The sequence below is a fragment of the Oncorhynchus masou genome, chromosome 29 (assembly GCF_036934945.1).
Source record: "Oncorhynchus masou masou isolate Uvic2021 chromosome 29, UVic_Omas_1.1, whole genome shotgun sequence".
In the NCBI taxonomy this organism is placed as follows: Eukaryota; Metazoa; Chordata; class Actinopteri; order Salmoniformes; family Salmonidae; genus Oncorhynchus; species Oncorhynchus masou.
In genome coordinates this window covers 53,918,395-54,062,573 of record NC_088240.1, presented here as the reverse complement: position 1 = coordinate 54,062,573, position 144,179 = coordinate 53,918,395, and the positions used below count along the sequence as shown (strand labels likewise).

General features: G+C 43.4%; 3 protein-coding genes and 1 non-coding gene across 5 annotated transcripts; 1 reads left to right on the top strand and 3 right to left on the bottom strand.

Moving 5' to 3' along the window:
• Positions 1-68,620: 68,620 nt before the first annotated feature.
• Positions 68,621-74,170, bottom strand: LOC135520012 (terminal nucleotidyltransferase 5A-like). The gene is made up of 2 exons (XM_064945318.1): positions 73,174-74,170; positions 68,621-72,552 (listed from the first exon to the last, which is right to left on the bottom strand). Exons 1-2 carry the CDS (start codon positions 73,600-73,602, stop codon positions 71,773-71,775), a joined length of 1,209 nt encoding a protein of 402 aa, XP_064801390.1. The 5' UTR covers positions 73,603-74,170; the 3' UTR covers positions 68,621-71,772.
• A 2,665-nt stretch (positions 74,171-76,835) lies between these two features.
• LOC135521433 (U7 small nuclear RNA) lies at positions 76,836-76,888 on the bottom strand. Its single transcript, XR_010452569.1, has one exon. It is a non-coding gene; the product is annotated as a U7 small nuclear RNA (small nuclear RNA).
• A 12,320-nt stretch (positions 76,889-89,208) lies between these two features.
• On the bottom strand, positions 89,209-126,486 carry LOC135520011 (inhibitor of Bruton tyrosine kinase-like). 2 transcript variants are annotated; one of them, XM_064945317.1, is made up of 26 exons: positions 126,327-126,486; positions 124,207-125,147; positions 122,525-122,621; positions 121,580-121,704; positions 118,787-118,897; positions 117,996-118,166; positions 117,594-117,711; positions 117,280-117,460; positions 114,957-115,080; positions 114,461-114,638; positions 113,987-114,140; positions 113,127-113,762; positions 111,328-111,414; positions 111,048-111,130; positions 109,681-109,718; positions 109,351-109,447; positions 108,923-109,024; positions 108,638-108,755; positions 102,041-102,101; positions 101,698-101,819; positions 101,384-101,496; positions 101,020-101,293; positions 100,691-100,945; positions 100,241-100,435; positions 90,589-90,721; positions 89,209-90,298 (listed from the first exon to the last, which is right to left on the bottom strand). In XM_064945317.1, the coding sequence occupies exons 2-26, from the start codon at positions 124,534-124,536 to the stop codon at positions 90,173-90,175; spliced, it is 4,029 nt and encodes a 1,342-aa protein (XP_064801389.1). In that variant the 5' UTR covers positions 124,537-125,147; positions 126,327-126,486; the 3' UTR covers positions 89,209-90,172. The 2 variants fall into 2 exon arrangements, with proteins under 2 accessions (XP_064801389.1, XP_064801388.1); XM_064945316.1 differs by having other exon boundaries at positions 101,020-101,496.
• Positions 126,487-130,586: 4,100 nt separating this feature from the next.
• On the top strand, positions 130,587-132,347 carry tpbgb (trophoblast glycoprotein b). Its single transcript, XM_064945315.1, has one exon. It carries the CDS (start codon positions 131,100-131,102, stop codon positions 132,234-132,236), a length of 1,137 nt encoding a protein of 378 aa, XP_064801387.1. The 5' UTR covers positions 130,587-131,099; the 3' UTR covers positions 132,237-132,347.
• The last annotated feature ends 11,832 nt before the right edge of the window (positions 132,348-144,179 follow it).

Genomic DNA, 144,179 nt, shown 5'->3' with positions numbered 1-144,179 from the left:
AAATAAATGAGCAATTTCCCCCCCAAAAGAATTTGCCTTGTCATTATGGGGTATTGTGTGTAGATTGATGAGAAAAATAACAATTGAATACATTTTGAATAAGGCTGTAACGTAACAAAATGGGATAAAAGCAAAGGGGTCTGAATACTTTCGAAGGCACAGATTATGGGTATGTCTAAGTCAGTCACCACACCCACAATAACATCTGCTAAACATGTGACCTATAACATTTGAGGGGAAGAACGAAAGCCAGAAGTGTTGCAGGTCTCGAGGGACAGATTTCAATACCCCTGCACTATGAGATACAGCACAAGAAATGCATCCATACATTAATAGAGAGAATGTTACTGAGAAATGTCAGCTATCCTGTAGACTCAGTCAGATGTTCTGTGCAATTTGAATCCTTTTGATTAACCAGACAATCATTCTGTAATCTAGGAATTCTAAACCTTTAACTTGCAAGTAGGCCTACTGGTGTTCCTCTGCCCTTCACACGTCATATCCCACATCTGGAGGGTATGCAACCTCAGCTTGATCTCTCCTCGTGTTTTGTTTGGGGACACTGGAATAGTAGAACGACTGGGGTTTGTTTACATTCTGTTTCATTTGGTACAAACACTTTAAAGAACAGTTTGCGCCTTGTTACTACAGTAGGCTAGCTGCCATCACAGTACCATCAACTAGACGGGGACTTTAGCTGTTTCACTGCACTCAGCAGCTGACCTGGCCCCTGTGACAACAGTGTAAGAATCAAACGTAATATGAAAGGGGAAAATCCCAGCTAAAAATGTAGACGAAAAAGGTGGCAGCACGCCCGATTCTTCTGAAGGCAGACTGCAATGCTGGAGCCTCGCGTGGGCAGTGTTCCACACCACCTCTGCACGCTGGAAGCACTCATCAACTGCAGGGGCTTCGGTCTGGCTCAGAGTTCACGGAGCCAGGGCTGGCTGATATCCCAGGATGCACTGGAAGGGAGTCAGCCTGGTGGAGGAGTAACGAAGTGAATTCTGGGTGTATTCCAGCCAGGGAAGGAACCGGACCCACTCCCCCTGCCTGTCCTGGCAGTGACTCCTTAGGAACCTTCCAATCTCCTGGTTGGTCCTCTCCACATGCCCGTTAGGCCGCATGTGAGGCTGACCGTGGCCCCCAGCTTCTCAAAGGTTTTCCAGACCTGCGATGTGAATTGGGGACCATGGTCGTTAAACAATGTCCTCCAGAAGGCCATAGTGCCAGAAAACCTGCTGGAATTGTGCCTCAGCAACCTGGAGAGCGGTAGAGGAGAACAGTAGAGGAGATCCGTTACAAAGTCTATGGACAGATGTGACCAAGGCCTTTGTGGCACAGGAAGGGGAAGTAGTTAACCTGCTGGATCGTGCTGGGGAGATTTGGAATGAGTATGAGGTTAAGTTCAGGGAGGAGTTGAGGGCCTGGTTGATATACTTCACTTTGGTGACCGGAGTACACTAGAGCTGTAGAGACAACACTTGAGGGACAGTCAACCAGTGAAATGGGAACCAGAAAGGGTCTGGCGGATAACGATGATAATGGAATACTTACGCCTTCCCTGAGAGACAGAAGGTCATAGGGCCGCCCCTCTGCTCTAATGGTCCAAGGGTTAGGATTTCTCCGAACGCCACTGAAGCTGGTGCCCCTCCTGGCCGCAATAGGCGCAGAGCCCCAGCTGTCTCCAGCAGCGCCGCTCTGCCACGGAGAGGTGTTTGGCTACTACCTCCATTGTTTCAGGCTCTGCCTCAGGACAGCCAAAGGAGGTGGTGAGTGGCGAGTTGGACACAGATACTCCCGAAGAAGGTTATCCAGACGGATGGCCATTGCGATGAGTGTCCAAGGATATGTTGTCATCCCGAAATGCCAACTCTGTCTGGACCTCTTTGCACCGTCCACTCCGGAATAAAGTGAAGAGCTCTGGAGAGCTCTGGAGGCTGCCATAGTCCGAAAGGTGAGGGCATACTCCTCAACTGTCTGGGCGCCCTGCTGGAGTTGGAAAAGTTGCTCACCTCCCTATCTGCCCTCTGGAGGATGGTCGAAGACCACCCTGAACCACTCATAGGCATCCAGCTCCTCTTCTCCTCTCTCACAGATGGCCGTAGCCCACTCCAACGCCCGTCCGGTCAGTAGGGAAATCACCATGGCAACCTTGGACCTCTCAGTGGTGGGGGCTCCTGTCTGATAGGCAAGATATAGGGAGCACTGGAGTAGGAAGCCACAGCCGCATTTTGATAGAGTGCCAGCATACTTCTCTAGAAGGGACAGTCAGGCATCACTGACCTGGGATGATGGCTTGGATGGCTGGATCACTGTGACGACCTGTGGTAGGAGGCCGTCCGTCAGAGGTATGGAGAACCTCGCTGGTGGTGTCGAGGAGGTGGAGAATGCGGAGGACCTCCTTCATGGTCGTACCCAGTAGAGCCAGCTGGTCGTGGTGTTGGTGGAGTAGATGACCCTGTTCCTCGACTGTCTGGAAGATGGTGTAATCATCTGCTGCTTCCATCATTTCGGAGGCAGTATTCTGTTACGAAGACGCAGGGAGTCAGGAAGCAGGTGCAGATGGTGAGGTCAACAATAACGAACATGGCGCGTTACAAAACATGAAAACAGAACCAATACTGCCTGATGACTGAGAGCTATACGAAGGGAGAGTAATCAGGGTGGTGATGAAGTCCAGGTGTGCTTAACGATGGGAAGCAGATGTGCGCAATGATGTTGAGCGCCAGAGGGGGGAAGCAGAAGTAGGTGTGATAAGCATAGAGCAGCAGATGTACGTATTTTTGAGAGTCTCCCCTTTCCAGAGTGGTCATAATAGTTTCTCGTCATGTGGTCCAAACAGGAAACAACACAACAAATAAAATACATCAGCCGATGTCACAAAATGCTGTACAGAAACCCAGCCTAAAACCCCAAACAGCAAGCAAAGCAGGTGTAGAAGCAAGGAAAAACTCCCTAGAAAGACAGGAACCTAGGAAGAAACCTGGCTCCGAGGGTTGGCCAGTCCTCTTCTGGCTGTGCCAGGTGGAGATTATAACGGCCAATATGTTCAAACGTTTACATAGATGACAAGCAGGGTCAGATAATAATAATCACAGTGGTTGTAGAGAGTGCAACAGGTCAGCACCTCAGGAGTAAATGTGAGTTGGCTTTTCATAGACGATCATTCAGAGTTAGAGACAGCAGGTGCGGTAGAGAGAGAGAGAGAGCTGAAAACAGCAGGTCCGGGACAAGGTAGCACGTTCGGTGAACAGGTCAGGGTTCCATAGCCGCAGGCAGAACAGTTGAAACTGGAGCAGCAGCATGACCAGGTGGACCTGGAAACCAAGGAGTCATCAGACCAGGTCTTCCTGAGGCATGGTCCTAGGGCTTAGGTCCTCCGAGAGAAGAGAGAAAGAGAATTAGAGGGAGCCTACTTAAATTCACACAGAACACCGGACAGACTGACCCTAGCCCCCCGACACAAACTATTGCAGCATAAATACTGGAGCCTGAGACAGGAGGGGTTGGGAGACACTGTGGACCCGTCCAACAATATACACGGACAGGGCCAACCAGGCAGGATATAACCCCACCCCCCTTGCCAAAGCAAAGCCCACACACCACTAGAGAGATATCTTCAACCACCAACTTACTACCCTGAGACAAGGCCCACAAAGATCTCCCCCGCAGCACGAACCCGAGGGGGGCGCCAACCCGGACAGGAAGATCACGTCAGTGACTCAACCCACTCAAGTGACGCACCCCTCCTAGGAACGGCATAAAAAGGCACCAGTAAGCCAGTGATTCAGCCCCTGTAATAGGGTTAGAGGTAGAGAATCCCAGTGGAGAGAGGGGAACCAGCCAGGCAGAGACAGCAAGGGTGGTTTGTCGCTCCAGTGCCTTTCCGTTCACCTTCATACCCCTGGGCCAGACTACACTCAATCATAGGACCTACTGAAGAAATTAGTCTCCAATAAAGTGTCGTCGAAATTTCCTCTATTTACCAAATCATGAGAGCAAACCACACACAAGTCAGAGTTAGTTATCAAAGTCCATCTTTAATTATATGAGCTCTATCACAACCCTGTGACACTCAGATCAATTCAGTGTCTATCAATGAATTCTCTTAGAGTCCCTTACACATTTCAACTGAGAACTTTTATAGCAAAGACACACAGGATAAGACAGCATCGGTATAATTCATTGTTCAGCTTTGTCTCCTTTCTCAAACTCAGAACCATAAACCAATCCTCCATATCAACAGGCATATATCAAATCCATCCTATCTTGACAAGATCACAGAGACACACTGACTGGCACACAGACATTGTGGAGCCAAGAGATACATGCTTGACCTCTCGCCTCTCTCCGGCCCAAACAACTTAGTCTTGGCATAGAACAGATACTGCAACCCCGCCACAGTATTATATAAAAATAACATTCTGATGAGAAGTAACTTACAAACATATGATGAATATAAAACATCTTACCTATGTTACCACCTAATTCTGATTATTCCCCAACAAAAGACTTAAAGGTTGAGACCGACTCTGCATCTCTCACATGGATTGGCAGACCATTACATAAAATTTGAGCTCTATAGGAGAAAGCCGTGCCTCCAGCTGTTTGCTTAGAAATTCTAGGGACAATTAGGAGGCCTCGTCTACGTGTAGGTATGTAAGGCAGGACCAAATCGGAAAGATAGGTAGGAGCAAGCCCATGTAATTTGTAGGCTAGCAGTGCAACCTTGAAATCAGCCCTAGCCTTCAACAGGAAGCCAGTGCAGAGAGGCTAGCACGGGAGTAATGTGATCACATTTTTTTGGTTCTAGTCAAGATTCTCTATTTAACACTGTGTTTCCCAGCCTCTGCTCTGGACCTGGGGACTGTGAAAAGATTTCTGGTTGCATGTCTTGTGTGATACCGATGAGTGTCTGAACTGTCTGCCAACTGCTTGAACAGACCGTTTGATACCTTTAACACATCAACACCTCGAACAAAGACCTATAGTGATGCAGTCAATCTCTCCTCAACTTTGAGCCAGGAGAGATTGATATGCATGTCATTGACATTCACCCTCTGTGTACAATACCTGCTGCTCTGTTTTGGACCAACTGCAATTGGCCTATGCCCTTTTTTGCAGAAACTGACCACACAACTGGACAGTTGTCCAGGTGCAACAAAACTAGGACCTGTCTGGTTGACTGAGATATCTTGGCAGCATCTAATGGGGATTCATAATAAATATAATACAATCATGGACAGACCTCTTCCCATTTTAGTAACCATTGAGTCTATATGTTTTGACCATGATTATTTGCTATCTAGGGTGACACCCAGCAGTTTAGTCTCTTCAACTCGCTCAATAGCCACATTATTCAATAACAGGTCCAGATCAAATCCAATTTTATTTGTCACATGCGCCGAATACAACGGGTGTAGACCTTAAGGTGAAATACTACTTACAAGCCCTAACCAATTTTTTAAATACCTAAAAAAAGAATAAGAAATAAAAGTTACAAAAAATTAAAGAGCAGCAGTAAAATAACAATATCGAGGCTATATACAGGGGGTACCGTTACAGAGTCAATGTGCGGGGGCACTGGTTAGTCAAGGTAATTGAGGTAATATGTACATGTAGGTAGGGTTATTAAAGTAACTATGCATAGATAATAACAGAGTAGTAGCAGCAGTGTAAAAGGGGGGGCAATGCAAATAGTCTGGGTAGCCATTTGATTAGATGTTCAGGAGTCTTATGGCTTGAGGGTAGAAGCTGTTTAGAAGCCTCTTGGACCGGTACCGCTTGCAATGCGGGAGCAGAGAGAATAGTCTATAACTAGGGTGACTGGAATCTTTGATCATTTTTAGGGCCTTCCTCTGACACTGCCTGGTGTCGAGGTCCTGAATGGCAGGTCGGAGGCCGAGCAGTTGCCATACCAGGCAGTGACGCAACCAGTTCTCGATGGTGCAGCTGTAGAACCTTTTGAGGATCTGAGGACCCATGCCAAGTCTTTTCATTCTCCTGATGGGGAATAGGTTTTGTCATGCCCTCTTCATGACTGTCTTGGTGTGCTTGGACCATGTTAGTTTGTTGGTGATGTGGACACCAAGGAGCTTGAAACTCTCAACCTGCTCCACTACATCCCTGTTGATGAGAATGGGTGCGGTCCTCCTTTTCCTGTAGTCCACAATCATCTCCTCCCTATAGGCTGTCTCGTCATTGTCGTGATCAGGCCTACCACTGTTGTGCCATTGGCAAACTTAATGAGGGTGTTGAAGTCGTGCCTGGCCGTGCAGGTATAGGGTTGAGCGAGTGAATTATCCCAAAAAATTATACTTACATTTTTATTTTTTTATTTAGCACCAGCCTATTGCTAATTACCCCTTCTAAAACTGACTTAAGCTCTATGTTAAGGGTGTCAGTCATCAGCGTACATGGACACAGGCTTTATTCAAGGTCAGTGGAAGGTCAATAGTAAAAAACAATAATGGTCCCAGCCGGCTGCCCCACCACACTCAACCAAATTTACATTAGAGGCTTCATTAACGAAAACCCTCTGTGTTCTATTGGATAGGTAGCTGTACATCCATGATAAGGCGAAGGATGTTCATCTATAACAGGTACGTCTTTTCAGCAATTTGATATGATACATGATATCAAAGGCTGCACTGAAGCCTAACAAAACAGCTACCACCATCTTCTTATTACCAATTTCTTCCAGCCAGTCATCCATCATTTGTGTCAGTGCCTGAGCATGTTGAGTGCCGTTCCCTATAAGCATTCTGAAAGTCTGTTCATTTGTTTTCTGCAAAGTAACATTGTATTTGGTCGAACGCGACTTTTCCCAAAAGTTTGCTTGGCACCGTTAACAGGCTGATTGGTCTGCTGTGATCTATTAATGGGTGCGTTGACATTTTTAGGCAGTGGAACGCCTCCAAGTCTGAGGGCATACTCCGTCTTCTAGACTTAGATGTGGCAAATAGGAGTTGCAATGTATTCCACTATCCTACCTCAGCAATTTACCCACACTTCTTGGAATGGCCAGAGTCTTCGAGATGCGGTTCTAGAAACGTCCATTGTCCTGTAAGCATTACATGGCAACGCAGGGATTTTAATAGCGCACAGGGCTGTGGGCCAGAAGGTTGTGGTTTCGCAGACCACCGTAGACAAGAGTAGGGGTGGATAGATTAACTTTATAGTAAAAGCATTGCATGAAAATATAGCCTTTAATAAAATTCTACCTCATTTGACATGTTTGCAGAATCTTTTTTAATACCACACAATTTAACAAAATTACAGGCTAAGAATGGACAGAGAGATATGATAAGACAAACTCATAGGCCTATTTCTCCAATGACAAATGAGTGTCTCTTGTTTGCAAACAAAACTTTCCCTGTTTGCAAATAATTACATCAGAGACATCATTAGGAATCTGAGTACGGTACTTTCAAAAGTTAGGCCTACCTTTCCACCCCTGACAGAGTAGGCCTGCTAGCGCAGAAAACTTTAAGATTTAATTGCTGGCTACTCTTCTTCCGTGGCTTAACTCAATGAGAGAAATATCTTCTATTTTACAGAAAGTGAATAGCCACCCGAGTGGCGTAGTATTGCAGTGTATTGCAGTGCAAGAGGTGTCACTACAGACCCTGGTTCATTCTCAGACTGTGTCACAACCGGCCGTGATTGGAAGTCCCATAGGTCGGCGCACCATTGGCCCAGAGTTGTTAGCGGAGGGTTTGGTCGGAGGGAAAGGCCATCATTGTAATAAGAATTTCTTCTTAACTGACTTGCCTAGTTAAATACAGAATTAGATTACTTCCCAAGCAAAGTACATTTTTTGTCTCCTTGGCTCTAGAAGGTTGTTGCTCAGGCTCTGAATGTCTAACAAAACAATGATATCCCCCCATATGCATGAGTCACATCTTTTCCCGGATATTTTACAGCTTGTTTCTAGCATAAAGCCTATTATATAAAGCGGATCTGTTTTACTTTCTACAAAATCTTAAACTAACAAGGGGTAGGCCTGTGCTTTTTGCCATTTTTTTTAATAGAAGGGAGACCTATGGCATACCCTCTCATACCCCCTAATTACGAGTCTCGGTTTAACTTAACAGCCCTTTACTGACACAGTGGATGGCTAGAGTGCATGGTGGGTGGAGGAATTGACTGACGAATCTGTGGATATAGCAGCCTATAGCCTAATTCTGTCTGTCAAACAGGTCGGCCTACCTCTAATTTCTTAAATAGGAAGAAATAGGCTCCAACACAAAGCTCTCTTGTTGTTAGTAAGGCCTAATTAAAATGAAGACGGTTTAAATGAATTATAACTACTCGAATTTGCCTCCTTTCAGAACCTTAAGCTGTCCATTTCTGATTGATTTTGCTGTGGCTGCTGATAAATGTAGGCCTAATCAACAACAAGAACTTCAGAAGAAGCCTTTGACTCTCCTCCTGAACAGCCATCATAGGCCTACACCGCAAAGCCCTTGGTTAGGCAGCACACAAAAAATGTTTGTTGATCAGTAAGAGCAGAGCAGGCTGGGGCTCAGAGTTGGAATATCCATTGCAGTGTGTAATGCAGCCTAGTTGTATTTACACCATCCCAGCAGCTATCTTAGAAAAATATAAAACTTTGCTCTGTGCTTCTCCAAGCATGCACTTCTTAGTCTATAGGTTATGGACCATTTGATTGAGACCACACTAAATAGCCTATAGTCGCACTTGATATTGCGCGCCCAGCGAGAATCAGAGGTGAGGGTCGGCATCGGGCACACATTGATATATAGCCAAGTAAGCAACTCATTCTAAAACACAGAGAAATATAGACATGTCATCAATTACAAATTACTTGACCCTCACCTGGACTATAGATTTAAAAAAAAATGTTTTAAATACTAAAGCTTCCTCTTGACTGAAATTGAAAAAGCATGATCCTCCCCCATTATCCTCAAGGTAACCATTCTACAAATGTCGATCCGTCCATTAGTTACGTGATTTCTCATGTTTGCCACTCTGCTGCGTTGCCAGACTTATTTGCCATTCCTTTTGCCTCATCCCTCTCAGTCATAACGTTTTTCAATTAATCATCTATCCATGAGGATTTGGCAGTTTAAACAGTGTTTCTTTATGGGCGCATGCCTGTCAGTAGCCGGAAGAAGCTATTTCATAAATGCTTCAAGTGCTGCATCAGGATGTTCCTCATTACACACATCAGACGAACAAATCATTTTCACATCTTCAACGTAGGAATCATTACAAAAGACCTTGTATGATCGCTTATATGATCGCTGTTTTAGGTCCAGTTTTTGGAACTTTGTTTTTCCTAGATGTGGCTATTACATTATGATCACTACATCTGATGAATGTGGATGCTGTATTCTGCAGCATTAGTAAATATGTGGTCAAGACAAGCGGATGATTTAGTTACTGTTCGGTTTGTAAATATCCCGGTATGCTTTTTCACTGCACTCAGCAGCTGACCTGCACTGAACAAGGTGACAACAGTGGAATGTGGTGATTGAATTGTGTTTCTCTTCTTTTTCAAAATGTAGGGTATCATTCCAAAAGAGAGTGTAGTCCGTCTTGGCAGCATTGAGTAACTCTCCCAAGAATGTCCAAGATTTGGTTGTGTATTCCATGCTCTAGGCCAAAGGTAGGATGTGCAGTAGTATTTCTCAACCTCTGGTCCCTAAAAGGATTCTAACTGGTCCATGACATGGTTAGCTGACACTGACAGTCAGTTCTCAAGTGCTAGTTTTAATGTAAACAGTCCTCCAATGAAAAAGGACCATAGCTAGCAGTCTCTGATACAAACATGGTTGAGAAACACTACGTAAGGTTAAGCAGTGGGCAATTTTCAACGTACCTCAATGTAGCAGCTATCATCAAAACCAGTGATCTGATGTCACACAGATGCATGCTGGGACTGGTGACAACATGGCCGCCTGTCATCTGGTTCTGATGTCTCTTTGGGAAGTCTTGGCCAGTGGTAACAAACAAAATATCTGGGCAGCGAAAACCAGGACTTTGAACTCTCTTTACCAATAGCCCAATTGTCCCTGGATCCAGTTGTGCTCTTTGTTGCTTCAAACATTGTTTTTGCCAAATGGATTGTCTTACAACTAGCCTAGCAAACCTCAAATAGAGTCAACCATTCGGCATGTCTGTGAAATGGCATTCGGATCTGCTTACAGATATTTTGGACAGAATCTGAAAATGATTAGCAAGTCTGTAAAAACAACATGCTACCATTCATTTCAACTCGTATGTTCGCTCGTTGAGCTAAGGTTATTGTGCAGGTTTGTCTCATTTCAACAGCCATAATAGCTTTTACACTTACATATACAAAAAAACTGACAATAACTCCACAGGACCATTGTGCAACATGGCAAGTGGATAAATAAGGGAAGATATAGATATTTACACCAATTCTCATTCATTTGTTAAACCCTTGCAATTTGTGAGAGATGTTCAGCTGCAGGGCTTGGTTGAACCGCACTACTGGAACTCCTGCCGACTGGATGATACAATGATGTTCGAGTCAGAGGGGCAGCACATTTCAAACAGACTCTCTGCCAAGGTAATAAAAGTCAGTGAGCACGAGCAGGCATCTCTCACGACACAATGATCTTTCCTGATCATACCCATTACCTCCTGCCTGGCTACCTTCTGACATGGCTACATTTGACTTTATCAGATTATAATCCAAGGATTATGCTATATGCCACACAAAACTCACCTGGAGGAGCCAAAGCCTGGCCGTCTATTCCATCCGGATATGCACCATATTGTAAAGTTAGGTTGTTATAATGCAAAACTAGGTTATTTTTTCATAAAGCTGTGGCTCTTGTACTGTAATGCTAGGTTAACAGTCCCCATAGACATTGAGGCTATTTCTGAGTAAATAATAATTGTGTGACTTCTACCTAATGTACAACTTTAATAATATTGCTTATATTCTTCTAAATAATCCATTGAAGCCCACTCACCCCTCATAAACTGAATGTCTACTAATCTCTAAGGTAACCTGCGCCCCTACTTCCCTAAAGATAAGAGCCAAACCGTTGGTATCCCTGACGGTCCCTTACACAATGTGTGGTGGGGTGAGTGCGTTACTAAGCAGCTGAGGGCTGAAACTGAGGATGACGTCAACCCCCAGGCCTTGGGTGAGATCTGTTTCCAGCTCTGCGGAGTGTCTCTGCTATCTGTGACGTTGGCAGTGACACAGCCCATGAGTTTACGGGAGCGTCAGCGTGTGTATGGGAAGTGATGCCCAGATTGCAAAGGGACTACGCATTGCCACGAGCCATTAGGACACACACATAAAGTACACAAAACACACACACACACACACACACACACCAAGGGTACTACGCACTGCTCCAAGTCATTAGGTTGTTAGCGACACAGCCAACACTCATAAATCTCACCTAGGTATGATGCACACACACGCGGACACATACGCACACATGCATGCTCGCACGCACACACTGGCAGTCTGCACTTTAACCTCATGGTCATTGTATCATTTTGGGTCTGAGGTGTTGGAGTGCAGAGGCAAGGCAGCATGGGATGTGTCATTGTTCAAATATTTTTGGACCTCACTGCTTATATGTGAATTTGTATGCTGATATGTACGGTGCCTTCAGAAAGTATTCATACCCCTTGAGTAAATCCACATTTTGTTGTCTTACAGCCTGAATTCAAAATGTATTAAATAGATTTCTCACCCATCCACATACAATTCCCCATAATGTGAACACATTTTTAGAAAATGTTGCAAATGTATTGAAAATGAATGAACTAAGTTACAGAAGTATTCACAATCCTGAGTCAATACATGTTAGAATCATCTTTGGCAGTGATTCAAGTTGTGAGTCTTTCTGGATAAGTCTCCAAGAGCTTATGCACACCTAGAATGTGAAATATTTGCCCATTATTCTTTTCAAAATTCTTCAAGCTCAATTGTTTGTTGATCATTGCTAGATAACCATTTTCATATCTTGTCATAAGTCAAAACAGTAATATTCACTGTCTTCCTGGTAAGTAACTCCAGTTTAGATTTGGTCATGCATTTTAGGTTATTGTCCTGGTGAAAGATTAATTTATCTCCCAGTGTTTTATCCTGAAATACCCCCCAGTCTTTAACGATTACAAACATACACATAACATGGTGCAACCACCACTATGCTTGAAAACATGGTGAGTGTTATTTAGTCATTTACATTTTAGTCATTTAGCCTACACTCTTATCCAGAGCAACGTACAGGAGCAATTGGGGTAAAGTGCCTTGCTCAAGGGCACATCAGATTGTTTTCACCTAGTCAGCGTGGGGATTCGGACCAGCGACCTTTCAGTAACTGGCCCAATGCGCTTACCAACTAGGCTACTTTGTATACAGGACAAAAAGTTTATTTTTTACTAGTCAACTAGTGCCTAGTTGCAAACACAATGCATGTTTTGGAGTATTTGTATTCTGTTCAGGCTTCCTTCTTTTCACTCTGTCATTTAGGTTAGTATTGTAGATTAACTACAAAGTTGCTCATTTATCCTCAGTTTTCTCCTATCACAGTCATTCAACTCTGGAACTGTTTTAAAGTCACGATTGGCCTCATAGTAAAATCCCTGAGTGGTTTCCTTCCTCTCCGGCAACTGAGTTAGGAAGGACGTCTGTATCTTTGTGGGGTATTGATACACCATCCAAAGTGTAATGAATAACTTTCCCACGCTCAGATATTCAATGTCTGCTTGTTTTTTGCCCGTCTACCAATAGATTCCCTTCTTTGTGAGGCATTGGAAAACCTCCCTGGTCCTGGTGGTTGAATCTGTGTTTGAAATTCACTGCTCAACTGAGGGACCTTACAGATAATTCCACTTTGACATTATGGGGTATTGTGTGTAGGCCAGTGATAAAACATATTCATTTAATACATTTTAAATTCAGGCTGTAACACAACACATTTTGGAAAAAGTCAAGAGATGTGAATACTTTCTGAAGGCTCTGTATATATGCATGTACTGCATATAATTGACAGTGAATTCTGTAGATAGGCCTCACTTATGTTAACTTTATGTAGCTCTGTCCTTGAGCTGTTCTTGTCTATAAATGTTTTGTATTATGGTACGTTTTATGTTTTGTGTGGACCCCAGGAAGAAAAGCTGCTGCATGAGCAACACCTAATAAAGAGATCCTAATAAACAAACACACACACACACACACACACACATCAGACTCTGATAATAACACTTAGGCATGGTAGTGAAACGCTGTCTATCTATAGACCAAGAGTCATAACATATTGAAGCTTTTCCTTTTACAGTCATTGAGGAAAGACCGTTTGGAGGGAATCTTTATCTCTCTGTGTGGTATTAGAAATAATATTGCTGACCAGGTTATTGATTCATTGCATGTCAGAGGAATTAATTAGTATTCCTCAGGGTAAAAAAAACATTGTGCTTGGGTTCATCTATCAAACAAAAATGGAGGTCATCTCTCTGAAGTTGTCTTCCAAACAACTGGTTGTTGAAAGATCCCATTTGCCTCACAACGTTGTTTCCACGTCATTTCAATGAAATGATGTTGAACCAATGTGGAAAAATTTTTGAATTGACGTCGGTGCCTAGTGGGATAACTATTTTTTAATCTATTACTCAATCTATCACTTTGATGCAGGGTCAGTTACCGCTTTCAATCTTGACCCTGCAGTAATCACCACCCCAACCACTGACCTCAGAACCAGCAGTCTCATATGGAGCAATTTCAGTGCCAACAGAAATTTCAGTATAGTTTTACAATTTTTACTTTGTGTTAGGATATTTAATTTCAAATTGAAATTGTTTGAATTGTTAATGCACAAATTGAATGATTAAATTCCTAAATTGAACTTCAATATTTATATATTTAGTTTTAATATGGTATATATTGCATTCATTTTCTGTCTATCAAGTTTACAAACAATGATTTCAAGTTTGCATTCAGACTCAGATTTTCAAATTCAGTTTCTAAATTCAGATTCAAAACTGCTCTCAAAACATCCTGGTACTTTGCCAGCCAGGAAAAGTAGGAGAACAATGATAAATCTAACTCCCTTACAGCCAAATTGCAAAGTAAAACAGGCCTGACCTACCACGTGACCTCATTAAAGGCTGTTGCCTCAGCGGTCTTTATTTGCAGAAGAAGCAAGAGACAGCAGTGATAACTGAGCAGTCATATTAACTAAGTCTAAGAAATCAGTCATCTTTGATATGACACCTGATCAAGCACAATATGGCCAGTGATGGGCAGAGAAGTTAAAAGCGCATGAGCCACTGTTGTGTTATGGGGATTATTCTGAGCAGTCAAACAGGGAAATGGTTCCGGGACTAAACTGAGGCTGGGACTCGAGTTAGGAGAGAAGAAAAAGATGACAGAAGCAGATGATGAAGTGGATTCTGAATCTAATGGTGGTCGAGTCAAGGAGAAGTCGAATCTTGTCCAAAAGAATGGAAAACGGAGCAAAGTAGTATACAGTGATGAGAATGTCACTTCGTATCTTGTTGGATTATGGTTTGTTAATGAGGAGCAGCTGATCGAATTACCAATCTTGAGGAATCCATTTGAGATCTCGGCTGTAAGGATCTGGAGAGGCGGGCTTGTTTAGATTTTTCTGTGCTTCTGCGGATCAGAAGAAACGTGTGTTGAGTCTCACCCGATTTGCTAAGTTTGAAGTGTCGTGTGTGTCTCTTAGGAACAGGCCACCCCTCAAGGGGGTTATATCTAGCGACTCATGGTAAATCGATGTTGAAGAGCTAAAAAATGTTTGTGTGGAGGGTATGTGAAGAGTCGCTGTTCTTTTGTTTTTTGATATGGAGTCTCCCTACTCAAGTGCAGTCAGAGCATTTATCCCAAGACCAATGTAGTGTGATCATTGTCAAGCATTTGGTCATGTTTCAAGTGTTTGCAGAAGGGAGAAGCCGAGATGTCCAAGTTGTTGAAAAGATGATATCATGTGTTATAAACGTAATGAAAATGTGACATGTTGCAATTCTGGTGTGAACCATGAAGCCACGTCTTTCGAATGCCCCTCAAGGACGAAAGAGAATGAGGTGGCCAGTCAGGGGCTGTCCAGAGCATTTCATATGCTGCAGCTGTTAAAAGGTTTGAGGATTTTAATGGTGCACCTGAAGAGTTCATGGTGGTGAATAGGCCTTTACAGACATTTTAAAGGTTAAGAGGATGGAGTTTGTGGCCTTTATAGCTGTGGTGATTAACGGCCCTCCAAGCTGGAGACAAGGTCCAGGAAGATAGAAATCATTGTTTTCACTATATATTTTACCTCTTGGGGATGTTATTCGAAAACATAATGTTAACTTTCACTGCTATGCGGATGACACACAGCTGTACATTTCAATGAAACATGGTGAAGCCCCAAAATTGCCCTTGCTAGAAGCATGTGTTTCAGACATAAGGAAGTGGATGGCTGCAAACTTTCTACTTTTAAATTCGGACAAAACAGAGATGCTTGTTCTAGGTCCCAAGAAACAAAGAGATCTTCGGTTGAATCTGACAATTAATCTTAATGGGGCCTCCCGGGTGGTGCAGTGGTTAAGGGCGCTGTACAGCACCAGCTGCGCCATCAGAGACTCTGGGTTCGCACCCCGCCCCGTCCTGGTCATTTATGAACATTTGAATGTCTTGGCCATGTTCTATTATAATCTCCACCTGGAACAGCCAGAAGAGGACTGGCCACCCCACATAGCCTGGTTCCTCTCTAGATTTCTTCCTAGGTTTTGGCCTTTCTAGGGAGTTTTTCCTAGCCACCGTGCTTCTACACCTGCATTGCTTGCTGTTTGGGGTTTTGGGCTGGGTTTCTGTACAGCACTTTGAGATATCAGCTGATGTACGAAGGGCTATATAAATAAATTTGTTTTGATTTGATTGTGGACGCGGTGGAGCGGTTCCTGGGGCTGAAAGATTTCTCGGCGAAGGCGTTACATGGAATGTTGTCACAAGCCGTACGACCCTCTCAGGTCCTAGAGCCTGAGAAGGGAGATATGGAGATTTGAAAGAAGAAGTTATGTTTTGTCAATGTGCTATTTTTATTTGGGTGGATTAAGTTAGTTTCCCTATTACGTATGGATTTTCTTTTTATCGAGTTTTGGTTTCAACCCGTCCAGTTGGTGGCAGCAATATACCTTTTGGGGTTGTAGTCTGCCATAAAACCTACAGACAAAGAAGAAGCACAATGAGGCGCAATGCCAACGGTAAGTTTGAAAATGTTTTTTTCTTAGCAAATGAAAAAATTTGCACTTAAATATCACATTTACATAAGTATTCAGACCCATTGCTATGAGACTCAAAATTGATCTCAGGTGCATCCTGTTTCCATTGATCATCCTTTGAGGTATTTCTACAACTTGATTGGAGTCCACCTGTGGAAAATTAAATTGATTGCACATGATTTGGAAAGGCACACATCTGTCAATATAAGGTCCCACAGTTGACAATGCATGTCAGAGCAAAAACCAAGCCATGAGGTCGAAGGAATTGTCCGTAGAGCTCCGTGACAGAATTGTGTCGAGGCACAGATCTGGGGAAGGGTAGCAAAAAAATGTCTGCAGCATTGAAGGTCGCCAAGAACACTGTGACTTCCATCATTCTTAAATGGAAGAAGTTTGGAACCAAGACTCTTCCTAGAGCTGACCGCTCGGCCAAACTGACCAATCGGGGGAGAAGGGCCTTGGTCAGGGAGGTGACCAAGAACCCGATGGTACCTCTGACAGATCTCCAGAGTTCCTCTGTAGAGATGTGAGAACCTTCCAGAAGGACAACCATCTCTGCAGCACTCCACCAATCAGGTTTTTATGGTAGAGTGGCCAGACGGAAGCCACTCGTCAGTAAAAGGCACATGACAGCCTGCTTGGAGTTTGCCAAAAGGCACCTAAGATTCTCTGGTCTGATGAACTCCTTGACCTGATAGTAACTTCCGGCGCCGACAGAGATAGCCGCCTCGCTTCGCATTCCTAGGAAACTATGCAGTACTTTGTTTTTACAAGCATTTAACTACACTCACATTAACATCTGCTAACCATGTGTATGTGGCAAATCAAATTGGATTTGATTTGAATGCCAAGCTTCACGTCTGGAGGAAACCTGGCACCATCTCTACGGTGAAGCGTGGTGGTGGCAGCATGCTTTGGGGATGTTTTCAGTGGCAGGGACTAGGAGAATAGTCAGGATTGAAGGAAAGATCAATGGAGAAAAGTACAGAGATCCTGGATGAGCCCTCCAGAGCGGTCAGGACCTCATTCTCCAACAGGACAATGACCCTAAGCACACAGGCAAGCACAAAGTGCAGGAGAGGCTTCGGGACAAGTCTCTGAATGTCCTTGAGTGGCCCAGCCAGAGCCCGGACTTGAACCCGAACCTCTGGAAGTCCAGCGGGGTGTAGTCGACCCATCGACGGGTGTAAGCAGCATCAGCCTCTGCTCCTGACTGCCGGCAGACCTCCACCTACTTGACCTGCCTGTTGTAGGTTAATCCTATGATGCAAAATGTATGCTTTATAGCTGGATCTGTCTAAACAAGCCATGCATGGTATGGGGTAAACTGTTGCTAGCATAGCTAGCTACCGTCATAAGAAGTCTGTTTCAAGATGTTTTGGTTGCTGAATAAATACATTTGAACGTCAACCAATGTGTTAGTTTCTCTTTTTAAGTTATCCCAAGAGTTTACATTGCAGTTTTACAAGCAGCTCAGTTAGCAATGCAATCGCAGTATTATTATTATTTTTTAACCTATTCTAGCTAGATAATGTTATCGACGCTGGTAGAGAAGCAGGTACAGGGAGTGAACGTTTAATTATCAACGGACATGGAACAAGACAGGACAGCGTCTGGACAAGAACACATAGCAACATTAATGCAGAACCAGGGAACAAACGGGGGAGCAGATAGTTATAGATGGGGCAATCAACAAATGGAAGGTGAGTCCAGGTGAGTCTAATGAGTGCTGCTGTGAGTAATGATGGTGAAAGGTGTGCGTAATGAAGGGCAGCCTGGCACCCTCGAGAGCGGGAGCAGGGGTGACAGTAACATCAAAGATGACTCCTTTCTTAGAAGAGTTAGTTTAATATGACTGTTAAGTTATCACTACGGTCTCTTGCTTCTTCTGCCAGCAAAGACAGTCAAGGCAACAGCCGTTAATGATGTCAGGTGGTAGCCTGTTTTACTTTGCAATTGGCTTGAAGGAAGTTAGATGTATCATTGTTCTTCTACTTCTCCTGGCTGGCAAAGTACCAGGATGTTTTGAGAGCCATTTTGAATCTGAATTTAGAAACTGAATTTGAATACTGAATTTGAAAATCTGAACCGGAATGTTAACTTGAAACTATAGTTTGTAAAGTTGATAGACAAAAGATGAATGCAATATCTGTGTGCACTGAAATCGCTACATAGTCCCACACCATTCACCTTGTGTCAATTGACTCTTCATTTATAAGAAAGTTAGAGGTGTTGAATTATTTGCTAAATTGATTGTAGTATTTTACCACATCTGCTTAGCTAAGTTATTTCTCTGTGTGAGAAAATAGTGGATAAACTTAGAGCAGTGGAAGGATCCAGCCTCCACGCATTTCCTCTGGGCAGAAGTGCCCTGTATGGATTCTGTAAAACAAACTTTCATTTGACCAGAAACTACCATGGCAAACCATAACCGCCCTTTAAAAGAATCGTCAGCACTAGAGTACGGGAAACTTTTCTCCATGTAGTTATTTCATTTTCATTCAATCAACATTTCCATGATAGTGAAAAAAAGAAAGCATGCTGATGTGCTCTTCCAATAAAGATATGCACCAACGAAGAGGAATCTTGCCCTCATGCTAGCGACTACGTAATCGTTGAAGATTTCAAAGGCTGCCAACAACAAAGTGTGAACTAAAAACATTATCTCTCGCTCGCAATATAAATAATGTTTGTGTTTGGCATGCTGTCACTTATTCCCCCCAACATTCTGCACTCAGCAAGGATGCCTGTGCCTCTCCACATCTCTGTGCTGGAGTTCTAACACTTTCACTCTCCTTAGGGACCTATGTGTGCCCCCCCCCAACCCCTCTTTTACGCTGCTGCTGCTACTCTCTGTTTATCTTATATGCATAGTCACTTTAACTATACATTCATGTACATACTACCTCAATTGGCCCAACCAACCAGTGCTCCCGCACATTGGCTAACTGGGCTATCTGCATTGTGTCCCACCACCCGCCAACCCCTCTTTTTACACTACTGCTACCCTCTGTTCATCATATATGCATAGTCACTTTAACCATATCTACATGTACATACTACCTCAATAAGCCTGACTAACAGGTGTCTGTATATAGCCTTGCTACTCTTATTTTCAAATGTCTTTTTACTGTTTTTTTTATTTCTTTACTTACACCCACACACACACACACACACACTTTTTTTCTTGATTCACACAGGGGCAAAGGGAAGTGAGGGATCCTGCGAAATCTTCCTATAGACTGGCTCACTGGCTGGGTTCCTGGGGGAGCCCTTGTTTCCATGGTGACACACCTCAGTATGAAGCCCTTCCAGAGAGAGAGAGTACTTAGTAGAATGCTGGATCGCAGACATTGCTGACCTGCTAATGGACATCTTGCTTAGACGGTTATAACTGTCTCTTTGCTGCGGTGGTTCAGACGTGTCAAAGAGCATAGAATCATGTCTTTACTATGCTTCAGAGAGGGAGCGGGAAGATCTCAAGGAAATAAGAATACTTCAATAGGATTGTGTTTTGTCCCTTACAAAAAAAGATTGCAGTTTTGAAACTGCAGTAAAAGTGCAGTAACTGCAGTCATCTGTGGTATTTTGGATGCAGTAATTGCAGAATAACTGCAGTTACACTGCAAAATTACTGCAGTAAAACAATTGTGTTATTTTGGATGCAGTATGTGTAGCATACTGCAGTCATACTGCACTCTAACTGCAGTGTACTACAGTTATACTGCACTCTAACTGCCATCTTTTTTCACAAGGGCTCAGATATATCAAAGACAGTCTGTATGGCCGGAAATGGAAATTACATGACAGACAGGCCTTATTATCGCTAAATATTAGTCCAATACCACGGAATTTCCCTCCCGTAAAAACCTTTGAAGCTACTTCTCTGTTCCTCTCCTTGGAAGAGGGCATACAGTGTATATCACGTGTGTTTTTACATTGAATATGATATTTTCTGGCCTTGGTATATCACTAGCAATACAGACTTTCTCCAGAAAATTCACATCTTTGGCTATCTGCTCTGGCTCTGAAACCTTTCTGTGGGGAATGAAAAGCGCAGCATAAGAAGTCCTTCATTTTATTTTATGAAACTTTATTTTATGTTACTTAGCTAAAGGCTATTTTATTTTTAGTTACATGACCATAGTGAAGAATTCCCTACAAAATTATCATACAGTGAATTTGGAAAGTATTCAGACCACTTGACTTTTTCCATATTTTGTTACATTACTGCCCAAGTATAAAATTTATGAAAAAAATAAAATTATCCTCATCAATCTACACACAATATCCCATAATGACAAAGCAAAAAAAGTTCATTTAAAAAGAATTTGCTCATATATTCTTTTTTTAAACTGACATAACATTTACATAAGTATTCAGACCCTTTACTCAGTACTTTGTTGAAGCACCTTTGGCAGCACCTTTGGCAGCAATTACAGCCTCGAGTCTTGGGTATGATGCTACAAGCTTGGCACAACTGTATTTGGGTAGTTTCTCACATTTTTCTCTGCAGATCCTCTCAAGCTCTGTCACATTGGATGGGGAGCGTCACTGCACAGCTATTTTAATGTCTTTCCAGAGATGTCTGATCGGGTTCAAGTCCAGGCTCTGGTTGGACCACTCAAGAACATTCAGAGACTTGTCTCGAAGCCACTCCTGTGTTGTCTTGGCTGTGTGCTCAGGGTCATTGTCCTGTTGAAATGTGAACCTTCGCCCCAGCCTGAGGTCTTGAGTGCTCTGGCGCAAGTTTTCATCAAGGACCTCTCTGTACCTTGCTCCGTTCATCTTTCCTTCAATCTGGACTATTCTCCCAGTCCCTGCTGCTGGAAAACAACCCCACTGCATGATGCTGCCACCACCATGCTTCATGTAAGGACGGTATTGGCCAGGTTATGAGCGGTGCCTGGTTTCCTCCAGACGTGACACTTGGCATTCAGGCCAAAGAGTTCAATCTTGGTTTCATCAGACCAGAGAATCTTGTTTTTCAAGGTCTGAGAGTCCTTTAGGTGTCTTTTGGCAAACTCTAAGCGGGATGTCATGTGCGCTTCACTGACGAGTGGCTTACATCTGGCCACTCTACCATAAATGCCTGATTGGTGGAGTGCTGCAGAGATGGTTGCCCTTCTGGAAGGTTCTAACATCTCCACAGAGGAACTCTGTAGCTCTGTCAGAGGTACCATTGGGTTCTTGGTCACCTCCCTGAGCAAGCCCCTTACATTTACATTTAAGTCATTTAGCAGACGCTCTTATCCAGAGCGACTTACAAATTGGTGAATTCACCTTCTGACATCCAGTGGAACAGCCACTTTACAATAGTGCATCTGATCATTTATCACTCCAGTGTTAACATGCAAAATTGTAATTATTCGCCTACCTCCTCATGCCTTTTGCACACAATATATATAGACTCTTTTTTTCTACTGTGTTATTGACTTGTTAATTGTTTACTCCATGTGTAACTCTGTGTTGTCTGTTCACACTGCTATGCTTTACCTTGGCCAGGTCGCAGTTGCAAATGAGAACTTGTTCTCAACTAGCCTACCTGGTTAAATAAAGGTGAAATAAAAATGAAAAAAAAAATGAAAAAAATCTGTCTGTTAACAATTGTTGGAAAATGTACTTGTCCTGCACAAAGTAGATGTCCTAACCGACTTGCCAAAACTATAGTTTGTTAACAAGAAATTTGTGGAGTGGTTGAAAAATCTGTTTTAGTGACGCCAACCTAAATGTGTGTAAACTTCCGACTTCAACTGTGTGTGTGTGTGTGTGTGTGTGTGTGTGTGTGTGTGTGTGTGTGTGTGTGTGTGTGTGTGTGTGTGTGTGTGTGTGTGTGTGTGTGTGTGTGTGTGTGTGTGTGTGTGTGTGTGTGTTCAAAAATGTCTAAACCTGTTTTGCTTGTCATTATGGGGTATTGTGTGTAGATTGATGAGGAACAACATGAATTTAATCCATTTCAGAATGAGGCTGTAACGTAACAAGATGTGGAAAAAGTGATGGGGTCTGAATACTTTCCGAATGAACTGTATTTGTTTCTCTGCTCTGACTGTGTAATGTTTCTGTGGGGCTGTGGCAAATACAACTAAACGTGCATCATACGGAGTACTTTTCTTTATTTCATTCAACTTTATTTTATTTTACTTTCAAGATTGTTTAATTTCCTGAAAAGGCAAGACTTGAGATCTGTGAGAAAATGTGGGTTTGGTTCTACTAAAATGTAAAAGCTTGTTAATGTAATTTCTAATAATGTAGCAATACAACACACCATACATACTTCATGTGTCATGAAGCTAAGTGAAAGAGACATGTTTTGGTGGAAATAAAGTGAACAAGCTCAACTGCATGATAAATCCAACTGTTCCATTCATAAATGGGTTGTTTCACGTGGCTTCACTGCTGGGGTGTCTCTACACGCCACATAGCTCCCTCATTTTTAGTTTTGTGGAAAAAAAGTCTCCTCTCCTCCTCCTTCCATCTTTCTCTCTTCAATCTCCTTTAAACAGTGAGACAGCTGGGCTTCATCACCTCGGGGTTTGTTGCTAGAGTGTTTAAGTATGGTCCTTTTAACCTCTAACTGTGCCCTTCCTCAACCAATTGACACTACTATCCCTGTATTTCTTTCAGGGCGGCTCAACCTATAGCTCTAACACTAACACGATTAAATTACAGTGACACATGAGCACTTCTGGAGGTTTGCAGGGCAGGCCCATGCAAGCTTAGAGTCATATATTCACACAGACACATGATGTATGCAAGGCAAGCACAAAGCAGTATATTGTTGATGAGTTTAAGAGTTATTGTGTGTTCTGTGTGTGGTGAGTACTGTATGTTTAAAGGATGCTCTATGCTACGTGTGTGTGTGTGTGTGTGTGTGTGTGTGTGTGTGTGTGTGTGTGTGTGTGTGTGTGTGTGTGTGTGTGTGTGTGTGTGTGTGTGTGTGTGCGTGTGTGTGTGTGTGTGTGTGTGTGTGTGCCTCAACATTGACAGTGCTCTAACTCTTCTAGCTCCACAATAAGAGAGGGAGCAGGCCATAAAAACATACCATTTTTATTTTTGATACTGTCGCAAAGCTAACTCAAAATCAGCATTCCCCAAGTGATGAAGTCATTAAATTTTACGAGGAAAAGATTGTGATCATTAGAAAGCAAATTACGGACCCCTCTTTAAATCTGCGTATTTCTACAAAACTCCATTGTCCTAAAACTGCACAGAACTGCAAGGACCTCGGCTCAATGGAGACACTCAAGTTTTTGAGTATCTCTCGACACATTCACAAAGATAGTCATGTGCCTACTGGACCCTATTCCAACTAAACTACTGAAAGAGCGCCTTCCTGTGCATGGCCCTCCTAGAACCTCCTAACTGTTCCCTATCCTCTGGATGTGTACCAAACTCCATAACAACGGCAGTAATAAATCCTCTCACGAAAAAGATCTTGCCCAGAAAATTCTAAACACTATTGGCTCATATCGAATCTCCCGTTCGCCTACAAAAAAAATTAAAAAGATGTTGCACAGCAACTCACTGCCTTCCTGAAGACAAATAATGTATACACATCGCTCAAGTTTGGTTTTAGAGCCTATCATTGTGCTGAGACAGCACTCGTGGAGGTGGTAAATTGGCTTTTAATGGTATCAGACCATGGCTCTGCATGTGTTCTCATGCTCCTAGACGTTAATGCTGCTTTTGACACCATCAATCACCACATTCTTTTGGAGAGATTTGAAACCCTAATTGGTTTACAAGGACAAGTTCTTGTTTGGTTTAGATCTAATCTGTCGGAAAGATATAATTCCGTCTGTGTGGATGGTTTGTCCTCATACAAATCAATGTTAAGTTTCGGTGTTCCTCAAGGTTCCGTTTAGGACCACAATTGTTTTTACTATATATTCTACCTCTTGGTGATGTCATTCGGGAAACACAATGTCAACTTTCACTGATATGAGGACGACACACAGCTGTACATTTAGATGAAATATGGGGAAGCCCAAAAATAGCCTACCCTGGAAGTCTGGAAACATAAGGAAGTGGATGGTGACCAATGTTTTACTTTTAATCTCAGACAAAACAGAGACGCTAGTTCTAGGTACCAAGAAACAAAGATATCTGCTGTTTGATATGACAATAGACTTGATGGTTGTCCAGTCATCTTAAATAAAACTGTGAAGGACCTACTCTGGACCCAGATCTCTCTTTTGACGAACATATCAAGAATATTTCAAGGGTAGCTTTTATCCATCTTCGTAAAATTGCAAAACTCAGAAACATTTTGTCCAAAAAATGTGGCAGAAAAGCTAATCCATGCTTTTGTCACTTCTAGATTAGACTACTGCAATGCTGTAATCTCCGGCTACCCGGATGATAAAGCACTAAAAGACATTTCAGTTATTGCTAAATACGGCTGCTAGAGTCTTGACTAGAACCCAAAATATTTATCATATTACTTTAGTGCTCGCATCTCTACACTGGCTTCCTGTTGATGGCTAGGGCTAATTTCAAGGTTTTACTGCTACAAAAGCATTACATGGACTCCTACCTATCTTTCCGATTTGGTCCTGCCGTAAATGCCTACACGTACGCTACGGTCACAAGACGCAGGCATCCTTATTGTCCCTAGGAATTTCTAAGCAAGCAGCTAGAGGAAGAGCTTTCTCCTATATTGCTCCATTTGTATGGAATGGTCTGCCTATCCATGTCAGAGTCGCAAATTTGGTCTTGTCCTTTAAGTCTTTAATGAAGACTCATCTCTTCAGTAGGTCCTATGATTGAGTGTTGTCTGGCCCAGGGGTGCGAAGGAGAATGGCAAGGCACTGGAGTGACGAACCGCCCGTGCTGTCTCTGCCTGGCTGGCTCCCCTTTCCACTGGGATTTTCTGCCTTTGACCCTATTACAGGGGATGAGTCACTGTCTTACTAGAGCTCTTCGATGCCTCCCCTACAGAGGGGTGCGTCAAGTCGTGCCATGCTTTTTTCCCCGCTATACTCGACTTGAGTAGGTTCTGATCTTCTTGTCCAGTTTTACGTCCCCTCGGGCTCGGGTGGTGGAGGAGAACTTCGTGGGCTATACTGAGCTTTCTCTCGAGGTAGTAAGTTGGTGGTCTGTTGATATCCCTCTAGTGGTGTGGGGGCTGTGCTTTGGCAACGTGGGTGGGGTTATATCCTGCCTGGTTGTTCCTGTCCGAGGGTATCGTCGGACAGGGCCACAGTGTCTCCCAACCCCCCCTTGTCTCAGCCTCCAGTATCTATGCTGCGATTGTCTGTGCTGGGGGACTAGGGTCAGTCTGTCCTATCTGGTGAAGTTCTCCTGTCTATCTGGTGTCCTGTATGAACTTAAGTATGATCCCTCTAATTCCCCCATCTCTCACTCCCTTCCCGGAGGACCTGAGCCCTAGGACCATGCCTCAGGACTACCTGGCCTGATGAATACTGGCTGTCCCAGTCCCCAGTCCACCTGGTCATGCTGCTGCTCCAGTTTTAACTTTTCTGCCTGTGGCTCTGGAACCCTGATCTGTTCATCGGACGTGCTACCTTGTTTTGAGCCTGCTGTTTTCGACACTCTCTTTCCTTCTCCCTCTCCATCTCTCTCTTTTGCTCTCTCTTTCTACCTCCCTCTCTACCGCAATTGCTGTCTTGACCTCTGAATGCTCGGCTAAAAAGCCAACTGACATTTACTCCTGAGGTGCTGATCTGTTGCACCTTCTAAAACCACTGTGATTAATATTTGACCATGCTGGTCATCTATGAATGTTTGAACATCTTGAAGGACTATCTGGCCCTAATGGCCATATACTCTTATAATCTCGGCACAGCCAGAAGAGGACTGGCTACCCCTCAGAGCCTGGCTCCTCTCTAGGTTTTTTCCTAGGTTTCTGCCTTTCTGGGGTGTTTTTCCTAGCCACTGTGCTTCTACATCTGCATTGCTTGATGTTTGGTGTTTTAGGCTGGGTTTCTGTATAAGCACTCTGTGACATCTGTTGATGTAAAAGGGCTTTGTAAATGTGTGTGTGTGTGTGTGTGTGTGTGTGTGTGTGTGTGTGTGTGTGTGTGTGTGTGTGTGTGTGTGTGTGTGTGTGTGTGTGTGTGTGTGTGTGTGTGTGTGTGTGTGTGTGTGTGCGTGTGCGTGCGTGCGTGCGTGCATGCGTGCGTGTGTTTGAGTTGTCTCTCCAGGGGATTGAGTCTGGTTCCAAGGCCTTGACCATGACCGTCTGACCGTTCTCTCCTGAGTCATCCCTCCCTCTGGTCCATCTCAGAACTGCCTGTCTGTCTACAGCGGTAGTAGACCTATTTGTCTAACCTCATTGGATGACCTCTCAATAGCTGTGCTTTATCCCACAGTCCTTAGCCTGCTCCTCTCCTTTCCTTTCCTGCTCGCTCTCTCTCCTCTCTACCATCCCTCCTTCTCTCTCAGTGGTAGTCAGTGAGTGACTAAAGCGTGAACACATTAGCACAAATCAGGGTAATAATCGGGTGGAAGTAATACTTGTGCCAGTCGCTACCAGCAGGTGTATCAATGTGTGATGGGGCTAATAAAAGATTCCCTTTCAGATTGTGATCACATTAGTGATCAAACACCATAACCCCAAAGTCTCTCTGTTTGCTGATCTCAATCAGGGATTTCTAGATCAATCAGGTAGTTTGTAACGTTCCCATTTGAATTTTCCCAGGCCTATTTATCTGTCATGTCATCATATGATCATTGTGACAGCTCATCATTTCATGAATCGTGGATATGAAGAACGTATTTTCTGTCCTCACGTTTTCTCTTATATTTCTGATGTTTTTTTATTTCTGAAAGCTAAGGATAGCTTACGCTATAAATCATTAGATGCGTCTTTCAGTACAACATAAGTGAGGTATCTTAATTTGATCTCTCTGTTACTGAGAATTTTCCTGTGCCACAGGAAATTCAAATGAGCCTTGTGATTTACACACATTCGCTGAAAACCCACAGTTTTCTATCACTCTCGCTCATTCAAGTCCTAAAGCACCAGACAGAATAAACGTCCTACTTGTAACGTTCGTCTTTGTCCTCCTCTGACGAGGAGTAAGAAATGTCAGACCAATGCGCAGCTTGGTAAGTGTTCATCCTTTTAATAAACTGAACACTAAATACAAAGTAACAAAAGAGAACAACTGAAACAGCTCCGTCAGGTGCAACACACACTAAACAGAAAATAGAAAAAAATCCCCCAAGAAACACAATAGAAAACAGGCTACCTAAATATGGTTCTCAATCAGGGACAACGATTGACAGCTGCCTCTGATTGAGATCCATACCAGGCCAAACACAGAAATAGCTAATCATAAAAAAACGAACATAGACAACCCACCCAACTCACACCCTGACCATACTAAAACAAAGAAATAATAGAACGTGACAGTACCAGCACTGTAAAACTATTACGGCCGCAAAACCTAAACCTATATGGGAGGGTCTGGGTGGGCATAACTCCGAGTTGTCTTTCTGTCTTCGTGGACCCAGCTCCACTTCTGACTCGGCCCACTTACATAATGTCTCTGGAGCGGGAACCCTCCCCACCGATCCCGGACTAGAGGACACCACTGGACTGATGGTTGAGTCTGGAGTGAGTGGCTGCTCTGGACTGACGGCCGGTTCTGGCGCCTCTGGACTGGAGGGAGACTCTGGCAATCCGGACAGGTGGGAGACTCCGGCAGCGCCGGACAGGCGGGAGTCTCCGGCAGCTCTGGAGTGAAGGGCGATTCTGGCAGTTCCTGGCTGACTGACGGCTCCGGCAGCCCCTGGCTGACTGGCGGCTCTTGCAGCTCCTGGCTGACTGGCGGCTCTGGCAGCTCCTGGCTGACTGGCTGCTCTGGCAGCTCCTGGCTGACTGGCGGCTCTGGCAGCTCCTGGCTGACTGGCGGCTCTGGCAGCTCCTGGCTGACTGGCGACTCCTGACAGACGGGAGACTCTGGCAGCTCAGGACAGACGGGAGACTCTGGCAGCGCTGGACAGTCTGGAGCACCTGTAGGGAGGAGACGGAGAGACAGCCTGGTGCGGGGGGCTGCTACCGGAGGGATGGTGCGTGGAGGTGGCACCGGATAGACCAGACCGTGAAGGCGCACTGGAGCTCTCGAGCACTGAGCCTGCCCAACCTTACCTGGTTGAATGCTCCCCGTGGCCAGGCCAGTGCTGGTGGTCCCAGCGCGCAGAACCACGCATGGAAGTTCCAGGTGGTAGCCTCTGGAACTGCAGATATGCCTATGAGATGAGTTCATGTCAGCCTATGCCTCCCAAAGTCCCATAGTTTAAAGTGGCTACCACACATGTATTACAGATGCAGTAGATGATATAGAGTACACTATATACATATACATTCTGAGATGAGTAATGGTCAGCGGGGTGGTGGCATTATATCCTCATTGTCCCAAGTGGCTAGTGACGTATTTTACTTTTACCAATTCCCATTATTAAAGTCTATGGCTCCTTTGAATTCCATGCTGTCACAGTTACAGCCACTTTCAAGCTTAACATCCTTATCATTTATCAGCCCTCCAGGTTCCTCGAGATTCATCAATGAGCTTGTTCATCCTTGATAAGCTCCTTTCCTGAGGACGGCTCACCTCTCACAGTCCTGGATGATAGTTAACCTCCCCACGTCTACCTTTGACTCATTCCTCTCTGATCCTTCTTTCCACTCCTTCCTCTGACCTCGGGTGGTTCCCCCTACTCACAAGGCAGGCACTCTGTCAATATCCATATTCTTTACTAGGCTGTTCTTCCACTAGCCTCATTTTTCAATGACTCCCTTCCTGTCTCCACCACTACCTTGTATCCAGAGTTCAGTCTGTCACTAGATGCTGTTCTTCCACTCGCAACTCCCCTCATCGGAGGGCATTTTGTCCACCTCTGGCCCTACTATGGGGCCGTCCCAACCTTCGATCTTCTCCCCCGACTCTCTCCTCTTCCATCCTATCATCTCTTCCCTCTGCTCATACCTTCTCCAACCTATCTCCTGATTCTGCTTCCTCAACCCTCCTCTCTTCCCTTTCTGCATCCTTTGACACTCTATGTCCCCTATCCTCCAAACGGCTTCGGTCCTCCCACTCCCGCTCCGTGGCTCGAACTGACTCATTGCGAGCTCACAGAATGCAGGCTTTTCAGCCGTTTGCGGCCTGGAGGAATGCCCGACTATCATCGGACCTGGCATCCTTCACTCCCTCCTCTCTACATTTTCCTCCTCTGTCTCTGCTGCTAAAGCCACTTTCTACCACTCTAAATTCCAAGCATCTGCCTCCAACCCAAATCTTTGCCACCTTCTCCTCCCTCCTGAAGCCTCCTTCCTCCCACCGCAAAACTTACCCTCCTCTGCAGATAAAACTGACTATCCTCCGATCCTCGTTTGCTAAGTCAAACTACAAAATTGCTTCTGCTCACACTGCCCTACTCTGTGCAAACTGACCTGCTCCCCTTATCACAGATGAAATCTGTTTTGTGACGGCCGGCCGCCCAACAACCTGCCCGCTTGACCCTATCCCCTCCTCTCTTCTCCAGACCATTTCCGGAACCTTCTCCCTTACCTCACCTCGCTCATCAACTCATCCCTGACCGCTGGCTACCAGGTCCCTTCCGTCTTCAAGGAAAACTACCCCTTCTGAAAAAACCTCACACTCGATCCCTCCGATGTCAACAACTACAGACCAGTATCCCTTCATTCTTTTCTCTCCAAAACTCTTGAACGTGCCTTCCTTCCAGTTCTCCCGCTATCTCTCTCAGACTGACCTTCTTGAAAAATCAGTCAGAAGTTTCAAGACTAGTATCTCCCTCACCAACTTTAAACATCTGCTATCTGAGCAGCTAACCGAAATAGTCCTGGTATATAGCCCACCTAATTTACCTACCTCATCCCCTTACTGTTTTTATTTTATTTACTCCTCTGCTCTCATCCACCTAGACCTATCTGCTGCCTTCATACTGAACCATCAGATCACTCCAGTGTCCACCCTCTCCGAATTGGGCATCACTCCGGCGGCCCACGCTTATTGCCTCCCTCCTGACATGCCTTTCCTACCAATGGCGTATAGATAATCTTTCTCCTCACTATGTTATTCACCACTGGTGTCCCCCAGGGCTCTGTTCTTGGCCCTGTCCTGTTCTCACTATACACCATGTCACTTGGCTCTGTCATAACCTCAGATGGTCTCTCCTATCATTGCTAAATAAAAAAATAAAAAAATAAAAATTCTCACTTTCCCCCTTCTGATCTCCAGGTGTCCAATGTGCATGTCTGGCAGACATATCAGAGTGGATGACAGATCACCACCTCAAGCTGAATCTCGGCATAACGGAGCTGCTCTTCCTCCCGGGGAAGGACTGCCCGTTCCATGATTACTACGGTTGACAACTCCATTGTGTCCTCCTCCCAGAGCGCTTCCTCCCAGATGTTATTTCATGATCCTGGACAACACCCTGTCGTTCTCAATAACATCAAGGCGGTGTCCAAACTTTCCTGGTAGGTTATGCTCTACAACATCCGCAGATACGACCCTGCCTCACACAGGAAGCGGCGCAGGTCCTAATCCAGGCACTTGTCATCTCCCGTCTGGATTACTGCATATGTTGGCTGGGCTCCCTATCTTGTGCCATTAAACCCCTACAACTCATCCAGAACGTTGATGTGTATGGTGTTTCATTATTCCCAAGTTCTTACGTCATGGCTCCTCCGTGAGTTCCACTGGCTTCCAGTTGAAGCTTTTCATGATTTGACCATGGTGCTTGCCTACGGATCTGTGAGGGGAACTGTCAATAGTACCTCCAGGCTCTGATCAGGCCCTACACCAAATTTAGGGCACTGTTTTCATCCACCTTTGTGGCCTGATTGTTTTCTACCACTGAGGAAGTACAGTTCCCGCTCAGCCCAGTCAAAACTGTTTCAGTTGTTCTCTTTTGTTACTTTGTATTTAGTGCTCAGTTCAAACTCCCTAAAAGGATGAACAGCGTAGTCAATCACCACCTTCCGGAGACACCTGAAACCCCACCTCTCAGAGGAATACCTAGGATAGGATAAAGAATCCCCACCCCCCCCTTAAATGATTTAGATGCACTATTGTAAAGTGGCATTCCACTGGATGTCATAAGGTGAATTCACCAATTTGTAGGACTCCTGGACAAGGGCGGAAATGACTGGAATGTAATGTAAATGTAAATGTAAACAACTGTTATTGTATATAGATTAAATACCACAAGATAGATGCTGGAGGCAGCGAAAGCTGAGATATATATATATGAGCAGGCAGTATACACGGCAGCAGTCAAAAGTTTGGACACACTTACTCATTCCAGGGTCTTTCTTCAAAACTATGAAATAACATATATGGAATCAAGTAGTAACCAAAAAAGTGTTAAACAAATCTAAATATATGTTATATTTGAGATTCTTCATAGAGGGACCGGGCTGGCACTTTATGCCAGCTTTGCACACTGTGACACAGGAGACAAAGGGCATGAGCCTGATGTTTTTACATTTTAGCAGAGTTTATCGGTAGGCTAGTTGAGAACAAGTTCTCATTTGCAATGAAGCCTGGCCAAGATAAAGCATCAGTGTGAACAGACAACAACACGAGTTACACATGGAGTAAACAATGAACAAGTGAATAACATAGTAGAAAAAAATAATCTATATACATTGTGTGCAAAAGGCATGAGGAGGTAGGCAATAAATAGGTCATAGGAGTGAATAATTACAATTAGCAGATTAACACTGGAGTGATCAATGATCAGATGAACATGTGCAGATAGAGATACTGGTGTGCAAAAGAGCAGAAAAGTAAATAAAATAAAAACAGTAAGGGGATGAGGTAGGTAAATTAGGTGGGCTATATACCGATGGACTATGTACAGCTGCAGCGATCAGTTAGCTGCTCAGATAGCAGATGTAAAGTTGGTGAGGGAGATAAAAGTCTCCAACTTCAGAGATTTTTGCAATTCGTTCCAGTCACAGGCAACAGAGAACTGGAAGGAAAGGCGGCCAAATAAGGTTTTGGCTTTAGGGATGATCAGTGAGATACATCTGCTGGAGCGCGTGCTACGGGTGGGTGTTATCATCGTGACCAGTGAACTGAGATAAGGCGTAGCTTTACCTAGCATAGACTTGTAGATGACCTGGTGCCAGTGGGTCTGGTGACGAACATGTAGCGAGGGCCAGCCGACTAGAGCATTCAGGTTGCAGTGGTGGGTGGTATAAGGTGCTTTAGTAACAAAACAGATGGCACTGTGATAAACTGCATCCAGTTTGCTGAGTAGAGTATTGGAAGCAATTTTGTAGATGACATCGCCGAAGTCGAGGATCGGTAGGATAGTCAGTTTTATGAGGGTAAGTTTTGCGGTGTGAGTGAAGGAGGCTTTGTTGCGAAATAGAAAGCCGAGTCTAGATTTGATTTTGGATTGGAGATGTTTGATATGAGTCTGGAAGGAGAGTTTGCAGTCTAGCCAGACACCTAGGTACTTATAGATGTCCACATATTCTAGGTCGGAACCATCCAGGGTGTTGATGCTAGTCGGGCATGCGGGTGCAGGCAGCAAACGGTTGAAAAGCATGCATTTGGTTTTACTAGCGTTTAAGAGCAGTTGGAGGCCACGGAAGGAGTGTTGTATGGCATTGAAGCTCGTTTGGAGGTTAGATAGCACAGTGTCCAAGGAAGGGCCAGAAGTATACAGAATGGTGTCGTCTGCGTAGAGGTGGATCAGGGAATTGCCCGCAGCAAGAGCAACATCATTGATAAATACAGAAAAGAGAGTCGGCCCGAGAATTGATCCCTGTGGTACCCCCATAGAGACTGCCAGAGGTCCGGACAACATGCCCTCCGATTTGACACACTGAACTCTGGCTGCAAAGTAGTTGGTGAACCAGGCAAGGCAGTCATTAGAAAAACATAGGCTACTGAGTCTGCCGATAAGATTATGGATATTGACAGAGTCGAAAGCCTTGGCGACCTACACCACCCGATGTCACAGGAAGGCCATAAATATCATCAAGGACAACAACCACCCGAGCCACTGCCTGTTCACTCCACTATCATCCAGAAGGCGAGGTCAGTACAGGTGCATTAAAGCAGGGACAGAGAGACTGAACAACAGCTTCTATCTCAAGGCCATCAGACTGTTAAACAGCCACCACTAACATTGAGTGGCTGCTGCCAACAGACTGACTCAACTCCAGCCACTTTAATAATGGGAATTGATGTAAATTTAAGTAAAATATGTCACTAGCCACTTTAAACAATGCTACTTAATATAATGTTTACATACCCTACATTACTAATCTCATATGTATATAGTGTACTCTATATCATCTACTGCATCTTTATGTAATACAAGTATCACTAGCCACTTTAAACTATGCCACTTTTGTTTACATACCCTACATTACTCATCTCATATGTATATACTGCACTCGATACCATCTACTGCATCTTGCCTATGCCGTTCTGTACCATCACTCATTCATATACCTTTATGTACATATTCTTTATCCCTTTACACTTGTGTGTATAAGGTAGTAGTTTTGGAATTGTTATGTTAGATTACTCGTTGGTTATTACTGCATTGTCGGAACTAGAAGCACAAGCATTTCGCTACACTCGCATTAACATCTGCTAACCATGTGTATGTGACAAATAAATTTGATTTGATTTGGTTAGCCCAAATGGCATGACAGATACTCGTAGTGACCACTGGCCATGTTGAAGGCAGTCTTCCACTCATCCCCTTCCCGTACCCGCACCAGGTGTTAGGTGTTCTATAGGTCCAGCTTGGAGAACATGGTGGCCCCCTGGAGTGGCTCGAAGGCCGAGGCAAGGAGTGGTAGCTAGTAGGGGTTCTTCACCGTGATGTCGTTGAGGCCTCAGTAGTCGATACACGGGTTTTGTCCTTCTTTTCCAAAAGAACCCTGCGCCAGCGGCGGGGAGGCAGAAGGACGGATGAACCCTGCAGCTAGTGAGTCCTCAATGTAGGTCTCCAGAGTCTTGGTCTACAGGCCCCACAGAGAGTACAGTTATCCCGGGGTGGAGTGGTGCGTGGGAGAAGGTCAATCCCACAGTCATAGGGTCGGTGCGGCAGAAGTGAATTGGCCCGGGCCTTACTGAACACCTCCCGGAGGTCCTGGTACTCCGCGAGAGGTCCGGGGCAACCTCCGAGTCCACAGTAAGACGTCCCAGGGCAGGCTGTGCTGACTTCAGACAATGAGCGTGGCAGAATGGGCTCCAGCCCATAATGGCTCCAGCAGTCCAGTCTAGGCTGGGATTGTGTCACTGGAGCCAAGAGAATCCCAATACTACGGGAACCTAGGAGACTTAATCAGCATAAATTGGATTTCCTCGCTTGGGTTCCCTGACACTCGTAGGTTGATGGTAGTGGTATTGTGAGTGACCCGGTCTATAGAGAGCACGTCCAGCGCTCTAACATCCATGGGAATGGAGAGGGGCTGTGTGGGTATGCCCAGCTCCGATGCCAGGGTAGCGTCCAGAAAATTCCTGGTAATCTCTCTCAGACAGTACCCGGAGAGATTTTGACTGGTTCCCCCACAGCAGGATGGCATGGAAAGAGGTGCAAGTAAAAGGAGAGTAAAATGGGCAGGTAGCTACGAAATGTCCCTGAGCTCCACAATATAGACAGCTCTGGATGTGGAGTCGGCGTAAGTGCTCAGCCAGAGTCACTCTAGCCCTGCCCAGGTGCCTGGACTCCAAAGGAGGAGTGTCGGGAGCCCTCTGTGATTCCCAAGAGAACTCTGATGACGTCGGGTTCACTCGGACATGTAGACTTCGGGGGTCTCCGGGATTCTTCAAGGAGAAGGTGGGAATCGAGGGTGAACGTGGGCTACAGGGCACAGATTCCCTCTCCCTCCTACATTCTTGATGCCACCCATTGATCCGAATGGTCAAAGCTATGAATGGTCAAAGCATAGCTGGTCATAAAAGGTCATCTTTGACCACCTCCGATAATCCGTGAAGAAACACGTTGAACAATGCTTCCGGGTTCCAGGCACACTCAGCCGCCAACGTGCGAAAATCCACGGCGTAGTCTGCCACACTATGGGAGTCTTGACGTAGCTAGAGCTGCTTACAAGCAGCCTCTCTCCTGGACAATAGAGAATCAAACACCTTCCCGAACTTCCACCACAAACTCCGCCATACCCCAGGCGGGTACCCTCCCTGACACCAGTGTTATGATGTACTCTATCTTCGAGCGACCCGAAAGGAATGAAGAAGGCTACAGCTCGAAAATGAGGGAGCACAGGGAGAGAAATCTCCAGTGTAGCACTCCAGGGGAGGTAAGCAGGGTTCTCAGGACACTGGGGTAAATTGGGAGATTACGGATGTGACCCGCTGCCCAGTGGGGAATCCGCGGAATTGCTCCAGCAATGTCTCAAATGCCTGGTATGGTTCTGCCAGGGTATGGAGTCCCTCAATAAGACATTGCAGTAACTCGTCGTGTCCTCCAATGCTGGTTCCTTGCAGGGAGACAGCATTATGGAGCTTATCTGAGTCTGCTGGGTCAGTCATGGCCAGTTTGTACTATCATGTTTTAGGGAAGACCCAGAGGCAGATAGTGTCGAAGTAACAAAAGTGTATTACTAGAACAGTGGGCAGGCAAAACGACAGGTCAAGGGCAGGTAGAGCTCAGTAATCCAGATTTGAGTCCAAAAGGTACAGAATGGCAGGCCGTCTCAGGGTCAGGGCAGGCAGAGGTTAATAATCCAATGTGGTGGAGCAAGTTACATGACGGCAGGCAGGCTCAGGGTCAGGGAAGGCAGAATGGTCAAACCCGGGAAAACTAGAAAACAGGAACTATGGAAAAGAAAGGGGGAAATGCTGGTAGGCTTGACAAACAAAACAAACTGGCATCAGACAGAGGACACAGGTATAAATACACAGGGGATAATGAGGGGAGATTCAAGACACCTGGTGGTGGGTGGAGACAAGCAAAAAGACAGGTGAAACAGATCAGGGTGTGACACTAAGTAATATACACAACTGAAAATGTTAATTAATTCATAGAGATTTCCTATTTTTCTATTGTCTACCCAACATGGGCCTGACAGAGAGAATGGAATTTGCCAATTAACAGTTCACTATTTTTGGATTTGGAATTACCATTAAAAAGCTCTAAAATCATTTAATGGCATTATTTAAAATTCATTTAAAGTAAAAAATAAAAAATAAAAAAGACCAAAATACTTTCTAATAATGGAAACCGAAACCGATCTCAATAATGGAACCGACCTCAAAAATCACTAAACGCGCACACTACCACTATGAAATACAAGTGTATTCGAAATGCAGCCATAGGCTACACTTAAACTATATTCTACTCTAGCCTATCAAAACTAATTTCCAGTTTCTTTTTTTATTTTGTTATTATCAAATCCTCCTGCTGCAGGATTATTTTACTCCTGCGACAAAACTTGTCAAATTAAGATCATACATCTGTACGTGAATACACAATATTCAGAGTAGTACTACACTGAAGGATGAGTAGAATACTATCATCACAGGCATTGTTTGGCCAGTGTTTCTGTGTCCCAATGTGTGTTTGTAATGAAAAGGGAAGCTCCCACTCACTGCTGAATGGACACTCATCTGCAGTCTGTGCCACGAGAGTCACAATTTATGTAAATTAAACCATCACCTCTGTTGGTGAGACGGAGAGAAAGAGAGAGAGAAAATTGAAATGGAGAGATGCAGAGCTTTTCCATTTGCTTTCAGAACAGTGTCGGTCAGTATTACCCCCGTTGTCTGAGAGGGGATAAACTGTTGACTATTCTCTAAAACCACACAATCCTCCGTGTTAAAAACATATCCATGTGTTGAGTTACCGAGAGAAAAACATTTCAAGACACCCACATGCTCAACCGTCGTGTTTTGTTGAACACAGTACAATACTTTTTTGGTACTTCATAGGGACCCAACATCCTGTTTTGATTGGCTAATTGGGAGTGATGGTTTCATCCTAGTTGGCAGGCGCCCAATAGTGCTTGGCTGAGACAGAGTATGACACTGCCTGGGTCACATTGGCCATGTCTAATAAGAAGCAGAATTAATTTCCCCAAACACATGGGGATTCATACAATAGAGGGAGAGGAGGAGGAGAATGAGAAGGGGAAAAAAAACTTTCTGAGGCAGACAGAATATTGACACTGCGGCGTGGAGAGAAGGCGTGGTCTTGATTTCCATTATTGTTTCAGCTGAGGAAGCTCTTCTGCCAGAGAACCGTGAACAAAGCCTTTGTGGTTCTGATAAGTGTGGACAACATATAAAGGTGCCTGAGCTGTCTGTACATTTGCAGATATACAATCCAAAAGAGTTGCAACTTAGCAAACCTCTTGCTATGTTTTCTGAAGGCTTGAGGTGGTATCAGTATGGTATGAGTCATCCTGCCGGTGCCTGTTCTCACACCAGGGTCTTTATCTATTGGTAGCGGTGCAGCCAAAGCTGTGGTGAGTGTTTACCAGGTCTGGTGTGAGACATGGACAGGCCCTGGGTCTGTTGTCCTATCTGTCTGCCTCCTGTCTCCCTTCTTCAGGACAGCCAGGCTAACTAACACCCCCCAGATTTATGGCCCTGAGAGTCAAAGCACCAGAATATAAATCTGAGCCCCAGAAACCGATGAAACGCCTGTTTAGCTTTTGGCATGGTAACCACAGCCTGCTGGATGTGATTTTGACAATGTTGGTTCGCTCTACCTTCTCCCTCCCTCCCTCTCTGTCTCTCGCTCCGTCTGTCGATCTCTCTCCCAGCTCCCTCAGCTTTCTCTCTCTCTCTCTCTCCCCCCTCCCTCCCTCCCTCCCTCCCTCCCTCCTTCTCTCTCTCTCTCTCCCTCTCTGATGTTTACAGGCATAGGCCAACACTGCCGTGTCCTAATACATGAAATACAATAACTCAATGTCCTCGTAAGTCTAAAATAATGAATGTAAATACACAGGTAACTGACAAAATAAAGGAAAGACCAGCATAGTGACTTAACAAGGCGTTGGGCCACCACTAGCCACCAGAACAGCTTCAACGCACCTTGGCATAGATTATTCAAGTGTCGGAGGGATGCGACACCATTCTTCCACAAGAAATTCCATCATTTAAGTCTTTTGTTGTTGGTAGAAAACGCTGTCTCAGACACCGCTCCAGAATCTCCCATAAGGGTTTAATTGGGTTGAAATGTGGTGACTGAGATGGCCATAGCATATTGTGAAACATCAACATGTTGAGCAGTCTTCGTCACTGAAGCACCTGCCAAACATACCCCAACAGTCACACCTCTTTTAAAGTCACTGAGATCTCTTGTTCTAGGCTTGGTAGTCAAAGTAATGGGCAACTGGACCTGCCCACCATTTTTATACCTGACCCTTAGTATGATTGGATGTTAATTATACACCTGTGTGGAAGTACCAGCTTTTAAAATTCTTTCTATCCCTGATTTCCTTTATTTTGTCAGTCAGCTGTATATTGTATATTCAGTATAAAACACTGGATTTCAATTGTTTACTAGGGAAAAATGGCAAAGGTTCTATTGTAACGGTGTTGCACGGGACTCATGTTCCTCCCAAACGTGATGGTATGCCGAGGTGTGCAAAATGTATTACAAAACAGGAAGTTGACGTAATTGCAATCCTTGCTTCAAGTTGGTTGTCATTTCAGAGAGAGCTACTCATTCATGTCTCTGGAGGCATCAGTCAACTGCACAGTTGTACTTACAGCTCAGTCTACAGGTGTGTGTGTGTGGGGGGGGGGCTGTGCTATGGGGATTCCACCTGCACAGAACCAAGTAAGATGATGATGGTGATGATGATGATGATGATAACCTGATAATAACTATCATCTGAGCACAGCTAAGTACAGCTGTGGCTCTGCGGTTCTGTATCTAAAGCTTTCCTCACTGAGGCAGAGAGACATCGACAAGGTGGCTGAAATGAATGCGAAGAGAGTCGCACTTTCAATGTTACGCTCCGATAGAGGGGCTTATAAGCTCTTAACTGTTGTAATTTAAACTTTAATGAGCGCTGGAGGAGATAGGTATGTCCACACTGACTACTGTGTGCCAATAAAACATTTCAAAACGAAGCTCCTGCCGAACTGAAATCTTGCTGCCACTTGTATTGCCTCAAATTTCTTCTTCTGAGCTGTTTTAAATATACATTGCTGTGGCTGACAGGCTATAGCCTAATTCCACTTACTGGGCCTAAACGCATACTTACAGACTTACAGTATACAAATGAATTTGGAAGTTTACATACACCTTAGCCAAATACATTTAAACTCAGTTTTTCGCAATTCATGACATTTAATCCTAGTAAAAATTCCCTGTTTTAGATCAGTTAGGATCACCACTTTATTTTAAGAATGTGAAATGTCAGAATAACAGTAGAGAGAATGATTTATTTCAGCTTTTATTTCTTTCATCACATTCCCGGTGGGTCAGAAGTTTACGTACACTCAATTAGTATTTGGTAGCATTGCCTTTAAATTGTTTAATTTGGGTCAAACATTTCGGGCAGCCTTCCACAACCTTCCCACAATAAGTTGGGTGAATTCTGGCCCATTCCGCCTGATGTAACTGAGTCAGGTTTGTAGACCTCACACACGGTTTTTCAGTTCTGCCCACAAATGTTCTATAGGATTGAGGTCAGGGCTTTGTGATGGCCACTCCAATACCTTGACTTTGTTGTCCTTAAGCCATTTTGCCACAACTTTGGAAGTATGCTTTGGGTCATTGTCAATTTGGAAGACCCATTTTACAACCAACTGATTTTACAACCAACTGATGTCTTGAGATGTTGCTTCAATATATCCACAAAATGTTCCTCCCTCAGGATACCATCTATTTTGTGAAGTCCAGTTCTATTTTTCTTTCATCAGACCAGAGGACATTTCTCCAAAAAACTATGATCTTAGTCTCCATGTGCAGTTGAAACCGTAGTCTGGCTTTTTATGGCGGTTTTGGAGCAGTGGCTTCTTCCTTGCTGAGCGGCCTTTCAGGTTATGTCAATATAGGACTCGTTTTACTGTGGATATAGATACTTTTGTACCTGTTTCCTCCATTATCTTCACAAGGTCCTTTGCTGTTGTTCTGGGATTGATTTGCACTTCTTGCATCAAAGTACGTTAATCTCTATGAGACAGAACCCGTCTTCTTCCTGGGTACTAATGGTGTTTATACTTGCATACTATTGTTTGAACAGATGAACGTGTTACCTTCAGGCGTTTGGAAATTGATCCCAAGGATGAACTAGACTTGTGGAGGTCTACAATTTTTTTCTGAAGTCTTGTCTGATTTCTTTTGACTTTCCCATGATGTCAAGCAAAGAGGCACTGAGCTTGAAGGTAGGCCTTGAAATACATCCACAGGTACACCTCCAATTAACTCAAACTATGTAAATTAGCCTATCAGAAGCTTCTAAAGCCAAGGCATCGTTTTTTTGAAATTTTTCAAGCTGGCCCAGTCAACTTAGTGTATGTAACCTTCTGACCCACTGGAATTGTGATACAGTGAATCATAAGTGAAATAATCTGTCTGTAAACAATTGGATAAATGACTTGTGTCATGCACAAGTAGATGTCCTAACCGACTTGCCAAAACTGTAGTTTGTTAACAAGAAATGTGTGGAGTGGTTGAAAAACGAGTATTAATGACTCCAACCTAAGTGTACGTAAACTTCCGACTTCAACTGTATATGCTGTAGCAGGATGGCGCCTTGCATTGAGTCCTTAGGATACAATGAAGTATTTTTTATTATTTTTTATTATTTCTTCCATTGTTACCCCAGGAAATCTGAAGTCTTATTACATACAGACGGGAAGAACTATTGGATATAAGAGCGACGTCAACTTACCAACATTACGACCAGGAATACGACTTTCCCGAAGCGGATCCTCTGTTTGGACCACCAGCCAAGTCAATGGATCTAATCCCAAATGCCGACCCAAAACATTGGCGCCGCAGAAGGGGCAGACGGAGCGGCCTCCTGGTCAGGCTCCGAAGACATGCACATCGCCCACCGCTTCCGAGTATACTACTCGCCAATCTCCAGTCTCTTGACAACAAATAGACCAAATTCAAGCAAGGGTTGCCTTCCAGAGAGACATCAGAGATTGTAACATTCTCTGTTTCACGGAAACAAGGCTATCTCATGATATGTTGTCGGAATCGGTTCAGCTACCGAGCTTCTCCATGCATCGCGCCGACAGAGATAAACACCTCTAGGAAGAGGAAGGGTGTGCTTCATGATTAATGACTCATCGTGTAATCATAACATACAGGAACTCAAGTCCTTCTGCTCACCCAACCTAGAATTCCTTATAATCAAATGCCGGCTATGTGACCTCCCAAGAGAATTCTCGCCAGTTATCCTCACAGCTGTGTACAGTGCCTTGCGAAAGTTTTCGGCCCCCTTGAACTTTGCGACCTTTTGCCACATTTCAGGCATCAAACATAAAGATATAAAACTGTATATTTTGTGAAGAATCAACAACAAGTGGGACACAATCATGAAGTGGAACGACATTTATTGGATATTTCAAACTTTTTTAACAAATCAAAAACTGAAAAAATGGGCGTGCAAAATTATTCAGCCCCTTTACTTTCAGTGCAGCAAACTCTCTCCAGAAGTTCAGTGAGGATCTCTCTCTCAATGTTGACCTAAATGACTAATGATGATAAATACAATCCAGCTGTGTGTAATCAAGTCTCTGTATAAATGCACCTGCACTGTGATAGTCTCAGAGGTCCGTTAAAAGCGCAGAGAGCATCATGAAGAACAAGGAACACACCAGGCAGGTCCGAGATACTGTTGTGAAGAAGTTTAAAGCCGGATTTGGATACAAAAAGATTTCCCAAGCTTTAAACATCCCAAGGAGCACTGTGCAAGCGATAATATTGAAATGGAAGGAGTATCAGACCACTGCAAATCTACCAAGACCTGGCCGTCCCTCTAAACTTTCAGCTCATACAAGGAGAAGACTGATCAGAGATACAGCCAAGAGGCCCATGATCACTCTGGATGAACTGCAGAGATCTACAGCTGAGGTGGGAGACTCTGTCCATAGGACAACAATCAGTCGTATATTGCACAAATCTGGCCTTTATGGATGAGTGGCAAGAAGAAAGCCATTTCTTAAAGATATCCATAAAAAGTGTCGTTTAAAGTTTGCCACAAGCCACCTGGGAGACACACCAAACATGTGGAAGAAGGTGCTCTGGTCAGATGAAACCAAAATTGAACTTTTTGGCAACAATGCAAAACGTTATGTTTGGCGTAAAAGCAACACAGCTCATCACCCTGACCACACCATACCCACTGTCAAACATGGTGTTGGCAGCATCATGGTTTGGGCCTGCTTTTCTTCAGCAGGGACAGGAAAGATGGTTAAAATTGATGGGAAGATGGATGGAGCCAAATACAGGACCATTCTGGAAGAAAACCTGATGGAGTCTGCAAAAGACCTGAGACTGGGACGGAGATTTGTCTTCCAACAAGACAATGATCCAAAATAAAGCAAAATCTACAATGGAATGGTTCAAAAATAAACATATCCAGGTGTTAGAATGGCCAAGTCAGTCCAGACCTGAATCCAATCGAGAATCTGTGGAAAGAACTGAAAACTGCTGTTCACAAATGCTCTCCATCCAACCTCACTGAGCTAGAGCTGTTTTGCAAGGAGGAATGGGAAACAATTTCAGTCGCTCGATGTGCAAAACTGATAGAGACATACCCCAAGCGACTTACAGCTGTAATCGCAGCAAAAGGTGGCGCTACAAAGTATTAACTTAAGGGGGCTGAATAATTTTGAACGCCAAATTTTTCAGTTTTTGATTTGTTAAAAAAGTTTGAAATATCCAATAAATGTCATTCCACTTCATGATTGTGTCCCACTTGTTGTTGATTCTTCACAAAAAAATACAGTTTTATATCTTTATGTTTGAAGCCTGAAATGTAGCAAAAGGTCGCAAAGTTCAAGGGGGCTGAATACTTTCGCAAGGCACTGTTCCTCAGCGAACACATCACAGACAAACTGAAATGGTCCACCCACACAGACAGTGTTGTGAAGAAGGCGCAACATCGCCTCTTCAACTTCAGGAGACTGAAGAAATTTGGTTTGTCACCTAAAACCCTGACAAACTTTTACAGATGCACAATTGAGAGCATCCTGTCGGGCTGTTTCACAGCCTGGTATGGCAACTGCACATCCCTCAACCACAAGGCTCTCCAGAGGGTGGTGCGGTCTGCACAACGCATCACCGGGGGCAAACTACCTGCCATCCATGACACCTACAGCACACAATGTCACAGGACGGCCAAAAAGATCATCAAGGACAACAACCACCTGAGCCACTGCCTGTTTACACTGCTACCATCCAGAAGGCGAGGTCAGTACAGATACATCAAAGCTGGGAACCGAGAGACTGAAAAACAGCTTCTATCTCAAGGCCATCAGACTGCTAAACAGCAATCACTAAGTCAGAGAGGCTGCTGCCTACATTGAGACTCAATCACTGGCCACTTTAATAAATTGATCACTAGTCACTTTAAACAATGCCACTTTAAATAATGCCAATATAATAATGTTTACGTATCTTACATCACTCATATATGTATGTACTGCATTTTATTGCACCTTGCCTATGCCACTCGGCCATCGCTCATCAGTGTATTTATATGTATATATTCTCATTCACCCCTTTAGATTTGTGTGTATTAAGTAGTTGTTGGGGAATTGTTAGATTACTTGTTAGTTATTGCTGCACTGTTTGAACTAGAAGCCCAAGCATTTCGCTACACTCACATTAACATCTGCTAACCATGTTTATGTGACCAATCAAATTTCATTTGATTTGATATACACTTGAACATTCACATAGCAACATAACCTACTTAACCTACATACAGTAATGTTATCTTAGAATCAAAGAGTGATCTCATTGAGACTGTAAGCATACAGTACATTACCTTGATGGGTGTGTGAGTCAGACTTAGAACAGGGCTCAAAAACTGACCAGGCAGTGAATAGGTGTAAATGAGGATCACGGTTGAGGGGATTACAAAAGTCACGTTATGTTGTGCTTCGGAATTCCCATTTAAGACTTCCTTAACTTCATCACAGAAATATAATTACTAGAACGGGAATTCCCATTCAAGTTAATGGGTCTTTGATTAAAAAAAATATAAAATATTATTGAACCTTTATTTAACTAGGCGAGTCACTTAAGAACAAATTCTTATTTTCAATGACAGGCTACCCTGGCTAAAACCGGACGACTTTGGGCCAATTGTGCGCCGCCCAATCACAGCCGGATGTGATACAGCCTGGATTTGAACCAGGAACTGTAGTGACACCTCTTGCACTGAGATGGAGTACCTTAGACTGCTGCGTCACTCCAGTGGACTGGTGGCAAATTCTATTTCCATGAGTTAAACCATCTGGACACGATCACCCTCCTGGCCTCCTTGGGGAGCTAGACCGGTTACTAAACATCCTGCCATCAAATGCCTTAGATGCTCCCTGTCCAAAGTCCAAACCCCTAAAACATGCTGGTCCATTTACAAGGCTCAGTCTGGGAGTTTGGGTCATCGCCTCAGGAAATGAAAAGGAAAACGGTTGTAAAATGGATGATTCGCTGAGTGATCAAGAGACCTGGCTGGTGCTCACAGCCTCGCCAGTATGTGTGTGTGTGTGTGTGTGTGCGTGCATGCGTATGCATGCAGTCGTGCGAACGTGCATGTGACCGTGTGTGCATATGTAAGTGTGTGAAAGACATGACAAAGATGATTGTCAATGTCTAAGTGTCCACACACAAGAAGATTCAGAATCAGTATGTCACAATTTGTGGTAGCAAGTATTTATAATGCATATGCTCTCAAATACAGTGTAATAAATTCACTCAAACATCAATCATAATACACTCTAACTAGAGATGAGTTTAGACCAGTGATGCGCTGTGTGTTCTGCGCTGCCTGCCAGATGTGTCAGCACTGGGCTGGTCCTGACCTGAAGTTTGTGTTTTTTTATTTGAGCTTGTGCTGTGTGTGTGTGGAATTACACCACAGGAGGCCGGGAGAAAATAAAAAACAGTTGTGAGACAATTAATTACTGTCCTGCAACCAGGAAGCTGCCCAGAAATAGCATAGAATTCATACAGAAAATACTGTGTACACACACACACACACACACACACACACACACACACACACACACACACACACACACACACACACACACACACACACACACACACACACACACACACACACACACACACACACACACACACACTTTAGATCCTTGTTTGCTGTGCGTATTGTGTTATACTGTACCTCCACTGTTACATACGTAGCTAGGTGTTTCGTGCCGACAGGTTTCTCTTCTGGGAAAATTCCAGGCTGCAAAATCTCTTTTCTATTTTCTCCTAAACAGAACTCTGAGAGATCTGTGAGTCTCACCCTGGCAGCCGTGTGGCTTTGCAGAGTAAACAGAGCACTTCCGCAGGCTGACCCCTGTGAACCTGCCCCACGCTATAGCCCAGTCAGTGTGAACTGCACAAGGCCATCTCAATGTGGCTCACACATGTCTGTTACCAGCAGCAGTCTGGGGCTTCCCACCTCATCCACTCAACTGCTTCTCAGCACATAAAAGTCTCAGAGCTGTAGAGATACCATATAGGCCGTTTGTGTTTGTATGTGTGTACGTGCGTGCATGTGTGTCATGCACGTGTGCGTCTGGCTGGCTGCACACATTTCATCCCCATATTTGTTTTTGTTTTTCTGTTGTTTTGCACACCAGTATTTCTACTTGCACATCCTCATCTGCACATGTATCACTCCAGTGTAAAATGCTAAATTGTAATTATTTTGCCAGTATTGGCCTATTTATTGCCTTACCTCTTTACTTCATTTGCACACACTGTACACAGATTTTTCTATTGTGTTATTGGCTTTATGTTTGTTTATCACATGTAGCCCATGAATCCCATTCAGATTTAGGAAATAACAGTTATCAAATCAATGCTCGACCTGTATGGCTCTGTTGTGGTTTTATATGGAAAACCATCTCTGCTGGTGGGGACTCCAGGCCTCTCTCGTGTGGTTTGGCTCTCATCACATTTAATTCCACTGTAATCAAATTTACTTTTAAGGAAATTACAGAGTTTGCTTGAGGCTTGTCCTCCATTCATTTTATGAATGGGTCTGGTCTAAGTCTATGTTTGACTACTCCTATTGAAAAGGGTAGCTGCTGCTGCTTGTTTTAATGGCCTAGTCTCATCTAAATTTACCTGCCTTTTATATCAGCAATACCGTCTGGATCCCATTACCCCAGCCATCCTCTCTTCCTCATTCAACAGCTGATGAGCCAGCCCAAAATGTTTTACTTTGTCCCAGAGAAAATAAGATTTCTGTTTATCCAGAAAGGTTATGTTTGTTATATGGGCCAGTCCTGTCAAATAGTTTATTGCTGCCATAAAAATGGAGCTATTTCGAGACCAGTTAATAAGAGGTTTGATAATGGTCTCCATTCCAGACAGCTTGAAATCTCCAACTCTATTATCGAGATAAGAAACAGACCCATGTTATTGTAAGGCAAGTGAATTACATTGTGGTTCAGTGTGAAAAAAATGCTTTGCAGAGGCAATTGGTTTTAGTTCAACGGAAGCATTTCAAATGATATGTCCAATGGAACAACGGTGTCTTCAGAAAGGATTCATACTCCTTAACTTATTAAAATGTTTCTTTGTGCTACAACATGAATTAAACATGTTTTACACCTTTTTTTCTCTCACCCATCTACACACAATACTTTTTTTCTAATGAAAAAGTGAAAACATATTTTGTATTGAAATTAAATACAGACATATCTCATTTACATAAGTATTCACACCCCTGAGTCAATACTTCACTGAAGCACATTTGGCAGCGATTATAGCTGTGAGTCTTTCTAGATAAGACGCTTAAAGAGCTTTTCACACCTGGATTGTGCAACATTATTTTATTTTATTTTTTTTAAATTTGCCCATTATTCTGGTTGTTGTTAATTGCTAAATAACCATTTTCAGGTCTTACCGTATATTTTCAAGGAGATTTAAGTCAAAACTGTAACTCGGCCACTCAGGAACATTCCAGTGTTGTTTTGGCCTTGTGTTTTAGGTTATTGTCCTGCTGAAAGGTGAATTTTAGCTCCATTCTGTTTCTTTTTTTATCCTGAAAAACTCCCCAGTCCTTAACAATTACAAATATACCGATAACATGATGCAGCCACCACTATGCTTGAAAGTATGGAGACTGGTACTCAGTAATGTTGTTGATCCATCCTAAGTTTTCTCCTATGACAGCCATTAAACTCTGTAACTGTTTTAAAGTCACCATTGGCCTAATGGTGAAATCCCTGAGTGGTTTCTTTCTCTCCGGCGACTGTGTTAGGAAGGACGTCTGTATCTTTGTAGTAACTGGGTGTATTGATATACCATCCAAAGTGGAATTATCAAATCATGTTAAACACTATTATTGCAAAAAAGTCTACATTTAATTCATTTTAAATTCAGGGTGTTACACAACCACATTTGGAAAAAGTGGATGGTGGATGGGGTGTAAACATCTGACTCTTCTGCCAAATGTTCCATGTTTGAATCCAGCGATAGAAATACATTTTTGTTTTAAGCCTATCCCAAACCTTAAACCTTACTTTAACTATTTTGATTGAATGCCTAAACTTAATCCTAACCATGAAAATCAGAGTTAATGCCTGAACTTAACGTTAATTACTTCAAAACATCTGCCTCTGTGTCACGGGGGACTAGGTGTGTGAGGGAAGAATCAGGCGCAGAGAGCAGAGAGTTCCACAGGAAGAAGTGCACTTTAATATGGCACCAAAAACAATGCGCACAACACAGGGCGCGGAAAAATATGGACCAACCCAAAACATAGGGTACCAGGTCCGGAGCACGAACACACCTAATAACACAAACACGTAACACGAGAATAATCCCGCACAAAACAAGGGCGGGTCACCTAGCCTTAAATAAGGACGCCCATCAGGAAAACATAATAGGACACAGGTGCAACTAATAAGACAAAACAAACAGAAAAAGGAAAAAGGGATTGGTGACGACCGCCGAGCACCGCCCGAACAGGCAGGGGAGCCAACTTCGGCAGAAGTCATGACACTGGTTGCACGTTTGAATCCAGCGATAGAAAGTAATTTTTCATATTTTTGTTTTAAACTTATCCGAAACCTTAACCCTTAATGCCTAACCTTAGGATTTTGGAGGTAATGCCTAAATGTAACCCTAACCTTTAAAAAATCTGAGTTAATGCCTAAACTTAACCTTAAAACAGTTTGAAATTTGACGTTTGAGAAACATGGATGAATTTCTAATTCTGATGTGAGACTGTGAGAGCTTGTTGGGTGGGTAGGGTACTGTAATGCTCAGTCCCTCTAGGGAGAAGCAATCGTATTCAGCCTGGTATTAGTTTAAAAGCATTGCACTGTGATGCTTTGGCAAAACGATAGGTATCAATAACCGTAAAGCTAAGTCAATAAAGTACATCTTATTAGAATGAGATCACAGAAACCCACACCAGTACCTGGGTGGGACGGATTCCATCTACCTCACACAGGCTCTTTGACTATTCTAGTGTCCTGTAAAGTCAATGCAAGATTTGTACCTGCTATTCAATAACCATATCAGGTACAGTAATAGTCATGCTAACATTGAAAGTTGAACATTTTAACATTGAAATTTGCCGTCCTTATGGTATTATCATTTTGACAATCTGAATGGATAAGCTACAACATTTTTAACATGTGAGATTCATTTCAGTTTGGGTTGAAATTATGAACAAAAGGATATCCACATATTTTATTATCAAGATATTTGGTCATTATTATTCATGCAGCCAAAACTAGAGAACACACTAATAGTAAGAGTTGACCCATCCTTTTTTCCAGCAGCTTCTTGAAGTCTGCAGGCATTGTTCCCGCCACGACATGGAAACCAAACCAAAGTGTTGATCAGTTTCCTGACAACAACATAATATCCTTAAAAGTACCCATGTGTCATATTTAAGTAAAAGCAAAGATACCTTAATAGATAATGACTCAAGTAAAAGTGATAGTCGCCTAGTAAAATATTACTTGAGTAAAAGTATTTGGTTTTAAATATACATAAATATCAAAAGTAAATGTAATTGCTACAATATACTAAAGCATCAAAGTAAAAGTATAAATCATTTCAAATACCTTATATTAAGCAAACCAGACGGTACAATTGTCTTGTTTTTTTTTTACGGACAGCCAGGGGCACACTCCAACACTTAGACGGAGGCAGTAGGGATAACCAGGGATGTTCTCTTGATAAGTGTGTGTATTGGACCATTTTCCTGTCCTGCTAAGCATTCAAAATGTAACGAGTACTTTTGGGTGTCAGGGAAAATGGATGCAGGAAAAAGTACATTTTCTTTAGGAATGTAGTGAAGTAACAGTAAAAGTTGTCAAAAACATAAATACTAAAGTAAAGTACAGATGACCCAAAAAAATGATTTCAGTAGAACTTTAAAGTATTTTTACTTAAGTACTTTACACCACTGCTCAAGACCAAATCATGACTGAAGGAGAGAGGATGGAGTGAGCCAATTATCGTGGTTACAAGAGTTATCGCTGCACAAGTCCTGGACTGTCAATCATTGCTAGTACTGTAGTTGGACACAGTAAAGGTGCTGTTGGGTCAAGAGGATGTGAACATGGACACATTCATGGATGCACACACACAAACGTAGTGTACACACATTCACACACACACGCAGAGACAAGCTCCTAACAGAAGACTTACCTGAGGACTTTGGGTCACTGACTCTGGCAGCATTAGTCTACCTCGTTCCCTTTTGAGCCGAAGCCAATATCCACAGCAGTAATCATAGCCTCTCATAGCTTCCTAGAGAATGATGCTGACAATGGTACAATTGGGGCGGCAGGGTAGCCTAGTGGTTAGAGCGTTGGACTAGTAACCGGAAGATTGCGAGTTCAAACCCCCGAGCTGACAAGGTACAAATCTGTCGTTCTGCCCCTGAACAGGCAGTTCACCCACTGTTCCCAGGCCGTCATTGAAAATAAGAATTTGTTCTTAACTGACTTGCCTGGTTAAATAAAGGTTAAAAAACAACAAAAAAGAACATGTTGGCTGCCATACCTCACTGGGCATCCAGATATAAATTTCAAGAATAATAACACAATAAGTGAATAAGACAAGCCCAACGTCCACACACAGACTTTCTAATAACTGATGTTCATTTCTCAGGAACAACCTATACTTTGCGAGTTCCCTTTCAGTCAGTCAACTTCGGTACAACACATTATGGGGGAGTCGCACTCTTGCGACTTCGTTTGAAATCTGCATCTTGCTGGAAGCCCTGCCTTCCACAGGTGATATATGTGTAGTTCATCTCAACTTGGAGCACGCCCAGGCGGCCCTCGTTTGAACCAGTCCGTGTGCGCATTGCCACATGCTGCATGCAAACTCCATGGAAAGATGTGCAGCATTCTTGAGGAAGCTTGGAGTTACCGATGGGTACTTTCCTTTCCTGGACGCCAGTACCTTGAGGTGCGGGAAGTGAAGAGGGACTTGGGGATGTGGTTGGAACAGCTGGAACTAGCCTCCCAGCAAGGAGATGGTGAGCTGGCTGGTTCGGTCTCCCAAGGTGACATACAGGGCCCAGGTTCGGATGACGACTTGGTGTCTCTGGATGGCTCCCGGTGTTTCTTTAGTGATGAAAAGCACTTAGTTCCAGCACTTAGTTCCCTAGTTACAGAAAGTTCCTGAGGCTCCATTATAAGGCAATAGCCTAAAATATTTGGTCTTCCCATTCGTTTTGTTCGTCTCTACTCACATCTTTTCAAAGGTAGTGGAGGCAGCTCTGGGACCCATGAGGGGTCAGGGGCTGAGGGTGTTGGCCTATCTGGACGGTGGATTGGCTGATAGTAGCAGAGTCAAGGGACAAGCGGTGTTACAAACATCGAGGATAGTGTCCCATGTTCATTCTCTAGGTTTTATTGTAAACTAGAAAAAGCACTGTCCAACCCCATTGCAGTGCATTCCAATCCTTGATCTCGAGTTAGACTCATGCATAAATCACACTTTTCTTTCCCCAGAAACGGTGTCCCATTCCAGCTCTGCTTGGCCCAATTTTGGTTGCGGAGCACGGTACATTTTCAATCAGTTCCTGGGGATGATGGCTTCTATGATAGTGGTCATTCCTCTGGGAATATTATTGATGCGGCTATTCCATATGCTATCCAAGGAGTGGAGACTATACCCCAGATGGTTGTCCAAAAATGAGAGCGGTTCGGCAGCACCAACTTAGATCTTTACGTAGCTCGAGAAAACCCGGAGTGTCATCTATTTTTGTCAATGAGAGACCTGAGTGCCCCGTTGGGAACAGACGCTCTGGCGCACCAGTGGCCTCGGACCCTGTGTTCTGCGTTTCCACCAGTGGTTGTGATTCAGCCCACGTTGGAGAGGTTCCGCCGGGAGGCTACCCGTTGGCCCAGGCAACCTTGATTCACGGAGATCATTCACCTTTTAGGCGGGGACCCGTGGCCACTCCCGGCGTACAGGGACCTGCCATTCCAGGCGAACGGGCAGGTTTGGCATGCAAGGCCGGATATTTGGTTCCAACGTGACTTGCCCCTAAGAGGGCTAGAGGTTTACCTCTGAATGTTATTGCTACCATTTAGTCCACAAGTGCACCCTCCACGAGAGGGTTGTATGCATATAAGTGGCAAGCGTTTTGAGTTCTGGTGCCAAGAACGTTGTCTCAGGCCGGTCTCTAAAACTATTGCGCCCAAAGGGGTTCTTGGAGCTGGATTTGGACACCCTGTGTGCGGCCCCCTTTGACCCTCTGTACTCGGTGGAACTGAAGATCCTCTCCTACAAATCAAATCAAATGTAAATTTTCACCTGCACCGAATACATCATGTGTAGACCTTAACGTAAAATGCTTACTTATAAGCCCTTAACCAACAGTGCAGTTCAAGAACGAGTTAAGAAAATATTTACCAAATTAAACTAAAGTAAAAAATTATAAAAAGTAACACAAAAAAAATAAGAATAACGAGGCTATATACTGGGGGTACAGGTACCCGAGTCAATGTGCGGGGGTACAGCTTAGTCGAAGTAATTTGCACATAGGGGTTAAGCCTTTCAAAGCAGCCTTTCAAAGCACTTCATGGCTACCAAAGTGAGTGAAGTTATGACGAATAGATAATAAACAGTGAGTAGCAGGAGTGTAAAAACTAAAGGGGGAGGAGTGTCAATGCAAATAATCTGGTGACCATTTGATTAATTGTTCAGCAGTCTTATGGCTTGGGGTAGAAGCTGTTAAGGAGCCTTTTGGTCCTAGACCTGGCACTCCAGTATCGCTTGCCGTGTGGTATTGGAGTATTTGAGCATTTTTGGGCTTTCCTCTGACACTGGTATATAGGTCCTGGATGGCAGGAAGCTTGACCCCGGTGATGTACTGGGCCATACGCACTACCCTCTGTGGCACCTTAGGGTCAGATGGTGAGCAGTTACCGTGCCAGGCGGTGATGCAACCGGTCAGGATGTTCTCAATGGTGCAACTGTAAACTTTTTGAGGATCTGGGGACCTATGCCAAATCTTTTCAGTCTCCAAAGGGCGAAAAGGTGTTGTCGTGCCCTCTTCATGACTGTCTTGCTGTGTTTGGACCATGAAAGTTCATTGGTGATGTGGACACCAAGGAACTTGAAACTCTCGACCTGCTTCACTACAGCTCATCAATGTTAATGGGGGCCTGATCGGCCCACCTTTTCCTGTAGTCCTCGATCAGCTCCTTTGTCTATGCTGAGCTGTAGTCAATGAACAGCATTCTTACATAGGTGTTCCTTTTGTCCAGGTGGGAAAGGGCAGAGTGGATTGCATCATCTGTGGATCTGATGGGGCAGGAATGCAAACTGAAGTGGGTCTAGGGTGGCTGGTAAGGAGGAGGTGATATGATCCTTGACTAGTCTCCCAAAGCACTTGATGATGACAGAAGTGAGTGCTACGGGCGGTAGTCATTTAGTTCAGTTATATTTGCCTTCTTGGGTACAGGAACAATGGTGGCCATCTTGAAGCATGTGGGGACAGCAGACTGGGATAGGGAGCGATTAAATATGTCCGTAAACACACCAGCCAGCTGGTCTGTGCATGCTCTGAGGATGCGGCTAGGGATGCCGTCTGGGCCAGCAGCCTTGCGAGGGTTAACGCGGGAGGATGCTGTTGTTGTGAGCCATGACCAGCCTTTCAAAGCACTTCATGGCTACCAAAGTGAGTGCTATGAGGGCGGTAATCATTTTGGCAGGTTACCTTCGCTTCCTTGGACACATGGGCTATGGTGGTCTGCTTGAAACATGTAGGTATTACAGACTCGGTCAGGGAGAGGTTGAAAATGTCATTGAAGACACTTGCCAGTTGGTCTGTGCATGCTTTGAGCACACGTCCTGATAATATGTCTGGCCCTGCGGCTTTGTGAATGTTTATCTGCTTAAAGGTCTAGCTCATCGGCTACTGAGAAATTTATCACACAGTCGTCCAGAACCATTGGTGCTCTCATGCATGCTTCAGTGTTGCTTGCCTTGAAGCGAGCATTAAAGGCATTTAGCTTGTCTGGTAGGCTTGCGTCACTGTGCAGCTCACAGCTGGGTTTCACTTTGTAGTCCGTAATAGTTTTCAAGGCCTGCTACCTCCGATGAGCATCAGAGCCAGTGTGGTAGGATTCAATCTTAATCCTGTATCTACGCTTTGCTTGTTTGATGGTCCATTATAGGGCATAGCGGGATTTCTTATAAGTGTCCAGATTAGAGACCCGCTCCTTTACAGCGGCAGCTATAGCCTTTAGCTCATTGCAGATACTGCCTGTAATCCATGGTTCTGGTTGGAATATGTACGTACGGGACGTCGGACGACGTCGTCAATGCACTTATTGATGAAGCAGACTGAGGTGGTATACTCCTCAATGCCATTTTATGAATCCCTGAACATATTCCAGTCTGTGTTAGCAAAATAGTCCTGTAACGTAGCATCCGCGCCATCTGACCACTTCTGTACTGAGCAAGTCACTGATACTTCCTGCTTCAGTTTTTGCTTGTAAGCAGGAATCAGGAGGATAGAATTATAGTCAGATTTGCCAAATGAAGGATGGGGGAGAGCTTTGTATGCATCTCTGTGTGTGGAGTAAAAGTAGTCTAGAGTTGTTTTCCTCTGGTGGCACGTGACATGCTGGTAGAAATGAGGTAAAACGGAATTAAGTTTGCCTACATTAAAGCCCCCGGCCACTAGGTGTGCCGCTTCTGGATGAGCATTTTCTTGTTTGCTAATGGCCTTGTACAGCTTGTTGAGTGCAGTCTTAGTGCGAGCATCAGTTACGATGGTAAATAGAAGGCTATGAATAATATAGATGAGAACTCTCTTGGTAGATAGTGTGGTCTACAGCTTATCATAAAGTACTCTATTTCAGGCGAGCAATACCTCAAGACCTCTTTAATATTAGACATTGCGCGCCAGCTGTTATTGACAAATAGACACACACCCCCGGCCCCTCGTTTTTACCAGACATAGCTTCTCTGTCCTGCCGGTGCATGTAAAATCCCGCCAGCTCTATATTATCTATGTCGTCGCTCAGCCACGACTTGGTGAAACATAAGATATTACAGTTTTTAATGTCCAGTTTGAAGTATAATCTTGATCGTAGGTCATCTATTTTATTTTCCAATGATTGTACATTGGCCAATAGAATGGATATCAGTGGGAGTTTACTCACTCCCCTATGAATTCTCAGAGGGCAGCCCTCCGTCTTTTCTTCACACAAATGACAGGGATTTGGGCCCGTTCCGGAGAAAGGAGTATATCCTTGCGTCGGACTCATTAAAGAAAAATCTTTCTTCGAATTCGAGGTGGGTAATCGCTGTTCTGATGCCAGAAGTTATTTTTGGTCATAAGAGACGGTAGCAGCAACATTATGTATAAAATAAGTTTTAAAATAAGTGACAAAAAACTTTTTTTTTTACAAAATAGCACAGTTGGTTAAGGGGCACATAAAACGTCAGCCATCCACTCTGGCGCAATTCTACTCCTTGTTCATAGCTTTGGCCTCAGCTAAACATGTTGGGGAGTTGCATGCGTTATCTGAACACCCTTCCTGAACTCAGTTCTCCCCCAGGCGACTCTAAGGTGATGTTGAGTCCAAATGCCCTACAGGTCCTTATCTTATGAGCTATTTCCCTAGTCTCCTCCTTTTGCTTCTGAAGAGTAACAGAGGTTACACGCCCTGTGCTTTACGCGGGACATCCAGTTATGTGACCAGCTTTTTGTCCCACTGGATCTCCCCGGGCCCGGTTTCCCAAAAGCATCTTAAGGATCCTATGGTTCTAACAATGAACTTAGCCTTCAGATGAATTTGGGAAACCGGGCGCTGGCGTATAGCGGCAAGAGGCAAGAATTACTTAGTGGTGTACGCACCCATTCCACCAGGGGTCTGGCAGCGTCTTGGATGTTGTCTAATTAAAGGGTTGACTATATGAGATATTTGTGCTGTGACGAGTTGGGCATCACTACACACTTCCGTGAGGTTTTATTGCTTGGATGTCACTGTGTAGCCCACAGTGTGTTTATGGCTGGGACAGGGGGAAAAGTTACTAGACAGCACGCCATGTGCACAATACAAGGACTGAGGCATTTGGGGTCTGCCATGGACTGTTTCATTTAGAATCCTTTTGGGTCAGCTTGGGGTGGGATTCTATTTCCCCATATTATGTCGTACCAAAGTTGACTATAACTACTGTTTCCTGAAGGAGACAAATGATGTACAATGCCTGTTTGGCCCCTCACCGCCCATTCCTGGGCCCGTTATAGACAGGTATTAAATAATAGGAATGAATCCGAGCCTCTAGCTCAGTGGTTCTCAACCCTGGTCCTGAGGACCCAAAGTGGTGCACATTTTTGTTTTTGCCCTAGCACTATACACCTGATTCAAATCATCAAAACCTTTTGATGAGTTGATCATTTGAATCAGCTGTGTAGTGCTATGGCAAAAACAAAAATGTGCAGGCCTTTGGGTCCCCAGGATCAGGATGGAGAACCAGTGCTCTAGCTTATCACTTGTGGAAGGAGGGGCTTCCAGCGAGGCGTGGATTTCATTAGCCCCGTCAGGTGTAATTTTAGGTTCTTCAACCAAAGTCGCGAGAGTGAGACTCCCCCATAGTATGTTGTACCTCGTTTTGCTCCTTCAGGTAACAGTAGCTACAGACATAACATTACATTTACGAGTGTGTTTAAAAGGTAAGGGCAGAGCTGAGCCCTACTAGCTGACAAGCTTACCACCCATGCGTGGGTGTTGTGTTGCAGTTTCAATATTTTAAATATGTGTCAGCGTGTTTGTGTTTTCTTGATAACCCTTGGATAAAGAGCAGCATTTGTTTTTTATTGATGTATGGGTTAACTAGTATTGACAAGTCTCTCCAAGCTGCACACCCATGGTAAACAGTGCTACGTCCAAATCAACACTGCACACAGTGCGTCATGCCAATGTGTGTTTATGAGTGTGCATGGATGTGTAACCCTCATCACGTTCTCCCTCTCTTCATCTCACCTTGTATAGGTCTTTCTACCTGTCAGCATGGTTATTTCTCCCTTTTAGAACTTTCTCTCTCCCCCTATTTCTACCTCAGGTGCTGAGAGTGTGAAATGATTATCTATGCTGCAGGCTGCAGGGTCTGACTAAAGACAGACCTGCTAAACTCAATGAGACAAGACAAGAGGATCACCTTCCCTTTCTCTCCCCCCTTCTCATTCTCTCTGAGTCTCTTACCCCTGCCACAGTTTCTCCTGCTCTCCCCCTCTCAATCTCACCACCCCTCTCTGTCTCTCTGTCTGTCTCTCTCTGCGCCAGTGATGTGTGGTGAGGGAAGTGGCTGGGTTGGCACTGGCTGTTATCAAAATCAGATTTACTCACAAATAGGGTTGCAAAGGGTCAGAAACATTCCTGGAAATTTCCGGAAATTTTCCATGGGAAGTTAAGCTCTGGAATTTGAGGAATGTAGCTTAAATTCATTATAAAAGTTAGCTTATATTATAACAGTGAAACTTTTTTGTGGGATTCACATAAGGCAATTCTATCTAGGTTTTGTGGCAAATTTTGGTAAAACTATCCCCAATTCAATGGACTATCCCCATCACATGTACAGCTGATTATTGCACACTAATGAGATGCTATTGAGCCCACACTACTACACAGTCTGAGGCAAGGACTACATGCTTTCTGGTAAGTTTTGTTTACAATACTGGGAGGGGTGAATATATTTCATATGACCATACAGGATTTTTTTGTTAACTAGTAAGTAGTAGCCTACAGCAAAGTGTGTTTAAATAATTTCTAAATTATTAACTTCTTGTGGCTGGGGGGCAGTATTGAGTAGCTTGGATGAATGAAGGTGCCCAGAGGAAACTGCCTGCTACTCAGGCCCAGAAGCTAGGATATGCATATGATTAGTAGATTTGGATAGAAAACACTTGTTTCTAAAACTGTTTGAATGATGCCTGTGAGTATAACAGAACTCATATGGCAGGCAAAAACCTGAGAAAAAATCCAACCAGGAAGTGGGAAATCTGAGGTTTGTAGGTTTTCAAGTCTTTGCCTACCAATATACAGTGGAAAATTTGGCCCGATTGCACTTCCTAAGGCTTCCACTAGATGTCAACAGTCTTTAGAACCTTGTTTCAGGCTTCTACTGTGAAGGGGGAGAGAAGAAGAGCTTTTTGAGTCAGGTGTCTGGCAGAATGCCATGAGCTCAGTCTCGCGCGCGCCCGTGAGAGTTAGCTGCATTCCTTTTCCTTTCTAAAGACAAAGGAATTGCCCGGTTGGAATATTATTGATGATTTATGATCAAATCATCCTAAACATTGATTCTATACATCGTTTGACATGTTTCTACGAACTGTAATGGAACTGTCGCATGCCCCTTATGAATTTGGATTTGTGAACTAAACGCGCAAACAAAAAGGAGGGATTTGGACATAAATGATGGACTTTATCGAACAAAACAAACATTTATTGTGGAACTGGGAGTCCTGGGAGTGCATTCTGATGAAGATCATCAAAGGTAAGTGAATATTTATAATGCTATTTCTGACTTCTGTTGACTCCACAACATGGCGGGTATCTGTATGGCTTGTTTTGGTTTCTGAGCTCTGTACTCAGATTATTGCATGGTGTGCTTTTTCCGTAAAGCTTTTTAAAAATCTGACACAGCGGTTCCATTAAGGAGAAGTTTATCTATGATTCCATGCATAACACTTGTATGTTTTATCAATGATTATTATGAGTATTTGTGTAAATTGATGTGGCTCTCTGCAAAATCACCGGATGTTTTGGAAGCAAAACATTACTGAACATAACGCACCAATGTAAACTGAGATTTTTGGATATAAATTTGACTTTTATCGAACAAATCATACATGTATTGTGTAACATGAAGTCCTATGAGTGTCATATGATGAAAATCATCAAAGGTTAGTGGTTTATTTTATCGCTATTTCTGCTTTTTATGACTCCACTCATTGGCTGGAAAAATGGCTGTGTTTTTCTATGACTAGGTGCTGACCTAACATAGTCGCACGGTATGCTTTCGTCGTAAACCCTTTTTGAAATCGGACACTGTGGTGGGATTAACAACAAGTTTATCTTTAAAATGGTGTATAATACTTGTATGTTTGAGGAATTTTAATTATGAGATTTCTGTTTGAATTTGGCGCCCTGCACTTTCACTGGCTATTGTCATATCGATCCCGTTAACGGGATTTCAGCCGTAAGAAGTTTCTGCTAGTTAGTTTTTGCTACCATGTGGGTTTTAGCTTGCTTGAGCCTGCAAACTGAGGAGTGTAAATTCACCTGTTTCCATACATGTTTAATAAAAAAAATATCTTACAAAGGAGTTGTTTAATCTAGCTGCTTAGCTATTTATCTGTACATGGAATTGCATTTTTTTTTTTTACTAATTTCTTTCTAATCTTTATAGGACAATGCCACTGCCACTGATGTGCGGAAACATTTTACTGCAGCTAATGTAGAAGGAAAAGCTGTGTACATTTGCAAATACTGCGCCAAATCATATGTGAAGAATGCAACAGAGATGCAGAATCATCTGGCCAAGTGCATAAAGTTCATTCAGTGCTCACAGCAAGCAATCTCTGACAAAAGTCCTTCTACTTCTTTCGAGGTTAAAATGATGAATCAGACACCTTATCGATAGCAACAGCTCATGGTCCTCCTGGAATCAGAAGTTGTTTTGACTCAATGGAGGAACATTGTCAGGGAAACGCTGATGAATGTCTTGCTCGAGCGGTGTATGCAACTGGTTCACCTCTGATGCTCACAGGCAATGTGTATTGGAAGAGATTTCTGAATGTTCTTCGCCCAGCATACACCCCTCCAACCAGACATGCTTTATCTACTACTTTGCTGGATGCAGAGTTCAACAGAGTTCAAATGAAGGTCAAGCAAATCATAGAGAAAGCAGACTGTATTGCAATCACCTCTGATGTGTGGTCGAATGTTAGTGGGCATGGAATAATTAACTCACCATCTCCACCCCTCAACCAGTATTTTAAAAGAGCACAGACACAAGGGACAACAGACACATCGGTCTCTACATTGCAGATGATCTGAAGGCAGTCATCAATGACCTTGGACCACATAAGGTATTTGCACTGGTGACAGACAATGCTGTGAACAGGAAGGCTGCTTGGTCTAAAGTGGAGGAGTCCTACCCTCACATCACACCCATTGGCTGTGCTGCACATGCATTGAATCTGCTCCTCAAGGACATCATGCCACTGAAAACAATGGATACACTCTACAAGAGAACCAATGAAATGGTTAAGTATCAAGTTATAGCAGTAATCTACCTCACCAAACAAAGTGAGAATAATAAGAGCAACCACATTGAAGCTGCCCAGCAACACCCATTGTTGTCATCATGTTTGACAGTCTCCTGGAGGGGACGGAATCTCTCCAAGAAATGGCCATATCACAGTCTGCCGAGAGGGTCCTCCTGAATGATGTATTTTGGGAGAGAGCGGAAAGCAGCCTGAAACTCCTGAAACCTATAGCAGTAGCCATTACACGGATTGAGAGAGACAATGCCATCCTGTCTGATGGAAGAGAAGAAATATGTACTGCCCTGCCCACTTCACTGTAGCTCCAAGCAGAGGAAACTACAGTTCTGAAATACATCAAAAAGCGTGAAGACTTCTTTTCCTGAATCCCATACACTCCCATGCAGGCAAGAGCATCCTGTCTGGTGCAGAGAACAACAAGGTCTATGGTGTCATCACTATCGTGTCTTGCCACCTTGGCCTGGATAAGGGCAAGGTTCTTGGCAGTCTGGCAAAGTACACATCCAAGCAAGGGCATTGGGATGGAGATGCAATATGGCAGTTGTGCCAACATATCTCATCAGCCACCTGGTGGAAGGGACTTTGTGGATCTGAGGCTCCTTCCCCTGTTGCCTCATCCTCCAAATCCCACCAACATCAGCCACCTTAAAGCGCAACTGGTCCTTGTTTGGGAACACACACACCAAAGCACGCAACAGGCTGACCAATACAAGGGTTGAAAAATGGGTGTCCATTAGGGCAAATATGAGGCTTTTGAGCCTGACAACGAGCCACCCTCAACAAGGTTGGAAAGTGACAGTGAAGATGAGGCCTCAGAGTCTGATGTTCAAGAAGTGGACATTGAGAAGGTCCAGGGAGAAGACATGAAAGCCTGAGAGGGAGACAACCAAAGCTTTAGTTTCTAGACTATCATTTTACAGATGTTGAAAACGTTTTTTGGAAGATGCGATGGATCATTGGGGATCATTCATCTTTCCCTTTCTTTTGTTGTTCAGTGAAATCATCCCACGTGAAGAGTCAACTCATTTAATTAAAGTTCAATTGTTTTTTTTCTATTGGAAGGTTTTAATCATTTGCAATTATGTCTACGTACGGTAAGGTAAAAGGTTTCTGTTTCTGTGTCCATATGATATGTAAATAATTTATATCCAATGCAAAAAACATCACATTTGGGCCTCCCGGGTGGCACAGAGGTTAAGGGCGCTGTACTGCAGCGCCAGCTGTGCCACCAGAGACTCTGGGTTCGCGCCCAGGTTCTGTTAACCGGCCGCGACCGGGAGGTCTGTGGGGCGACTCACAATTGGCCTAGCGTCGTTAGGGAGGGTTTGGCCGGTAGGGGAAATTCTTGTCTCATCGCACACCAGCTACTCCTGTGGCGGTGCAGCTGGCTTCCGGATTGGATGGCGCTGTGTTAAGGTGCGGCTTGGTTGTGTATCGGAGGACGCATGACTTTCAACCTTCGTCTCTCCCGAGCCCGTACGGGAGTTGTAGCGATGAGACAAGATAGTAGCTACTAAACAATTGGATACCATGAAATTGGGGAGAAAAAGCCCGAGAGTCAGGGGCACACAGGGAGTGTGGCGAAGCCAGGTAGGAGACCTGCACCAACTTCCTGTGCTTACCGGAGAGAGAGGGACCAGGCAGGCACCGTGTTATGCGGTGGAGCGCACAGTTTCCCCAGCTCCTCGTATCAGCCGGGCTAGAGTGGGCATCGAGCCAGGTGCCATGAAGCGTCTCCTTGGGCCGGTGTACATGGCACCAGCCTTACTGGTCGGGCTATGGGAGCATTCAACCAGGTAAGGTTGGGCAAGCTCGGTGCTCAAGAGCTCCAGTGCGCCTGCACGGTCCAGTCTATCCAGTACCACATCCACGCACCAGCCCTCCGGTGGCAGCCCCCCGCACCAGGCAGCAGCCCCCCGCACCAGGCAGTCTCTCCGTCTTCTGCCTACAGGGTCTCCCGCCTGTCCAGCGCTGCCAGAGCCTTCCTCCTCTCCAGCGCTGCCAGAGTCTCCTGTCTGTCCAGGGCTGCCAGAGCCGCCAGCCAGCCAGGGGCTGCCAGAGCCGCCAGCCAGCCAGGGGGCTGCCAGGGCCGCCAGAGCCGTCAGTCAGCCAGGCGATGCCAGAATCGCCCTCCATTCTGGAGCTGCCAGAGTCTCCCGCCTGTCCGGCGCTGCAGGAATCCCCCGTCCATTCGGGACCCATGTCTAGGCGCACTAGAACATGCCACCGCAGACAGACCCTCCCCTATAGGTTCAGGTTTTGCGGCCGGAGTCCGCACCTTTGGGGAGGGGGGGTACTGTCACGTTCTGACCTTTATTTCCTTTGTTTTGGCTTTATTTAGTATGGTCAGGGCGTGAGTTGGGGTGGGGAGTCTGTTTGTGTTTCTATGTTAGGTAGCCTGGGTTTCACTGTTGGTTGGTGGGTGTTTGTTTTCTGTGTCAGTGCTTGTGCCACACGGGACTGTTTCGGCTTGGTTTATTTCACATTATCGTTTATTGTTTTTGTATTTCATAGTGTTCAGGCTTTTCTTATTAAAATCGTCATGGACACTTACCACGCTACGTATTGGTCCGATCCTTGCTACACCTCTTCAGACAAAGAAATCTGCCTTACAATTACCCCAGGTTTACACACACAATGTTTACACACACAATGTTTAGGCAATACGCATGCGCAAAATTTGAAATCGTCAATGCAACGAATTAACCTGTTGCGTCGCGCAATCCCGGATCCGGGATTCTATTTATAGCCTCAAGCTCATTAGTATAACGCAACGTTAACTATTCATGAAAATCGCAAATGAAATGAAATAAATATATAAAAAAGAAAATAAAGCTTAGACTTTTGTTAACAACACTGTCATCTCAGATTTTCAAAATATGCTTTTCATCCATAGCTAAACAAGCATTTGTGTAAGAGTATTGATTGCTAACATAGCTATAAGCCTAGAATTCAGCCAGCAACATTTTCACAAAAACAAGAAAATCATTCAAATAAAATCATTTACCTTTGAAGAACTTCAGATGTTTTCAATGAGGAGACTCTCAGTTAGATAGCAAATGTTCAGTTTTTCAAAAAAATATTATTTGTGTAGGACAAATCGCTCCGTTTTGTTCACGTTTGGCTATGAAAAAAACCTGTATACAGTTATAGCCTCAAGCTCATTAGCATAATGTAACGTTAACGATTTCTGAAAATCGCAAATAAAATGAAAATAATGCGCCTGCTCTCAAGCTTAGCCTTTTCTTAACAACACTGTCATCTCAGATTTTCAAAATATGCTTTTGAACCATAGCAATTCACTAATTTGTGTATGAGTATGCTAAGCTAGCTTAGCATTTTGAGTAGCATTTAGCACGCAACATTTTCACAAAAACCAGATAACCAAATAAATAAAATAATTTACCTTTGAAGAGCTTCGGATGTTTTCAATGAGGAGACTCTCAGTTACATAGCAAATGTTCAGTTTTTCCTGAAAGAATCTTTGTGTAGGAGAAATTGCTCCGTTTTGTACATCACATTTGGCTACCGAAACGAACCGAAAATTCAGTCACCAACAACGTCAAACTTTTTCCGAATTAACTCCATAATATCGACCGAAACATGGCAAACGTTGTTTGGAATCAATCCTCAAGGTGTTTTTTCACATATCTCTTCATTGATATATCGTTCGTGGAAGCCTGTTTTCTTCTCTGAATTCCATGGAAAAATACTTGCAGCTGAGGTTTGCGCACCAATTTCGGCGCAGGACACCGGGTGGACACCTGGTAAATGTGGTCTCTTATGGTCAATCTTCCAATGATATGCCTACAAATACGTCACAATGCTGCAGACACCTTGGGGAAACGACAGAAAGGGCAGGCTCATTCCTCTCGCATTCACAGCCATATAAGGAGACAATGGAAAACGGAGCCTCAAAAATCCTGCTCATTTCCTGGATGCCGTTTCATCTTGGTTTTGCCTGTAGCTCACGTTCTAGGGCACGCACAGAGAATATCTTTGCAGTTCTGGAAACGTCAGACTGTTTTCTTTCCAAAGCTATCAATTATATGCATAGTCGAGCATCTTTTTGTGACAAAATATTGCGCTTAAAACGGGCACGTCTTTTTATCCAAAAATGATATAGCGCCCCTAGAGTTTCAAGAGGTTAGGCTACTTCAAACTAGGCAAAGCAGCGACGCCTATAATGACCCTGTCCGTTAAGTGACTGGAGTCAGGAATGGTCGTGTTCATCAACGATTTGAATGGATGAAAAGGAAGGCATGAACACATCCTGGTACAGTTTTAGCAACAACAACAAAAAATATTATAAAACCAGCAGAATCATTGAGGAAAGACATCAGGTAACAAAATTTTTTGTATTAGATTATCACAGGGTAAGCACCACCTACCCTGACTGCATGTCACTACTCTGCACCTCTCCTTCTGTCTCTCTGACTCCCTCTCTCTTTCTCTTCAGTGTCTCCAACTCTCTCTCTTCCCTTTCATTCTCTCCAAATCTCTCTCCTCCTCCCATTTTATCCTCTCACAGATTATCCTGCTCTCCCTTTATCCCTGTTTTACCCCATTCTCTCCTCTCAGTTGCTCTGACTCTCTTTATTCCCCCATCTGTCTCTCCACCAGTCTTTCCTTTTGATACTCCTGCTCCTCCGACCCCTCTCTTTGTCTCTCTCGCTCTGTTTTTCTATTATCTATAATAAAAGATAACACACTATACTCAACACACTAGACTAGAGGCATGTATAGAAATAAGGATTACTGGCACTGAGTGGAGAGCCTGTTCTCAGAAAAGCACACGGCAACACAAATAAGGCTGTGAGCTCTCATGTTACCTTTTGTCATTGATCGTCGACACACCTCCCTCAACAAAAGCCTGGGGGCCTGCCTGACTGTCCTACTTTTCATCAATTCATATCTTTCAGCTGGGAGGATTTACTCTGTCCTCTTCCTGTGTGTTATTTTGGAAGAACTCTGTGTCACTCAGACTACATTGTCATGGTCTGTTCTCAAATGGGATGATGGAGATGACGTGGCGCATTGGTTACGCCAATAACAGTCATGGCACAGGTAAGGAGGAGGTTCACTGTCATAACCAACATGTTTCCTTCGTTAGCTTTCTTTAGGATGTTTATAGTGGCGTGACACTTGAAATACAGAGCCGTGTTAAGTACCTGAATCACCTGATTCGACTGTAGAAGGCCAATGGTTAAACAGAATAGAACAGAACAGAATATACATTTTGCGGTGGCTAGGCTCTGGGGGAATTGTTACTGTACTTGGTGTTAACTACAAAAAGATAAATGCCACAGTAATACCGCTCAAACATGATGAGATGACTTGTGAGTATAGGTAGCCTATATGAATATGTTGGAGAAGGAGGTTGTGTATTTCCCACATCGGAGCAATTGCCATAGACTCTAAAAAAAACAGGAGTAGATCAGGGGCTGTCTATTAAGCGTCTAAGAGTAGGAGTGCTGATTTAGGATTTGTTTTGCCTTTACGATGACAGTGAATTAGATAACTAGAACAGAACTCCTGTTCCGAAATGCTTGATATATTTGGCCCCAGATCTGCCCCCATAGACTATACAAACAGTAGTAGTCTAGGACTGGCTGTCTGTGACCCTTCGGTGACTCTAACCTCTCACTCTCTCTACACGGCTGTATTCACCATAGCTGTTGAATGCTCCCTAAATGCTCCCTGGAATTTGTTTACAATTGCCTCTCAAAGTGAGGAATCGTGGCCGTATCCAGTCTGTTTAGTGTTCCACACTTTTCCAAGTGAGAAAATTGCTGCCTTATTGAAATGACTAGGCCACGTAGTAAATCACAACATTGGCTCCCGTCCTTGCATGGTGGGTTGGCCACGCCGAGTCTCGATCCAACAGTCCTTGGCTTATTTCATAACAATCTTAATCTGGAAAAATGAGAGGGAGAGCGAGTGAGAGCAAGCGGGAGAGAGCGAGCAAGATAGCGAGAGAGAGAGAAAATCCCATGAAGTTGCCGGCTCCTCTCCAATCCCCGGGTGGAAAAGCCATTAACGAATTCGGAGGAGCAACATTGGCTCCTGTCCCTGCATGGTGGGTCGGCAGCGGCGAGTCTCGCGCCAACAGTCCTTGGCTTATTCCATAAAAGCCTTAATCTCGAAAAGAAAGAGAGAGCGAGAGCGAGAAAATCCAATGGAGTAGCCGACCACTCCCCGGGTGGAAAAGCCATTAACGAATTCTTGAGGAGCTCTGCATCAGGGAATTTAAGGATAGAAGATAGATCAGTTTTTCAGCCATCCAACAACCTCCCCCATTCCCTCCCACAACATGTAATCAATTAACTGAAAAATGATATGAGCCTCTTAACTATTGCCAATGTTTTCACTGCTGTTGTCTTTTGGAGAGTCACGTGACGGTGGACCTTGGATCTCCCCCAAGCACACTGTCTGCTATATATCATATTTAGTTTTGTCTAGTCTCATCCCTTTCAAGCAAAGACAGGCCATTAAGAACACAGCAAACTGGCCAGTGTTAAGTAGTGTTGATTTTTCAGTGTAACATTTCTAGTGTTGATTCAGAAATGACATTATCTGTAAATGGTTCAATTAAAATAACCCCAGTGTTGGTGTAATAATTAGAGATTAACAACAACAAAAAACAGCCATCATTGTCATATTTCCCAGGATGCTCTATCGCAGTTTATTTCTTTATGGTTTGTTTCTATGTTTTTGCATGTGCATTGACTGTTTAATTATTCTTATGCTACTCAAATATAAATATCACACATTTTTCTACACCAATCCAATCTGTTACTTTGACGTATTGCCCCCATTAATGTAATGGTTGTTCTAGTTTAGATGCTTTAAGTCGTCTCATATTTCAGTTTTCCCAACCCTGGCAGTCATTATGAATACAGCTTGCGGGTAAATACAAATTACAAATGTTGAATATCCCCACTCAGGCTGGATTCCAATAGGAATTGCACATCACTTTGCAAGCCAGCATAGTGTGACTTGCAGGCCTGAAGTGACCTGTAAACCATACGTTTCAAGCCAGTGTACAGCGGAAGGGTAAAACTAGGCCCTCAAAATAAGGACTTGTGAAGTATGTATTGTCTTAAAGAATGTAATTTTAATGATAACATATTCACTTAGAATCTCACTTGGTGAAGGCCACAGGACTGAAAATGAATGAATGCAACAACAAACATGTCTCTGTCACTAACAAATACAATCATGGGTGGAAACTCTACATTTCACTCGAAAGGCAAGGCACAATAGGAAATATGCAAATAAGCCTTTACACTAAGGAAAGTGTTAATTTAACACTGGAAGTGTGGACCTGTATAAACACTGATTACACTTGCCTAGTTAAATAAAGGTCAAATAAAATTAAACATTTAAAAAATAACACTGGAGAATGTGCTGTGTAGGCATCACTAATATATGTTTTCTGGTGTTTGAAGCTGACTGCACTGAGGAGATATTGGTGAAGCTGAAGGTACATGTGATCAGATTGTCCAGACGTCCTCGTATCTCGTCTTCTGACGGGTTTGGAAAAGTGAAGTGTGTATCTGCAAGCATAGAGCAGTCACCCATTTCCTTTTCAGTGAAAGGGATAATGTCCTTATTATGGCTCCTAAATATAGCTTACTTACACTGTACTTTACTTACTCATCTTACTCCATCTGTCTCTCTCCTGCTCTCTCTCTATGTGGGACAATGAGACATGTGACCCATACTAGAGCTAAGTTACTTTATAGCTCCATTTCCATCCATGAAACTGGTCCATTCACTACTACCCTGCCCTTGTCTGATCAGTCAGTCAACATTTAAAGTGGTGTGGATGGGAGGCACGGAGTAATTCTGAAAGAGAATTTGATGAGCAGGCAAAGATATTCACAACACAAAAGCGTTAAAGTCTCTTTTTGGGTGGAGGCAAATCCCTCACACTCACCACCAGCTATTTCTGGCAGCGGTGGAGTAGTTCTCTCTGACCGGTGCCCAATGGGTCTGGTCTGGCAGGATCTGGCCAGGATTGTCCTCTGTAAGCAGGGAACCCAGCCTTCTAAAAGCTGCTGAATGGCTAGCGTCAGTTAAAAGAGATGCCCTCTCATGAAAATAAGCCTGAAGTCAGTTGCCTTGATGGGCAGACCATTGAGGCCAAGCCTGGATATTGAGCGTTGGGGGGTGGTTTAGGGAAATATTCTAACGCTAGTCAGGAACAATCAGAATCGAGATAGAGCAGACAGTTGAGCATTGTCGTCAACACAATTCAGTCACAGAACCCACAAACATTGTTACAAACAAGAAATTTGGTTTTCATTTTTTTTTAATGATGAAAACATCCTTTATCTTCGAAACAGGCATTAACAAGATCTGGAAGAAAATAAATGTAAGCTGAGAAATGATATTTTGCAAACTGATCACAGACTCCAAAGCGCTGCAACATGGTCTGATACAGTTATAAAAAATAACAATCATAAAAAAATACGAGGCAGGCTCTTTTTCTATTTTTGTTGGTTTGATGGATAAAGCCTGCATTAATAGGAGGTGACAAGTTGAAACAATGCATACAAGACAATGCAGCAACCCATAGTAGCCTGTGTGTTGCTTGCCAACTACATGGTAGACTGGTGCTGGCTTAACTGTTCTGAGACAATTTCACAGAGTGAGAAGAGATGGGAATACACACCGCCTGCACGATCCAGACCATATCATCAAAATGTACACAGTCAAAAAGAAAGATGTTAGAACAGAAAGTGTGAAATAGCAAAATAGGGAAAAAGGAGTACAGAATGATTTGAGTCGAGTGCATTTCTCTCTGTTCTCTTGACCACCCAGGTTACAGTCACACAGTGGTCACCGGAGTCATTTCTCATCCCCTTTGGAGTGCCTCCGCCCTGTAGAACTCTATTAGATGTCCATTCACTTTCTCCCTAAGGTGGCTGCATTACTGCTTGTACATTATGGGAGTGAGGGGAGAGGAGAGAGGACAAGAGTAGGATCTCATCAGTGGAGACAAAGAGAGTAGTTTCCTTAAGACGTCATAAAGAGTTGTGACATGACCCATTTGTACAGAAGCGGGAAGCCCAGGAATCCCACCCAAAGGGAAAACACTGTTTATTCTTCTCTAAAGATACACACTTTAGATTGGTATAGTGCACAACGATTTTGCTATTTTTAATAACACTGTCTCTCACCCCAAGACCTACAATATTGGTGATGAATCATCGTTCATTTTCCTCTTTGTGTCAAAAATCTATTCCTATGAGCTGAGGAACATTTTTCAGATGTTATGTTTGAGAGATGGCATCAGAGAAACTGAATTAGCATCAGACAGTATTTCCCCATGGGCTCGGACCTTACAGCGTAGCAGTTAGATCATGCAACCACTACCTAACCTAGCCTCATTTAAAAAAAAAAAAAAAAGGTTATTTACAGTAATACCATGGCAGCGCACCAACCCAGGAAACATTATCAAAGCTCATAAGGCATGCAAGGATATCTGTTCAGTCCCCCAGAGAAGAGGCCCCTTGACATAAGAGGTCAAGCCAAGCTAGGCTTAATAGACTACCTCCCTAAAGTTGTGCTGTGTGTACCAGGATCCCCCCCCCCCCTGCCTATTCTCTCTGCTTAGGTCATCTTAAGGTGGGAGAAAGAGGTATTACCACAGTATATCTGTCTGTATGTCGGTCTGTGGTGAAAGTAAGACAAACCCCTTCACCATCTGCACCCATCTCCCCAGCCCAGCTTCCTGCCTCTCGCATTTTACTTCTGTCCCTAGAGCGTCTGTCCCTCCCCCTACAGCTCAGTATCTGTACTTCGATATTAAAAACAACACGTTCTCAACCTTTCTCGCCATCGACAAAAGGCCGAACACTCATTCAACATTGGGCAAGCGGCGGATAAACATTTGACACAACATTTGCTGGTAGGTTTGAGCCCACCCAAAGCGAGCGCAATACACTGCAGACACAGCCCAGATAAGTTCAACCTCTTTGGCAGCTGCGTACTTCCCTGCTAGAGTGTTACAGCAAATAATGTCCCATCACAGGTGTCTCAGCAAATATCATACTAGAAGGCAGCACAGGAACACGCCGACTTGCCTCTTTGCCCTTTGATCCGTTCGATCTCTCTTTCCTTATGCATCTATTTCTTCCCGACACAGGTTTTTCATCCCCTCAGCCTGCTGTGAACTTGCTACAAAAAGGTGAATTAAAAGAGAAGCAGCCCAATACAATACCATGTGAAACTGAATATACAGTAATCCGTATGAAACTGAAAACTACAGGATGTTGCCTTTCTTTAACGCGGATATCTGAAAAGCTCACCAAAGCGGTCAACATGAACAACGACAAAACAACATTAAACCACCTCGGCACAAACTAATATTCCCGTGGAGTTTGTCTGAAAATGACTATGGGAGAGCAACAGCAAACAACGCTCTCATCTCTGTGGCTTCAACGCACCTATGGGGAGGTGCTGTTATTATTCATTGGAGCTGGAATGTTTAAAATATCTGCAAATGTTAACACAAGGTTCTGTATCAACCTGTCAAACTACTTTGTACAAAGTACAGTAACACCCCATCTCTCCCCCATCGACTAATACTCTGACTGCAAGGGGATATGTTGTTTTCTTCCAAAAAAAGATGATATCAACACGGACTGTATCAGGATTTGAATCGGGATTTTACGGTCACATTCACAAGCCTCTGGGGTGCTATTTTCTTGTGTGCCTGACGAAAACCAGACTGGATTTATTCACAAAACGATATGGCCTACTGCTCATTATTCCTCTGCCTATACTACTGATAGGCGTTAGGCACTTAAAACACGTTCACATATACAAATATAGATCGCATTATACATTTGTTTTCTTCCCCACCAAACGTGGGTATTAAAAACAATAAATGAAAAATCTTTGGTTTGTAAACACATCATGTTCATATCAATCATTACTAGTTAAGGTGTAGTTTCTGTCATTCCAAGCACGTGATGACATCTCACCTCACCAGAAATAAAGTTTTATGGTGCTCTAGTAACCCCTGTGTTACTGGGACATGGCCCAGCGCGCGTCAGGGTGCAAGCCGCACACCCCTCAAGAGAGCAAAGGGGCCTGCATCCTCCTCACGGCCAAGGATGCAGCTGGACAACACAGGACACAGATGCAGCCACATATTATGTTCCGTCTGTCGCTCAATTCCACAGCATTTTCAGTTCACAACAGAGTCAGTCAATCCAGGTCAGGGTCAATGAAAGTATTGTTGCGGCTTTCATTCTTGTCCATCGTTGTTTGCATTGTATTGGGCAAAACCCCATCCCATACTTCCCAAGCTTGGGTTATGTGTCAGACAGGGTGGCATTTTCACAGTAAACTGTCCTGCCATTGGTTTAAGATGGACCTCACAGGAGCTGAGACCCAGCTATTATTCCCCCCCCCTCACACTCTAACAGAACATAACAACACATTTAAATGCAATACAGGATGGTGGGGCATGGGGAAACCCTTTTCTCATTCATTCAACTGAAAAACACTTTACAGTGATAAATGAATCAGACTCTCCCCTCCCTCTCACTCCTTCCTCCACTAATGCTGTTTCAGTTGCAGGGTAGCCAGGTGGAGTAGGCATGCCGCTCGCAGTGGAACATGGGCTGTACCTGGGCTATGTAGTAGTTACTGAAGTTACCGTCTGCCACGTAGGCGGCTGGCTGGTAGTAGCAGGTGACGTTAGCCACGTTCGGGATGAAGTTCTGCTCGGCCAGCACGCGCACCGCCAGCATGGCGATCAGCCCCAGTGTCTGCCGCCTCTCATGTCCCATCAGGCACACCGTACTCTCGTTGACCACCCCATGCAGGGTCATCAAGTAGTCGTACTTGCGGTCTTCCAGGCCCACAAAGTGGTTTTGCAGGTAGGACTCCAGCTTGCGCTGCTGCTCGCTGATATCCGAGAAGTCGATGAAGAAGCGTGAGCACATGTAACGCTGCAGGGACTTCATCTCCGTCTCAGAGTCGGCGTGAAAGCCCCTTACCAGCAGGTGACAGTACTTGAGCAGGCCGCCACCCCGGATCTCCTCTGGGTTGCGGGTGCAGATCACCTTCTGGCGTAGGTGGTCGAGGGCAGCACCAAAGTCCCCAAACACACTCTCACCCACGATGGTGGGATGGAAGGTCTCGGCCATGGGGTTCTCAGAGCATTCATAGAATAGCAGCAGGGAGTCCAGCTTGATCTGGAAAGAGTCCACGCTAAACTCAAACTGCCGCCTCAGAGAGTCTACGAACTTGAGCTCCACGTTCTTGCCTCTGTTATTGGAGAGGGAGATGAGGCTCCAGTGGTCTGAATCATTGCACACCTTCACCATCTTCTGCACATAGGCTTCCTGTCAGACAGAAACACACGGGGAAAATACATCTTTAGCTCCAGTTGTCAATGGATAGAAATACTGTTTACATACTTTATAAAGGCACTTTGCTCAGTTAAAAGGAATAACTGTCAATGGGTTTTAAAAATACTGTATACATACAGTATAAAGGCTTTGGCGCCACTATGATCTTAAACAAATAACTGTCATGGATATAAATACTGTAGCCTACTCCTAATCTAAATCCAATTCAACTGATACATGCACTAAATCAAGAACAGGTAATCCTGCAAAGCTCCATATAAAGACATATTCGTGAAATTACAATGGCCCATATTTTCTGTGCATCTTTCTGTAGCCTACAATAAGGGGCAAACATTGGCCGCCCTTTCTATTGAACTTAGGTGGCCAAGGAGACGGGATCTGCTTTAAATGGGTTTACCGCAATCCTCTTAACTGAATACATTTATACTTATCAGTAAACGGGTCTTATTGCGTTTTCAAATCTCATGCACAATGATGTGCAAAAAAAGGGCAAAGGTGCGTAAAAGCCCAATTAGCCATATTCGTTAATGAAATTAATTTCTAAATAGCTATGTGATTTATTTCAATAAATGTTCCATGGAAAGTGTAGCCTACCTTTAAAGTCAATGGTGATATTTTTTGCTTATTCACCCCGTCAGGTAAGAAGTCCAGGAGACAGTCCAAAACGATATCCTTCACAATCTGAAAATCACTTTCCCCTTTCATATCCGCGCAAAAGATTAGGTCAAGGTCCTTGTAGCCCAGTCCGCTATCCTCATGAAGAACGTGGCTTGCAGCAGACCCGTTAAGCCGCACGTCCCGGACGTGGATATTCCTCTCCTCCATGCGACTACGCACCACTTTCACTATTTGTCGGGGTTTCATCTCCAAAGTGGGGAAGTTTCCCCGGCCGTGGATGGGAATGGTCTCCGTCAGGATGGCATCAAGGCGCTGCACTTGTTCCCAGCCGAGAACGCTGATATTGCTGCTTTCAACGTCAGCTATAATACTAGCACCAGTGCAGCTATTATCTTCTTCAGACATTGTGGAGAAAATTAAACGGCAATTGACTATGAAGTTTCTTTAGCGACAGGTCCGTATCCAAATGTGGATTTTACGCGCAGTGACAGTAGGCTATAGAGGGGCAATGTCAACTTCATCCACATCGGTATCTTCAGTCAGAGTACAGTATCTCCTCTATATTATACTGTAACATAAATCAAATCAAGGCGAAATAGGCTAGGCTACTCAATGCGCAGTAAAGAAATGACAGCTGCGTACTCCGGTTGAATCGCGCGTATTTTGTCGTGAGATAAGGGAGGACAGTGAATAAAATGTTCTCTCAAAGATAGTCGTCACTTCTGCCTTTTTCTTTTCTTTAAAGGGCGTGAAACGTTTCCTCATCGGCTATCACTCAGTGTATCCGAGCTGTGCGCATCGCTGTCTTTGGTGCTCGTTGGTATACCAGGAGTTCTGTGTTCGGGCTGTGACTCCATCGCCTAAGGCCCGCCTATGATTTATTGAATTTGCATGAATACGCAGTTCTGCAGTGACCAGCCCTCTGTGGAATCCCCGTGGATTGTGACGCGCAACTTCTAAATATTTGGTTCCCTTTTCTTCTCAAATAAATTCTTAAAGCCTTCCATGTCACGTGAAACGGATGTGGTTTAGTTTGGCTACTTTTGTTTTCCATCAAAGTTAACCGTTACCTATCCATTGTGCTTGGCTTGTGGGCGTTGCTTCTCGCTGAAAGGCAGGTACAGTTTTAGGAATGTCACATGATATGTACAACCCCTTATCATTTGAACGAAGATAAGTTTGAGCGACGTCAACAGCCTGGGGTTTGATCCCAGGTTTTGCGAACAACTGGCCCAGCGCCGTCCGCGGTAGGGGAGCGTTTGGCTGATGGGGCTTGCCTTGGCTCCTTCCGACACATTGGTGCGGCTAACATCCGGTTTAAGCGAGCAGTGTTGAGCAGAGGTAGGCGGCCAGGAGGGTCATGTTTTCGGAGGACACATGACTCGACCTTCACCTCTCCCGATCCCATTGAGTAGTTGCAGAGATGAGCCAAGGGACCAAATTCCGGGAGAAAAAATATATACTATTGTGACCATACCATCGGCCTGGTTAGTACTGGGACCGGAAACCACCTGGGAATACCAGGTGCCATAAACATAAAAAATAAAGTTACAGCGAAATCTGTGCTCACCAATAGCAAATCGGACTTCTTACTACAGCCGCACTATAACGGCGTTGGCAAAAAGGTGCCGGTTTTCAGGTATACAGAATTTAACCTAATTTGAGGGACACCGCACAGGCGTCTTTCTACGCTTGCTATGTTACTACAGCCGTGACCATATTGATATAGGTAATTTATATACACAAACAAAACTGTAATTTTCTATAGTCTCTTGTGAAATGCAAGCACCGTTAATTAAAAATATAATAGACTAATGTGTCCTCCTTTGAGTTGAAATGACATTATTTTAAGTCGTAATTTATAGGAGATGTAAGGTTCACTATAAAGAGTTGTTATTTTGACTTGCAGGATTTCATAGACCATACAGAAATTGTGGAGCAAAAGCCTACTTTGAGTTGACATTGCCATACCGCCCTCTATGGGAAAGAGGAAAAAGTTGGAGTACAATCCCAACCAAAAAATATCCAGCAACAACATATTGTGAGCAGTGGTGTAAAGTACTTAAGTAAAAATACTTTAAAATACTACTTAAGTAGTTTCTGTACTTTACTATTTATATTTTTGCCAACCTTCCCTTTTTACTTCACTACGTTCCTAAAGAAAATAATGTACTTTTTACTCCATACATTTTCCCTGACACCCAAAGGTACTCAATACATTTTGACAGGAAGATGGTATAATTCACACACTTACCAAGAGAACATCCCTGGTCATCCCTACTGCCTCTGATCTGGCGGACTCACTAAACACAAGTGTGTGTGCCCCTGGCTATCCTTAAAAAAAAATACCAAGGATTTTGAAATGGTTTTTACTTTTCATACTTAAGTACATTTAAGCAATTACATTTACTTTGGATACTTACGTATATTTACAACCAAATCATTTTTTACTTTTACTCAAGTAGTATTTTACTGCGTGACTTTTTCTTGAGTCATTTACTATTAAGGTATCTTTACTTTTACTCAAGTATGATGATTGAGTACTTTTTCCACCACTGATTGTGAGTCATAATGTAGAATGACACTTCCTACAGTTTGTCTATTTTAGAGCGTTCCAGTTTTCCTATACTGATATTTACTTGCTGTGTTGAGCAAACGTCATATACATATGCCACGTACAGCAAATGTTTTCTCTTAAGGTGACTTGCAGTACAGTGAGCGCATACATTTTTAGTATGTGATCCCTGCATGAACCCATGATATGGCGTTCCTAGAACCACACAGGACCAACACATACCTAATTATGGTTTCCCTAATGCCATTTCCTAAACTCTCACCTCTAAAGAACACTCTCTTTCCTAAATACAGTTCCTAACCACCAACACTATGGTTGTTTCTATCAAACAGTAGAAGTCGTGACCTGATTTAGTGCCTGGTTAAGCTGAATCTGATCTCAGCCCACATGAAAAAAATACTATAGTATACTATGGTATAAATACTATAGTATTCACTGTAGTGTTTTGTGGACTTTACTGTAGTATTCACTGTAGTGTTTTGCGATGGCAAAAAAGACTACAGTGAATACTGTAGTATTTACTATAGTATTTACAGTTAAGTATAGTGTTACGTTCTGACCTTAGTTCCTTTGTTTTGTCTTTATTTTAGTATGGCCAGGGCGTGAGTTGGGGTGGGCAGTCTGTTTGTTTTTATATGTTGGTTTCTGTGTTCGGCCTAGTATGGTTCCCAATCAGAGGCAGGTGTCGTTAGTTGTCTCTGATTGAGAATCATACTGAGGTAGCCTTTTTCCACCTGTCTTTGTGTATGTCGACAGACAGGACTGTTTCGGTTTTTTGTATTTCAGTGTTCAGTTTGATTCATTAAATATTACATCATGAACACTTACCACACTGCAAATTGGTCCTCCGATCCTTCTCGCTACTCCTCCTCAGAAGAGGAGGACGAGATCCGTTACATATAGTATCAATACTGAAGTAAAATAGAACTGTAGTATATACTATAGTAATTAATGATTTTTTTTGCGGACTATAGTATACTGTAGGATTTACTGTAGTGTTTTTGCAGACGTCACTGTAGAATTTACAATAGTGTTTTTGTTTTATTATCTTTGACATAGAAGCGGAGGCTTTCTCCTTCAGGAAACCTACTGGAGAAATACTGAAAGAGCACATTTTCCTTAACCTGTAGGTAGGTAGGTCTGGGTTCTGAACGGATAGTTCAGAGCTTCCTGTTCTTTTCTATAACCTGTACGGAACACAATATGTGATCTATACTTAGCATGTAGGTTTCTCACTAATGTGTGGCACAAATTGTAATGTGGGAGTGGGGAATGGGCAGAGTAGACACAAATTAAATACTGTAGTATTTACTATAGTTAAAACGTGTAGTGTTTTTGCGGACATTACTGTAGTATTTACTACAGTCTTTTTTGCGGATGAGACTGTAGTATTTACTATAGTATTCTACAACATTCTATTGTAAGTACTATACATGATTGAGGGATAATACAGTGTGTAGTATAGTATTCTACAGTTTACTATAGAATTCTATAGTAAGTACTTTAATATTCTATAGTAAACTGTATTATTTTTTTATGTGGGAGGCGTCTTACCAATGTGGAGGTGATTTTAGCCTAGCGACTCTGGAAGGCCTGATTAGCTCAGTGGTCTTGTGAATGCGAAGGGGATGTGACCAGCCCTGAAATATCTGACAATCTGAGTTTAATCCCTGTATGCAACAATGCATTTCTCTCTTCTTGGCCAATATACCAACTGGCCTGGGCTAACTAGTGTTGTGAATGTGTGTTGTGGACATTAGCGGTCTCGGTTGTCTTGAATCCCTTTTTCCCCTCCCATCATCATACCCCCTGGGCTTAATGCTCTCTGCTGAAGTGTGAGCAAAACAGCAGACACAACTCTAATGTCAGTGTCTGACTGAACTTCCATGTCACAGTGCAGCACAGCATGGCAGCTAGCATCAGAGAAACAGAGTACAGACGCTCATCTCCATCAAACATCAGAGGGAAACCAGCCAAAGCCAAACACACTTTGCTGTGCCATGTTCATGGCCGGTTGGGGAGGGGCAGCTGTCAGGTCATCTATCAGGCAGTGCAGCCACCCAGCCCTGTAAACTCAGATTATCCCATTTACTCTTAGCCTACAGCAGAGCAGAGGTCCCAGAGCCTACCTGCACACTCACTCATCACAACAGGGGGTCGAGGCAGTCACATTCACATAGATCACTGATAATTTACAATCACACCCGCTCCGACATTGCTCGTCCAAATATTTATATCTTCTTAATTCCATTCCTTTACTTTAGATGTGTGTATTGTTCTAGTCAATGCTATCCTATTAAACTATTGCTGTATATATACACTATTCTATCCTATACATTCTACAGATAGAATATTTAGTATATCCACATACTGTCCATAATGTCTATACATCCCAACCCATATTTATACTCCTGACTCCGACATTGCTCGTCCTAATAGTTCTACATTTCTTAATTCCATCCTTTAACTTTTAGATCTGTGTGTATTGTTGTGAATTGTTAGATATTACTTCACTGTTGGAGCTAGAAACATAAGCATTTCGCTACACGTGTGACCAATACAAATGTATTTGATTTTGATTTGATGCATTATAGACTTAGATCAGATACATTCACAGCCATACTTTCATATGTAGCCATATGCATATTATTCAAATCATGCATCTCATTCACGCTACTGGCTTATACTGGAATAGCTTTTGATTGGTGGACGGTCCAATGAGAGATCACAAGTCTCTCAAACAATAACTCACATCTGGAAATGTATGTGAGGAGTCAATCTTTTTCCTGGGTGTGGAGGTATGGGTTGGCCTTCGTTCAAGAGCTCTGTGCACCAGCCATCTCCACTCCAGCCAAATCAGAGCGGTTGCCATAGAGACAGTAGGTGTATATTCCTCTACAATTTTTGACAGGGGCTGCATAGGGGCGGGGGAGGGATATGCAAAAATTGTTGCATGGACAATCCTGAATTTTCTATCATTACAGATGGCTTTATCTTCAGAGATGCCATAATCAGTGAGTGCTTTGAAAAGCAGTAGCGGTGTGTGGGTAAAATCACTGGGGAAGCCAAGCCAGGGGAAAAAAATGCCATATTACAACTTATGTGTTAATTGTGATAATTATGCGATAAGTGTGTTGTCTGCTCTATAACATGTTAGTTCATATGCCTTGCCACCGTGATATATAGGCATAAAGGCCAAGACAATACGAAGACAAAGCAGCAGAATAAATTCAACCACGCCTTTGTTTCATCACAAAACCGGAGAGCAACATCTGTCCACAAACCATATTGCATGTAACAAACAGTTACATGACCTACATCATGGTCAATCAAGTTAATGTTTCAGACATTTTTGGACTACTAAACAACTATTGATTTAGAACCACAGAGAGATACCGCAAGTCGCAAAGAAAACAGGAGATGCCTCCACTATTAATTCCACCACCATTTCAACTTCCACATCATCAAATCACCTATGATTAGTCTAATACAGTGACAATTAAAAGATACCAAAAACGATTTAGTCCATTCAACGTAAACTAAATATGATGTGGCTGTCCATGGTACTGATTTCTGTGTGTGTGCGTACAAGTACAAAAAAACATGTTGACTCAGCCTACTTGTAGAGAAACGCCAATGCCTCTCTTTCATGTCACCGAAACGGTCTTTGACTTTATCATACAGTAGGCTACACATGTTAGGTTTTTGTTGTCCTGGCTAAAATGCTTGTTCGCTAGCTTAACTTCCTTTAATGGGCAATGATGATCCAGCTAATTTACATTAGCCCACTACATCTAGCTACATAATGAACTTCCATCCTTTTTTGGCCAGGGACACGCAAACTGTATGAATTTGTTGTTGGATAAACCATTTATAAACCATTTATCACCTTCATAATCATTGGCCAGTACAGAGAATTAAGTAAAACCACATGTCCAAATCCCTATCTCCATCCATGGCTAATTTAGGAAAGGACAATTTTAGCTAGCTAGACACCGGAGGAGAACAACACAACGAGATGCAACAATTAAAGTTCTCTCTGTCAATGTCATTTGGCTGTTGTTGTGATGTGATTGGTGTGAAGCCAAATCCAAACTGGTTTCCATTTACACTTTTTTTGGGGTGCATCAGGACCATTCACAGTTGAGCTGAGTCAGTTTAGCTCAATGCTTATTGACTATTATTTTATAATGTTTTTGTCAAGGGAGGCCAAATGCACGCTGGCTTCCCTTGCATTCAATGCTACGGGCAGCAACAGTATCATACTCTTTTTGACCAGTAAGCATCAGATGGGCTGTCAGACAGAGGGGTGCTGTTTTGCTCGCTCGGATGCTTTCTTCAGTGAGATACAGTAAATTCAGTCTCTTGCAAATTGAAGGAAAATTCTGAAACAGAGAGATGAAAGAAATTATTTATGCATCTTTTTTTGTTGGTACATTTTTGGGGGAAGCCTGGCTTCCCTTGCCATCCATGAAGGCACGCCGCTGTTCAAAAGACTTCATCTCAATGCACCACGGAAGGACCTGACATCTGAAAAGATCACAACTGTGACTGTTGGCTCTCTCCCTCGTAAAACCGATCTTTTACAGTTACAGAGAGCCTGCCTCCAGGGTCCATAAAAAACGATCTGGACGGTTCGGTCCAATAAACTAAGGAGAGAAGCTGGTGTTTTCACTGTGCCAACCAGCTGACAGGAACCATTGGATCGAAGCACTGTGAAGAGTCGCATCCCCTCGGACTGCCACGTCATCTCCCCTTCGAGCTCATCTTTAGAGTTAGAGACGGTCGGGGGACTTAGAATCTAATGTCTTAGTCACTATTCTTCACTCGTCTGCGTCGTCCACATCCAACAACAACTACAGAAGGCCATTGACGTCCGAAACATGTTTTGAAAACAAAATACAATGGCTAACTAAACACGTTCTTAATTGTGAGCGAGAGTCCCTTTAGTCGAGCAGGACAGCTCGCTAGCTAATTCCTCAGATCATATGGAGAGGAGCGACACATGAACACATTACGCTAATGAGTTGGATAGAGGAGCAGGGCTCAAATTTTGGCGATGCGGTTCCGGGGAGAGTGCACTCGTGTGTTTTCTCGTTCGACCTATTTTAATGTGCTGGATGAGATGCATGGGTTGTGGTGTCAGTATGTGGATTACCCAGAGGGCCATGGAGGTCCAGGGTCCTCTAGCGGCATGATGAGAATTTCTATCTCATTAAGATCATTCGAGCCGGTCTGACCTCTCTCATCTGACCTCACTTTAACAGGAGGGGATGGAACCTCCGGTTATTATGCTCTAACACGAGTGAAGGAGTACCAAGGCACTGATTAGATGGGAGTGGGGATTTAGGCCTATAGCAAATGCAAAAATATTGGTTCATACACATACGTTGTCACAATCGCTCTAGAACGTTCTACAGATGCCAAACTATGATATCTGGAATAGGTCATAGAGATGGAAAAGTTTTATTTCATGTGGTTTAACACCTTTCCTTCACTAAATCTGTGGTCTTCACCCCCTTTCCATGCCACGTTATTCTATCGTTCTACATTTCTAAGCAATTGATTAGTGGAGGCAAGTGTGAAGAAAAAAAAAAGTAATTTCATAAGGTTGACCACTCCTTTTCGGCAGCATGCATTTTTATCTCCTCTCGTTGCCTGTGAAGTTGTGTGGAAACCACTGACAAACATCTAGGCTAGCTGACGTTTGAGAAGTGAATAACATGAACTACCTTAGATTATATATTTTTGTGTAGAGCTCTTGTAGTGAGACCATTTCTTGCACGTTATCTGCATGTACAACTGATGGTGATGCAAGATGCATTTTTCAAAGTTGCGAAGTACATTATCTTAGAAGTTGCGTGGGCAATGCATTTTGTGGGGATAAAGAGCTTACGGTTTGTTCTGTAGCACTTTACTTAAAGCCTGCAGGTATAATGAGGCGGTTATAACGCAGCCTAAGACATGTCACACGCATGCATGAGTCCTTAATAACGCCTTCTCATAATGATTGACGAAATACCATGCATTTTGAGTCAAATAAATATTTCCCACATAATTGTACTATACATCTTAGAATGAGCCATTATGAAAGCCTATACGTGTATAACACTTCCTGAAGACTTATACCTGCACTTCTGCAGGGTTTTAAGTCATCTGTGTCCTCCCCTCTCGTTCCTCTCAAATGCCGTTGAAATCTTCTCCAACTCCTCCATCTCCCCCTTCCCCCTGCCTAAGATAACTGGAATTCCAGGTGGGTCACATTAGTTTGTCCTGCCGGAGTGATATTCCCGGTGCTGACGGCACAGTTAGTTTTGGGTGTGGATCAGAAGCTGCCGGATGGAATGGGATTTCCAGCTTTTCTCAGTCAACGTCTTTTGACTCCTAGCGAGATAGGGTCTTGGCAACTAATAAAGCAGCAGTTGCTTTAATATGCGTGTTTCCTACTGCACCCTTCTCCAGCGTGCATGTAACCATGTGTGAGTCTGCATGCCTGCATCTACAGTTGAAGTCGGAAGTTTGCATACACCTCAGCCAAGGACATTTAAACGGAGTTTTCCACAATTCCTGACATTTTAATCCTTGTACAAATTCCTTGTCTTAGGATCACCACTTTATATTAAGAATGTAAAAATTTCAGAATAATAGTAGAGATAATTATTTTTTATTTCAGCTTTTATTTCTCTCATCACATTCCCAGTGGGTCAGAAGTTTACATACACTCAATTAGTATTTGGTAGCATTGCCTTTAAATTGTTTAACTTGGGTCAAACGTTTCGGGTAGCCTTCCACAAGCTTCCCACAATAAGTTGGGTGAATTTTGGCCCATTCCTCCTGACAGAGCTGGTGTAACTGAGTCAGGTTTGTAGGCCTCCTTGCTCCCACATACTTTTTCAGTTCTGCCCATAAATTTTCTATGGGATTGAGGTCAGGGCTTTGTGATGGCCACTCCAATACCTTGACTTTGTTGTCCGTAAGCCATTTTGCCACAACTTTGGAAGTATGCTTGGGGTCATTGTCCATTTGGAAGACCCATTTGCAACCAAGCTTTAACTTCCTGACTGATGTCTTGAGATGTTGCTTCAATATATCCACATAATTTTCCTCATGATGCCATCTATTTTGTGAATTGCAGCAGTCCCTCCTGCAGCAAAGCACCCCCACAACATGATGCTGCCACCCCCGTGCTTCAAGGTTGGGATGGTATTCTTCGGCTTGCAAGCATCCCCCCTTTCCTCAAAACATAACAAGGGTCATTATGGCCAAACAGTTTCATCAGACCAGAGGACATTTATCCAAAAAGTATGATTTTTGTCCCCATGTGCAGTTGCAAATTGTAGTCTGGCATTTTTATGGCGGTTTTGGAGCAGTGGCATCTTCCTTGCTGAGTGGCCTATCAGGTTATGTCAATATAGGACTCGTTTTACTGTGGATATAGATACTTTTGTACCTGTTTCCTCCAGCGTCTTCACAAGGTCCTTTGCTGTTGTTCTGAAATTGATTTTCACTTTTCGCACCAAAGTACGTTCATCTCTAGGAGACAAAACACATCTCCTTCCTGAGCGGTATGACGGCTGCGTGGTCCCATAGTATTGTTTGTACAGATGAACGTGGTACCTTCAGGCGTTTGGAAATTGCTCCCAAGGATGAACCAGACTTGTGGAGGTCTACAAAAAAATAAATTCTGAGGTGTTGGCAAATTTTTTGGATTTTCCCATGATGTCAAGCAAAGAGGCACAGCGTTTGAAGGTAGGCCTTCAAATACAGCCACAAGTACACCTCCAATTGACTCAAATGATGTCAATTAGCCTCAGAAGCTTCTTAAACCATGACATCAATTTTCTGGAGTTTTCCAAGCTGTTTAAAGGCACAGTCAACTTGTGTGTGTAAACTTCTGATCCACTGGAATTGTAATACAGTGAATTATAAGTGAAATAATCTGTCTTAACAATTGTTGGAAAAATGACTTGTGTCATGCACAAAGTAGATGTCCTAACCGACTTGCCAAAACTATAGTTTGTTAACAAGAAATGTGGTTGTGGTTGAAAAACAAGTTTTAATGACTCCAACCTAAGTGTATGTAAACTTCCGACTTCAACTGTATGTGTGCTTATGTATGTGTGCGCACATTCACACGTGTGTGTATGGCCATGGTGAGACTGATCTGGGTTTCTTTTGTCAGGGCCATGCTGGGGGTAACAGTAGGGGTCGTTTTTCAGGGGGACATAGAGAGGCTCATCTCTGTCCTAGTGGAGGTCTCATAGGCCTGATTATGGGCCGTTTGTGATCTGACAGCAAGGGTGTCCAGTGACACCGGAGAAGGAAAGCACACCGCTAGCTGCTAAAGCATTTTAGGGATGGGCGTAGCAGACCCTCTTTGATCTGACCGGTGTGCTGTGCTGCGTGGGTTCACCCTCCACCCTCCCTGTGTTGTGTTGGCTGGCTTACATTCTCTTGTCCAACCGTACGCCATCAACCATCACTAGACCTCTGCCCCAACACCTGCACCTCTGGCCCAGCTAGGCCAATATAGCAAAGCCTCCAAACTTCGGTGTATTTCAGGAGTTTCCTAATCTCTTACATTTTAATTGAGCTGTTAATTCAAGAACGTCGTGGGTAGGAAGTGATAGGCGTTTTGCTCCTCACAAAGGTAGTGGACAAAGACTGGATACAAAAACCTACAACTGACCAAAGAATGTCATGTCAACCCTTGGTTTGTCCGCCGCCGAGCAACAGAAACTAAAAAAGGTATATTTTCTGCAGCCTGGCTGTCCAGCCAAGTCGCCAGTAGGACGGGATGTTAGGTCTGGTCCAGGTAGCACGTGGCTTTAGCCCATCATAAATCACCAACCTCATTGAGCGTCAAAGACCCGACAGCAGCCAAGATGGCAGGACGGCACGTTCTGTGCGGGCTTGTCTTGGGAACAGACCTTAATGGTCTAAAGCAGCCAGCTGAGCTGATGTTTGTGGAGCAGTCAAGTAATCAATGCTTAACTGGCTCCATGACCGCTAAGTGGAATTGGGACTGCTGGCCGAGGCTCTAACCACTCTCTACGGCTACGAAGAGAGATTATAAACTGCTGGAAGGGACTTTAGCCAATGGACAGGTGAGGACTGTAGGGTATGAATAACTCTGACAAGTCACAACTTATGATGCTCTTGGACAGTCTCGGACTGTCAAGACACTCTCTAGAGTGTGAACGTGATATGTCACAGAGTCAGAGGTAAAACAGAATTGTATTCTTGTTAGACACTTAGTCTCAACAGTGATTTAAGCATATACCTATTGAGGGCCAACAGTCAAAGGCCACCCTAATTAGGGACAGAGACAAAAGTACAGACTAACTCAGTCCAGTCGCACAGCCCACTTGACTTACTAGTATCATTAGTGCATTATAGGATGTTCTGTGTTGAGTTCTATTAGAAAATCATTTTTATTGACCTGCTGCTTTTGAGTCTGGTGTGGCCAGAAATGATGTGCTCTCACTCTGAACCCAGAAGCATGGCTTGCTGTAGGTGTGAACACTTGTGAAATATAGTTGATCAATAGTGATGCGAGACAAGGCTGTATACCTCCTCCTATTCTACTCGTCACCTTACCCTCATGTCCATTCATTTCCAAAATGAGGATCCCAGTGTCACACAATGAGGTAGGGCTGAAATTAATAATAAGATGAAGACGATGACTGACTTCACAGTTGCTACCAAGCCTCAAATTCTGCTCTAAAACAGAGGGATGATGATTAAGGTCTCATTCAACTGAGTGAAAGGTGGGTGGGGGTGTAGCTTGGCCTTGGCCTGGTATGTTCCATCCCCGGGTTGGATCGGAGTTCCATATCACAGACTGGGAATGTGGGATGGAAGGAGATGCTATACGTTCCACGGAATACCATGTTCCCCTTTTTCCATAGATTTATTAATCCTGAGGTACGGTATCTCCTCTCTGGTTGGCCTGGAGGGTGACCGACGGTACTATGAGTTTCCCATCTGCAGGATGGAGCAGAAACGGACAGAAATGCTGTCTGTCCCTCCACGGGAGGAATATGCTCCCAGAAAGTCTGGCTGTCACGCTCATCAAGGTCATATTTATGAGAGCACAAGGTAGCAGAACGTTGTGCATCAGAAAACAAAACTAGTGTTTCTTATTGAACAAGTGTAGATAGTATCTCCCAGTTTCCTTCTGTTTTTTAGCCTCGAGAAAACACAGGGAGAGAGGGAGAGACATTTTACTCAAACTGTTGGACCACCTATCCACTGGTTGTTAGGAACTGACTAGAGCATTATTCAGTCATGAGGCCTCAAAGCCAAACAAACTGCATACTATTAAAATATGCTATAGATGGAAGGAAAGTAGTGTAGAAACCTACCAAAAACAAAACAAATTTAACAAATTCAACCCATTTTACACAGCTTCCTGGAAAAAATATTTCACTGCAATAATGAAGGTGTAAACCTAGCAGTAGAAAGCCTAAACAGCATATTTGACCTTTCAGCTTCCCTATCAAATCTTAAACATTCAAGCAGATAATCTAAGAAAATTAATGACAAATGGGTTGATGAAGAATGCAAAAGCAGAAAGAAGTTGAGAAACCTTTCCAACCAAACACACAGAGACCCAGAAAATACCTATTCCTTCACCGTGGTGAAACACTAAAACAATAGTGAAATAGACTAAGAAAAAGGAACAGTATGTCAGAAATCAGATCAAGGTAATTGAAGATTCCATATAATCTTACCACTTCTGTGAAAATTGGAAAACACTAAACAACATGAAGAGCCATCAATCCAAAATGGAGATGTATGGATAAACCACATCCAATCTGTGGCCCTATAACTAACAAGCAGCAAAAACATAAAAAAATGATCAATTACACAATTTTAGAATCAGCTGTTAAAGACTACCAGAACACACTAGACTGTCCAATTCCATTGAATGAACTACAGGACAAAATACAAACCCAACCTAAAAAGGCCTGTAGCCTTGATGGTATCCTAAATGAAATGATAAAATAAACAGACCACAGATTCCATCCACAGCTCTGGCATCATCCCCAACATTTGGAAGCAAGGACCGATACCACATTCCACATAAATGGAGACAAATTCTCCCCCAATAACTACCGTGGGATATGCATCAACAGCAACCTTGGAAAAAATTAACAGCAGACTCCTACATTTCCTCAGGGAAAACAATGTCCTGAGCAAATGTCAAATTGGCTTTTTAACAAATTACAGTACGACAGGCCACATATTCACCCCACACACCCTAATTGACAAACAAATAAACCAAAACAAAAGCAAAGCCTTCTCATGCTTTGTTGATTTCAAAAAAGCTTTTGACTCAATTTGGCATGAGGGTCTGCTATATAAAGTGAGGGAAAGCGATGTTGGGGGGGAAAACCATATTATAAAATCATTGTACACAAACAAGACGTCCACTTGGCAAAAACAGATTTCTATCCTCAGGGCTGTGGGGTGGAACAGGGATGCAGCTTGAGCCCCACCCTCTTCAACATATACTGTATATCAACAAACTGGCGAGGGCACTAGAACAGTCTGCACTACCTGGCCTCACCTTACTAGAGTCTGAAGTCAAAATCTACTGTTCGCAGGTGATCTGGTGCTTCTGTCCCCAACCAAGGAGGGCCTACAGCAGCGCCTATATCTTCTGCACAGATTGCTAAACCTGGGCCTTGACAGTGAATCTCATTAAGACAAAAATAATGATGTCCCAAAAAAAGGTCCAGTTGCCAGAACTACAAATTCCATCTAGCCACTGTTGCCTTAGAGCACACAGAACTATATTTATCTAGACCTAAACATCAGAATCACAAGTAACTTCAACAAAGCAAGAAGGGCCTTCTATGCCATCAAAACATACAATTCAACATCCCAATAAGGATCTGGCTAAATATACTTGAATCAGTTATAGAACTCATTGCCCTTTATGGAGATCTGGGGTCCACTCACCAACCAAGAATTCACAAAATAGGAACACCAAATTGAGAGTGCATGCAGAATTCTGACCAACTGAGAATTCACAAAATAGAAACACCAAATTCTGCAAAAAAACATCCTCTGTAAAACATAAAACCCCAAATAATGCATGTAGATTCGAATTAGGACAAAATCCACAAAAGAGCAGTTCAATTCTATAACCACCTAAAATGAAGTGACTCCCAAAGAGGGGAAACAGATTTATTTTACTCAAACCACCTACTGTTGACCGCCTACCCTCTGGTTGTAAGGAAATTACGAGATGGATTTGGTTTCGTCAGTGGCTGTTCTAGGTAAGGGGAAACTAAGGAACAGAGGACCGTAGTAAGAGAGACCAAGAGAGAGGAAGGTCTGAGCTGGATATAGGCTGTGTGACAGTGGTAACCAAGGATGACCAAAGGCTACCCAACTACTAGGATATGTCCCAAGTCACATCCTGTTCCCTAAATCGTAAACTACTTTTTGACCAGAGCCCTGGTCAAAACTAGTGCACTACTTAGAGAATAGGGTGCCATCTGGGACACATCCTTAAAAAGACTGAAAACAGCGGGGGCAGATGTCACTATCGTGGCTCTGGCCAGCAGTAGGAGAGAGCAAGAGAGAGATTGGCTTAGTGCTTTGAGAGGCATTTTACTCCAGCTTCACAGATATGAAAACGCTCAGGGATGACACGACTGTACATGCTCAAAGTTGTAACTTTTACAAATTAATCAATTTACTTGAGTTCCATAAAAAAAAGTTACCCCATTAGATGGAAATTCAGCTGTTATATTCTATGAAAAAGCATAATTTCAGGAGATATCCACATTCATATAGTTAAATTCGGAGGTGGTGAGCATCTCTGGAGTATGTCACGCTCATTAGCAGGAGGTAAACATCTGAGGTAAACACTTACGTCACATCGGAGGTAAACATTTTTAGCAGGTGACCTGCTGTCAGTGACCTAGCTGGACCATTCCGACCTGACATGGAGCCTTTTTCTTTTCTGAGAGCCTTTCTGTGTAACGGCATCATCTCCGTCCTGACTAATGGAGCTTAATGGAATAATCACTCGGAACTCAGGTCTCTGGCGGACTCCTGATGTCATACTGTATCGACGTGGAACTATTAGGACCCATTAAATCACCACCCGTCCCTCTCTTTTTATGGCAGGGTTATCACAGGTAGGTGTTTAATTGTTGTTTATTTATGCAGAGCACAGACGTCAGAGTGGAGAGAGGCACTGTTTCCATCGAGATAAATGTAGCTCTCACTGAAATCGGTCAGGGAGTTTGAGGGCGCTTGCCTCCAATCTTGTAGCAACACTAGACAGACTATCATGAGCCTTGGACATTCACACTCTTCGGTTTCGCATAACACAAGATGGGCATATTGTAATATTGCACAAATAATTATAAGACCCATTCCACAATAAAGAGTAATAGAACCAGGAAACATGGTCATTGGACAGGTGAGTTGTTTTATTGCATGCCATTTTCTAACATCCTAAGTCTCAAACGAAGGGCTCTGCAAGGAAAAAGACTGGGTTTACATGGTCTGGGTCACCAAGCCAACACATCAGCTCCAGAACACAAAATAAAGTAAAACAACTCAAATACAGCCAGCCAGAAAGTAGTGAAATTATTAGTGTGTGAGTGTGTGTACACATCAGAGGATCGTCAGGGTGAAAGCAAGGCACAAACCCGACAGCCTGCCCTATAACTCTGATAAAGGGAAACCAGCGAATACTCATATACAATTAGCTCACATTAGAAAATGGCAGGCTGCATGACACCATCACTCCCGACCACGTCCTTTCATGATTCAACTACCCTGCATCACACAATATATATCCAGAACACAACGCATTTCCCAACTCATAAAATAGAACTAGGTAGCAACCAGATCAAGCTGGCCTCTGAACTCCAAGCCCTGGCTTTAGGCTTAGTTCTTCTCAGAGGAACTTGTGCTATAGTACTTTTCCTAATTGGCACAGCTTATTCACCTAAAAAGTGCTGAAAAGGACCAAATCCTGCTTTGTTAATGTAGTTCGGGACCCAATTTGTAATTTGGACAGCTCCATTTCCTTACATACTTCATCTTTGGCAACTACTTAACTGTGAACATATTTTAAAACAGCTGAAACTTTTTGGAAGAGTATCTCTACTCAAGTTGATGGCAAGGTGCAAAAAATATTTATTTCACCCACTGTTCCTTGCTCAGGGACACACTCAAAAAAAGGTAAACACGAAAAAAGAAGAGCCGTGCCCAAACCTAAGGAACACTGGAGTCAAGCATAAAAAGACCTGCGTCAGACCCAGCCCACTGGCACAACTAGGCCTGAGGTATATCGTAACAATGACTGACAGGAGATACATATGGTCATCGGGTGGATAAGGAGATGGGTATGTGACGTGCGACGTCTCAGTGTTTGTTCCAGAAGGGGATGGCGATGGGCCCCTGGACACACCTCTCCACCACAATCATCTCGTCGGGGTTGTTGCGGGTGCCGTAGTGATACAAAAGCTCTTGGATCGCTGCCTCCTCAATCTGCGAGGAGAGGGACGGGAGACACAAACACAGTTGGAGTGCTTTAAAGCCACAGCCAAGTCAAGGCAGCTGTCCTACAGACATGAGTTTGACAAAGGTGATGGGGGGGGGGGTTTGAATATCAACAGCTGATCTACACTAAGTCCTTCAGATTTCCTCTTAGAGACATTTATCAAGGTACTGAATCATTATGTTGAGTATGTGAGTTTGAACTGACAAGCTCACAGTGAAAGGAAAAGCAGTGTGCAAAATAAACATCTGCTACAAATTTCTGCACACACACACGTTACCTGAATGAGCGCCAGAAGTTTCTCTCGGCTGCGGATCAGTGCAGCCTCCTGCTGTTTCTCCTCCTCCACGATAGAAGCAAAGGTTACCATGGAGGCTGTAGGGGGGCTGCCTGCCACTCCCAGCACCCAGGGGCTGGTCAGTAAAGAAAATGACATTCAGTTTGTGACAGGTTGAACATTCTCCCCCTCAAACAATTGTTCCTCCCCCCCGTGGTTGTTCAGGTTTTTTTTCAAGGTTGGGACAGGGTGACATGTGTTAGGTACATCCTGTAACAATTGACACTGATCTGAGACAGAGAACCAGAGAGAGAGAGATCTGAACTGGATATATCCTATGTGACCAAGGATGACCACAGGCTACCCAAGAAGACAAGGGGTGTGTGAATTCCAACTGACAGTGTGTGTGTGTGTGTGTGTGTGTGTGTGTGTGTGTGAGAAAGAAAACGCCAATGAAATGCTGATCGTCCCTGTAAGGCAACAGAGAAAACATTGACAAATAATGTTGACTTAAACACTACTTGTAAAAAACTACAAATATTACACTTTTCCCCAGCCCTGAAATCTCCCTCCCTCCGTACTCATCCATAAGCATGAGGAGTAGATTAGAAACTGGATCCTACTTCCTGTTCTGAGTGATCACTTGTGACATGGAAGTCATCTCAAATGCCAATTAGGATCAGAAGCCATCACTACACCACACTCACTGGCTGATTCATATTCAGCGCCCACTAACAGGTTACATCCCAAATCACACCATTTTCTCTACATAGTGAACTACTTTTGACCAGAGTCCTGTGGGCTATGGTCAAACATACATTTACATCAACGAATTGTGTCAAGTGTTTCAACCACTAAACAAAATTATTGTTAACAAACTACAGTTTTGGCAAGTCGGTTAGGACATTACTTTCTGCATGACAATTCATTTTCCAACAATTGTTTACAGATGTCACTGTATCACAATTCCAGTGGGTCAGTAGTTTACATACACTAAGGTGAGTGTGCCTTTAAAAAGCTTGTAAAATTCCAGAAAATGATGTCATGGCTTTAGGAAGCTTCTGATAAGCTAATTGCCATGATTTGAGTCAATTGGAGGTGTACCTGTGGATGTATTTCAAGGCCTACCTTCAAACCCAGTGCCTCTTTGCTTGACATCATGGGAAAATCAAAAGAAATCAGCCAAGACCTCAGAAATTGAATTGTAGACCTCAATAAGTCTGGTTCATCCTTGGGAGCAATTTCCAAACGCCTGAAGGTACCACGTTCATCTGTACAAACAATAGTACACAAGTATAAACACCATAGGACCACGCTGCAGTCATACCGCTGTTCTGTCTCCTAGAAATGAACGTACTTTGATGCGAAAAGTGCAAATTAATCCCAGAACAGCAAAAGGACCTTGTGAAGATGCTGGAGGAAACGGGTACAAAAGTATCTATATCCACAGTAAAACAAGTCCTATATCGACATAACCTGAAAGGCCCCTCAGCAAGGAAGCAGCCACCGCTCCAAAACCGCCATAAAAAAGCCGGACTACGGTTTGCAACTGCACAGGGGGACAAAGATCGTACTTATTGGAGAAATGTCCTCTGGTCTGATGAAACAAGAATAGAACTGTTTGGCCATAATGACCATCGTTATGTTTGGAGGAAAAAGGGGGAGGCTTGCAAGCCGAAGAACACCAACCCAACCGTGAAGCATGGGGGTGGCAGCATCATGTTGTGGGGGGCTTTGCTGCAGGGGGGACTGGTGCACTTCATAAAAGATGGCATCACGAGGGAGTAAAATTATGTGGATATATTGAAGCAACATCTCAACACATCAGTCAGGAAGTTAAAGCTTGGTCGCAAATGGGTCTTCCAATGACCCCAAGCATACTTCCAAAGTTGAGGCAAAATGGCTTAAGGACAACAAAGAAGGCATTGGAGTGGACATCAAAGCCCTGACCTCAATCCTATAGAAAATGTGTGAAAAAACATGTGCGAGCAAGGAGGCCTACAAACCTGACTCAGTTACTCAAACTGTCAGGAGGAAAATTGTGGGAAGCTTGTGGAAGGCCACCCAAAACATTTGACCCAAGTAAAACAATTTAAAGGCAATGCTACCAAATACTAGTTGAGTGTATGTAAACTTCTGACCCACTGGGAATGTGATAAAAGAAATAAAAGCTGAAATAAAATCACGACTATTATTCTGACATTTCACATTCTTAAAATAAAGTGGTGATCCTAACTGACCTAAGACAGGGAATTTTAAATAAATGTATTTGGCAAAGGTGTATGTAAACTTCAATTGTGTGTGTGTGTGTGTGTGTATATATCCTTTATACAATGGACGCAAGTCAGAACAAATTCTTATTAACAATGACGGCCAAACCCGGACAATGCTGGGTCACCCTATCACGGCCGGATGTGATACAGCCTGTATTCGAACCAGGGACTGTAGTGACACCTCTTGCCCTGAGATGCTGCGCCACTCGGGAGCCCAAATGTAGTGCACTACATACGGAATAGGGTGCCATTAGAGACTGCACAGAGTGGGAGCGGACGTCACAGACCGGAAAGAGAGCGTTCCCAGTCTGTGGTCTTTAATCCATCTTGGCTCTGGGCAGTGAGAAAAGATCTACGTCTGGAAGACAGAGTCCCCGAATGACTCTGTTTTTGCAGAAGCTCTTGACTTTTGCTTACTTCCTCTTCTATCAGAGTTTGACACCCTTGGGTCACACAAGCGCACACACTTCCTGTAATTCGTTGGCCTGATAAGATTGAGATGTCACAATTCAAAAAAACATTGCTACCAAAGTTTAAGTTAAAACATCCACAATGTTTTCACAAGCATTCCTAAAACACCTCCGTCCATATTATGTGTTAATTTAGATGTCAACGTTATAGGATACAGCACATGAACACTCTTCCATACGTTATGTAAAAACACCCCAAAATCTATTACGCTGAAATCGTATCGTTTACTGTTGTTTAAAATCAGGAGTACGCAGTATTCAGTTACCCTGGTCTCATTTTGTGCAGTCTTGCCAACTCCTGTGGTTAATTTTTTTATCTTCGCACAAACAAAGATCTGGGACCAGGCAAATATTCAGCTCTTTCAGCATCTAAAGCTCTACCAATCCAGCTGGTGTCTGAGGTGTAGTTCACTGTGCAGGGTGAAGTTGCCCCTAGATGCTGATCTTGGTCAGTTTAGCATTTTCCCCACTAATAGTTAAGGTTAGGATTGGGGGTGGGGGGGGCTGATCATATGATCTGTTCCAACCAGGGAGTAGTTCACAAGACATGTCAGTCTTGTTGAATGGGAAGTGAAAAGGTCATTGTGACCATCAGCCTGGTGGCCCCACAGCCCGAGCAATGAGTTTACATCCTGCTTCAGGCAGCGGCTTCCCGTTCAGTACATTGACCCTTCACTAAGCCCCGCCCCACTTGGCTACTGTTGGAACCTCAGACAACATTAACCCAGGAAGCCAAATTCCCCTTCCAACCACTGACGAAATCCCCTGATCTTAAAACACAATGAAATTAAAAACAGACTACCCCTAACTAATCAGGAAACTCTTGGGTATGTTGTGGTGGACTGTCATTACAATTGCTTCACAGGAATATAGGGCTGGGTTGTACACCGTATTTGACCATATACCGGTATTGAATTGTACATTAAATTCTTGAACGGTATTTGAAAGTTGGGTTTTTAGAAAATGTGATAGGCCGTGTGTTATACATTTTTATAGTTTACTTCGCTGCGCGAGTCATGAGTCTCCGGTCTCTCTCCATGCTGATAGCCACACAGACCTTGCCCCACCCGTCACTCAAGGAGCTCATGTGTTATTCCTCAACCACGAGACACTTGCGTTCAGTCTGCATGCAGCACATGCAACAATGTTGACAAGGATGTGGTTTTCACTTCGAATCTTAATATAAATTCCCCTAGCATTCTAGTACTACAATATTAGTTTGTATGTTCTTTGCAAGTTGGGTCTAAATCTTGTTAGCCGCTAATCACTAGCTAGTTAATAAAATGTCAGCAAACAATTAGCTACATACATAGCAAAATAAACATCCTCACACTGTCAACTGTGTTTATTTTCAGCAAACTTATGTGTAAATATTTGTATGAACATAAGATTCAACTGAGAAACTGAACAAGTTCCACAGACATGTGACTAACAGGGGGGGGGGGGGGGGTCTAAATCAAAAGTAACAGTCAGTATCTGGTGTGGCCACCAGCTGCATCGTGGACTGCACCAGATTTGCCAGTTCTTGCTGTGAGAGGTTACCCCACTGTTCAACCAAGGCACCTGCAAGTTCCTGCAAGTTCCTGGACATTTCTGGGGGGAATGGCCCTATTCCTGTCTTGCAGGAAATCGCACACAGAATGAGCAGTATGGCTTGTGGCATTGTCACGATGAGCCTGCAGGAAGGGTACCACATGAGGGAGGAGGATGTCTTCCCTGTAATGCACAGCGTTGAGATTGTCATTGCAGGCAAGCTCAGTCCAATGAAGCTGTGACACACCGCCCCAGACCATGACGGACCCTCCACCTCGATCCCGCTCCAGAGTACAGGCTCATGCCTTCGACGATAAATGCAAATCCGACCATCACCCCTGGTGTGACAAAACCGAGACTCGTCAGTGAAGAGCACTTTTTGCCAGTCCTGTCTGGTCCAGTGATGGTGGGTTTGTGCCCATAGGCGACGTTCTTGCCGGTGATGTCTGGTGAGGACCTTCCTTACAACAGACCTACAAGCCCTCAGTCCAGACTCTCTCGGCCTATTGCGGAAAGTCTGGGCACTGATGGAGGGATTGTGCGTTCCTGGTGTAACTCGGGCAGTTGTTGTTGCCATCCTGTACCTGTCCTGCAGGTGTGATGTTCGGATGTACCGATCCTGTGCAGGTGCTATTACACGTGTTCTGCCACTGCAAGGACAATCAGCTGTCCGTCCTGTCTCCCTGTAGCGCTGTCTTAGGCGTCTCACAGTAAAGACATCGCAATTTATTGCCCTGGCCACCTCTGCAATCCTCATGCCTCCTTGCAGCATGCCTAAGGCGGGTTCACGCAGATGAGCAGGGGACCCTGGGCATTTTTCTTTTGGTGTTCTTCAGAGTCTTTAGTGTCCTAATTTTTCAATTAACTGTGACCTTAATTGCCTACCATCTGTAAGCTGTTAGTGTCTTAACGACCGTTCCACAGGTGCATGTTCATTAATTGTTTATGGTTCATTGAACAAGCATGGGAAACAGTGTTTAAACCCTTTACCATTAAGATCTGTGAAGTTATTTGGATTTTTACTGAATTATCTTTGTAAGACAGGACGTTTCTTTTTTTGCTGAGTTTTTACACACATACCAGTGACAGTGTAGACCTAAATCAGAATGTTTGTAACAGTATCTTCTAAATCATGGAGGAATACACAAAGCATGAATATGTTAACTACATGAAGTAGCTAAGAGAAAACATTCAATGTAGCCAAAGATTATTTCGTCCCCAAGGTAACCCTTAACAATTTTGGTTCCTACCCTCTCACAATAACGCCTCCTTGGCATTTTTAAATTGTCGTCGTGTCAAACACTGTACTCAAAGTGCCCACCACTATATTCTAACTATATAACTCGAATAATCATATTTCAATGATGCCAACAGTTCACCCAAGTGTTTTGCTCCAAATCACAAGTCAAATTTAATTTGCAACATTTGGTAAAAAATAATGCCTACAGGTGTGGAAACGATCTGAAATGAGTGCAGGAAATGTTGACATTGATGAAAGTGAAATTATTTTTGGTTGAATTGAACAGTATAAAACAAATCAGGAGGAAGACCCATTGAAATCACTTAGATTTGACAGTCTAGCAGTCATATAGCAAATGTAGAACTTGTATTATAAAAAAAAATACGGTCAAATACAGTCATACCATACCAATTATTTTCAAATACCGTAATATGATATTTTGGCCATATCGCCCAGCAGTACGGGAAACTGGTAAAATTGTGTTTGTAGTATGGCTAGCCACTGAATGGCTGTGCATGCAGTCAAAGGTACTAACCACTTTGGGGGATAATATGTAGTGATGCACCGATATTACATTTTTGGCCGATATTTTCCTTGCCAAAATACCCAATAATTAACATTTTAGCAGTGTTAAACATTCTAATACAGTTAAATAGTTAACACAGACAGACACAGCGGTCTAAGGCACTGCATCTTAGTGCAAGAGGCATCACTACAGTCCCTGGTTCGAATCCAGGCTGTATCATATCCGGCCAAGATTGGGAGTCCCATAGGGCGGCGCACAATTGGCCCAGCGTCGTCCGGGTTTGGCCATCATTGTAAATAAGAATTTGTTCTTTAACGGCATGCCTAGTTAAATAATGGTTACACACATCACTGATCAAAAAGTTTTGGTTGGCATGTGTTTCCCAATTAACAATAAAACATAATCAAAAACCTATTTATTTCACTTACTTGCTTGTTCAGTCGTTTCATTCTCAACCAGGATTTCTATGGAACGCCGTTTGGGTCTTTGGGTGTCAAGAAATATACTACTTAACGTGTCAAATAAGCTTGTTGACCAATCAGGACCCGAATATGACTGCACATCACAATAATGTAACGAATTCATACATTTTAAGTAGTTATTACACATTGATTACACTCAAAATTACACTATACTGTCACTCTTATTTCATTTGTCACAACAATTCATCGATACGTATGCTATAATGCTGGTAAAGTCATCTCACGCACCTACAGTGCTGGTCATAAATTTTAAAAGCTAGCTAGTGCATGAATGCAAACAATGTTCTTCAACAAAAATATAGCAAAATGACAATCTGTTTCAGTGGCTATAGTTAGCTAGCAAACAATATAGCTAGGCGTCATCTAAAATAACCCTAATTTATAAGACAGTTCTTATTTGATTAATGGTGGTCAGATCCATCTATGTGAAGCTAGCCACAATAAGGATGTGAAGCTAGCCACAATAGTGGACTTTGCGATTACCATTTGCAGTACTGTCAAATATACTTTTATTTTGAAGGCAAACTGAAAATTCCACTATTGTGCCTAATCCTTATTGTGGCTAGCTTCACAACACATAACCCGGTGCGGTCAAGCCTCACTATTCAGATGAAACTAGATGGCGGCTGAAAACGTTAACACTGTTGCCCAAAGCTAAGTTGCTGACTAGCTATTTATTTTCATGAACTGAAGTTAAATTTCAATTGGCGAACAACAAGTGGCTACCTAGCTAATACTTATAAGGATTCCTAAATCATTGCAAAGAATTATGAAAGTGACTTCAGGTTCTACTGTTCCTTGTTTTCAGGCTGGTTGTATTGGTGATAGCTAGGTATCAAGCTAAAGTTAGATACCCCAGAAGTTGCGGTCGAACAAATTATGCTTTATTACCAACGCGGTATTTTAAACAACATTCTTGGGAAGCGTTTGCAGACTTTTTTGTACATCTTTGACAGTGCTACTGTATCTTTTTAAACACGCAAAGACCCAAATGGTGTTCCATAGTATTATGTCGTGACACTATTACTGTGTAACTCCGGTATGGCAACATCTGAAAAAGAGCGCACTTGGTAGTGTGTACCGGTGCTCGACCAGTCGGCGAAAGCCAACATCACCCACGACAGAACGGTTGATTGTCAAGGGCAATGAATTTCATTATCTTGGCTTTAATGGATTTCACCTTTTGAGTTGCCTCGCTGAAAGTGTGTTACTTTTTCAAATGACTGCTTGACTTTGACTGCTCAATCCACACAGCAGACATTGTGGGCTAGTTTAGGAATGCAGTGTTGCACGTATAGCGCAACCTTTTACGTGGCGTCATTACATCATGTAGGTATGCACGTCAGCTTTCACATCGGGGCTTTAAACTAGACATCAGCCGATACCAATGTTGGCATTTTTAGCTAATATTGTCCGATTCCAATATGTTCACCGATATATCGTGCATCCCTACTAATAAGTGCTCTCAAATATTTTGCCGATGTCGACAGCAGATAAATTATATTCCTAATATAGCCAATTTAGCAAGCTAACTATGAGAAAGTTAAGTAGTTAGCAAGCTAGGCAGCGTTAGCGAAGTTTGGTGCTCAATGAGAGAGCCCGTAGCTAACCAGTTGAGCTAATGTAACCGATGTGAAATGGCTAGCTAGTTAACGGTGGTGCGAGCTAATAGCGTTTTGATCAGTGACGTCACACGCTCTGAGACTTGGCTTTTGTGGAGTGATGGGTAACTGTTGATGTGTGCAGAGGGTCCCTTGAGGGTGACTGTTGATGCTGTTGACCCGGATCACTGGTTGCTGTGGAAAAGGAGGAGGTCAAAAAGAGGGTCCCTGGTTACCGGTGGTGCACGCCCAGGTTGGGTTGAGGAGAGGATGGGTAACGACTTTGAGGGTGACTGTTGATGTGTGCTCCCTGGTTCGATTGGGGTGACTGTTACACTAACAAAGTATAATTTCGTATTAGCAAAATATTCCAAGAGCCTCTGCATTTCAGGAAACAGTGGCAAGTACCCCTGGTGCACTGTTAAATTATTTAGCCATTCAAAACATATGTTTTTTAAATAAATCTCAGTTTTTCCCCACTGGCTTTCATGTGTTCATGAGCTTGTCTGAGGTGTCAGACTCAACGACAGTTGCTATCCATTGGAGTGCTGCGATTGGTTGCCCAAAATTAAGAGGAGTGCTTAGCGAAGTTCGGGCGATATTTTCCTCTCGCTAAAACAATGACCGGTTCAGCGTTTTTTTTTTGTGCCATCTGTGCATCTGCATAGATCACTTTGCACCCATGTTGGCAGGAGTTTCATGAGAGTGTGTAGAGAAGTCTATGCTTATTGTTGTTGCAATCTCATCAGAGCTTTTAGACAATAAAGGTGATCCATTGTTGTTGCAATCTCAGAGCTTTTAGACAATAAAGGTGATCCATTGCACGCCCAGTGTGCAGGAGCTTCTTACCTTCCAATGACGTTTGAACATTTCCAATGACGTTTGAACATTTGATGCACCTGCTCAAGCAAACCACAGACTCTCAGGACTGGTCTCCCGGACTAGCCGGGAAGCGTAACATAATCCTCCAAATCCTTATTCTTTCTTTTGTCTGCTTCCCTTTGGAATAACTGGGAATCACCAGAGAAACTCTGCCAGTCACTTGCCACTTTCTTAGTGACTATGTTTATTCTAAAGAGATACCTCACACAGACTGAACTAAATCCTGTATGGTTAAACCATCAGCTATAACATAGGCCTAATTATGGCACAATAACCATAGATACAAGCTTCACTATCTTCTTACTACAACGAAGTTGTGCATCACCAAGGTAACCAACTGACATTGATGCTAGTAGAGCTGTTAGTGCGTGTCAGATTCCTGTCTTTAATAGAAACAGGAATCTGCGTGAGCATGGCGACACACTAGAGACATCTAGTGGACAACACTGGTACTTTAGGGTAGAGTGATAGTTCGTTGATTCATCGGCCATAAGGGCATTCATCCCTTGGCCATACATGCTAGTGTACTCCTCTATATTGTTGTGTGTGTGTGTAATATATACACACTTCTGTATGTGCGTTGGTGACAACTAACATCAAATATGACCGACTGCGTATGCGTGCGTGTCTGTGTGCAAGCAGTCTTACCCAGCAGGTCTCTCTGGCTCGCTGGGGAGCTTAGCAGTACATTTGAAGTTGACCCTCCTGGCAGCAGAGACCAGAGGGCCCTGAGCAACTGGCTTTCCCGGGGACCCTGGCCTCCCGTTCCTGACCAGGCTCTCCTCCTCCACCAGGAGGTCCCGGAAAGCTCGAGACGAAGGGGGTGTCTGGACCGGAGTGGCCCTGAGGAGAGAAGGGAGGTGGAACCATATTCAACAACATCTGATGAATCAAAAGTACTACTTCAGCGCATTAAAAAGCACGATTTTCACTAACAGCTGAGGGAATACGCAGATTCTGTAGTTGTACATGAAACAACATTCAACACAAATGAGACCGGGAGAGGACCTACTCTAATACATAGGGATTGTCTCACCAACCCACCACCTTCTGTGCTGGTTCTGATATTAGGAGCATTCCTTATGGAGGGGGGCTTACCATGCTTTCACATTCTTTGAGGGAGTAATGACTGGTGGCGATTTGGATAGGGCACACTCCGCACTGCCCTCCTTGGTTGCCATGGCGATCATCTTCCTCTGCTTCTGGGAGAGCTTGGCTGGGAGAGGGGACTGCTTGCTACTGCTGCCAACACTGACAGGACTTTTGGGAGTGGCTCTGAGACTTTGAGTCTTTGAGCTGGCTTCCATATCCATGATGGCCCTGATATCCAAGACAGGACGTGACAGAGCAGGACTGAGAGAGAAGACACAAGGTCACATACAGTTCCACCCATGAACCCTGACCTGGTCCACAGTGACCTGACTCACCTGGCTGTGACCTTGGGGATGTGCTCTGGAACAGAACTCTTTGGGGGTTCGGCGGGGAGGCCGTTCCGCATGGTGGCGGTGGTGCTGGGGGGCGTCTTCAACCTGGGACCTCCTTCAGCCCTCCCCTCCTCGGGCCTGTCGTGGAACACGGGACTCTGGAGGTTTCGGGGGCTGCGCACATCCTTGTAGCTGCCCTCGGAGTCAGATGTCATCAGCTCCTGCAGAGACTCCATGGAGTTGGTCTTTCCTGACTTGACCAGGCTGGGAGAGAGGACTGAGAAGAGACTATCATAATCCATATCAGCCCAACTCCAACTAAAGGAAATAATTATTGTGTGCCGTGATAAAGTGTTGTGTGTTCTACCTGCAGCAGGTGGGCTCTGGATGATGTCAGAAAGGGTGTAACCCCCTGAGCTGTCGGAGCGTCGCCTAGGTTTTCTTTTGGCCTTCAACTTAGCCTTCTTCAGCAGAGTCTCCCTGAGAGGAGGAAGAGAAACAAATTCGGCCACGGTTCAAGTGTTAGGGAGGTTACTGGCTGGATGCATTTCAATCCAAAACATTGGAACCTACTTTCAGCACCAATTCAGTCCCATCTCATTCATGCCAGGGAGCGAACGAGCAACTTCTGGAATGAGATGCAGCCAGAGTTGTATAGTAGTTTGTTAGATGGTATAGTACCTGCAGGAGTAGTCTAGTTCAGCGTCAGCTTTAGCGCTGAATGAAGAGTCCATGTCCTCGTACACAGTGAGGTCCGGGGCGTCTGGGTAAGGCGTGATCAGTCGCTTCTGCATGGCCGGAATCTGACAGGATGGTAACAGGTCAGTTAATCAGAACCAACAGTCATGTTCAGTAAGAATCAAATGGAAGAAAACAAGTGAAACAGGGAGGGACTATCTGAGAAACCCTCCAATAACAAACCCTATTTTCATTTTCTGTTGAGTTCCCCTACTGAACATATGCCAGGTATCGCACTATACAGATGATGCAGGTACGGTCACGGCTCAAAGGGGAAATTACTCACCATCCTCCTGTAGGAGGCAGAAAGCTCCACCAGCACGTCATCACTCAGGATATCCAGTGCTCTGATAAGAGAGATGTGGATATATAAAACAGAGAGAGACTCGAAGAAGAATCATCCATAGTTTTGCCTCATCTGGGAAACATTTAAAAACTCTTGTTGTTTGTTTAGTGTTATCTATCCAAAATGGAGATGAGTCAACCACTTCCCCAATCTTTTTGGCCCTATAACAAAGAACCAGCAAAAACAAATACAAATCTTATAATCAACTATTAAAAGACTACCAGAACCCAATGGATTCTCCAATTACATTGAATGAACTACAGGACAAAATTAACCCTCCACCCCAAAAAAGACCTGTGGTGTAGATGGTATCCTCAATGAAATGATAAAACATAAAGACCACAAATTCCAATTGGTTATACTTAAACTCTAACATCCTTAGCTATGGCATCTTCCCTAATATTTGGAAGCAAAACAAAAGCAGTGTTCTCATACTTTGTTAATTAAAACTTGACTCAATTTGACATAAGGGTCTGCTATAGAAATTGATGGAAAGTGGTGTTGAAAAAAAAAACATTATGAAATCAACAAGCGTGGATTAAAATTTGGCAACAAAAAAAACATTTCTATCCACAGAGCCATGGGGTGAGACAGGGATGCAGCTTAAGCCCCACCCTCTTCAACACACACACAGTTGAAGTCGGAAGTTTACATACACTTAGGTTGGAGTCATTAAAACTCATTTTTCAACCACTCCACAAATTTCTTGTTAAACTATAGTTTTGGCAAGTCGGTTAGGACATCTACTTTGCGCATGACAAGTCATTTTTCCAACAATTGTTTAGACAGATTATTTCACTTACTGTATCACAATTCCAGTGGGTCAGAAGTTTACATGCACTAAGTTGACTGACTTTAAAACAGCTTGGAAGATTCCAGAAAATGATGTCATGGCTTTAGAAGCTTCTGATTAGGCTAATTGACATCATTTGAGTCAATTGGAGGTGTACCTGTGGATGTATTTCAAGGCCTACCTTCATACTCAGTGCCTCTTTGCTTGACATCATGGGAAAATAAAAATAAAAATCAGCCAAGACCTCAGAAAAACAATTGTAGACCTTCACAAGTCTGGTTCATCCTTGGGAGCAATTTCCAAATGCCTGAAGGTACCACGTTCATCTGTACAAACAATAGTACGCAAGTATAAACACCATGGGAACCATGCAGCTGTCATACCACTCAGGAAGGAGACGCGTTCCGTCTCCTAGAGATGAACGTGTGAAAAGTGCAAGCAAAGGACCTTGTGAAAATGCTGGAGGAAACAGGTACAAAAGTATCTTTATCCCGAGTAAAACGAGTCCTATATCGACATAACCTGAAAGGCCTAAACATCAGCGCCACAGTTAACTTCCACAAATCTGTGAACGATCTGAGAAGGAACATAAAATTCAACATACCAATTAGGATCTGCCTAAAAATTTTTGAATCACTTATTCAGAAATAACTTGTGTACAATGTAAAACACCAAATAATGCATGCAGAGCAGAATTAGTCCGATACCCACTAATTATCAAAATCCAGAAAAGAGACGTTAAATTCTACAACCACCTAAAAGGAAGCGATTCCAGAACCTTCCAAAACAAGGCCATCACCTACAACGAGAGGAACCTGGAGAAGAGTCCCCTAAGCAAGCTGGCCCTCTGTTCACAAACAGACCCCACAGAGCCCCAGGACAGCAATTAGACCCAAACAATTGAGACAAACTAGAATGCCATTTGGCCCTAAATAGAGTACACAGTAGCAGATTACCTGACCACTGTGACTGACCCAAACTTAAGGAATGCTTTGACTTATGTACAGACTCGGTGAGCATAGCTATTGAGGAAGGACACCGTAGGCATACCTGGCACTCAAGAGAAGACAGGCTATGTGCACACTGCCCACAAAACGACTCGTAAACTGAGCTGCACTTCATAACACAGATCCACAAAGAATTTGTCTATTTAAGGTCCCACAGTTGACAGTGCATGTCAGAGCAAAAACCAAGCCATGAGGTCGGAGGAATTGTCAGTAGAGCTCAAGACAAGATTGTATTGAGGAACAGATCTGGGGAAGGATACAAAAATATTCATGCAGCATTGAAGGTCCCCAAGAACACAGTGGCCTCCATCATTCTTAAATGGAAGAAGTTTGGGACCACCAAGACTCGTCCTAGAGCTGGCCGCCCTGCCAAACTGAGCAATCAGGGGAGAAAAGCCTTGGTCAGGCAGGTGACCAAGAACCCAATGGTCACTCTGACAGAGCCCCAGAGTTCCTCTGTGGAGATTGGAGAAACTTCCAGATGGGCAACTATCTCTGCAGCACTCCACCAATCAGACATTTATGGTAGAGTGGCCACCCCACAATAAGAAGGCACAAGACAGCCTGCTTGGAGCCAAAAGGACTCAGGCCATGAGAAACAAGATCCTCTGGTCTGATGAAACCTAAATTGAACTCTTTGGCCTAAATACCAAGTGTCACATCTGGAGGAAACCTGGCACCATTCATATGGTGAAGCATGGTGGTGGCAGCATCATGCTGTGGGGATGTTTTTCAGTGGCATGGACTGGGGGACTAGTTAGGATAAAGGGAAAGATAAACGGAGCAAAGTAGAGAGAGATCCTTGATGAAGTCCTGAGCGCTCTGGAGCATGTTCTCAGACAACGCAGGAGTGGCTTCAGGACAAGTCTCAATGTCCTCGAGAAGCCCAACCAGAGCCTGGACTTGAACATCTCTGGAGAGAACTGAAGTGATTGAGACTAGTCAAGGATCATATCACCTCCACTTTACCAGTCAACCGAGACCCACCGCAATTTGTTACTGCCCCAATAGGTCCACAGACTATCCAATCGCCATCACACTGCCCTATCCCATCTGGACAATAGGAATACTTATTTAAGAAAGCTGTAGTCAATGAACAGCACAGCATTCAACACCATAGTACCCTCCAAACTTATTATGCTTGAGGCTCTGGGTCTCAACCCCACCCTGTGTGATAGTGTCCTGGACTTCCTGACGGGCTGCTCCCAGGTGGTGAAGGTAGGAAACACATCTCCACTTCGCTGATCCTCTACACTGGGGACCCACAACAGTGCGTCCTCATCCCCCTCCTGTGCTCCCTGTTCACACACGACTGCATTGTCACACATTGCTTCAACTCAATCATCAAGTTTGAAGACGACAACAGTAGTGGGCTTGATTTCCAACAAAGACGAGACAGCCTACAGGGAGGTGAGGGCACTCGGAGTGTGGTGTTAGGAAAACAACCTCTCACTCAACGTCAACAAAATAAAGATGATTGTGGACTTTAGGAAACAGAGGGAGCACCCCCCTATCCACATCGAAGGGACAGCAGTGGAGAAGGTGGAAAGTTTTTTTTTTTAAAGTTCCTCAGCGTACACATCACAGACAAACTGAAATGGTCCACCCACACACAGTGTGGTGAAGGGGCAACATCGCCTCAACCTCAGGAGGCTGAAGAAATTTGGCTAGGCACCTAAAACCCTGATAAACTTTTACAGATGCACAATTGAGAGCATTCTGTCGGGCTGTATCACCACCTGGTACGGCAACTGCACCGCCCTCAACCGCAGGCTCTCCAGAGGGTGGTGCAGTTTACACAACACATCACCGAGGGCAAACTACCTGCCCTCCGGGACAACTACAGCACCCGATGTCACAGGAAGGTCAAAAAGGCCATCAAGAACAACCACCCGAGCCATTGCCTGTTCACCAAGCTACCATCCAGAAGGTGAGGTCAGTACAGGCACATCAAAGCTGGGACCGAGAGACTGAAATTAGCTTCTTTCTCAAGGCTATCAGATTGTTGAACAGCCATCACTAACAGAGGTTGCTGCCTACATGGTCTTGAAATCATTGGCCACTAACAAATGGATCACTAGTCACTATATTAATAATGATGTTTACACATCTTACATTACTCATCTCATATGTATATTATTTTATTGCATCTTGCCTATGCCGCTCTGTCATTGCTCATCCATATATTCTTATTCCATCCCTTTACTTAGATGTGTGTATTAGGTAGTGGTGGAATTGTTAAGATTACTTGTTAGATATTGCTGCACTGTCGGAACTAGAAGCACAAGCATTGCTACACTCGCAACAACATCTACTAACCATGTGTGTGTGACCAACAATATTTTTTGATTTGAAAACAGCTCCCCATCCAACCTGACAGAGCTTTCAGTTTCACGCGAATGCTGCCATCAATCCACGGTTTCTGGTTAGGGAATGTTTTAATCGTTGCTATGGGAACGACATCTTCAACGCACGTTCTAATGAACTCGCACACCGAATCAGCGTATTCATCAATGTTGTTATCTGACGCAATACGAAACATGTCCCAGTCCACGTGATGGAAGCAGTCTTGGAGTGTGGAGTCAGCTTGGTCGGACCAGCGTTGGACAGACCTCAGCGTGGGAGCTTCTTGTTTTAGCTTTTGTCTGTAGGCAGGTATCAGCAAAATGGAGTCGTGGTCAGCTTTTCCGAAAGGGGGGCGGGGCAGGGCCTTATATGCGTCACGGAAGTTAGAGTAACAGTGATCCAAGGTTTTTCCACCCCTGGTTGCGCAATCGATATGCTGATAAAATTTAGGGAGTCCTGTTTTCAGATTAGCCTTGTTAAAATCCCCAGCAACAATGAATGCAGCCTCCGGATAAATGGTTTCCAGTTTGCAAAGAGTTAAATAAAGTTCGTTCAGAGCCATCGATGTGTCTGCTTGGGGTGGGATATATACGGCTGTGATTATAATCGAAGAGAATTCTCTTGGTAGATAATGCGGTTTACGCCCCCACCCCTCTTCTTACCAGAAAGGTGTTTGTTTCTGTCGGCGCGATGCGTGGAGAAACCCGTTGGCTGCACCGCTTCGGATAGCGTCTCTCCAGTGAGCCATGTTTCCGTGAAGCACAGAACGTTACAGTCTCTGATGTCCCTCTGGAATGCTACCCTTGCTCGGATTTCATCAACCTTGTTGTCAAGAGACTGGACATTGGCAAGAAGAATGCTAGGGAGTGGTGCACGGTGTGCCCGTCTCCGTAGTCTGACCAGAAGACCGCTCGTTTCCCTCTTTTTCGGAGTCCTTTTTTGGGTCGCTGCATGCGATCCATTCCGTTGTCCTGTTTGTAAGGCAGAACACAGGATCCGCGTCGCGAAAAACATATTCTTGGTCATACTGATGGTGAGTTGACGCTGATCTTATATACAGTAGTTCTTCTCGACTGTATGTAATGAAACCTAAGATGACCTGGGGTACTAATGTAAGAAATAACACGTAAAAAAAAAAAAACTGCATAGTTTCCTAGGAACGCGAAGCGAGGCGGCCATCTCTGTCGGCACCGACAAGAAAGCTTGGCCCCAGTGATGAACTGGGACGTTCGCACCACCCTCTGTAGCGTCTTATGGTCAGATGTCGAGCAGTTGCCATACAAGTCGTTGATACAACCAGTAAGGACGCTCTCAATGGTGCATCTGTAGAACCTTTCGAGGATCTGGGGGCCCATGCCAAATCATTTCAGTCTCCTGAGGGGTAAAAGGTTGTCGTGCCCTCTTCACGACTGTCTTGGTATGTTTGGACCATGATAGTTCATTGGTGATGTGGACACCAAGGAACTTGAAACTCGACCTGCTTCACTACAGCCCCGTCGATGTTGAATGGGGGCCTGTTTGGCCCGCCATTCCTGTTGTCCACATTCAGCTCCTTTGTCTTGCTCACATTGAGGGAGAGGTCATTGTCCTGGCACCACATTGCCAGTTCTCTGACCTCCTCCCTATAGGCAGTCTCATCGTTACCACCTGGGGGCGACACATCAGGAAGTCCAGGATCCAGTTGCAGAGGGAGGTGTTTAGTCCCAGAGTCCTTAGCTTAGGGATGAGCTTCGTGGTGTTGAACGCTAACCTGGAGTCGATGAACAGCATTCTCACATAGGTGTTCCTTTTGTCCAGGTGAGAAAGGACAGTGTGGAGTGCGATTGACCAGCCATTCAAAGCACTTCATGGCTACCGTCGTGAGTGCCACGGGGCGGTAATCATTTAGGCAGGTTACCTTTGCTTCCTTGGGCACAGGAACTATGGTGGTCTGCTTGAAACATTTAGGTATTACAGACTCAGTCAGGGAGAGGTTGAAAATGTCAGTGAAGACACTTGCCAGTTGGTCCGCGCATGCTTTCAGTACAAGTCCTGGTAATCCGCCTGGCCCAGCGGCTGTGTGAATGTTGACCTGTTTAAAGGTTTTGTTCGCATCTGCTACCGAGAGCGTTATCACAGTCATCCAGAACAGCTGGTGCTCTCGTGCATGCTTCAGTGTTGCTTACCTCAAAGCGAACAGAAAAGGCATTTAGCTAGTCTGGTAGGCTCACATCACTGGGTAGCTCACGTCTGGGTTTCCCTTTGTCGTCTTTAATAGTGTGGTGTAAGGTGTGAAGACTGATTTTTTTTTTTTTTAGGTGCCTTTCATCATTAAAAAAAAAGAAACGTCTGTAACATAATAAAATGGGGGAAAAGTCAAGTGGTCCGAATACTTTACACACACACACTCACTTGGACTCAAGCAGGGCAGCCATGTTGTGCACGATGAACTGGATGCAGGACAGTTTGAGCTGCTCAGCGTTGTACATGGCAGAAAACTGCAGCAGCTCCGCAGCGTTCTTCAGCGTCACTGAGGAGACGGAAGAGGAAGCCATTTTTTAAAACAAACAGGACAGTGCTCTCACACGGGTGATTTTCAAGACAAAGCTGTTTGACATGTCGACAGGCAGGAGAGAAGAGGAGGACAGAGGCATGGGAGGAGAGCAGAGAGGACAGAGGGAAGATCAGAGGACATACGGTTCTCAGTGATGGCCACCTCACACATCTCCTTCAGTCGGGTGATGAGAAGCTGATCGGCCACCACCAACACGTTGCAGACAAACTCCACATTGAGAGACTCTGGAAGTGGATAGAGACAGACTTTTAGCTTCCAACTACCTTGTGCATCAAGATCAAAGTCAACATGAGGTTCGTAAATATTATTATGAGTAGCCACGTGGGATACTTATTTTTAACTCAATATTTATTTTATTTACTTATTTGACAGGGACAGTGCACATTTAGCAACATTACAGAGTCAATGTATATGTACCCAAGTTAGCAAGAGAGCTCATTTCCATCCATAGTTCCAAAGCATTTTTCACTGAGTGTGTGTGTGTGTGTGTGTGTGTGTGTGTGTGTGTGTGTGTACAGGTTGCATATGCATGATCTGGTGTGTCCTGTACCTTTGATAGTGGGAGACTCGTCAGTGTAGACATATTCTAGGATGACCTGCAGTATCTCTGAGCTGGTGGGCATCTCTAGGGCACTACAAGAAGTGGCCTGTGGGGGGCACACAACAACTACATTACTATCACTGATCACAAGTAGCAGCACACTTACTCAAGCACAATGTGAGAATGTTTTCAGAGCCAATGGTTACTTCTGGAAATATTAAAATTAAGCTTTAGTGTACAATGAGCAAGACCTCCAATTGCCAGAAACTAAAACAGATATTTTATCAATTGTAAAAACTAATATGGATTGATAAACATCAAAGACAAAACATAACATACCTCTATCCAGGGGTTCCCCAGCATACTGTGGAAGTACTCTGAAACACATGACATGTTTACAATAGAACTGCCACTAAGAAATATCCAAAAATCATCCCCCAGACACATCTTACTCCTTATATTAAAAATAATTTTAAATTGAGATTCTCCATTGAGCATGCTTTTAGTCCAGGGCTAGGTTTAATCTGTGTACCGAAAACTGGTCCCACGGCTTTAACCTGTTGAGGGTAGGGGGCAGTATTTTGATGTTTGGATGAAAAACGTATCCAAATGAAACTGCCTATTTATCAGCCCAGAAGCTAGAATATGCATATAATTGTCAGATTATGATCGAAAACACTCTAAAGTTTCCAAAACTGTCAAAAGTATTGTCTGAGTATAACAGAACTGATATTGCAGGCGAAAACCTGAGGAAAATCCAACCCGGAAGTACTGTTTTTCCTGAAAGCTCTGTTCCATTGCCTGCCTTCACTCCATTGAAAGGGATATCAACCAGATTCCTTTCCCTATGGCTTCCACATGGTGTGAACAGTATTTAGTTTCAGCCATTTATTCTGAAAAAATGAGCGAGAATGATCACATCGTGTCAGTGGATGGCTGGGTGTCCCTAGAGTTTTGCATGCGCCAACAGCTTGGAGCAGACATTTTCTCTCTCTCTCCTATTGAAAAAGCTACGGTCCGGTTGAAATATTATCGATTATTTATTGTAAAAATAACCTGAGGATTGATTATAAAAAACATTTGACATGTTTCTACGAACTTTACGGATACTATTTGGAATATTCGTCTGCCCCATCGTGACCGCTCGAGAATGTGACCGCTCGAGCATGTGGATTACTGAACAAAACGTGCCAACCAAATGGAGGTTAATGGATATAAAAATAATCTTTATCGAACAAAAGGAACATTTGTGTAACTGGGAGTCTTGTGAGTGCAAACATCTGAAGATCAAAAGTAAGCTATTCACTTTATTGCCTTTCGTGACCAATCTACTTTGCTGCTAGCTGTTTGTAATGTTTTGTCTGCTGAGAGAGATGTCCTTACATAAACGCTTGGTTTGCTTTCGCTGTAAAGCTTTTCGGAAATCTGACATGCCAGGTGGATTAACAAACTAAACTGTGTTTTGCTATATTGAACTTGTGATTTCATGATAATTAAATTTTTTCAGTAATTTCATTTGAATTTGGCTCTCTGCAATTCAGCGGATGTTGACAAAAATGATCCCGCTAACGGGATGGGTGTGCCAAGAAGTTAACAATGACGGGCCAATCTAGTGTCAGATGTCTACAACCTTGAATAACCCAAACCCACAGTTCACCCCTCACACTCCAAGAAACACAACAATTTGTTGACACATAGTAGCTCACCAAGTCTGGCACACAGCACACACTTGTGACAGGGGAACTCCTTGCCATCCTCAGACCTCAGAGTGACATCACAGAGGTAGGAGCTTGGGGGAGACAGAAATACAGCTTAGACGGAAAACAATATCTCCGCTTTGATATTTTACTACCCTGGTTTTCTGACAACGACACACACAACTGAATAGAGTCACAGAACATTGAATAGGAATGTCCATTCTAGTAATGATCTTTCTATGATCACAACAATGGTCTCAGTTAATCTGCCATACGGCAATTTACTCACCACTTTTTCTGGTTATATCGTGGCTTGTTGGCCGTCATCTTAAGCACTACATTGATCTTCCCGTTGTCATACTGCACTCCATCCAAACTGTAATAAAATGTATTTAACAAAAAACACTACAGGTTATAACATGTTAATACCACCCCAGGTCAATGCCAGTGTGAAAATCAATTAACATACTACAACATTTCCATCAATTCAACAGTTAAGACTTTTTGTTGTTGTTGCATGGGCTGTGTCTCAAATCCAACACATCCGGCAATGTTGGTCTTCAGGATGTGCAATGGAAGATGGCAGAGCTACAGCGAAGTTTGTCAGACCAGGAGACATGCCGAAAAAAAATCAGTTCTCTCACCGAATGTCTGCAGTGTCCAAACGGTTGTGGCTCGAAACTATTTTAACACAAAATGTGTTCTTGGTTTTACTCTACAACACCCACAAGCTTCACAGGACTTGTCTCATGTCTCAAACCCAAACACTTCTGTCAAGTCCGAACTGTTTGAGCTATAAACTAAAAATGACCCCACCATCAAAATTCTGAGACGCTTACAAACGTGTTCTCCGTTTTACTCTGACGCCCACAAGCGTCACAAGACTCGCCTCAAGGTAACCCGGTAAAAAAACTAATTAAAATGAATAGGATTTTATGGGCCAAGGGTTACACATGAAACCTTCAGACACCTCAAACCATACTTCCTTTTGATACATTAATGGACATTCGGTTGTGCCACGTATGAACATGTTATTCAATGCGTTTAAGGCTAACAGCAGAAGCCCAAATTCAATGTTTCATCAAATATTTGAAAAGATATACACCTACAGGGGTCCTAAAATCCCACATCAGATAGCTAAATGACCCATGGTATGACCATCTTAAAAAACTATTCTAGATATTAACAACCACCCCCCCCCAACGGATTAGGGGTTAAAAGCAAGACAAATAAACATGTCGTCCTCCACAAATGTGAAAAACAGCGCAAATGGTGTCAGATATCGCATGTGACTTACATACTATACTGTACGTATAGTTGATTAATAATGTGTAATTTTGTACGACCCGGATCTCTATGGCAAGGTGCATCATTCACCCAAATTTCGTCAAAATCGGCCAGTGTTGACCGAGGTATCACGTGTTAGCAAGACTCATTACCCTGAGTATTTGTGCCAAATTTCATCACCCCGAGTCAAACAGATCAAGATATACAACATGTCCCTTGGCGCCACGGTGTGGTCTATATATGAATGTTCTTGCACATGAGTCTTGACAGTGTTGGCAAAATGTGTACAACTTAGTTAAAATACAAATATCCTTGATAGATTTATGTGCCAAACCACACCCATGTGAATGTTTATTGGTCATGTTTCAGGTACTAGTTTAAAAATATTGCGTCGAGAAACCTTTTTCCATAGATATCACATCGTCAGATCAGTCATTCGGTGCCAGAAGAGCAGCATTTTTCCACAAAATTAAAAAGTATCATGTTTCCCTGAAGCTAACATGTTCCTTGTTGGGACTTGAGCTCAAACGGGGTGAGGTGCATGACATTTCAAAGTTTGCATTTTCAATCACATGTTATAGCGCCACCATCTGGCCAATCAGTATAATTTTGTAAATGCCAGCTCTCAATGGTAAGATGCATCATTCACCCAAGTTGTCAAAAATACACACAAAAAAAACACAATCGGGCCACTGTGGTCTGAGATATATCGCGTGTGACAAACGTATGAACGGACCGACCCACAGTCCACTACCCGATTTCATCGTGGGGGACAACAATCATAACCAACTCAGTATTCACCGTGCCGACAGACTGCCCATGCCGAGCTTCTTGGCCACGCCCTGTAAGGTCTTGACCGGGTTGACTCTTCCTCCCTCTCCAGCTCCAGCCTTGCCTCCCTTGCCTTTTTTCCCAGGCTTGGTGCCCTTGCTTTTGGGCTTGTCTCCGTCCCCTCGTGCCGATGGGGTCAGTGAGCGGTACACTTCCAGGGCCAAGCGGTCCCTCAGGTTGCCCTCATGGAAGCCCAGGTCCTGCAGGCTGCTGATCAGCTGCTCCTGCTCCGGGCCCTGTTGATTCTGGTTCTGACCTAAGACTCGAGGCCGGTGGCCCTGCACCAGCAGATCACAGGAGTCGGTGTAGATGAACTTCAGGACATGCTCCAGCATCTCAGGGCTCACCGTCTCCACCACCAGCAGGTCACAGCCCACCGCATCCTCGCTCCTCCTCACCTCCCCGTCTCCCTCCCCCCCGTCCGGCACCAGCTGATTCCTGAAGAACTCGGACCTCATGGACAGGAGGTACTTGTGGGCGGGGAAGGTGCGGTCTCCAGCCTGCAGGGTCAAGTCGTGGATGCTGTCCGTCTCGTCCGCTTCCTCCAGCAGGCCCCGGAAGTGTTGGGAGAAGGAGGAGGGAGATACGCTGGGAATCTCAAACAGGCTGGGCGGGGGAAGAACAGAGATCAGACATTTTGTTCACGAATCAGGGTCATGTTCACAAGGCACAAAATGCTCCAAAACGTAGTTAAACAGGGATGTACTATCTGAACTTCCCAACAAACACTTATTGTCCATTTCAAAAACGTTTTGTTACGGTGTGGCCTAATAAAGATGACACAGTTAAAATGTTTAAAAAAGGTGCGACAACACACAGAGGAACAGTACCTGGTTTTAGGGTCAGACTGCAGCACTCCAAAGTTGCGTCCCTTGGAGTCCATGGTGATGCTGACGGCACGGTGGACATAGGGGAGCTTCTCCAAGCGGATTCGCTCGCACACAGTTCCACCCTCTGGGTAACCACACACCTCCACACTCCCATCTGAAGCACACAAAGGAGAAATGCTTTAGTAAAATGACAAAACGCAAGGATTCTAACTTACTTCCCAATGATTCAAATAACTTCTGATTTATGCTGGGATGATAAACATCCTGAAGAACAGAGAAATAGTACACATTACTTACATTCAAGGGTGCAAAAGACTACTTTTGAATCTAAGTCTTGTTTACTATTTTTCCATACTTCATGAAGTTCATCATCCACCATACAATAAACGAGGAAAGTGAAAGAATACTGGTTGCCCTCAGAAGTATCATTGTGTCGTCGCTGAGCTATGAGAGTAAACCATTTTCTCAACTCACCTTTCTTCTCCACGCTCTTCCTGTACTCTCCGTGCCACTGTCCGCTGAAGCCCTCCCCTTCCTGTGTGACAAACATCATGTTGTTCCTGCTCAGGGCAATGTCTGACATGAACACCTGGCGCCCGTATGCCCACCTGCATTGTCTCACCGAACCACCCACTGAGCGCCAGCAAAAAACCTGACGGAGACGGAGAAATCAATTCAATAGCACTTTAGTAATCCAGAGGGGCAATTAAAGGCATTGTCAGTCTGTGGTGACAACAAATGCATAGAATAAACATAGATCACACAGATCAACACACATCATCATCCAAACAGAAAAAACTAAGTAATAAAGAACAGGATAAGATAATCAATGGCTCAAATACATCAGCTTGAGGGGTGATCATATGGAGTGAATCGTTTGAACATGAAGAATCCACCAACAAAATGACTGTAGCTCGTCACCACTAAGTATTTGGTATTTTTCAATGTATTGGACCCAGCTGGTCCTTACCCTCCCAGCTTCATCCAGGGCCAGGATGGCCACCTTCTCTCCCCCTCCCTCATTCAGGACCTGGGGGTCCACACGATGGTCCAGACTGCCTCCGCTCACAAGGACCTTCCGGATGTTCAGTTGTCTGAAAGAGAAACATCGGGCATGGGAAAAAAATATATATATTTTTTTTAAAGAGCGAGTGACAGTAGAATGATCATCACATATCTCTCACTCTCTCTCTCCTGTTAACCCATTATTGTCTATGCCCTGTTTAAGCCAGGAGGGGGGAAGCAAAATGGAATTGTTTTAAGGTCATACGAAGGATCATTTTACCATTTGATTTTTAAGACCCCTTGAAGTATAAATAAATAAAAATATATATAAAAAGTTTTTCATAAATTTGCTAAACTTTTTAAAAACCTTTCATATTATAGGGTAGTCTGTAGATTGCAGAGATAAAAAAAAAGGTTACATCCATTTTAGAATAAGGCTGTAACGTAACAAAAGGTGGAAAAAGTCAAGGGTTTGAATAATTTTCTAATGGCACTTGTGTATGTATGTAGACACACATACAAATTAGTGGACTCCGCCATTTCAGAACCACCCGTTGCCGACAGGTGTACAAAGTTGAGCATGCAGACATGCAATAATCATTGACAAACATTGGCAGTAGCATGGCCTTACTGAAATGCTCAGTGACTCAACGTGCCACCGTCATAGGATGCCACCTTTCCAACAAATCAGTTGTCAAATTTCTGCACTGCTTGCGCTACACCGGTCAACTGGAAGTGGAAATGTCTCAGAGCAACAATGGTTCAGCCGCAAAGTGGTAGGCCACACAAGCTCACAGAACTGAACAGCGAGTGCTGAAGCACATAGCGTGTAAAAAAAAATAGTCAGTCCTCGGTTGCAAAACTCACTACAGAGTTCCAAACTGCCTCTGGAAGCAACCTCAGCACAATAACTGTTCTTTGGGAGATTCATGAAATGGGTTTCCATGGCCGAGCATCCGCACACAAGCCTAAGATCACCATGCGAAATGCCGAGCGTTGGCTGGAGTGGTGTAAAGCTCGCCACCATTGGACTCTGGAGCAGTGGAAACGCGTTCTCTGGAGTGATAAATCACGCTTCGCCATCTGGCAGTACGACGGACACCAGGAGAACGCTACCTGCCCCAATGCATATAGTGCCAACTGTAAAGATAGGTGGGGGAGGAATAATGGTCTAGGCCTGTTTTTCATGGTTCGGGCCACGCCCCTTAGTTCCAGTGAAGAGAAATCTTAACGCTACAGCATACAATGACATTCAAGACGATTCTGTGCTTCCAACTTTGTGGCAACATTTTGCAAAAGGCCCATTCCTGCTTCAGCATGACAATGACTCCGTGCACAAAGCGAGGTCCATAGAGAAATGGTTTGTCGGGTTTGGTGTGGAAGAACTTGACTGGCCTGCAGAGAGCCCTGACCTCAACCCCATTGGACACCTTTGGGATGAATTGGAACGCTGAATGCGAGCCAGGCCTAATCGCCCAACATCAGTGCCCAACCACACTAAGGTTGTGGCTGAAAGGAAGCAAGTCCCCACAGCAACGCTCCAACATCTAGTGGAAAGCCTTCCCAGAAGAGCGGAGGCTGTTTTAGCAGGGACCAACTCCATATTAATACCAATGGTTTTGGAATGAGATGTTGGACGAGCAGGTGTCCACATACTTTTGGTCATGTAGTGTACTTTCCTAAATGAGAGCAAAACATGTACGTGTTCATTAGAGTCTCACCTTGACACAGAGGGGTCATATTAGTATGTAGCCCAAACTGTTCTGACGCTACATACAGAAGTTGGGAGTTGGGCTGTACTGACTTCAGACGACGCTTGTGTGGGTCGCAGAGTAAACACCATCGTGTTCGTGAGACTCATATTTCCATCAAGTGGTCATAATAGTTTGTAGGCCAAACCGGTCGGGTGCTCCAGACCGATATTCAGGATGTCTCATGGTCTGACAAACTGCGCTCTAGCTCTGTCACCTTTCACCGCAAATGCAGAAGTGTTAAATAGGCGGATGCAGTGGATTGAAACACATCCAATGCAAAACAGATCTCTCTTGCTTAAACAGAATTCTTTTTAATGGGGATTTTTGTATTATGCTAATTTGATCAACCTTAGGTTAATGTCATCTCTCTCTCATAAAGAAAATGTTATTTGGAATTCGGTCAATTCAGGAAGTAAACTGAAATGTGTATTCCAATTCTCCTCAATGAGAAACTGGAATTGCAGTTGACTTCCTGAGATTAAATGGAATTAACCGTGACCCTGGTAGTCACTTCTCCACTATCGGTATAGTCACCTGGATGCCAACTTCTTGCACTGATAGTCAGCTAGCAGGTAGACATCTCCCTTCTCTGTCACCACCAATGTTGCCCCATTACTGGCCACTGCCATGGCGATGGTGACGTCCTTGTGGTACAGGGCAGACACCTGGCGAGGCGCGGTCACACACCTCTCCCCGTTGGGGTCCAACAGGTAGCCTAAAGGTCAACCATCACCACGTATAAAGTCAAGGTAGGGGAATGATAGAGCATATCATTAGTTGCCTTGGCTTAACTTCAAAGTCATTGGAAACCAATGTTATGCTATGGTGTGCCAGTCATCACGACTTACCCAGCTGCCCTCCGTTCAGTCCCACTGTGTAGACAGCCTCCCTGGTCCACAGAACTGTGTGGAATCTCCCCGCTGCTACACCAATAACAGTCCTGCCTTTAAGGGTCTTGGAGAATACCTACATCCCATTGGACAAGACCAACGTCAGTCAACAACCAATCCACACTAATTCAGCTTCCCTCAGATTCAAGTGTCTGCTGTGTACATGTTTGTCTTTGATGCATTGGATTTGTTCATGCAATTGTCATAACAAAAACACACATATATTGCTAAATGAGGCCCCGGGAGTTTTTTCCTTAGCTTGTCCTACTCCGCTCACGTGGTTAGGGACAACGCCCCATCTAGCTGCCTAGCTATGTAGTCTCTATGTGGGCACCATGCCTGGCCAGGTGTCTCTCTTACCTGTTTGGGCAGGTGGCTGGAGGCGGGCGGGGGAGCCAGGCCCAGCTGGTGGAAGGTGTTGAGGCCGAAGGTGTAGACATAGCCCTCCTCGGTCAGCACCACCGTGTGGTCCTTGGCTGCAGCCACCTGGGAGCAGTGATGAGACAGGAGCCCCTCCACCATCCGAGGAACCTGACCGATGATAAAAATCCACAGCCCTATTTCACTTTGAATAGTATGTTGTTTTTTTAATATATCAAATACTTTGAACGTTTGCTTGAGCCTGACCTGGAGTGCCTTCAAAAATGGGGCAATATTGAAGTTGACACTTTTGGGACGATTCCACTGGTTACATTGTGCCAGACAAGCTCAAACACATTTCAAAAAAAGTATTTCAAACCAGGTTAACACAGGTTTAGCACAGGTGTGCAAATCAACCCCAGGTACACTCAGGGTGGAGTGGTTATAGCTCATCAAGCTAGAAGCAGGTGAACAGAGTTAAACAGCCATACAGGAAGTCGCCTAGCAGTTAAGAGTGCTGGTCCAGTAACCAAAAGGTTGCTGGTTCGAATCACAGAGCCAATTGGGTGAAAAAACTGTCAATGTGCCCTTGAAAAAGGCACTTGACCCTAATTGCTCCTGGGTCGCTGTCAATAATGGCTGATCCCTGGTCATGACCCGCTCTCGAAGGGTGTCTCAGGGGGAGTGGGATATGCAAAAAAAAAAAAATCCAATTCACACATGGTAGATTTTACACTTATGTGACCAATAAAATTTGATAGGTCAGGTCAGATACAATATAGTATTCTCACCAGATATGTCTGTTCGTCCCCGTGTCCCAGCCGACCTCCCTGCCCGTGTCCACATGTATACACCTGCCCCTTCTGAGACAGGAACACGGAGTGGAACTTACACAGCACCACCTGAGAGGAAAGGAAACACATTTTTGGAGGTAATCAATAATGTAGGTCTATTCAGTGAGACAATTTTGCTCCACTGTCAAATTCTCATCACAAGAACTCAAAGAAAAAGACCGCAGCATGTTTGATTGATTGTTGATTGATTTCCGTGGCCAAACTAAGCCATCTCGTAGTAATAGTCAAATAGTGGAGGTACTATAGGCCGGGGCACAAGTGGAAAAGTAAACATCATTACTAATGCATTGTCCCCTCCTGCTCTCAATAGGGCGAAGGGGATGTTTCCCCGATGTATCACATTGATAACGAGACAGCCCCACACACATACCCGGCTCATTTAATTAAAGCATGTCATACTGGGATAAATATTTAACCCCTAGCACCTGTTGGACTGTGGGCAGGTTGCACTGAGGACAAAGGCTCTGCCTCCATGTAGGGGTACCAGTAGGTCACTGAGAGGTCTTGAAATGGGATCTGCTCCCCACTGAGCAAAGGTCATGAAAATGCACAGGTCATGAAAATGTGTATAAAATGTAGAAGCTAAACAGCAACCTGCCATAGGACAATAATGAAACTTCGATAAACTCAAAAGTTGGGTCATTACCTTTCAATATTACATCGGATATAGCTATAACGTATCTAACCCAAAGACTTTAGTCAAAATCTGTACTTAACTAGGAATGCATGCCACCCTATGACATCATGAGCTGTAGCAGAGCACGAGCTGATGTCATAGGAATGAATTCCCTAGCATAGCTCCCTGTGAAAAGGTCCTTCCTGTCAAGAGTCTAAATAACCGCTGGAAAAACAGTTCTAACCATAGTTAGGGCCTACATCTCCACAAAATTACCTCATAGATCTCTACAACATTACCTAAAAAACACAAAGTTATCTTACAAGGTTTCTTCCTCAGACCTCTCAGCACCATCTATACCAGTGATTGGTGTCTGACTCCTAAACTTGGAATAGGGTTAATTATCAGGTATCATATTTAAATATTGTGTGCTTAGGTTTAGAGGGTCTACACCAGACGTTAATGGTTATCTGTAGGAGAAAGATGTATGAGGGGTGCAATTAAGCTTGGAATGTGCCGAGTGCAGGGGAAACGACCACGTGGCAGCACTGATATAGCTTTCATAGTGTTCTTACACTGATAATTAGAACACCAGGGATCGTCAACTAGATTCAGCCGCGGCCCGATGTGTTTTTGAGCAGATGTTCAGGGGCCGGAACCTAATTCAAAATAATATGTAGACCACAAATTGACCGCAAGAAGCCCAAACAGATAATGTTTGTTTTAGTCAATCATTTCAAACCTTGCTTAAATTTGTATACGATCACATCTCTCTATTATGCACAGGAATACTTGGATCAGATTTATTAAAATTACTTGGAGCTGATTTCCTGCTGTTTTTACAGTCTTATGTCCAACGATGAAAATATTATTATTTTTTCCTCCAAAAACTTGGGGGCCAAATGAGACAATGGGCCACAAGTTGGGGAACCCTGCTCTGTACTAAAGAAAGAGAGACTGGGCAGTAACGCAGGTGCTGTCTGGTGCCAATAGCCTTAATCACACTAAGGGCCTCCACATGGCCATCAGGGACACTGTAGAGGGGACCGCACATAAGGCCAACGTGGGTTTAACCATGCAGAGCTGGGCTAGACAAAGCCAGACACAGAACCCAAGCCCAGTGCACCTGTCCTACTCCTCTCAGTCATTCACCCTCTCACTAAAAAGGAGCTTAGAATTTATATTTCAATTTCTGAAACCCCCAAATCAATAGTGATAGGAGGACAATGATGATGTCAGTCAGTGTTTCCCCGGTATTCATTTAGCTGCGGCGCATTGCCTCTAAACTGTTGCCACCACAGCAACGAAAAAAAAAGGGACAGTAAAAATATATATAGATATATATTAAAGCGATGCTAGTGATAACTGTCATCTTCTGGTAGATGTAAAGGCTTTCCCCAAAACATATGTTAAGTTAAAAGTAGCCTATGCCTACCTGGTAGAATGATTTCATGATTATTTGCGTCAATCCAGTGGGCATTTGTTTTGTCAACTCCATCATGTGTGCTACAGAAAAACACTGCAAACTAAAACAGTGCTTGGTGCATGTGCACTTGAATTAAAAGGTAACTACACATAAGACAGACTTCAAAAGTGGTCTCCTGATGTGATTTTAGCATCGTTACAAGAGAGCTACATAATAGCCAGTTACCATTGCTGCGATTTTACCCCTTATACCATACACAACCACCCAATAAGAACAATGCCAACTTATACGAACACCTTTATTTCCTAGTTCCTACCCATGCCCGTTGTTCCCAGGAGAGCAGTCTGTAGTGAGGGAATATCCCAGGAGGGGGTCTGTTTTGCAAGGGGGGGGGGGGGGCTGTTATCCAGGAGACCCAAACGGGACAACCGTGTTTACATAAGCATGGTTGTGATGGATCCCCTGGTGAGCCACATATTGAGGCCAAGTCTGTGTGGAGGGAGGAGGCCCCAGGAGACTAGGATGTTGAAGGTGGGGAAGCCCTATCATGACTCATGTGAGTGACTATCTAATAGCTGGTGGCAAACAGAGGCAGAACCCCTCCCCTTCAGAGGAAAGGAACAGAGCGTAGACTGAAAATAATTAAGGAGAACAGTTATTGGATCTCTATAGTAGTCAGTTTGTTTACCTGTTTGACGTAAACCCTGGTACGGGCAAACAGATCCACAATCTCTGGGTGATGCCTGCTCTCCTGGTTCCCGTGCCCCAGACTGAAATTGGTGTTGCTCCCCCAAGTATAAACCTCAGTGGGGTCTGAGAGAGAGAAAACAAAAGTTACAAAACTAGAAGTCTAGTGATGCACCAACATCACATTTTTGGCCAATACCGATATTTTCCTTCCATATTTCAAATTTTAGAGGCCTTAAGCATTCTAGTACAGTTAAATAGTTAACACACACACGGAAGCAGCGGTCTAAGGCACTGTATCTCAGCTCAAGAGGCTTCACTACAGTCCCTGGTTCAAATCCAGGCTGTATCACATCTGGCCGTGATTGGGAGTCCCATAGGGTTGCGCACAATAAGCCCAGCGTCGTCCGGGCCGTCATTGTAAATAAGAATTTGTTCTTAACTGACTTGCCTAGTTAAATAAAGGTTACACACACACACCACACTGACCAAAAAGTTAATTTGTTGGCATTTACGTATGTCCCCATTACCAGTAAAACATAATCAAAACCTATTTCTTTCACTTACTTGCTGTGCCATTTTGTTGTTCATTTATTCAGTCATTTCATTCTCCACCAGGATTTCTACAGAACGTCGTTTGGGTCTTTGCGTGTCAACAAAGATACGTCACATAACGACAATCTGTTTCAGTAGCTATAGTTATAGCTATAGTTCGCTAGCGTCGGCCGATACCGATGTTGGCATTTTTAGCTAATATCGTCCGATTCCGATATGTTCACCGATATATCGTGCATCCCTAGCAAAGACTTCCAACACTATTTTCTACAGGTAAACAACGATTGACAGCAGTCTTTACTATGTGCTTTAAAGAAACATCCGCCTTTTCACTTTTTAGTCATGCATTGTCTAAATGAGAGATGGATATGAAACGATAAGCGATCCTCACCCGTCTTCGTAAACACCACGTGTGCTGGCCTGTCCTTCATGGTTAAGTCCAGGACAGAGAGTCCCTCCTTATCCTGGGTGGAGAGAATGCCACCATGCTGCAACACAGAAGCACCATTCTAGACTAGGGCCAGTATGCTATTTCCCTATAACTACATCTAGCTGTAAGTGATGTAGTAGTTAAGAATAGAGAAGCAATCATTTAAAGTGTCAAGAAAAAGTATGTGAACCCTTTAGAACTACCTGGATTTCTGCATAAATTGGTACTAAAATTTGACCTGATTTTCATCTAAGTCACAACAATATGCAAACACAATGTGCTAAAACTAATAACACACATTATTGTATGTCTTGTCTATATTGAAAACGTAATTTAAACATTCACAGCGTAGGTTGGAAAGAGTATGTGAAATCCTAGGCGAATGACTTCTCCAAAAGCTAATTGGAGTCAGGAGTCAGCTAACCTGGAGCACAATCAATGAGTCGAGATTAGAGATGTAGGTTAGAGTTGCCCTGCCCTATAAAAAACACGGACACAATTTGAGTTTGCGATTTACAAGAGGCATTGCCTGATGTGAACCATTCCTTGAACAAAAGAGATCTCAGAAGACCTATGATTAACAATTGTTGACTTGCATAAAGCTGGAAAGGGTTACAAAAGCATCTCTAAAAGCCTTGATGTTCATCAGTCCACTGTAAGGCAAACTGTCTATAAATGGAGAAAGTTCAGCACTGTTGCTACTCTCCCTAGGAGTGGCCGTCCTGTAAAGATGACTGCAAGAGCACAGCGCAGAATGCTCAATGAGGTTAAGAAGAATCCTAGTGTCAGCTGAAGACTTACATAAATCTCTGGAACATAATAACATCTCTTTTGATGAGTCCAGAATACGTAAAACACTAAACAAGAACGGTGTTCATGGGAGGTCACCACGGAAGAAGCCACTGCTGTCCAAAAATAACATTGCTGCACATCTGACGTTTGCAAAAAAGCACCTGGATGTTCCACAGCGCTACTGGCAAAATTTTCTATGGCCAGATTAAACTAAAGTTGAGTTGTTTGGAAGGAAGGAACACACAGCATTGTGTGGAGAAAAAAAAGAGAAAAAAAAGAGCACAGCACACCAATACCAGAACCATTCCCCAACTGTAAAGTTACTAAAGTACAGTGGAGGGAGCATCATGGTTTGGGACTGCTTTGCTGCCTCAGGGCCTGGACAGCTTGCTATCGTCAATGGAAAAATATCAAGACATTTTGCAGGGCCATCTGTCTGCCAATTGAAGCTCAATAGAATTGGGTGATGCAACAGGACAACGACACATAACAAACTAAAACAAAAAAATACTGACCTCAACCTGATTGAGATGCTGTGGCATTACCTCAAGAGAGCGGTTCACACCAGACATCCCAAGAACATTTCTGATCTGAAACGGTTTTGTTAAGAGGAATTGTCCAAAATTCCTCCTGACCGTCATGCAGGTCTGATCCGCAACTACAGAAAACATTTGGTTGAGGTTATTGCTGGCAAAGGAGGGTCAACCAGTTATAAAATCCAAGGTTTCATATACTTTTTCAGAATTCCAGGAAATACAAAAGGGTTCACATACTTTTTCTTGCCACTGTATGTAGAGGCCAAAGGAGGCCCAGTCATCTAAACATTAGTTCTGAATCAGAGGGAGACTCACCTTAATGAGTGACATGAGGCAGTGAATGTGTCCGTAGAAGACACTGCGGTGCAGGGCGGTCCAGCCAGACTCCTTGTCCTTCACCATGAGGTCAGGGCTCTTGCTCTCCAGCATCCACTCCAGCAGGGCCCTCTTGCCCAGTGAGGCGGCCAGGTGCAGGGCCGTGCGACCGAAGGAGTCCCTCAGTGTGGCCGCGTTGTGGCAGTGGTTGTTGAGGAAGGCCCGCAGGCTCCCCTCTGAACCCCGCGTCAGCGCCGCCACCACTTCATCTGCATGCCGCACAGAGCGGCATTTTGGCGTGCAGTCCGGGTTTGCCATCACCACGCTCATCCTGAGAGACTTCTAAACTTTGCAGTAAACTCCCCGCTCTAAAGCAGCAAACTTACCCAGTCACGGAGACCCTGCTCCCCCCACTCCCAACTCTAAAACAAACAATGAAACAGCAACAAACCCTAAGAGAACGCTTTAGGTCAAGTCAATGTGACTTTGAAATTATAATGTTTTGTAAGTAGCTGCTCTCTGAAGAAAATAGAAAAAGGTGGGAGATTGTTATGGGGTGCTAGAATTGTGCTTGTGTTGAGATTCCACCGCACCCTAGCAACCCCATGGCCTTGTTTTAGGTCATCTTAGTCCACCATGTAGACCCAAAGCTCAACACAACCAAATGTGTTAGAAACATACAATGGCATCAGGAATTCAATAAACGTATATATAAATTATACACTTATATAAAATACAAATATACTATTAATATATTACAAAAAATATTCTCTCCTTTTCCAACTTCAAAAAAAAACATATACAATATTTTACAAAAGGCAGGTTCAATAACCCTCCAGAAAGTCCCTTCAAATAGTCCATCAAAATTGAGGGGAAAGACCCCCTTTCCCCCCCAAAAACACACAAAACCCTTCTCAAAACTCCATAATTGTATTGGGAACCTGGGGAATAAAGGGTGGACAAAGTCATTAGTTGTAAAACACTGGAAGCACATGCAAGGTAGAGAAAACAATTCATAGCTATATTCATGGATTCATAGCTACACAACATAAACCTGGCATGTACTAAATGTCTGTCCACAATGCCACAGAACAGGCATATTCAAAGTGCAAAGAACAAATGCATGCTCTGGAAAATCCAACGTACCCATCTGGCTCTTTAACTGTACTATGCTATATGGCTTGCTAGGTTTTAACCGTTTAATCTATGTTGAAAGGTCAACAGAGGTCAGAGTGCAGTTCAGCACCCCAGATAGGCAGGGACAGCCAGCAAGGATCAATTGACTTGACCCTACTATGCCTATAATAGTAGTCCAGCTAAGCTATGTCTATTGACTCCAGGCCAAAAATACTGCACAAAAGTTTTAGTAACACGAAAAAACAAAACAAATAAGGATATCAAAATAGGAACATGCAACAGTTTGAAACTGACTGTTTTCACAACATGCACAGCTTGGAGTTGTGAAAGTGAAAAACATGTTTTTAGATATAATAAAAAAAGGTATTTAAATAAAGATGCATTGGTCTGCAAAATACCTGTCAGATGTATGGTGTGCATTAGATGTCCACGGTGTAGTTAGCTAATCAACTCAGCTATGTTACGTAGCGAAGTTAGTAGCGGATCCAGTCGTAGCTGCTTCCATCTAGCATACTTGCTACTTAGCTAACTAGTTAATAACATAGTTGTACTAACGTTAAGTCTCATAGGAGTCTAGCACCAGACATTAGGCCTACAATTTTTTTACTCACTGGGCAGCTAGCTACAATGTAATCCAGTGGTATTACAACTAGTTATATGCATGTACACCATGATTTAACAGTTTCCTACAAGCGAATGAAGCGTTCATTCTCTAAATCCTGGCTAGTTACCTACTACATTGACAGCTAGCGAGCAATTGAACTTGGCTAACTGTAAATTAGCGACAAACCATTAACATATTGGACAATCTCAAATACTTTAAATTAAAACTTGTTATATACGTATTGTTGGCTTGTTACCCTGATGTGACCATCGAGATCTGAATGCTGCTACTGACACATCATCGCAAAACTCAGTTAAATTAGCAATGCTAGCGAGTTGCAGTGAAAATAGATTGCCACGATCACATTTCGCTTTCTCACCTGCCGCTAGATGAAGACGAAAGTGGTGATGAAGCTTGCTCCAACGGTACACACCGACTGTGTCATCTTTTCAAAAATATACATCGCTAAAAGCTCTTATTAAACCTGAATATTTGGCCAGAACAAACCAACTCCGCAGTTATGTAAGGATCCAAAAAAGGAGGGTGGCTGGGTAACACGGAGACTTCTGATTGGTTGAGAGATCTTGCAATCCCGTTTTCAATTGGACAGTGTCATTGCGTCATCGTGAAATTACCAAACGAAAGTCTGGTTGCATTTGTCAATGTAGAGTTGATTAAGCACTTTAAATGGTAAACTCGGCACATGTACTGAATGACTGCATTAAAAATATGAACACCGATATGTGCAGCAGTCACGGGAGAACGTATATCTTCTAGACACATATGTAGGTCCTTGATAGCGCCCCCTGTCACAGATGATTGGCACACCGTCAAAATCATTCCACTCGATTGATTGACGTCACTGCTTGGAGAAATTTGCTGTTTTTAAAAGTGACACATATTCTGAGTTAAGAGCTGGGAGTAAACTAGTTACATTAATGTATTAATTGGGGGGGGGGGGGGGGGGCAGAGTAGGTCCAGGTTTGCCTACCCTTGGGCCACTGGTTTTCAACTTGAAAAAAATAAATAATGACTTTAATTAATAAATGCATGAAGGTTACTGAAAAGGATTTTAAAAATTCTCCTCCACATCTCTTAGTTTCAATTGATGGTCATGTGGGCTCCAGTTAAGAATATGTAAGGGGTCAAGGGTAGAGCTAGGGTTATAAATTGGGTTCCCACCAGGGCTTGACACATGATTAAATATTGATGAATATTTCCTTCTCTTTTTTTGCTACAATAGCAGCATTATCCTGCATAATCCCAGGAGAACAGTTCTGCTACTGACTTTGGTACAATACTTTGGTAAAACTTCACATTAGGTTATTCTTCAGTGCCTATGCCTGTGTAGTTAAGAATAGTTTCAATGCAAAATGCTATATATCAATTTTCAGAAAAGTTGGTAAATAGGGTTTTTAAGTTTAAAGAATGTAGGAAGGAGATTGGTGTGTTTTTTCAGAATCTAATCATGGCATGGGATTGCTAAATGGGGCAGCAGGTAGCTTAGTGGTTAGAGTGCTGGGCCAATGACCAAAAGGTTGCTGGATCGAATCCCTGAGCTGATGTGATAAAAATTTGTTGTTCTGTCCCTGAACAAGGCAGTTAACCCACTGTTCCTTGGTAGGCCGTCATTGTAAATAATAAATTGTTATTTAACTGACTTGCCTGGTTCAATTAATAAATGTTTTTTTTTAAGGACAGACATGTATTTGTTTGAAATCTATCACGAAGATGATTTTATTTCATAGAGACAAACAATCACATTTTGTTGCAAAACGAGATACAATACATGTCCAAAAGTATGTGGACAAACTTTCAAATGAATGAATTTGTGTATTTCAGCCATACCCGTTGCCGACAGGTTTATAAAATTGAGTACACAGCCATGCAATCTCTATAGACAAACATTAGCAGTGGAATGGCCTTACTGAAGAGATTAGTGACTTTGAATGTGGCACCGTCATAGGATGCCAGCTTTCCAACAAGTCAGTTCCTCAAGTTTCTGCCCTGCTAGACTGCCCTGGTTAACTGTAAGTCCTGTTATTGTGAAGTGGAAACTTCTAGGAGCAACAAAGGTTCAGCCGCGAAGTGGTAGACCACACAAGCTCACAGAACGGGACCGACAAGTACTGAAGCATAAAGCATGTAAAAAAAATCATCTTTCCTCAGTCGCAACACTCACTACCGATTTACAAACTGCTTCTGAAAGCAACGTCAGCACAAGAACTGTTCGTCAAGAGATTCATGAAATGGGTTTACATGGCCGAGCATCCACACACAAGCCTAACATCACCATGTGCAATGCCCCACGTGGACTCTGGAGCAGTGGAAATGCGTTCTCTGGGGTGATAAATCACGCTTTACCACCAGTCAGTCCGACGGACGAATCTGGGTTTGGCTGATGTTAAGAGAACGCTACCTGCCAGAATGTTTGGTGGAGGAAGAATAATGGTCTGGGGGTGTTTTTCAAGGTTCGGGCTATGCCCCTTAATTCCAGTGAAGTGAAATCTAAATGCTACAGCATAAAATTATACTCTAGACAATTCTGTGCTTCTATCTTTGTGGCAACAGTTTGCGATAGGCCCTTTCCAGTTTTAGCATGACAATGCCCCCGTGCACAAAGCGAGGTCCATACAGAAATGGTCAGTCGAGATTGGTGTGGAATAACTTGACTGACCTGCACAGAGCACTGACCTCAACCCCATCAAACACCTTTGGGATGAATTGGAATGCCGAATTGCGAGCAAGGCCAAATCGCCCAACTTCAGTGCCCGACCTCTTGTGGCTGAATGGAAGGAAGTCCCCGCAGCAATGTTCCAACATCTAGTGGAAATCCTTTCCAGAAAACAAATTGCCTATATTTAACAGTCATATGAGATCTGGGCTCTGGTCACATGTAGTGTACAATACAGTGAATAGGGTGCTACTTGGGACGAGGCCAACTAAACGCTATAGCATGAGGCTACATTTATTATGGATAGAATTTACATATGAAATATTCAGGATACAAACATTCTATTCCAGTTAAACAATGGGATATATATAGCATTTTGCAACAAAAAACAGCAACATTTTAATACACATCTAAAATCTATGAATTAATAATCAGTCAAATTTGTAACACACATAAAGGTACACATAAGCATTTATTTCTGATGAAAAAACACAAATGTGGAAAAATTGGTGGATATTAAACCGTTTTGGAAATAAACTATTTTCATGCTGCTCTCCTTTATTTGGACCAGATTAAGTTCAGACATGGAACCGGAAGATCCTGGTGACCAGCAGTTTAGCTATTTTAAAAGGGGATACGTTTCTCTTATGTAATTACAAAAACATTACAGTGGATCACTAAAAATTATGTTAATAGATTATTATCAATTAACATTTGAATAGAATGTTGTTACAAGAGTAATTACAGTGCAGGTAGCCTAACGGTTAAGAGCGTTGGGCCAGTAACCAAGAGGTCACTGGTTTGAATCCCTTAGCTGACTAGGTGAAAAATCTGATGATGTGCCCTTGATCAAGGCACTTAGTCCAAATTACTCCAGTAAGTCGCTTTGGATAAGAGCGTCTGCTAAATGACGTACATGTAACTACATGTATAAGAACATGAAATTGACTGTGTGAACCTATGTACTGTCTCTCTCAAACACACACACACACGCAGCCTTCTTCACACTAACAGCATTGCTTGGTTTCTCTCCAACCCAGAACTTCATCAGTGTTATGCCCTGGACCCAGGGGACTATGTGCTCCTCATCAATCAATTAGGATTATATATCGGCTGTTAACTAATCTAAATTAATGATAACTGTCTAAATTAACACATGTACTGTATGGCCGTGCTGTCGGGTGAGGGGGCTCTAGTACACTCATTTTGTGGAACAAAAAAATATAGTAATATTTTATAAATTATTATATATTTTTTATTTATCTGCAGCACCATCAGCACCCCTATTTCCCATGGCTATGCTTACATGTTACTGCTGGCTATTCAAACTAATTGCAGCCCAGTAGGCTACATTAAACCACCCACATTAGCTTTCGATTGTCATTCCCCTCTAAAAGCACATAATAGCCTAAGTGAGGAAGTGCATTACACAAGTGATGGATTTTCATTTGACAAAAATCTTTCAATCGAAAAAATAAAGTCTGAGACTAATGGGTTCTTGTGTTCTGAGGTTTAAAATTGCATTCCCTTAGCTCTCCAGCACATTGGCTGAGTGGCCCTGATATCTACAATGTATCTGAGATGTAATTTACGATATTAAATCATATGCAATACTTGTTTACAGTTTCCTAACAATTGAGTACAGTTGATGATGCATTTGATTTTGGATCGAAAACCTGTCATTAGATTAGACCCGGCTACTTCAGCTATGAAGCGGTGGTTTATTTTGGCGCACACCCATGTCATTTTCTTGACCACAGTGAAATGCCCAATAGAGACTGCGCATATTGTGATTGTGTATGCATTTAAATAAATAAAGGAAACAAGAAATGTGAGCAATAACAAGGATATATAACTAATGTTTCATTTGTTGGACGACAACATCCGTTTACTGAAGTTTCCTTGCTCACCCGTTGTAATTTAACATGGTATAGCCCTCGCAGTGGTTTGTGCCGCGGTGGACTAATTTTCACATACTCCACTTGGAGAAGAGTGTATTCAGTTGATTCGAGGGAAGCAGTGTTGGACCAAGTGTGTGCACAGATGCTTTTGTGGTATCGTGTGTTCTGGGCGTTATTGGGAAATCTCCTCGAAATCTAATGGCTGTTTACGCACTTCACTTCAAAGGTTGACTCGAATATATTTGAGGGAGAACGGTGCGATCAAACGAACTGCAAGCGGATTTGAAAGCCCCCACTAACACGAGGATCATGGTGAGAGACTTGATTGGCAACCGAAACTTTTCTCTGCGTGTAAATGTATTGCGAGGATGCTGTTTAGCTAATGAATGTAGCCGCTGCCTCCCAGTTTCAATCGAAAGTAGAGCTATTTCCCGGAAAAAGGTTGAAAAGTAGCCTTTTCCACGTGGAGGATAGGAATTTGAACGTGGATTGACTCGGGGGAAAAAAAACATTTGTGCACTAATAAGCACTGTGCTTCGTTTCATCTATCAGATTCATTGGAACCACAGGTGAAAAAATGCGTTTTGTGAGCTCATTGTTACGTTGTAAACTTGAAGAATCCCGGGAAAATACGACTCTGCTTCGTTTGTGGTTTTTCTTTGCCATCCTTGTTTCAGATTCAGCCTGTCCTGACAAATGCGTCTGTTTCACGTCCACGGTAAAATGTGTGAACCAGGGTTTATTCATGGTTCCGCAACCATTGCCAGCAAACACTAAAACCCTGTTTATTACTGGGAACAATATTTCTCATCTCACAGCTGGGTCTTTCCCTGTGCCTCTTGAGCAGTTAACAGACTTGTATCTCACGGGAAACCAGGTGGAGCTGGTGGGCCACAATGTATTAAACAACTTGCCAAATCTCAGGCTGCTAGACTTGAGTAACAACAGGATTCTGAATTTTAGTGCTCAAGCCTTTCCTGATTACAACAAACTGCTGGATCTTAACCTCAGCAGGGCTTTTTACAATCATTCTTTCATGGATGAGCTCTTCAGCCTGCTACGGAGTGGCGGAGCCCTTCAACTTACCCGCTTAGACCTGTCTAACAATGACCTGGTTGTTCTCCCTGAGGGCATGTTCTCCCGCCTCCCCAACCTCACCATCCTCAACCTACAAAACAACTCCCTCATTTTCATCCGGAACGGGACGCTGAGTGTTCCTCCCCTCCGTGAGCTAGACTTGAGGGACAATGCCCTGAGGGAACTACCCAACGCTACACTGATGGACTTCAGCCTCAAGCCTGGGCTTCAGGTGCATCTGGCAGGGAACCCTTGGCTCTGTGACTGCAATATCGAGGACCTTGTGGCCTGGCTGAGGAGCTCCGAGCAGGTCACAGACAAGCAGAATATGACCTGTTCTGACCCTGAGGTTCTGCGGCAGTTACCATTGCTCCAGATAGAGGACTTGGAGTTGGAGTGTACCTTTTCAGGTGAAATGAAAAGTGTGCTGGAGACCTCGTATGTCTTCCTGGGCATGGTGCTGGCCTTGATCGGAGTGATATTTCTGCTGGTCCTCTACCTCAACAGGAAGGGGATAAAGCGTTGGATATACAATATTCGGGACGCGTGCAGGGACCACATGGAGGGATACCATTACAGGTATGAGATCAGCTCGGACCCCAGGTTGGCCAACCTCAGTCTCAACCCCGACATTTAAGAGGACCGCTATGTGAGCCAGGGCCCCACAGTGACTGAGGCATTATGACTTGTCAAGAGCAGGATATGCATGAGCATCTCTGTAATTCCGGGGGCTCCGGCCTGCAACCCCCCCCCCTGATAGTACTGTCCAGACTTCTACACCAGTCGTGACTCTTAGTAGCCTCAGTCATGACGACCCACAATCTGCCACCACGCATGCCCTTGGCCCCTGCAATGCAGTGTCTATTTGTTTTTGCACCTTTTCATGTAGATCAACGTTCCATGGACTGAGAATCATGACTCAGATGGGGTTTGTGAGAGGGCTCTATGTAATATAACATTTTCCCTTCCTTGAGCAAAATTGGATGGTAACGTAGAACTCCCAACTAAACAGACTTATTTTGACTGGTAGTAACTAGGCTATATACATAGGATATATATATATCCTTTCTGCTGGTTATATTTTAAACACTTTTGTTTCTACTTTCCTCCCACTGCACAGTGTTGCTATGCTTGTTTAGTTGTATTTATTCCTTTTTAATATAATTATTAAAGCACTTGCTAATTTCTCTCACTAGTATTGCACTTGTTAGGTGGACATTATCAACATTTTTCATGATGTACAGCTGAATAAAATGTCTTTCATTGCTGTTTTTCCTTTCTCGACTGAGGTCCTTTAAACTCCAGTGACTGAGGAATGTGCCGGTATTTGGGCACCAGAGAGATTCACGGTCACGAAATGGAGAAGTGCCCACTCCCTCGTTGCAGGTTCAAACACATGCATGCAGACACAGGACGTCATGCCACAGCCAGCACCGACCATACCACACAGGCAAGACTTTACATGGCACCTTTATACATTAACTCGTTCCCTGTCAGCTCGTGCAGATGAGACATTTACAGGCAGCAGTCGTTGTTGACTTTCCAATTTTTACTCTGAAGAGGTGAGAAAAGGCTAACTGGGACTTCTGAAGGTGGCAGAATTGACCTTGAAGATGAATTGATTTGAATGACTTTCCAATTAAAGTTAAGTCAACTTCCATTCTATTTGGGAAGCGAGACGTGACTGAATGTTCCTGTCCATTTAAATCCCTACTAGGATTCGGATAGAAATCCCTGGCGCGATAGTCAAATGATTGCATACCTCAGAACCATCCAAAATAATATTGAGGTGTAGCCCATGGTCAGTGGATTTCTATCTAAATCCTCTTTGGTTCAACTACACCAGTTACAGGATTGGCACTCATTTCAAAGCATTCCGACGTTGTGAGCTCAAAGGGGGAAAGTTAAGGGTTGTCTTTCCTGACAAATGCTAATGAGGGTACACAGTACCCAAGGTTGTTACGAGGAGGGCACTCTACAGGCATTATGGTATGGAAATGAGTTCATACTCTGCTTTAATCTGCAGTGTTTTAGTTGTGGCATTTTTAAAGTCTTGTTTTTCAAGCATTGTTTACTTTCCTGCTAACTAAATGCTGTGCTCTTCTTTTTTTCTTTCTGGTCGTCAAGTATGTATGAGTAAATATCAAATGTGGAACATTATTTTACAGGACAAGTGTTCATAATCTGGATTATGAGGTAACTGCAGAGTTGGTGAACGTTTTGAGTAAAACACCTGGCCATTACCTCACCATGCACATTGAAGACCACCCGGGAGGTAGTGTGAGTTAACGAGCACAAACAGAAACGCACTAAGTCTCTGTGCACGACTAACTACTACCTTTGCATAGCCCCGAGCTACTGTACAAATCCTCTTACCATAACAATGCCCAGACATCCCTCATTCAGTCACTGGTGGTATGTGCTTTTCGGGCAATGTGTTTGAATGTGAAAGTGTGTAAACATCTTTTCTTTTTTTTCAGGTTTGTGATCATAGAGATTGTCCAAATGAATGCAGTGTGTGGGGGTTAACCATGTTTCTTTGTCCCTCACTCTCAATATAAAGACAGTCTGTTTGCAGGGTCCAACAAGGATAATGCACTATAACCATTACACAGTAGATTCATTTTAACCCCGAATTGACTTATGGAGATGAGTTTAATATATGTAGGCCTATCACGTATTTCTTATGTCTCCAATCAATCTTCCCAAGGCATTGTTTGCTTTTTTTATTTTACTTTTATTTAACCAGGCAAGTCAGTTCAGAACTAATTCTTATTTTCAATGACAGCCTTGGAACTGTGGGTTAACTGCCTGTTCAGGGGCAGAATGACAGATTTGTACCTTGTCAGCTCGGGGGTTTGAACTTGCAACCTTCCAGTTACTAGTCCAAAACTAACCACTAGGCTACCCTGCCGTCCCTTTTAAATAAGCCAATAAAGTATCAGGAGTAGAGGCTAGCTATCCATTTCAGGAAATCATAGTTTTGTCATCTTAATTAGTTTTCAGCCAACCACCTTTGAGAGATACACACACACACACACACACACACTACCGTTCAAGTTTGGTGTCACTTAGAAATTATTGTGTTTGAAAGAAAAACACTTTTTTGGCCATTTTAAAATAACATCAAATTGATCAGAAGCACAGTGTCGACTTTATTAATGTTGTAAATGACTATTGTAGCTGGAAATGGCAGACTGAGAAGGAAAAAAATGGAATATCTACATAGACGTACAGAGGCTCATTATCAGCAAAACCATCACTCTTGTGTTCCAATGGCATGTTGTGTCAGCTAATCCAAGTTTATCACTTTAAAGGGCTAATTGATCATTAGAAAACCCTTTTGCAATTGTTAGCACAGCTGAAAACTAGCAGAGTTATTAAATAGTACCCGCACAACACCAGTCTCAACGTCAACAGTAAAGAGATGACTCCGGGATGCTGGCCTTCTAGGCAGAGTTCGTCTGTCTGTCTGTGTTCTTTTGCCCATCTCAATCTTTTCTTTTTATTGGCCAGTCTGAGATGTTGCTTTTTCTTTGCAACTCTGCCTAGAAGGCCAGCATCCCGGAGTTGCCTCTTCACTGTCGACGTTGAGACTGGTGTTTTGCTGGTACTATTTAATAAAGCTGCCAGTTGAGGACTTGAGGTGTCTGTTTCTCAAACTACACACTAATGTATTTGTCCTCTTGCTCAGTTGTGCACCGGTGCCTCCCACTCCTCTTTCTATTCTGGGTAGAGACCCTTTGCGCTGTTCTGTGAAGGGAGTAGTACACGGTGTTGTATGAGATCTTCAGTTTCTTGGCAATTTCTCGCATGGAATAGCCATCATTTCTCAGAACAAGAATAGACTGCGTTTCAGAAGAAAGGTATTTTGTTTCTGGCCATTTTGAGCCTGTAATCGAACCCACATGCTGATGCTCCAGATACTCAGCTAGTCTTAACTTCTTTGGGACAGTTAAGCTAACGTAGGCTAATGCAATTAGCATGAGGTTGTAAGTAACGAGAACTTCCCAGGACATAGACATATCTGATATTGGCAGAAAGCTTAAATTCTTGTTCAAATAAGTACACTGTCCAATTTACATGAGCTACTACAGTGAAATAATTCCATGCTAGTGTTTGAGAGTGCACAGTTTTGAACATGAAAAGTTATTAACCTCTTGGAACTCTAGGGGCGCAATTTCATTTTTGGATGAAAAACGTTCCCGTTTTAAACAAGATAATTTGTCACAAAAAGATGCTCTACTATGCATATAATTGATAGCTTTCGAAAGAAAACACTCTGACGTGTCCAGAACTGCAAAGATATTTTCTGTGCGTGCCCTAGAACGTGAGCTTCAGGCAAAACCAAGATGAGACGGCACCCAGGAAATGAGCAGGATTTTTGAGGCTCTGTTTTCCATTGTCTCCTTATATGGCTGTGAATGCGAGAGGAGTAAGTCTGCCCTTTCTGTCGTTTCCCCAAGGTGTCTGCAGCATTGTGACGTATTTGTAGGCATATCATTGGAAGATTGACCATAAGAGACCACATTTACCAGGTGTCCGCCCGGTGTCCTGCGCCGAAATTGGTGCGCAAAAGTCAGCTGCAAGTATTTTTCCATGGAATTTAGAGAAGAATACAGGCTTCCACAAACAATATATCAATGAAGAGATATGTGAAAAAACACCTTGAGGATTGATTCCAAACAACGTTTGCCATGTTTCGGTCGATTATTATGGAGTTAATTCGGAAAAAGTTTGACGTTGTAGGTGACTGAATTTTCGGTTCGGTAGCCAAATGCGATGTACAAAACGGAGCGATTTCTCCTACACACAGACGCTTTCAGGAAAAACTGCGCTTTTGGTATGTAACTGAGAGTCTCCTCATTGAAAACATCCGAAGCTCTTCAAAGGTAAATGATTTTATTTATTTGGTTATCTGTTTTTTGTGAAAATGTTGCGTGCTAAATGCTACTCAAAATGCTAAGCTAGCTTAGCATACTCTTACACAAATTAGTCCATTGCTATGGTTCAAAAGCATATTTTGAAAATCTGAGATGACAGTGTTGTTAAGAAAAGGCTAAGCTTGAGAGCAGGCGCATTATTTTCATTTTATTTGCGATTTTCAGAAATCGTTAACGTTGGGTTATGCTAATGAGCCTGAGGCTTTAGTCACGATCCCGGATCCGGGATGGGGAGATTCAAGTTAATAAACAAATTAGGCACATTTGGGCAGTCTTGATGCATCACTTTTAACAGAAATGCAATGGTTCATTGGATCAGTCTAAAACTTTGCGCATACTCTGCTGCCATCTAGTGGCCAAAAACTAAATGGGTCCTGGGGTGAAAATACATTATGTCCTTTCTCTTTCATTTCAAAGATGATTGTACAAAAAAATATGAATCAAAGGTTGTTGTTTTTTGTATTATCTTTACCAGATATGTTTTATATTCTTCTACCTTCCTTTCACATGTCCACAAACTTAAGTGTTTCCTTTTCAAATGGTACCACAAATATGCTTATCCTTGCTTCAGGGCCTGAGCTTCAGGCAGTTAGATTTGGGTGTCTTTTTAGGTGAAAATTGAAAAAAAGAGCGGATCCTTAAGAGGCTAAAGCAGGCCAGTTTGTATTGCTTTTTTAATCAGAACAACAGTTTTTAGCTGTGCAAACAATTGCAAAAGGGTTTTCTAATGATCAATTAGCCTTTTTTTTAAATGATAAACTTGGATTCGTGTACATATTCCATTAAATCAGCTGTTTCCAGCTACAATAGTCATCTACAACATTAACAATGTCTACACTGTATTTCTGATCAATTTGATGGTATTTTAATGGACAAATAGTTTTTCAAAAACAAGGGCATTTCTAACTTACCCCAAGCTTTTGAATGGCTGGAGATCTATATTTGATTTATTAGTGGAGACAGTATTTCTCAGTGCCCCTTTGAAATGGGATGGGAAATTATTTGTAGCACTGCCTCTTTGAAATGGGATGGGAAGTGATTTGTAGCACTATCTTCCTGTCTGGTGCCCTGGTGATGTGGCATGGAGGTCACTGGCTACCTCTACTGTCTAAGGATATCTCAAGTGCTTATATGCCCCCTTTTATTTATCCTACGGTTCTGACTTGGTGTGCAGGGAGAACACTAAGGCCCATATTCTGAATTATGTTGCTGTACATTTCAAAAGTGCTGAATAAATGGTTATACGGATCTCTACGTCCGTCCGAGCTTGCTCGCAAATGTTTTCATTGAAATTACGGATTGCCTCTTATCCGCTTGTCATCCCCTTATGGCATAGTTTGTACATCTCAATTGTTAGTAGAAATCACATTTGTTTAAGCAAGTTAGATATGTTTTTTTATAATCCAGTAAATGAGGCTGAATGAATGGTTTCGCTGCTAGACAAGGCGCCACTAAGAGCCATGTGTAGCAGCGGTAAGGTGTTGGGACAGCTTATGTAGGTCCGAACAGTTTGTGGGCACTGTTTTTGAGCGCAATTTGTGTGTGTGATTTGATATCTAAGTCAAAAGGTTGGACACCTACTCATTTCAGATTTTCTATATTTTTACTATTTTCTACAAATATAAAATGTATTTTGACTTGCTAACACAATTTTGGTTACTATGTGATTCCATGTGTGTTATTTCATAATTTGTTTTCATTCTACAATGTAAAAAATAAAACCCTGTAATGAGTAGGTGTGTCAACTTTTGACTGGTACTGGACTTATTGTTTAAGCTACAGATGCCAGTTAAGTTGGTGAATGACAGAACAATGATTAAAACCTATTTCATGCTCAAGTACCATTAACCTCTTAGATGTCAATTCTCCTATTTGGGTGACTGACCGGTTCCGACTGACATTTTGGTGTATAAGGTGCTCTGTGAACGTCGTATGGTTCCGTGTCCTATAGTGCAAGAGCCCCCCAAAAATATTCATTTGTTGAGGGGGGGGGGGGGATAAATTACTTTAAAAAAAAAAAAAAAAAAAAAAAAAATTAAAGTGAGAATCTGGCAGATGCAACGATACTAGTTTAATCTCTCTGGTATTTTCAGACGGATTTAGAACTAAATAAATCATTTCATAGAATTCATTTAAAACCACTTTCTTGGTCACAGATGAATGAAATCCCTTCATGCTTAAATTTGAGATTCTTCAAAGTAGGCACCCTTTGCCTTGACTGCTTTGTGTACTCTTGGCATTCTCTCAACCAGCTTCATGAGGTAGTCACCTGGAATGCATTTCAATTAACAGGTGTGCCTTGTTAAAAGTTGATTTGTGGAATTTCATTTCTTAATTTGTTTGAGCCAATCAGTTGTGTTGTGACAAGGTAGGGAGGTATACAAAAGATTGCCCTATTTGGTTTAAGACCAAGTCCATATTATGGCAAGAATAGCACAAATAACAAAGATAAATGACAGTCCATCAATACTTTAAGACATGAAGATCAGTCTCAATATGGAAAAGTTCAAGAAAGTTTCTTCAAGTGCAGTCGCGAAAACCAGCTAGGGCTATGATAAATGGCTCTCATGAGGACTGCCATAGGAACGGAAGGTCATTAGTTAATTGCACCTCAGATTGCAGCCCAAATAAATGCTTCACAGAGTTCAAGTAACAGACAAATCTCAACATCAACAGTTTAGAGGAGACTGCGTGAATCGGGCCTTAATTTCTGCAAAGAAACCACTACTAAAGGACACCAATAATAAGAAGAGACTTGCTTAAGCCAAGAAATGCAAGGAATGGACATTAGACAGGTGGAAATCTGTCCTTTGGTCTGATGAATCCAAATTTGAGATTTTTGGTTCCAACTGCCGTGTCTTTGTGAGACGCAGAGTAGGTGAACGGATGATCTCTGCATGTGTAGTTCCCACCGTGAAGCGTGGGAGTACTTTGCTGGTGACACGGTCTGTGATTTATTTAGAAGTCAGTATTTTCTGCTGGCTGGCCCCCAACACCACAGAAAGCACCGAGCTAGGCTGAAACACATGCCTTACTCAAGAAAACAAATATACCATGTTTACATGCAGCTTTATTAACTCAATGATATGTTACATTTTTTTGTTTCATTGTTTGCAAACTGATGTGAAAAGTAGGGCTCAAAACAATGACGGGTCGCCACTGCATACATTAGATGTTACTCTGGTATACAATGTATGTAGTGTTTTCAGTAATACCATTACCGATCATGAGCTCCTTTAGTCCCACCCCTCAGCTCCTCTCAGACCATCCCACCATGGCCGGCCTGCTCATTGGGCAGGATTAGAACGCCGTCTATGGCGGTAGATTGACTAGGGCGGAATTAAACTGACCCAAGATGCATCTCCAAAAACACACACAACCTGCCAAAAAAACTATGACAATTTCTCTTAACCAGTTGCATGTGGGATTTTTAGGTGATGCCGCTTTGTGACAAGCAGTGCCCACTTTATCAAAGGCTGGGGCGCAAAGTTTTGTTTGTCCATTCCTAGCGCGCCTCTCCAGGGTGCTGTTGTAGAGACGCATCGCTGCGGCGTTCCATCAACATTGTGTCAAAAAAATCTAACATAAATCATGTAGCAGATATAGGATATGGTAGAAAGATTGTGGCCTTTTCTGAAGCCTACAGGCTGGAGATGATAAAATGTATGACAATGCAATGAGACGCAACCCTTTTTTACATTATGCAGGTTTCTCTGATCAAATAGCCTAACCTAAATGGTGCTCAATCAAATAAAGAAATGTGCTATCACGTTAACCTGTTGAAACTCTAGGGGCGCTATTTCATTTTTGGATGAAAAACGTTCCCGTTTTAAACAAGATATTTTGTCACAAAAAGATGCTCGACTATGCATATAATTGATAGCTTTCGAAAGAAAACACTCTGACGTGTCCAGAACTACCAAGATATTTTCTGTGCGTGCCCTAGAACGTGAGCTTCAGGCAAAACCAAGATGAGACGGCATCCAGGAAATGAGCAGGATTTTTGAGGCTCTGTTTTCCATTGTCTCCTTATATGGCTGTGAATGCGAGAGGAGTAAGTCTGCCCTTTCTGTCGTTTCCCCAAGGTGTCTGCAGCATTGTGACGTATTTGTAGGCATATCATTGGAAGATTGACCATAAGTGACCACATTTACCAGGTGTCCGCCCGGTGTCCTGCGCCGAAATTGGTGCGCAAAAGTCAGCTGCAAGTATTTTTCCATGGAATTTAGAGAAGAATGCAAGCTTCCACGAACGATATATCAATGAAGAGATATGTGAAAAAACACCTTGAGGATTGATTCCAAACAACGTTTGCCATGTTTCCGTCAATATTATGGAGTTAATTCGGAAAAAGTTTGACGTTGTAGGTGACTGAATTTTCGGTTCGTTTCGGTAGCCAAATGCGATGTACAAAACGGAACGATTTCTCCTACACACAGACGCTTTCAGGAAAAACTGCGCATTTGGTATGTAACTGAGAGTCTCCTCATTGAAAACATCCGAAGCTCTTCAAAGGTAAATGATTTTATTTATTTGGTTCTGGTTTTTGTGAAAATGTTGCGTGCTAAATGCTACTCAAAATGCTAAGCTAGCTTAGCATACTCTTACACAAATTAGTCAATTTCTATGGTTCAAAAGCATATTTTGAAAATCTGAGATGACAGTGTTGTTAAGAAAAGGCTAAGCTTGAGAGCAGACGCATTATTTTCATTTTATTTGCGATTTTCAGAAATCGTTAACGTTGCGTTATGCTAATGAGCCTGAGGCTTTAGTCACGATCCCGGATCCGGGATGGGGAGTTTCAACAGTTAACAAACGACATATCCTAACAACGGGACAGATCAAAGTCAAATGGACCATATGGAACAGACAATCACAACTGTTGTCCAGGAGTTTCACCCCATTGTCATGATCAGTGGTTTCAAGTTTTTGTACATTAATTTTTGACAAGCTGATCGCAAAAAAGAAAATACCCCTGCATTTCCCGCTGTGTAAAGACATTGCAAGTAGGCTCACGAATATTGCTTGAAAGTTGGGTAGCTGATATCCAGAACTTAAATAGACGTTGATTAGTAACATGAATCAGGACCAATAAAGCCAATGCAACAGCCTGTTTTACAAATGGTGCGCCTACAACATAGATGAGCATTCATAAAATTGAATTTCAGGCAACGCTGTCGGTGACACCTCAGTAAGTACGGCCCAACAGCTTGTTTTGGTGCAGTCCAGACTTAATTTCCACAGACATTGGTTTTTGGTCCGTCTGGATCAGCCGTGATTTGGCCCAAACATAGACGTCTATAAATGACTTCTTTTCAACTTTTATTCAGAATCCCAAATTTGCCTGATTTCAGCATCCACAAAATATTTAAGATCAACATCTGCAAAATACATATTTTCAACATACGGAAAATAAGTAGCCTATTTACAACTTTCATTCAGATCTGAAAAGGAACCTGATTTCAATGTGGAGAATATGTATTTTTCAACATCCGGGAAAGATGCCTTTTCAATGTCCTGTAAAATATATTTTAAACAGATGGAAAATACATTTTCACATTGTATTCAGAACTTAAATTGAACCAAACTTCAATGTCTGGAAAATACGTATATTGTTTTACATCTTTTCAACGTCATTTTGCTTACTTTTTTGGTTTCGACAAGGACAGGCCCTGCATTCAACCTATCACCGTAGACCACCACCGTGACATATTTTTAACTATGCTGTGATGCTTTACATGAATTTTTATCTTGGTATCCACCAATTTCGACCTGAAGATGACAACCGTGACAACTTATTATATAATTGATTGATTGACTATGGCTTTCCAAATCACCAAACAATGCTATTTGTAGGGTTAATTTTAAATTAATGTTGTGATTGTTTTTGACATTCCTCAATCTGTGACCAGAGGCAAAATCTCCCTTCGCAGCAAAATATATTTGTATTATATATATATATATATAAAAATACTGCTCAAAAAAATAAAGGGAACACTTAAACAACACAATGTAAGTCGCAGTCAATCACACTTCTGTGAAATCAAACTGTCCACTTAGGAAGCAACACTGATTGACAATCAATTTCACATGCTGTTGTGCAAATGGAATAGACAACAGGTGGAAATTATAGGCAATTAGCAAGACACCCCCAATAAAGGAGTGGTTCTGCAGGTGGTGACCACAGACCACTTCTCAGTTCCTATGCTGGCGGTGCTTTCACTCTAGTGGTAGCATGAGACGGAGTCTACAACCTACACAAGTGGCTCAGGTAGTGCAGCTCATCCAGGATGAAACATCAATGCGAGCTGTGGCAAGAAGGTTTTCTGTGTCTATCAGCGTAGTGTCCAGAGCATGGAGGCGCAACCAGGAGACAGGCCAGTACATCAGGAGATGTGGAGGAGGCCGTAGGAGGGCAACAACCCAGCAGCAGGACCGCTACCTCCGCCTTTTACAAGGAGGAGCAATGCCAGAGCCCTGCAAAATGACCTGTGTTATTTTAGTGAATGAATGAAATAAAATTGAAGTATTTAATAAGATTTCATTCATTCACTAAAATAACACATCCTAGATCTGAATGAATGAAATATTCTTATTAAATATTTTTTTCTTTACATAGTTGAATGTGCTGACAACAATATAACACAAAAATTATCAATGGAAATCAAATGTATCTACCCATGGAGGTCTGGATTTGGAGTCACACTCAAAATTGGAAATGGAAAACCACACTACAGGCTGATCCAACTTTGATGTACTGTCCTTAAAACAAGTCAAATTGAAAATAAGCCAGTCAGGATGCTCTCGATCGTTTAGCTGTAGAACCTTTTAAGGATCTCAGGACCCATGTCAAATCTTTTTAGTTTCCTGAGGGGGTATAGGTTTTGTCGTGCCCTCTTCACAACTGTCTTGGTGTGCTTGGACCATGCTAGTTTGTTGGTGATGTGGACACTAATGACAGACTCAGCCAGGGACAGGTTTAAAATGTCAGTGAAGACACAAGCCAGTTGGTCAGCTCATACTCGAAGTACACATCCTGGTAATCCGTCTGGCCCTGTGGCCTTGTGAATGTTGACTTGTTTAAAGGTCTTACTCACATCGGCTATGGAGAGCATGATCACACAGTCGTCCGGAGCAGCTGGTGCTTTCATTGGAATTAAGTAAACTGTGATATGACCAAAGACTTACAGTGCCTTGCGAAAGTATTCGGCCCCTTTGAACTTTGCGACCTTTTGCCACATTTCAGGCTTCAAACATAAAGATATAAAACTATTTTTTTGTGAAGAATCAACAACAAGTGGGACACAATCATGAAGTGGAATGACTTATTGGATATTTCAAACTTTTTTAACAAATCAAAAACTGAAAAATTGGGCGTGCAAAATTATTCAGCCCCCTTAAGTTAATACTTTGTAGCGCCACCTTTTTCTGCGATTACAGCTGTAAGTCGCTTGGGGTATGTCTCTATCAGTTTTGCACATCGAGAGACTGAATTTTTTTCCCATTCCTCCTTGCAAAACAGCTCGAGCTCAGTGAGGTTGGATGGAGAGCATTTGTGAACAGCAGTTTTCAGTTCTTTCCACAGATTCTCGATTGGATTCAGGTCTGGACTTTGACTTGGCCATTCTAACACCTGG

Coding starts and splice junctions, on each gene's coding strand:
- LOC135520012 (XM_064945318.1), bottom strand. CDS start 73,602: ATGTCTGAAGAAGATAATAGCTGCACTGGTGCTAGTATTATAGCTGAC. Junction 72,553..73,173: donor TATCACCATTGACTTTAAAG/GTAGGCTACACT, acceptor TCTGTCTGACAG/GAAGCCTATGTGCAGAAGAT.
- LOC135520011 (XM_064945316.1), bottom strand. CDS start 124,536: ATGAGCGTGGTGATGGCAAACCCGGACTGCACGCCAAAATGCCGCTCT. Junction 114,639..114,956: donor CCCTGGATGAAGCTGGGAGG/GTAAGGACCAGC, acceptor CGTCTCCGTCAG/GTTTTTTGCTGGCGCTCAGT. Junction 111,415..113,126: donor ATGGGCAGTCTGTCGGCACG/GTGAATACTGAG, acceptor ATTTTATTACAG/TTTGGATGGAGTGCAGTATG.
- tpbgb (XM_064945315.1), top strand. CDS start 131,100: ATGCGTTTTGTGAGCTCATTGTTACGTTGTAAACTTGAAGAATCCCGG.